Source organism: Phoenix dactylifera, unplaced genomic scaffold (assembly GCF_009389715.1).
Source record: "Phoenix dactylifera cultivar Barhee BC4 unplaced genomic scaffold, palm_55x_up_171113_PBpolish2nd_filt_p 000510F, whole genome shotgun sequence".
NCBI lineage: Eukaryota > Viridiplantae > Streptophyta > Magnoliopsida > Arecales > Arecaceae > Phoenix > Phoenix dactylifera.
In genome coordinates, this window is record NW_024067924.1 from 140359 (window position 1) to 280000 (window position 139642).

Consider the following 139642-nt stretch of genomic DNA (forward strand, 5'->3'; position numbering starts at 1 on the left):
GGCCCCGTTTGACAGTTGTTGGCAATAAAGCTTTCAGAAATAGAGCTTTTTGAAGTAAAGCTTTTTGAAGTAAAGCTTTTAAAAAATCTATTTGTTGTTTAGTAACTATATTTCTAAAATACTGTAAAACTTTAATATGTGTTTGGCAAACAAACTAAGAAAGTATTTTTGGTATAACAAAATGACCATAAAGGACATTGTATAGTATTATACAACAGAGTATTGATGACCCAAGGATTGATTTTGATGATCACAAAACCTTGAAGTATAATTACTAATGTTTGTGTTGCAAGAAGAAAGATATTTATTTTGCTAGAAACATAACAAGTTGGAAGAACACAAGAAGGCCTCCAAAGCTCTCAAGAAAAGTTGGAAGAAAGCTACAATTTATTGGCCCAAGTCTCAAGTTCAAAGGATTCAATTTAGAAGAGCAAGTTTTAAGAAAAATTCAAAGGAAAGGCACTCGAGTCGACTCCTACAATTCCGAGTCGACTCCAAGGAGCAACAGACAGCCGGACAGAAAGATTCATCTCAGAACCTGTCAACGAGTCGACTCCTGAAGAGCGCGAGTCGACTCCGATGCTAGCCGAGTCGACTCCAGTGGAACGCGAGTCGACTCCGATGGTTGGCAAGTCGACTCCAAAGAAAGTGAGAGTCGGCTCTCAGAGGAACACAAGAAAAAAGTCAGAGAACGTTTTTCGGACTCTGAGATTCGAGTCGACTCCCGCAATACGCGAGTCGACTCCTAGACACCGCGACCCCAAAGAAGACAGAAGACCAATCTGCTGTGTCTGAGAGCCGAGTCGACTCCCGCAAAATCCGAGTCGACTCCGAGGCAGCGCAACCCCAAAGACAGAAGACGATATTTTCGTCTCTGAGAGGCGAGTCGACTCCAAGACAGTTCGAGTCGACTCCAAGGCAGCGCGACCCCAAAATACAGAGGATCAGTTTTCGGGCTCTGAGAGCCGAGTCGACTCCAAGAGAATCCGAGTCGACTCGAGAAAGAAAATCAGAAAATATGTCCTCTGGATTCCTGAGAATGAGCCGACCCCTAAGTGCCCGAGTCGTCTCCAGCTATTGGCGAGTCGACTCCAGTTTGGTCCGAGTCGACTCTAGGACAAAGCAAGCACATTAATTCAAATTTGGAACAGTGGCCGAGTCGTCTCCAGTAAAACATGAGTCGACTCCTGCAACAGGCGAGTCGACTCCTGATCGCGCGAGTCGACTCCGATCCCAACGGTAATATTGTCAGGAAGTGCAGACTGTGTCCAACGGCTCTATTTTTGTCTCTAACGGCTAGATTCTTGTTTCCACGCCATCTAAAGCTATAAAAACAAGCGGAGAGCTAGGGGAGAAGGTATGAAAGTGGGAAAGAACATTTAGAGAAGAGATCTCAAAGAGATTACAAGGAAAATCTCCCATAAGCACAAAAGGGCCATTCAAAGTGAAATAGAGAGAAGAAGAGCATCCAAGTGAATCCCAAAGCTTCCTCTCCATCCGTGTGCTGCCTCGGAAATCCTCTACTTCGTGCCAAATCAGAAGAGGGTCAAGTAAAGAAGAAGCCGAGCTCCTTCATCTTCAAAACTCGTTTGAGGGCTTCTCTTTACTCTCTTTGTTTATATTGTTATATTTGCTTGTTTAAGAAGCTTTGATTTGTTTTAAACTTTGTTTTTAATATCTTGTAACTTGATTCAATCAAGGGATTGAATCAAGGGGTTAAGGTTTGTTGGTGAGCCAAAGGAAAAACCAACGGTGAGAGGTTTGTTGGTGAGCCTAGGTTGAAACCAACGGTGTAAGGGTTTGATTGTGATCCCGGAAAAACAATCGGGGTGGTTCTAGTCGGTGAGCCTGGGAAAACCGACCGAGTTCGTTGTGCGCTCGTAAAACAACAAGTTGGGTTGTGAGCTTGTAAAACAACCGGCTGTAATCTGTAGGATTATAGTGAAATTCCCAAGAGGTCTTGGGGAGTGGATGTAGGTGCTGGGGTGCACCGAACCACTATATGTTTGTTGTGTTTGTAATGCCTCTTGTCATTGTCTAACTAACACACTTACTTACTTAGATAGATTGCTTGCTTAACTGTTATCCGCGCATCCTTTAGTTGCAAGCATATTCAATCAAGTCACATTCTATACATCAAACTGTTGCTAAGTTTGACTTTCACTGTACATCCATACAACTTAGCATAATTAATCAAAAACTTTCAGAAGTAGGTTAAAAGTTTTAAAAGACCCAATTCACCCCCCCTCTTGGCTTGTATCTACTGGGCAATAAGTGGTATCAGAGCAGGTGCTCAAATATTATTTGTAGTCTTAACCGACTAGAGCCAAAGATCATGACAACTCAAATAGATAGTTTTCTAGGAGAGGGACAATTAATTGATAGACCTCCACTATTTAATGGCATAAACTATACACATTGGAAAGCACGCATGAGCATTTTTATACAATCACTTGATTATAATTTATGGAGCATTATAGTCAATGGAACACACACAAACACTAGTCATAATGAGAAAATGGTTCAACAAAATTCAAAAGCCATGAACCTATTATATTGTGCATTAGATAGGAATGAGTTTAATTGCATATCTTCTTGCATGACTGCTAAAGAAATATGGAATATGCTTGAAGAAAAATATGAATGCACTAACAAATCTAAAACATCATGTGTAGAAGAAGAGCAGTATCATATTGCAAATTCATGTTTCATGGCACATGAGGTACATGCTGAAACTGAAAGCAATTTTACATTTGATGAACTTCACGATGCCTTTTCTGATTTGTATTTAGAATATAAGAAACTTGTTTGTAAGAACAAGAACTTGAAGAATGAAAATCAAATTCTAATAGATGAAAAACTGAAACTAACTAGTAAAACTGAAATCTTAATTAAAGAAAATCAAGAACTAAATCAGAAAAACCAACTTCTCACTGAAAGCCATGATAAACTTAAGAAAAATAATGAATTGCTTTCAGAAGATAACAAAAGATTAACTAAAGAAGTTGACAAATTAAAACCTGTTGTTGAAAGATTTACTTTGAGCTCTGAAAAGTTGAATCTAATGATAAATAATCAAAGAGCTGAATTTAATAATATTGGATTGGGATGTCAATCTTGGTACACCCAAAAATCTTTCAAGAATATGTTTGTTAAAACAGTTTCTAATCATTTTAAAATAGATTCTTATAATGCTGATAAACAGGAACAAAGGTTATGCAAAATCTCTTCTGTTCCTAAATCTGTACATTACAAATCTGATAAACCTAAAAGGCAAAAACAGAAAACTGAAGGATTATCTACCACTCATGTTAAATCCATGTTTGTTAAATTTAATAAGAAGATGCAGAAATATACTTCTTGTAGTCCTAAAATCTGCAAGCCTATGGACAAAATAGCTATTAAGAAAATATGGATTCCAAAAGGAACAATAATAGCTAACCTGCAAGGACCCAAAAGAGCTTGGGTTCCTAAGTTGAAAATCTAAATATTTTCTGCAGGTGTGTCTAGCACTCAAGGCTCCAACAAAAGATGTTAAATTGGACATTGGGTGCTCTAGACATATATTAAAGAATGAAACTTAAATGTAATCAAGAAAAATAATTAAAATAGAAGAAATAACTTCAAATTTCTCCATCTTTCTATATTATACTTTACTTATTGTTGGATAAGTTGCTAGATGATTAATCAATTTATTAAGAATAACTCTATGAATTCTCTATATGCTTGATTGAGAGCTTTTATCCATGACATTATTGTTTATTGATCATAGATATGAAAATGTGTACTTGGTATGCCTTTGAATATTGCACTATAAATACCAAGATTAAAGAAACCATCTTTGGCATATAATATCAACTCATGCGAGTATGGATTTAATTTCAAAAGACTTTGGCATTGGCTTACTTAGAGTATCTTCTGAAAGGTCAAAGTTTGCTATGCATGTTAACTAAGGAAACAAACAAGAATCAATTTCTAAATCTAAAGATGTTGTTTCCATCACTGAGTTTTCAAAAGCTTACATTGGATTTGTTCTTGGCAAATAAAACTGAAGTATTTTCTGTATTTGCTAAATCCTGTAAAAGTGTTTCAAATGAAAAAGGTTTCCAAACTGTGAAGAGTATCATGACACAGTGTTGAAAACCAAAATCCTGATAAAGTTTATACAGAAATTAATTATTTCAGCACCAAGGACACCTTAAGTAAAATAGGGTTAATAGAATTCTTGAAGAAATGAAAAAGACAATTGTGTATGATAGTCATCTACTTAAATGATTTTTAAAAGCTATCATCACTGCTTGTCATACATATGATTTCTATTAGATCAATTTTTGATGAAAACTCCTTTTGATCTTCTGAAAAATTGAAAATAAACCATTGCATATCTTTCATATTTTTCAGTCATACACATTATGCTTGATATGCTCTTATGAAAATAATGCCAAATCTGATAAAGATATTTCTATCCTTGGATATCATTCATCAAGCAATGTATATAGAATATTCAATGAAAAGTTTTTAGTTGCAAAAATATCAAGTCATTTTATTCTCTATGAGACTAATGATTTATTATCAAGATACTAAAATTAGATTATATATGTATATGGTTAATCTTTTACATATAACAATCTGAAAACTTGTTAATAATTAGAACCAAATTGAGTTTTTCAGAAATGCACTCAATAAAGAAAAAATTGATAACTACTAAAAGACTAAATCAAGAAAAGATGAAATAGATCTTGATGAAATTCTTGCATGATTAGAAGTAAAGATCACTATTATCATCTGCTTGCTTTATGAGCTTTATATTCTGTCAAATGAATGTGTAGAATACACTCCTATGTGGTTATTTCATTAAAAAGGGATCTATGTAAAATAACCACCTTATTTGAAAACACTCATTACAAATATGATAAAGCAATTTGTGATTTGGAACAAGCATCAAAAGCATGATAGAATAATTATTTAATAGACCAGACTGTGTGATCATTATGTGCCCTTGTGCAAGACTTCAATCTAACTCTAATGAATCATAATTTATTGATAACAAATGAATCATAATCTGAATTTTGATAGAAACAATTGTTTAAGGCAATTTGATCAAAACTTAGCTAGCATGCCTTATTGATAATTATCTTAAGCAAATAGAATCTAAGCTAAATTGATGTTGAAAATAAGAAATTAATTTGACCTTGATAAATCTTCCTATTGCTTCACATGCTTGTCCTTGAACAGTCTTGGTTAATGAAACTATCTCTTTAGTTCAAGTGACATATGTTTGCTTATATTTAGGCAATCTCTTGAGTAAAGTGACTCAATATTCAACTATTATCTTATCTTAAATTGAGTCATCTAGTTAGAAATATGTTGGATGAATGGTTTGTATCTTAAAGAAACTAAAGACTTTCTTTCAAGAAAGAAAAGGAGTTTGTTAATAATGCAGAATCCTTGAGCAAGAAAATGAGTGAATTCAGCTTGAAGGACACCTCCACATAAGATACAATAAACATTCACATGCAAACAAGAGAGAGGATCTTCTTCAGCCAAAAGTTCACACATAAGAAATCTAGTTTGGCTTGAAGAATATATATAATGAATAGGTAATTTTAGATACCTTTCTCACAAATTAATTGAGCAAAGTCAATAACTTAAATCTTATGATGGCATGATTAAATTCTTTAATTATTAATTTTTGATATCATGTCTATATGTGTATTGACTGACTTATACTTTTAGAAACTGTTTCATGGTTTGCCCAAACTAAATGATTTCTTAGCCTATATCATAACCATGAAATACACAAGTATATGCTTAAAATTTTGGATGTAAAATAACTTGTGAGAAGTTATGAATCCATGAGCATAATGAAAATGTTGTTTGCATGATATACATATATATGATACATAAGATTAATTCTTTATTCTGCTCTTTCATGTAAATTACTTGAGAATAACAAAAAGAGAGAGAGATAAAGAAAAGAAAATGGATATTATTCAAGAGAAGTAAAATCTAAGTAAAGGCAAATACTTCATCTTATGGAAAAGCAAAACAAGCATAATATATTTGACTTGTGAAAGGGATAAAATCTATAATTAATTACACTTAAACAGGGAGAGTTTGAAGTAAATATTTTAACCTTTCTATATTGCTCATCATAGGGATGGTGCCAATGGGGAGGCTAGTGGTAGTATCCGGCACTATTTGACCCAACTATTCGGTGTAGGGCATATTAGGGACGGCACAAGAGGGAGGCTAGTGGTAGTACCTCGTGTCCCTTCCAACTCCACCGGATAGGGAGCAAATAGAGTATAGAGCATAAGAAAGTAAAAATGAAAGACAAAGTAAATGAAAATATATAAGAAGAATCAATTCAATTTCTTTGTCACTTGGAAACACACCTTAAGGATGAAACCAATACTTAAATAAGGGGAGTTTATTTTGATCCTTGACATGCTTGTTCTTATTATATTAATGCATGACTTAACACTTAATATATTTTTTTGCATATGGCATGATGTTCTGAATTATGGATTCTCAATATTTTATAATGTTCCATGATTGGATAATTTGATTGAATGTTTGAAATACTACATAAATTTTTTTTTGGGTATTATTAAAAAGAAATTTCAGATTTGTCGTTCACAATCATCGTTAAAATCTGAAAGGTGAATAAAATTTGTAAAAAGAAGAAGAGAAGGATATCTCTATTTAGGCAAAATGAATTGAGTTTGTTTTATCCTTCAACTTGCTTAAATTTGGTATATAATGTTCTAATTCGTACCAAAACTCAACATAAATACAAATATTCTGAATATGCTCTTATATGTTTGAAATATGTGTTTTCAATCGTAATGATTTAAGATGAGCTATAATGTGGAAGATACATATCTCAAATTATGATTTTGAAAGCCTCTATTGAAAATTCTAGGTAATTCAGAATCTGATTTTGTATAAAAGCTTAAACTCCATATGATTTCTAAATAAAATCTTAATATAAGAAAAACAGAATTAATTTTGGTATTGCTCCGATACGCATCCGAAACATATCATTTCTTATCTTTAAAATGTATTAATATTGGTCCAAATGATGTGTTTTTCGATGATCTAGATTGCAAACAAAAATTTCTAAAATATATGATCTTATTTTGATTTTAAAAAGATTTATTGTGTTTCATGTATACATTGATGAAAAACTATGATTAAGAAATTGAGTTCTATAAATGATCACTATATGTTTTTCTCTCCTACATTCTTAAAGACTTCCATCAGAATATATATAGAGTGAATGATCTTAAAGCTAGAAATATTTCAGCTCACTCAAATGATTCTAAAAGAAAGAAAATGTAAATGCTTTTGAAAGAAACTGAGCTTCAAATGAATCATTCTTTATTAATATTTTTATACATTTTCTCTAAGATTAAGAGAAAGCATAACTTGTTCTTAAAGGATTAGAAAGAGTAATTGCTACAAATTTTGAATAATACTAGATCACTCTACATTCTTGATATCATAAAGTTTCAGGTTTATTCACGTTTAACATTAAAATCTGAAATTCAACAAAAGAAAAGAATGATTAAAGAAGTATGCATCTTTTGAGGGGGAGCTTTAGATATCTTATCCTAAAGTTACTTCAATTTGAAGCATACCTTGATTTTTATGGATTGATTTTGATGAACCTCCTTATAATGCAATACTTGCTTTAATTATAAGTTTATGCCTTGAGAAGAGTTCTATAAAGGTTGTCTTATCTCATACCTTGAGTCTTATGAAAATAAGCTGAAACTTATGAAAAACATATTTTTGAGATTGACAATTTTATTGAACATTATTTTCAAACTCTAAACTGTTAAATGGAATAATCAATTGAGGGGGAGAAAGAAAATTTCCGAAGGAGAGGTATTATGGAACTTAATCGCATAAATCTATAACTAAAGGAGAGAGACAGAATACTAAATAAAAAGTGATCCTAATACTCTCCAATATGTATCATCTGAAATTTAAATCTGAAAATCTTTATGATACACCTTGAGGATTGTTATTTGGTTAATATTTCTTATGCATACATCATGAACCAAATTGCAAGTCAAACAGTTGATCTTAAGAGCCTCTAACTTAATGAAAAAGGGGGAGAATAACGTGTTGAATTTTCTTGAGTATCTCTTAGAAAATCTATTTTGAAATTCACTAATGAGTCCAAAGTGGCTTGCTCTTTAGAACTTAAATTGTGTGCCAATTCATATTTTTTATGTATCAAATTGTGCTTATTTTCTAAAAGAACAAAAGAAAGTCTTTAAAAGAGCTCTGAGATGAATCATAAATTGCATGAATTCATATTTTGGTATTTGTGCCCCAATGCTCTTATTATCATAAAAGAACCTTGAAGTCATTAAGAATTAATGATCCAACATGATGATATGTCTTTCAAATATATAAGTTTTGATCTTTTACTCTGAAAATCAATTAAATTGCTCTCATGTTGATAAAATACTTAATAGATTGGGCAAAAGGTCTTAAATGAACAAGCTTTCATACTTATTAAAGAGAGGTTAGATTTCCACTCATGTGTTTCCTTGAATATCATTTGTGGTACTTCTTGTATTAACCTAAGGAAGATTCCACCTATACTTGATTAGAAAACTATCTGTGGTATCAAATTAGAAAACTTCTTGAAATCACATTCGATGTGTTCTGCTCTGAAATTATCTTAATTGGCTCTGATCTATGCTCATTAATCTGATTCTAATATTATTGCCTTGAGTTTTATGATTCATATCCTTGCAATAATTTGACATGCAAATCAGAGTACAATAAGGGAAAGAAATATTCGAGTATTCTTATCTTTGTGCTTAATGTTTCACTATCTTTTTGATGTTGTCAAAAAGGGGGAGAAATATCTAAGTATATGCTCAATGCTTTATGTTTTGAATTGAATACAAATCAGCTTAAATTGAAATATGTTGATTGTGTTAAGCTGATTAAATCTAAAGCATTATCATGAAGTATGTTCTTAAATATATATGTTTTTACTTCATGCAACTTAGCTATGCATTACTTCTAGAACACAATATATCTTATATTGCATATACTCCAAGTTTTGTCATCATCAAAAAGGGGGAGACTGATGACCCAAGGATTGATTTTGATGATCACAAAACCTTGAAGTATAATTACTAATGTTTGTGTTGCAAGAAGAAAGATATTTATTTTGCTAGAAACATAACAAGTTGGAAGAACACAAGAAGGCCTCCAAAGCTCTCAAGAAAAGTTGGAAGAAAGCTACAATTTATTGGCCCAAGTCTCAAGTTCAAAGGATTCAATTTAGAAGAGCAAGTTTTAAGAAAAATTCAAAGGAAAGGCACTCGAGTCGATTCCTACAGTTCCGAGTCGACTCCAAGGAGCAACAGACAGCCGGACAGAAAGATTCATCTCAGAACCTGTCAACGAGTCGACTCCTGAAGAGCGCGAGTCGACTCCGATGCTAGCCGAGTCGACTCCAGTGGAACGCGAGTCGACTCCGATGGTTGGCAAGTTGACTCCAAAGAAAGTGAGAGTCGACTCTCAGAGGAACACAAGAAAAAAGTCAGAGAACGTTTTTCGGACTCTGAGATTCGAGTCGACTCCTGCAATACGCGAGTCGACTCCTAGACACCGCGACCCCAAAGAAGACAGAAGACCAATCTGCTGTGTCTGAGAGCCGAGTCGACTCCCGCAAAATCCGAGTCGACTCCGAGGCAGCGCAACCCCAAAGACAGAAGACGGTATTTTCGTCTCTGAGAGGCGAGTCGACTCCAAGACAGTTCGAGTCGACTCCAAGGCAGCGCGACCCTAAAATACAGAGGATCAGTTTTCGGGCTCTGAGAGCCGAGTCGACTCCAAGAGAATCCGAGTCGACTCGAGGAAGAAAATCAGAAAATATATCCTCTGGATTCCTGAGAATGAGCCGACCCCTAAGTGCCCGAGTCGTCTCCAGCTATTGGCGAGTCGACTCCAGTTTGGTCCGAGTCGACTCTAGGACAAAGCAAGCACATTAATTCAAATTTGGAACAGTGGCCGAGTCGTCTCCAGTAAAACACGAGTCGACTCCTGCAACAGGCGAGTCGACTCCTGATCGCGCGAGTCGACTCCGATCCCAACGGTAATATTGTCAGGAAGTGCAGACTGTGTCCAACGGCTCTATTTTTGTCTCTAACGGCTAGATTCTTGTTTCCACGCCATCTAAAGCTATAAAAACAAGAGGAGAGCTAGGGGAGAAGGTATGGAAGTGGGAAAGAACATTTAGAGAAGAGATCTCAAAGAGATTACAAGGGAAATCTCCCATAAGCACAAAAGGGCCATTCAAAGTGAAATAGAGAGAAGAAGAGCATCCAAGTGAATCCCAAAGCTTCCTCTCCATCCGTGTGCTGCCTCGGAAATCCTCTACTTCGTGCCAAATCAGAAGAGGGTCAAGTAAAGAAGAAGCCGAGCTCCTTCATCTTCAAAACTCGTTTGAGGGCTTCTCTTTACTCTCTTTGTTTATATTGTTATATTTGCTTGTTTAAGAAGCTTTGATTTGTTTTAAACTTTGTTTTTAATATCTTGTAACTTGATTCAATCAAGGGATTGAATCAAGGGATTAAGGTTTGTTGGTGAGCCAAAGGGAAAACCAACGGTGAGAGGTTTGTTGGTGAGCCTAGGTTGAAACCAACGGTGTAAGGGTTTGATTGTGATCCCGGAAAAACAATCGGGGTGGTTCTAGTCGGTGAGCCTGGGAAAACCGACCGAGTTCATTGTGCGCTCGTAAAACAACAAGTTGGGTTGTGAGCTTGTAAAACAACCGGCTGTAATCTGTAGGATTATAGTGAAATTCCCAAGAGGTCTTGGGGAGTGGATGTAGGTGCTGGGGTGCACCGAACCACTATATGTTTGTTGTGTTTGTAATGCCTCTTGTCATTGTCTAACTAACACACTTACTTACTTAGATAGATTGCTTGCTTAACTGTTATCCGCGCATCCTTTAGTTGCAAGCATATTCAATCAAGTCACATTCTATACATCAAACTGTTGCTAAGTTTGACTTTCACTGTACATCCATACAATTTAGCATAGTTAATCAAAAACTTTCAGAAGTAGGTTAAAAGTTTTAAAAGACCCAATTCACCCCCCCTCTTGGCTTGTATCTACTGGGCAACAAGTATAATAAAATATAATATGTATTAATACATAAATATATGATATAGTATAATATTACTGTGACGCAATATAATATTATTCTAATATAGTTAATATAATATAGTATACTATAGCATAAGAATATAACATAATTTGATATTATATAACATAATATATCAATATATTATGATATAATATAATATAAAAGAACACTTCCTATAATTATATAATTTTATCATGGGTATTTTAGTTTTTTTAAAAAAATTATAAATCTAAAATAGCTTTCCGACGCATGCTAAAAGTATATTTTCGAAGAAGCTCCACCAAAAGTTTTTCGATTTTTTTACCAAACACTCATATTCCATCCAAAAGTACTTTTAGAGGGTCAGAAAATACTTTCTAGTCTATCAAAAGCTCTTCCAAATGAAGCCTTAGTCTAACTAGAATTAAACCAGATGAATAGGGCAGGCTATGGGTTTTCATAATTTAGATTCAACTCATACCCGGAGGTTCTGGCGAATTCTTTCCTCCCAACCTACACTTAATTCTTGATGCACATGGATTGAATTTATATCCAAGCATCAAATTGATCTCAGTTTGAGTTAGAAGGCACTTGGACCCAAACTAACCTAAGGAGTCCTTGAATATATTAGAGTAAGGAAGAAGATATATTTGTCCCAATGAATCTTGGCTCTAAGTAAATATTTATTTGAGCTTGCACCTTCTAATTTACTAGAAGCTATGCTTTAAGATCGAGGAGTTTCCTTCTGAGCTTCTATTTTCTAAGTTTGGCTTCTATCAATGCAATGCTAGTGGTATGCCAAACCTCCCATCCAAATTGGATAATTTTGTCTTAAAATGACAAACAAATACTTAGTGAATAGTAGATTCAAGCAAATGACGATTTCACTGATGTAGAGGATGCAGTTAAGATGATGGGTCATTTTCACATTACCCTGCTTGGTTAAATGAAATCATCGACAACATCTTTCAACTTTTGGAATTGGTCAGGATCTAATATACAAAAATGGATGATAACGAGCTCATTGATCATCCAGCCAGCTTGGTTCTTTGGCAACTAGTGTCGATGACAAGGTGGCTCACAATTATGTACAAATGATTTTGTATCGATGTATCTAATTAATTGTCCCGGAATTAGTACTGATGAAAAGAACAATAATATATAATGCCTAAATCATAACTCGTCAAATATAAATGAAAGGAGCTTCCAACCAACACTTAACCTTTACCAGCTCCATCTAAAGTGAAAAATTGGTCTAGCTCTATTTCTGGATCTTCCAGTGATTCAACTTTTTTTTTTAATTTCAATTTTTTTTTTTATGACTTTATTGCCTGTACTCATGCAAGATCATTATGAGCAGCCGTTGTACTAAAAAAAACAAAAAAAAAATTCCTTAAAGACTTGAGTATTGTGAGAATTGTTTTATTAGTTATGCACTGCCCGAATCATGCATTTGGGTGATGATTTTATTACTTGCAATCTTGCATATGTGATTAGAAAGTGAAATTGATGTTTGGAAGGAGGTGGTTTCGGTGATTGGAATCGGTAAGCCATCTTTCATCATGTATGAGATTACATAACGAATCTTTGTACGATCTGATTAGGACCTTTTGGTGCCAAAATGGCATTGCCATGTGTACAAACAAATGCTACGAATTAATTTTTGCCATAACTTGATTTTTTTTTTTCTGCCATCCGTTTAATAAAGATCGTGGTTTTGGTATCCTATGATCGAGACTGGCGTTCACCAATCAAATCAAAGAAAGGAATAGGTATCCTAGAAACTTTTCCTATGTACGGATTAGGTATTCGGTAGGTCTTTTTTTTTTTGGTAGGTCCTTTTCGTGAGATTGGCATGCAGCAAGGAAGGGTACCCCGTCAGAAGTGTCATGTAGGTCAAAGATTTTTTGCCTGTCTTTTGTCGCACAAGTTGTCCTGCTGCTTTTCTCCATAGCATCATTTGGAATTGGTTGGGGTGCATCAAGCAACTTGTTCTATAAACCTCAAAAATTTAATAGACTTTCTTATGAAGAGTACCATCATTCCTTTTCTAATAAAGATACACTTTTCTTTGGTTGGCGAAAGAAAAGTATATTACCTATACCACTGATTGGTGTTTTAGTTTTAGACTTTCTTTCGGTTGTTGCATTTCAGCTTACTGATCAAGTTGCTCGATGGGATCTTTTCTTCTCCTTGGGGACCAGTATATACAAAGGAGAAGGGTGCCAAACAATTGGAAAAGTGTAACTGGATGCACAAATTTAACTGCAGTGGCAAGGAGGTGGAATTGATTAATTTTTTGGAAAGAATTGAACTAAATTTGTGAAGCAGGCAGGATTAGGTAAAGTTGCTTCAAGTTAAACCGATGAAATTAGCAGAAATCTTACACAGTTGTGCTTACAATTGGTTACTTAGAGATGAAATTTGTAAGGATCCGTGCGGGCGTGTGTTTAATCCCACATCGGTTATTCGCTGGATAGATCTTGGGTACTTATACAGGATCAAGGAACCCAAATAATAACTTCCGGCTAGCCATTTTGGGTGAGGTCCTGGGTTGTTACAAATGGTATCAGAGCGGACCCAGCCCATAACCTATGTGGACTAGGAGACACTGCAGCACGGATCCATTGGGGCTGATCACGGGCCAATCATTGTGTTTGTGATTAGATTTGAACCCTTAGCCTGACGAAGACGTCAGGGCTTGAACGGAAGGAGTATGTAAGGATCCGTGCGGGCGTGTGTTTAGTCCCACATTGGTTATTCGCTGGGTAGATCTTGAGTACTATACAGGATCAAGGAACCAAATAATAACTTCCGGCCAGCCATTTTGGGTGAGGTCCTGGATTGTTACAAAATTAGATGGCTATATTGATAAAATCATGGTTCAAACAATTAAACATTTAAAATGATTCCTCAATGGTTATATTTTCATAAGCATGGCTATTGTCCTACTAGTTTGGCTTTATGTTGTAATTGGATATTTAATCATTGTTTTTGCATCACTAAGGCAGAGGTGGAACTCTGCTACTCTGTCCAGAGTTTTATAATCAAAACTTCAGCAATATCTAATAATGGCTCTCACAAGTTATTGTAATATGTTCGTATAATTTTGATGATAAGGCATGTGAAGTACATGCTCATAAGTTCCGGCATAACAAAATTCACTAAAATTACTAACATAACTTCTAACCAATGTTAAGAAAACATGAAATTGGCATGTTTCTTGGTACATATAACCCCTATAATGGTTACAAGTAGATCATGCAACAACTTGGAAGAGCGAAGTTTCTAAAATGTGCATATAGAATTCAAAATAGGTTCAGGTTACTCCTTGCATCGTACCCATGGATGAATGATGCTACACGTGATTTGGTACTTTCCTTGAGATAGGACATGGACATATGATCGGTAATTCAGATGTTTTCGTAAAATAGTCTTTGATTTTCTTCCACATATGCTTGCTAAAGTTAGTTGCATTTTAGCATTACTTTTACTTTTCTATTTTTAGAAAAGAAGGTAAAATTGTATTTTTATTTTTTTTGGATGCAAATAAATAAATATATAGTTTACTCAATTATTTTTAAAATATAAATATGATGGTGTTGGTCATTGACGAAGATGATGATGGTAATGATAGATGCAATGGAGGTGCCAGTGGTTTGGTGGCGAAGATGGTAATGATGGCCATCTATATTGTGGAGGTAGTAATGACGGCAATATAGCAAAGGACTAATAATGGCAAAAGTCATAGAGTAAAAGTGGCGACTGTATTTAGGATAGTCGTGGTAGCAGTAGCAATGGCGGAGCCGGCGACTGCAATAGTGGCGAAGGCAATGGTGGAGGTGGTGTTGAGGGTAAAAAATACGAGTTTCTTTTAAAACTATTGAAATTAAAGATTTCTTACTTTTATTTTTCTAATAATAAAAAAAATTAATTTTTAAAATAAAAATAAAAATAAAAATAATAGTACCAATCATATTTTTGTTTCAATTTTTATGATTTTAATTTTAAAAATATAAATAAAAAATAAAAATGATGCCAAATAGATCCTTAGCTTTTCTGTGCTTTTGTATCTTAATATTTCCACTTTTTTTTTTGGTCAAAACGGTATTTTATTTCCAATAAATCAAGATTGAGTACATCCTGCCAAGTCAAGAGAAAGTAAGCAATGCAACAAATGAGGAACGCCTGCTAAACTAGTCCAGATGACGTCCCAAGAATGACGAGCCACATATGAGGCGACCTAGTTTGCAGTTTTGTTCATCTCATGATAAACATGACCAATCTGGACAGTTAACATTTTCTGAACCAGTCTACAAGTATCTCGAATCAAAGGGTGGCTGTCACTATATCTATTCACTCTCCGTATCCAGTCAATCACCGTGGCAGAGTCTCCCTCAATGCACAATCTATCGACCCCCAACATATATCTTGCATACCGGATGCCCTCTCAGGCAGTTCGTAGCTCTACCCCAACAACCGTCAATCCTGGTGCGCTCAGATCTCTAGCTGCAATCAATTTACCATGCTGGTCCCTAATAACAAAGCCCACTCCTCCAGAAGCTCTATCTGTTGGCGGAGGCCTGAGGGGCCGAGTCAACGTTGGCGGAGGCCTGAAGGGCCGAGTCAGTCTTGTCGCCTGCCAACGTGGATGCGCTGGAGGAGTAGGGTGGGTTATACACTAGGGGGTCCCTGAACCCACTGGCGAGGCCCTGTCGGAGTCCGGAGTCGGACGAGGCTTGGTCGGAGTCGACTCATGGCGCTATGGGCCCCTGCGCTAGTTTAAGGAAATAAAGTTGCGCCTTCACTAACACCTGCGGGTTTTGGTGTAATGGTAGCGCTTGATTCTGACAATTGGTATCAGAGCCATAGGTCTCGAGTTCGAAACCCAGGCATCACGTTGGGGGGGATTGTTGGCGGAGGCCTGAGGGGCCGAGTCAACGTTGGCGGAGGCCTGAAGGGCCGAGTCAGTCCTGCCGCCTGCCAACGTGGATGCACTGGAGGAGTAGGGTGGGTTATACCACTAAGGAGTCCCTGAACCCACTGGCAAGGCCCTGTCAGAGTCCGGAGTCGGGCGAGGCTTGGTCGGAGTCGATTCGTGGTTGTTGACCCCCTAATGGATTTTGATGAATACAAAACACTAGAGTATAATTCCATTTATCTTAACAATTTACTTGAGGATTTCATATGTTTAATTAAGAATATTGTTAAGAAATATCTAGGCAAGTTCCCATAATCTTTATGAATTTATTGAAGAATTTTTGAGATGAAGAAAACAGATCAGGGACAGCCGAGACGTCTCCGGTTTGTTCCAGAGACGTCTCTGGCACAAACAGGAAGAACTGGCACGTTTGGAGACGTCCCCGGCACCTGGCGAGGCGTCTCGCAGGGTCGGAGTCGACTCTCTCAGAAGCGGAGTCGACTCTCTCAGTGGCGGCAGAAAGGCCGATTTCAAGAGATGCGCGCGAGCCGTCTCCACAGTACGCGGAGTCGTCCCCGCAAGAAAAAGCTGAGTTTCCGAGTCGTCCCCAGAGAGTGCGGAGTCGACTCTCTCAGGGTATTCCAGAGGATGTCTTTTTCGGTGATAAGGCAGCGGAGACGTCCCCTGAAAGAGCGGAGTCGACTCTCTCAGAGAATTTCAGGAGACTTGTTTTTCGGAGATATAACGGCGGAGTCGTCCCCAAGGCAGCGGAGTCGTCCCCATGCAAAAAGCGCAAACAAGCCGAGACGTCCCCGTAAAGTGCCGAGGCGACCCTCTTAGAAAAACAGAAAAACAAGGATTCAAACCGTTCATCATCGGAGTCGTCCCCGTAAAGCACCGAGTCGACCCCAAACAACGTCAAAAGTAAAATCTTACAGCCGAGACGTCTCGCGTTGAAGCGGAGACGTCTCCGAAGCGCCTGGGACGCGACTGACAACTTTTTCAGGTTTGGTTTGAATTTCAAACTCCCTTAACTTTATCTCTAACGGCTATATTTGCTTTTTGGGCTATAAAAGGGAGCTCTTAAGTGCTTTCCAACAACTTCTCACCAACCCAACACAAGATCATTCAAGAGAGAAGAAAGAAAAAGAGGTTCAAGGGAGTTAGTGCATTTAAGTGAAGAAATCAAGTGCCTTCAAGCTTTCCAAGTGATTTCGTGCTCAACTACTCTCTTCCGCTAGGCATTCAAAGCTCACATTCAAGCCAACGCGATCCACATCGGAAGAACCACCATTTTCCACGCTTCCAACGGCTAAAAGGGTTCTTCCGGATTCTATTACTTCTCACTGTTTTATTTGCTTCTTGAGAGCTTTTAAATCCTTGTAAAACTTTTTCAATATTGTGCTTGTTCCAGTCAAGGAACTTGGAACAAGGGAAAGGCGTCCCAAGCCTAGGTGAAACTGGGGGTTATAGGGTTCGTTGTTAGCCCGGTGTAAAACAACGAGTTGGGTAGTGCACTCGCAAAACTACCGGACTGTAATCTTGGATTATAGTGGAAATTCCCAAAGGTGCTTTGGGGAGTGGATGTAGGAGCAGTGGAAGCTCCGAACCACTATAAAACCTTGTGTTTGCAATTGATTGTTCTCATACCTCTATCTTTACTTTAGTTCATACATTTGTGTGTTTTATTTTTAATTAGGCAAAAAGTTTTAAAACACCCAATTCACCCCCCTCTTGGGTGACCATCTCTGGGCAACAAGTGGTATCAGAGCGGGTGCTCTGTGTATTTCTTGAAAGACCTAACCGTCTTAGCCAAAGATCTAGATGGCAACACCCTTTAACAATGTTCCTGCTGAGGGGCAGGCAACCAATAGACCTCCACTCTTCAATGGGACAAATTATACCTATTGGAAGACTAGAATGAAGATTTTTATTCAAGCACAAGATTATGCCTTGTGGAGGGTCATAATCAAGGGACCACACGAACCATCTCACATGGTAAATGGCATTCAAGTTCCCAAACCTGAGGATGATTGGGATGAGAATGATAGTAGGATGGTTCAACTCAATTCTAGAGCCATGAACTCATTATTTTGTGCTCTAGATGTAAATGAGTTCAATAGAGTCTCCACCTGTAGTTCCGCCAAGGAAATATGGGATAGGCTTGAAGTTACCCACGAGGGTACAAATCAAGTCAAAGAATCTAAAGTGAACATTCTAGTTCACAAATATGAGTTGTTTAAAATGGAACCCAATGAAACCATCACATGCATGTTTACACGCTTCACCGATATAATTAATGGTCTAAAGAGTTTGGGTAAATCCTATACTAATCCGGAACTTGTGAGTAAAATTCTCAGGTCTTTGCCGAAAGCATGGGAAGCAAAGGTCACGGCGATCATAGAAGCCAAAGATCTCAACACTTTGGGACTAGAACAACTATTGGACTCATTGATGACGCATGAGCTCACAATGAAGCAACATGAAGAAGAGTTGCCAAAGAAGAAGACAATTGCACTCAAGGCTACTTCAAGTGTGTGTGAAGAAGAAAGTAGTGAGAGTGAAGAAGAAAGCGAAGATGAGGACTTGGGTTTAATAGTAAGAAAGTTTAAGAAATTCATGAGAAGAAAGAAACCCTTCCCAAGAAAGAAATTTGGAGGAAGAAATGATTGGGAAAAAGAAAAGGAAAAAGAAAGAGACCCAATCATATGCTATGATTGCAAGAGACCGGGACACATTCGTTCCGAATGCCCTCAACAAAAGAAGCACTTTGGAAAGAAGAAGAAGAAGGCGTTGAAGGCAACGTGGGACGATAGTGATACATCCTCCTCCGAGGAAGAGAAGGAAGAGACCGCAAATTTGTGCTTCATGGCATTTGAAAACGATGAGGTATGTCAAAGCTCAACTATAAATTTTACTTTAGAAGAATTATATGAAACTTTTCAAGAACTTATGAGTGATTGTAGTATGTTAGGAGCAAAGAATAAAGAACTAAAGGCCTCCAATCAAAAACTAAAGGATGATATTAAAAAACTATTGATTGAGAAAGAGAGCGTTGAAAATGTTAACACCATTGATCTAGAAAATAAAAATTCAAAACTTAGCATTGAAAATGAAACGGCAAAAACACTAATTAAGGAATTGAATCTAAAAGTTAAATCTCTACTCAATAATAATACCTCACTTGCACAAAATGTTGAATCCCTTAAAAAGGATAAGGAAGAACTAGTTAAAGAAAATTTGGATCTTAAGAATGAGGTACATAAGTACAAACCAATTGTTAAAAAATTTACACAAAGCTCTGAAAAATTAAATCTTATTCTTTCAAATCAAAGAGCTGTTTTTAATAAAGCCGGATTAGGATATAAAACTAACAAGCAACAAAAGTATCTAAAGAATTTCTTTGTGAAAGCAAAAGATGTCAAAACTGAAAAACCTACATGCTTTCATTGTGGAAAAAGTGGACATAAAGCCTACTCTTGTATCCAAAGAAAGATCCAAACTGACAAGAGTACATTTGTAAAAGCTAATAACATAACTAAAGTATGGGTGCCTAAGGGAACCAACTACACTAACCACGAAGGACCCAAGAAAACTTGGGTACCTAAGAGCTTCACATGATCATTTTGCAGGTATGCCTTGCAGCCGGGAATAAAAAGAGAATATGGTATCTTGATAGTGGTTGCTCAAGGCATATGACCGGTGACAAGAGTCTCTTCGTCACTTTAAAATCAAAAGAAGGAGTAGTCACATTTGGAGACAATGCTAAAGGTCAAATCATTGGTGTTGGTAAAATCTCCATATCACCCTCCTCATTTATTGACAATGTATTGTTAGTTAATGGACTCAAACATAATTTATTAAGTATAGGTCAATTTTGTGACAAGGGCTTTAAAGTGTCATTTGAATCTTCACTTTGCATAATTAGTAGTCCAGTTGACAATGAGATCATACTTACAGGACATAGGCATGGAAATGTTTACATGGTAGATCTTGATGATCTCACCATGAAGGATGGCCAATGTCTTGTAGCCATGGATCCCAAAGTCAATGAGACTAGTTGGTTATGGCATCGTAGGTTAGGGCATGCTAGCATGGATTTAATCTCTAAATTGATTACAAAAGATCTAGTCAAAGGACTACCAAAAATAGATTTTGAAAAGAACAAAATTTGTGCTGCATGTCAATTAGGGAAACAAACGAGAAGCTCTTTCAAGTCTAAAAACATAGTCTCAACATCAAAACCCTTAGAACTAATTCACATGGATTTGTTTGGACCCACTAGAACTGCTAGTCTAGGGGGTAAGAAATTTGGTCTTGTAATTGTTGATGATTTTTCACGTTTTACATGGGTTTCATTTCTTGCACATAAAGATGAGTCCTTTCCCGCTTTTATCAAGTTTCATAATAGGATTTCGAATGAACTCAATCTTAAACTAAAAGCAATTAGGAGTGATCATGGTACCGAGTTTGAAAATCAACACTTTGAAAAATTTTGTGACGAAAATGGTATCAATCATAATTTCTCGGCCCCTAGGACACCCCAACAAAATGGGGTGGTAGAAAGAAAGAATCGCACACTAGCAGATATGGCTCGTACCATGTTGTGCGAATCGGATCTACCAAAATATTTTTGGGCTGAAGCGATAAATACTGCATGTCACATCTTAAACCGTGCATTAGTCAGATCTATTTTAAAGAAAACACCTTATGAGTTGCTGAATAATAGGAAGCCAAATATATGTTACTTTCATGTTTTCGGTTGTCGGTGTTTTATTTTAAACAATGGAAAGGACAATCTAAGTAAATTTAGTGCTAAATCAGATGAGGAGATCTTCTTAGGTTATTCCTCATCTAGTAGAGCATACAGGGTCTTCAACAAGAGAACTCTCGTTGTTGAAGAATCCATTCATGTTGTCTTTGATGAAGCTAATGGAGATTCTTCTAGAAAAGAAGAAGATAGTGATGCAGGTATACTTGAAGACAGAATGAAGGAGTTCTCCATACAAGACAAACAACTTGAAGATGAAGTCAAGGAAGATACAATTCAGCAAGATGAAGAAGATCAACCTCAAGCAAGAAATCAAGATCTTCCGAGGGAATGGAGGTATGCACATGGTCATCCAAGGAATTTAATCCTTGGTGATCCCTCACAAGGGGTAAGGACAAGATCCTCTCTAAGAAATACTAGTAATTATCTTGCTTTCGTTTCACAAATAGAGCCTAAGTCACTAGAGGAAGCCGAAAAGGATGAAAATTGGATAAATGCTATGCAAGAAGAATTAAATCAATTTGAAAGAAATCAAGTTTGGACTCTAATGAAAAGACCCCCTAATGTTTCAATCATAGGCACCAAGTGGGTGTATAGAAATAAACTAGATGAAGATGGAATAGTTATAAGAAACAAAGCTAGACTAGTTGCCAAAGGCTATAATCAGGAGGAAGGAATAGATTTTGATGAAACTTTTGCTCCTGTTGCTAGGTTAGAGGCTATTAGGCTACTTTTGGCATATGCTTGCTTCATGAATTTTAAACTCTATCAAATGGATGTAAAAAGTGCATTTTTAAATGGTTATATAATGGAGGAAGTTTATGTAGGACAACCTCCAGGTTTTGAAAACCACTTACATCCAGATTATGTTTATAAATTACATAAAGCATTGTATGGACTGAAGCAAGCCCCTAGGGCATGGTATGAAAGATTAAGTAATTTCCTAATTGAAAATAAATTTAAGAGAGGAAATGTAGACAAAATCCTCTTCATTAAAAGAAAAGAAAATGACTTATTGCTTGTACAAATTTATGTGGATGATATAATTTTTGGTGCTACTAATGATAGTCTTTGTCAAGAGTTTGCCAAGCTTATGCAGGGAGAATTTGAAATGAGCATGATGGGTGAGCTCAACTTCTTCCTTGGGCTACAAATAAAACAATCAGAGGAAGGTATCTTCATCAGTCAGTCCAAATATATCAAGGAAATGTTGGAAAAATTCAAGATGAAGGATGTAAAGGAAATCAGCACACCCATGGGCTCAAGTTGCAAGCTTGACAAAGATGAAAAAGGTAAAAGTATAGACTGCAAATTGTACAGAGGTATGATAGGCTCCTTACTTTACCTTACTGCTAGTAGACCAGATATATTATTCAGTGTTTGCATGTGTGCTAGATACCAAGCATGTCCTAAGGAATCACACTTGCAAGCTGTTAAAAGAATTTTTAGATATCTAGTAGGGACATCTAATGTAGGCTTATGGTATTCTAAACAATCTGACATAAATTTAATTGCTTATTTCGATGCTGATTTTGCCGGGTGCAAACTCGACAGAAAAAGCACAAGTGGCACATGTCAATTCTTGGGTGCTAATTTGGTTTCTTGGTTTAGCAAGAAACAGAATTCAGTTGCCTTATCCACAGCTGAGGCTGAGTACATTGCAGCTGGAAGCTGTTGTGCCCAAGTTCTTTGGATTAAGCAACAACTTGAAGACTTTGGTATCAAAATGGACAATATACCAATTAGATGTGATAATACAAGTACAATTAATTTAACAAAAAATCCTGTCCAACACTCAAAATCAAAACATATAGAGATTAGGCATCACTTTATTAGGGATCATGTGCTGAAAAATGATGTGATGATTGAATATGTATGTACTGAAAATCAATTGGCCGATATTTTTACAAAGCCCCTTTGTAAAGATAGGTTCAACTTCTTAAGGAATGCTTTGGGCTTGTATGATCCTAGCAAATAAATTGAACTTGTATTGCAATGCTTTGCTACTCAAACTAGTAATCCACCTCAAGGTCAACATAAGTGAAAGCATGAATCTATCTATGTTAAATGACGAATTGTTCGACTTTCCGGAGGATGGTTACCCTCCCTTGGACTCTTCATGGAGATATTTTCAGAGCCTATTTCATAGGTATTCGAAATTTGGTCAAACATTTCTCATTTCAATGTTAATAATTCAAAAAATCATTATCAAACTTTTATAGGATGTATTATTAAGGGGGAGGATCACAAACAAACTCACTCTGTATTCACCAAAAGAAATCATGTTGATTAGTGTGATTGAGTAAAATAAATTGGGAAAAGATAGAAATTTGTCTGAAATTTTTCAGTGCCGGAGACGTCTCTGGCAAATCGCAGAGACGTCCCCCAGGCGAGACGTCTCGCATCAGTCGCGGAGACGTCTCGGGGACCGAACGAAGGTTTTTTTAAATAGGTCGAAACAGCTCGAGCCGACCCGAGCTATCCCTTTCATCCCCAACAAAACACAAAACCCTAGCCTCCATTTTTCTCTCCACCTCAAACCGAACCAAAACTCCCCATTTCCCTAGGGTTTCCGAACTATGGCACCTAAAAGAGCTAGGAGAACCGGTGGGAGGCGTCCTAGGGTTGCGACCGACAATGAGGAACGGAGGGAAGAGCCTTTCGCGCCGTCTCCTCCGGTTGCTCCGCCAACCACGACCATTTCCTGTGCAAATCGCACAGTAACCACTGGTAGGTACATTGATTTCCACTTTCTAGATAATGAGGGGTTCTCTATTGGAGAAAGACTCCGTGCCCAAGGGTGGGAATACCTTTGTACCCTCAATACATCGACCTACCCCGGCCTAGTTAGAGAGATGTTTAGTAATATGGCCTTAGGGGACTTAGGGTACACTGCACATGTCCGGGGGACGTTGGTAGAGATTAATGAGGATGTCCTATCTAGCGTCTTGCAAATCTCTAAGGACGGTGAGGCTCCGACCTCACATCCCCAAAGGAAAATAGCCCTAAACCTACTATTAGGGAGAGAGGACTGCGGCCCTCTTGATGTAGTTAACTCACAAGACCTAAATGCCGAAATGAGACTACTTTTGAGTATTGTCAACCGGGTCTTGTTTCCAAAAACCGGCCGCTTCGATTTTGTTTCGGAGCGAGATTTAGTGATCATGCACCATATCTTACTAGGGATTCCCCTAAACCTTCCTAGACTTATGTTGAACTACATTGCTATATGTCATAGGTATTCTAGGTTTAGCATACCCTATGGGATGATCTTTACCCTAGTATTCAAACATTTTAAGGTTCACATTCCAGAAAATGAACCTGCAAAACCCTTGAGAAACACCGACTATTATAATGAGAGCACAATGCGTAGAATGGAGTTTCACAAGGTAGATAGGTCATGGGTTAAGGTACCAAAAAGAAAAGCTCAAACCTTAGACCCTGAGATCCCACATCAGGAGCCTGACCACCACTCTCCTCCACTCAGCCACATGGACTTCCCTGATATACCCTCCAGCTCAGCTGGACCTTCCACCTCTATGCCACCTCCTCCTACAGTCACTGGGCCCTTCTCCCTATCAGAAGAACAGATGCACACTTTAGCATCTGTGATATGCCAGCAAATGAGGGAGGAAATGAGATCGATGATCTCTACTGAGTTGGCCCCCATCAGAGCCTCACATGAAGGGCTTCTACAAGAGTTGAAGGAAATCAGAACTCAGATAGAAGCTACAGCGCAAGAACTAGTTAGTGTGAGTACCACCCAAACCTTCAGATCAATTGAGCTACAAGACAACTTGAGGAACATTTCAGATGGTCTTCAAGAGTTGACAAGCCCTGGAGGCAATGTGGGCACCGTGGCTGCCCAACTTAGAGGAAGAATTGAAAGGGCAAGCATTCAATTTGAAGCACTAGTGGCAGCCTTCCATCAGTCCCAGGGAGAACAGTTCAGAACACTGCTAGATTCCATTAATGCATTTATAGATGCAGCTGCTAGGATTTATGAGCAACGTCGCCGATGAGGGACACTTTGTAGACATCTAGGGTTCTTCTTTTTGTAAACCCTAGGCTCATTTTGAAACACTTTTTGTATTAGAAATGAATACTTGTAATGATCTCCTCTTTTAACTTTGTAATGACTTCAAATGTTTACAATGATATATGAATGTCATACAATTCCTTTTGAAACCTTGTGTATATTTCTAATTCTGTGTATGTGATTCTGTGATTGTGTATGTGATTCTGTGATGTGCCATAAAAATCTCATAACATACCCTAAGGGGGAGCACAACCTGAATATCAAAGGGGGAGTGAAATGAATTCTGAATTCATTAATAAAACAATAGACAGAGGGAGCATAACTTGAATATCCTTGAGTGGTTCATTGTAATATGCTGAATTCCCCTAGGAATTGTGCTTTAAGTACCTACGTATAATTTGTCCCCTTCATTGTTGATGACAAAAAGGGGGAGTAGATATATAGAACTTATATATGGAGTAGAACCTGAATATGGAATGCAAAATTTACACTCATACTTAAAGTTGAATTAGAAAAGATAAAATTGAAGAATATTGGCTTTAAGATAATTGCCCTTCTGGAAAAGAAAGGGGGAGTCAAAAAGAACTTAGCTTTCAATTATCTTTAGCATCAATATTTCATTTTAACTTGATAAAAATTCAGTTGATATGCTAAAATTGCTTAAGAGCTATTAAGATCAATCTTATGCATAAGGATAGAACTGAAAATTGACTATTTTGAATTATGCACACTGTATCTAGCTCTAATCAAAACATTATACTTGTACATCTGATCAAATACTGTGTATATGTTTAAATTTCGAATTTTGCATATACTCAGTATTTTGTCATCATCAAAAAGGGGGAGATTGTTGACCCCCTAATGGATTTTGATGAATACAAAATACTAGAGTATAATTCCATTTATCTTAACAATTTACTTGAGGATTTCATATGTTTAATTAAGAATATTGTTAAGAAATGTCTAGGCAAGTTCCCATAATCTTTATGAATTTATTGAAGAATTTTTGAGATGAAGAAAACAGATCAGGGACAGCCGAGACGTCTCCGGTTTGTTCCAGAGACGTCTCTGGCACAAACAGGAAGAACTGGCACGTTTGGAGACGTCCCCGGCACCTGGCGAGGCGTCTCGCAGGGTCGGAGTCGACTCTCTCAGAAGCGGAGTCGACTCTCTCAGTGGCGGCAGAAAGGCCGATTTCAAGAGATGCGCGCGAGCCGTCTCCACAGTACGTGGAGTCGTCCCCGCAAGAAAAAGCTGAGTTTCCGAGTCGTCCCCAGAGAGTGCGGAGTCGACTCTCTCAGGATATTCCAGAGGATGTCTTTTTCGGTGATAAGGCAGCGGAGACGTCCCTTGAAAGAGCGGAGTCGACTCTCTCAGAGAATTTCAGGAGACTTGTTTTTCGGAGATATAACGGCGGAGTCGTCCCCAAGGCAGCAGAGTCGTCCCCATGCAAAAAGCGCAAACAAGCCGAGACGTCCCCGTAAAGTGCCGAGGCGACCCTCTCATAAAAACAGAAAAACAAGGATTCAAACCATTCATCATCGGAGTCGTCCCCGTAAAGCGCCGAGTCGACCCCAAACAACGTCAAAAGTAAAATCTTACAGCCAAGACGTCTCGCGTTGAAGCGGAGACGTCTCCGAAGCGCCTGGGACGCGACTGACAACTTTTTCAGGTTTGGTTTGAATTTCAAACTCCCTTAACTTTATCTCTAACGGCTATATTTGCTTTTTGGGCTATAAAAGGGAGCTCTTAAGTGCTTTCCAACAACTTCTCACCAACCCAACACAAGATTATTCAAGAGAGAAGAAAGAAAAAGAGGTTCAAGGGAGTTAGTGCATTCAAGTGAAGAAATCAAGTGCCTTCAAGCTTCTCAAGTGATTTCGTGCTCAACTACTCTCTTCCGCTAGGCATTCAAAGCTCACATTCAAGCCAACGCGATCCACATCGGAAGAACCACCATTTCCCACGCTTCCAACGGCTAAAAGGGTTCTTCCGGGTTCTATTACTTCTCACTGTTTTATTTGCTTCTTGAGAGCTTTTAAATCCTTGTAAAACTTTTTCAATATTGTGCTTGTTCCAGTCAAGGGACTTGGAACAAGGAAAAGGCGTCCCAAGCCTAGGTGAAATTGGGGGTTATAGGGTTCGTTGTTAGCCCGGTGTAAAACAACGAGTTGGGTAGTGCACTCGCAAAACTACTGGACTGTAATCTTGGATTATAGTGGAAATTTCCAAAGGTGCTTTGGGGAGTGGATGTAGGAGCAGTGGAAGCTCCGAACCACTATAAAACCTTGTGTTTGCGATTGATTGTTCTCATACCTCTATCTTTACTTTAGTTCATACATTTGTGTGTTTTATTTTTAATTAGGCAAAAAGTTTTTAAACACCTAATTCATCCCCCTCTTGGGTGACCATCTCTGGGCAACAGTGGTGCTATGGGCCCCTGCGCTAGTTTAAGGAAATAAAGTTGCACCTTCACTAACACATGCGGATTTTGGTGTAATGGTAACGCTTGATTCTGACACTATCCATAGCCATACCACCATCAAAATTCATCTTAAGATAACTAGGGGGTAGGGGTACCCAAGAGAGAGAAGCATACCATGATGTGAAGCATTGATTAAGGAGCTCTAAAATGGAACTTGTTGTTGCTGGAAATGGGACCCGGGGGTGATCGCGGACCAAAGGGAGGAGCTTCCGCCACAGGCGGTTGCAGAAGGTTGTCTCCAGGAGATGGTGGCTGCTGACGGCTACTTTTAGGGAACCTGCAAAAAGCTTGGGCTAGGGGTTCCGGCAAAGGCTCTCTGATGCTTAAGTTAGAGATGGATTTAGAGATAATTTTTTAGTGGAGAATCCCCGGCGTGGAGGAGGAAGAGTCTCCCTCTTCTTGGAGTTTTTTCTCTTTATAGGAGGTGGTGTGGCAGTTACACGCTATCAAGCGTTATGGCGGAGATTTCGAACTAAAAATATGTTACCTCAATTGGCCTGGGAATTTGAATTAGCTGGTCCTTGGCGGAGAATGGAAGGATTTGAATTCGACAGCTGTCGTGGCATAGATTGCAGGGGTCGATCTCGGATATGGAGAACGTGGTTGCCATTTCGATTCGAAGATCAGCTTGATTTTCGGTGGAGTCGACCGTGGGTTTTGACTAGGTTCTCTCTAGCCTCGAGGTCAAGCGGGCTCTGCTCGGTTAGGGCACGCTTGCCGGGCTCGCGTTTGTCGGGCTCATGGTTGCCGAGGCCATGTATGCTGAAATCAGGCTTTCTGAGGTCGGTTCTGCCGAGGTCACGTTTGTCGAGCTCGTGCTTGCCAAGCCTATGGCTGCCGAGACCATGTCTACTGAGATCACGTGCGTCGTCGGATTTGGGTTCCTCACTCACGTGCGTTGGTGGGCCCACTTTTTCCCCCATCATCTACCCTCCGACTTTCGAGTTCAAGCTGTATTTGAGCTTGGGCGAAGGAAGTAGTCAGGAGAATGGAAAAGGTGTTTTCTTGGCTGTTTTTTGAAAAGGCATTGGCGGTAATATCCCTCTTTTCGAGGCGGTTTTGTGTGGTGGCCTCGTAATTAGGCTCCAGTATCCAAAGGGGTGGTTGTCAATCTTCCTCTTTTATGGTGTCGATTCGGATTGATACGCTGGGCTGATTTTCGAGGCAGGCACGTGGCGTAATTTGGGCGAGGGGTAAGGCTGGTTCCCGACGATCTGGTCCATTGGGGATGTCTACATAAACCCCTTGCTAGCTTTGGGAAACCCCATTTGGCCGTCGTAGCTTCTCTTCGTTTATTATTTTTTTTTGCTCTTCCCCTCGATAGTGGTTGAGTCTCTCCTGAAGGTACTTTGGGGTATCCTCTTTCGGTGTGAGCTCAGTCTCGAGGTCGTCTGGTAAGGTGCACTCTACTATGAAGTCAGCGAGCACTTGTGCCTTGATTGCCGACCTTGGTCGGTACTCGAGGTCGAATTATCCAAGCTCGACCATCCACTTTGCGATTCTCTCTGCGCGGTCCGACCGTTATAGGACTTGCTTTATGGGTTGGTTGATTAATACAGCCACAGTATGAGCCTGAAAGTACAGCCAGAGACTTCGGACTAAAATAAGCAGTGCGTAGACCGTCTTCTCTAGCTTGGAGTATCGGATCTCTGCGTCCCGTAGAACTCGGCTGGTGTAGTATATCGGCCTTTGAGATTTGTCTTCTTCTCGAACTAGGACCAAGCTGACCGCTACCGAGGAGACAGTCAGGTACAGGTAAAGGAGCTCACCCAGGTGGGGTTTTGTGAGCAATGGAGGGGAGGCGAGATGGCGTATGAGCTCTTCAAAGGCTTATTGGCGTTCTTCGGTCTACACAAAGTCCTTCGGCCGTTTGAGGACTTTGAAGAAAGGAAGACATCGTTCCGCCGATTTCGAGATAAACCTTCTCAGGGCCGCTACTCGTTTGGTGAGTTGTTGTACCTCCTTAACTGTCCTTGGTGGTACCATTTTCTGCAGTGCTCGGATTTTCTTGGGGTTTGCTTCGATCATGCATTGGGTCACCACGAAATCGAAGAACTTGCCCAAGGTAACCCAAAGGCGCATTTGGTGGGGTTGAGCTTCATTCGGTACTTTCTAAGAGTGGAGAATGCTTCATCGAGGTCGGCGATGTGGCGCTCTACCGTTTGGCTCTTCACCAGCATATCGTCCACGTAAACCTCCATGTTTCGGCCTATCTGGTCTTTGAAGACCTTGCTGACCAACCTTTGATATGTCGCTCCAGCATTTTTTAACCCAAACGGTATTACTTTGTAGCAATAGAGACCTTTGTCGGTGATAAAGGCTGTCTTCTCCTCATCCTCGGGCGCCATCTAGATCTCATTGTATCCCGAGAAAGCATCCATAAATGCGAGCAGCTGGTGTCCTGAGGTCGAGTCAACAAGTTGATCGATCCTGGGGAGAGGGAAGCTATCCTTCAAGCATGCCTTGTTGAGGTCAGTATAGTCCACGCACATGCGCCACTTTCCGTTGGCTTTCTTCACGAGAACCATGTTGGCTAACCAGTCTTGGTAGGTGACTTCTCTGATGAAGCCGGCCTCAAGGAGCTTGTCAACCTCCTCAGCCGCTGCTCGCTGTCGTTCCGATGCGAAGCTCCGTTTCTTCTGCCTCACAGGCTTGTGAGTTGGTTTCACCTGGAGTTGGTGGACCATGACTTCGAGATCTATTTCCAGCATATCAGTGGGCGACCAGGCGAAGACATCATGTTGGATTGGAGGAACTCGATCAAGCGATCCTGCTCGCGAGGGCTCAGGCTAGAGCTGATCTGTACGGTCTGCCCCGAACAATCTTTTCTCAAGGGGATTTGAATGAGGAGCTCGCTAGGTTTTGCCCGTTCTCTCTTAGGCTCGTCTCATACCTCCAAGATTTCGATGGGCAGTGCCTAGTCCGAACTTTGGGCGGACGCGTCAGTTGATTGTTCTGCTCGGCTTGGTGTTTTAATTGGTTGCTTTGCTTTGAGAGTTGCCATGTAGCATTGCTTGGCTGTTACCTGATCGCCTCGAACTTCGCCGACCCTTCGCTCGGTGGGGAACCGCACGAGCAGATGATAAGTCGAAACTACGGCTCGGAGGGCATTGAGTCCTGGTCGGCCAAGGATAACGTTGTAGACCGAAGGCAGTCGGACCACAAGGAAGTCCGTCTTTATAGTGTTTTCTCGAGGAGCAAGCCCGGCCGTGATAGGTAAGTTAATCACACCTTCAACCAGGACTGAATCTCCAGTGAACCCGACCAGCGGAGCGTTCATTTTTCGAAGCTGGCCCTCCGTTATTCCCATTTTTTGGAAAGCATCATAATATAAAACGTTTGCCGAGCTTCCATTATTAACTAATTTTACATCAAATTTATTTATGATCATAGAAATGACCACAGCATCATCATGAGGAGTTTCAACTCCTTTTAGATCTTCATCCGAGAACGAAATGACTTTTGCGGTACGTTGACGCTTCGGGGGGCTTCCTTCTCAGCGGATTCTCTGGCCAAGCTCCCTTCAGCAGGGACACCCTTTATCACGTTGATGGTGCCGGCAATGGGCCTGTTGTCGTTTTGCCCCTCAAGTGATGTGACGTTTTCCACTGGTTCTCTTCCCTCGCGTCGGTCTCGTACAAATCGACCGAGCATTCCTCGACGGATAAGTGCTTCGATCTCTTCTCGAAGCTGGAAGCAATCCTCTGTGTCGTGACCATTGTCTCGATGGAAACAGCAGTACTTCCTAGAGCATTTTTGAGCTTCCGTCTGTCGCATTTGAGGTGGGGGTCGGAGGTAGCCCTGACCCTCTATGTCCATTAAGATCTCAGTCCGAGTAGAGTTGAGGAGAGTATAGTCTTTGAGCCTCCTCGGTGGCAACCTCGGGCGGGGTGGCGATCTCGATCGATGTTGCGGTCTCGGGCGAGGTGGGCTCTTGAGCTGAGGCATGTTCTTCTCTCGACGGGGCGACCTGCTTCTTGGGCGGCCACGCTCCTCACGACGCTTCTTCTGCATCTTCTTGTGACGCTTCTTCTTCTTGGTCGTTCAGTAGCATCTCGCCAAGTGGCCATGGCTTCTTCTGCCTTCGCATATTTCCAAGCTCGGGCCAACATCTCTGTGAAGTTGGCGGAAAAGTTCTTTTCGATGAAGAAAAGAAACTTGTAAGACCGAGCTCCAGTCTTCAGTGTCGACATGGCAATCGACTGGTCGAGGTCGCGAACCTCCCAAGTAGCGGCGGTGAAACAGTTGATGTAGTCCTTCAAGAATTCTTCCTCCTTGACCTTCTTGTCCAGTTCTCTACCTTGGGACGTCTCCACTGTTGCCCGTCCCGGCGGAAATTATCCCAGGGCTGGGGCTGACCCGGCCTCGGAGGACTGTGGCCGGTCCCGGGGCTGTGGCCTCCTGTCTTAGCGACTCCCCGATGACTCCTCTTGAGGAGACATTTGGGTGGAATCCTGGTGGGAGCACTATTTTCCGTCGTTGATCCTTGAGGAGCCGCGGCGGGGATTTCGACTTCGCGACACCTGCCCGTTTGGGGGGAGTGCCGATCGAGCGCGAGTTTGCAGGGGTGGCACCAGAGGGACCCCCGCCTGTTGCAAGCCTTGGACTGCCGCAGCCAATGCCTGGACTTGTTGTACTAGCGCACCAAATTGTTGCGGCTGGATCTGCGGAGCTTGGCCCATCGAAGGCATCGGCGGTAGGTTTTGGACTGAGCGGTCATGAGTTGGTGCACGTTGTTTGGAGGTATTAGAAGCTCCTCTGCTCCTCAGCCTCATGATCACGATTCGCCCTTCCTCTAGCGCCAAATGTTGTTGTTAGAAATGGAACCTGGGGGTGATCGCGTACCAAAGGGAGGAGCTTCCGCCGCAGGCGGTTGCAGAAGGCTGTCTCCGGGAGATGGTGGCAGCTGATGGCTACTTCTGGGGAACCTGCAAAAAGCTTGGGTCGGGGGTTCCCTTCGATGCTTAAGTCAGAGAGAGATTTGGAGATAATTTTTTAGTGGAGAAGTCCCGGCGTGGAGGAGGAAGAGTCCCCCTCTTCTTGGAGTTTTTTCTCTTTATAGGAGGTGGTGTGGCAGTTACATGCTATCAAGCGTTATAGCGGGGATTTCGGACTGAAAATACGTTACCTCAATTGGCCTAGAAATTTGAATTAGCTGGCCCTTGGCGGAGAATGGAAGGATTTGAATTCGACAGATATCGTGGCGCAGATTGCGGGGGTCGATCCCGGATATGGAGAACGTGGTTGCCGTTTCGATTCGGAGATCAGCTTGATTTTTGGTGGAGTCGGCTGTAGGTTTTGACTAGGTCCTCTCTAGCCTCGAGGTCAAGCGGGCTCTGCTCGGTCAGGGCACACTTGCCGGGCTCGCGTTTGTCGGGCTCATGGTTGCCGAGGCCATGTATGCTGAAATCAGGCTTTCTGAGGTCGGTTTTACCGAGATTGCGTTTGTCGAGCTCGTGCTCGCCAAGCCCATGGCTGCCGAGACCATGTCTACTGAGATCACGTGCGTCGTCAGATTTGAGTTTCTCAGTCACATGCGTTGGTGGGCCCACTTTTTTCCTTATGAGAAACCGTATATTGTAGTGAAAGAGGTAAATCGATTGATATATATCTACTCAACAGGACAACACTTTTTCTGCAATCATGTTTATTATGCGGAAAAAAAAAACCCAAATGGATAATAATATGGTAGAGAAAAAAAAAACTCCAAGGTGACAAGCCACATGATACACCCAAATAATCTATAGGGGGATGTCACAAGCCCGTAATAGCCTAGATTTTTATTTAAATCTTCTAAAATCTTGCTCATAGGTGATGGGGAAAAAAAATCTTCTTGATCGTAGATTAAAAGAATGTAGTCACGATGAGGATAGAGAATGATAAAGATCAAAAGGTGGCGCCGCCGGCTTTGGGCTTGTCGGCCGAAGTCGTCGGTTTTGTCGGGCAACGAATCTCTCTAGAAAGGCGAGAAGATTTAACGGGGGGAAGACAAGAAAGCCCGCCGAGGTGGATAAAAGGATGGACAAAGTGCGGCACCAACCCAGGCAACCCTCGGCGACGCTTAGAAGGATAGAATAAGAAGAAAGGGACAGCGAAGGCTAATTATTGGGTGAAGAAAAAGATGGCCAACTTTGATGAGCACAGCTTCTTGATGGTGCTTGAGAACTTATGTGCCAATCTATAGGATCTCCCATGGCGTACGTTGCCTTGTACTTGGTTGTCTACATTGTCATGAGGTCATGGTGTATATTGTACCTTACCTGGTTGTCTGAATCATTTCCATTTGCAGCACCTTTTTACTTGGATTTTCATGGAACGTCGCAGTACGTAGGGAAAGTTGCATGACTCCCATCATAAACTCATGAGATTTTAAAAATATGGTGGACTATATTTTTGGCTAACTAATTAATATTATGAACAGCAGGGTGCCATTCATACACAATGAGGTTATTAGTTTTGGGAGGAGTGTGAATCCTTATAATTTTAGTTATAGGGAAATTCTTTGATAGTGTAAATTTTTATTGAACATACATATTTGGCCTATTCAATTCTAAAAATAGTCAAGGAGGCATGTCCGCTAAAATATAAATGGTCAACTATTTTTTTCTTTCTATCAAAAATATTAGAATTGAATTTCTTGAGAAAGGAGTTAAGAATTCAAAATCAATAATAGAATATCCAAAAATTTCGAATAGGTTTCTAACATGGAGACCAAATTTAAATCTATATATATTTTAAAAATATAAATCAATATAATTCAATTTATATACCCTATATGATGGAATTTATATCTTTATTATAATATGGAGGTGGATTTTGCTCCTCTCGAAATGAGAGGGCATCAACTTCTTTTAGGTCCAAAATCAATAATCTAGCACTTAAATTGAGCATCCACATACTTGATCATAAGCATAACAAAATATAGTTTCAGATAACTTGAGCCACTAATTTTTGCGTCAACTTGATACATAAATTAAAAATCACTGAAGCATGTGTCTTGTTTTTTAAGCATGATCTTCGATTAATTCTCAATATTTAATTAGATTTAATAGAACTAGATATCCTATCCTCTCGAGAGAAGCAAAGTATATTTTTGTATTATATATTAATTTTATATAAAAAATGATACAAGACTCATAATATATGCTATTTTGATAATTTCAGTCTTCGAACTACTTTATTTGGACATTAACATTTATCTCTAAGTTAAGTCCAACCATTTCTTTGATGTTGAATTATATAGAACTAAATATCAAAGGGCACTGTCATCCAACATTTATCAGATCACCACTAAGTTCGCATGGTGCAATCCAAAATCGATGCAGCAGATGGGAAAGTAGTTTGTCTGATGAACTTCCAAATTTGTCTGATGAACTCAATGGTGATCTGGTGGTAGGTAGTTTGAGTAATTTCAGTATTAAGTTTGAGATGATTACAGTAATTTAAATTGCAACAGAGTCGATTATATAATTAATTATATGCAACCAAAAAATTGCCCGGTTTGATGCTCACTTAACAACGACTAATGCACGAGCTATACTTAAATAACTTTTCGGTTGCAAGTGGCTTTCTGGATGGTAGAATATCCCAGTTATCAAAGCTTTGGTGCGAAGAACTTTGCAGTCCGTCTCCGAAACGTGCTCTTAATTTTACACTTTTTTTTATGCTAGGGAGTTCAAAATTTTACTCTTGGACCCACTCAACTTGTCATCTCTCTCGTAGACCCACGCAGCTTCTGGCCTCTCTGGTCCTCCACTCAAACGATCAGATACATGCATTCATACAAACCGCACAACAGGGTAGGTGACAATTCTTGGAAACCTCTTCCAAAAAAGCAAAAAAACTTATGGAGAAAGTGATCGCTCTACTTTTTTTTCTTTTTTTTTTTTTTATATATCGAGATGCTCCCTCTTTTTCACACACACACACACTCTCTCTACCTTCGATTCGAGATCAGGGAAAAAAAAAAAGCTTTCAGAGATTAAAAAAAAGTTAATTTATATGTAAAAAAAATAAAATTTTAACTGATTCATTTTGTCCAGCATGCTTCGTTTAACTCTACCCATCCTGGTCTGCTCCAAGATTTTACCCTTCCCACACTAAGGCCTCCAAGACTCTACCCATCCCAAGTACAAATGATAACTTATTTTATTCATACCCAATTAGTTATCGTCCCTATGAATATTCTTGGCAGTTGCTGGATATAGTTGGCCAACCTTCCAAATTTCGGAACACTAATCTTTATCTTGATAACTATATATAACAAGTTTTTCTGAGATTAACTATATATAAGAAATAAAAAAATTCATAATTGCAATTCACTTCATCTAGCCAATTGAAGGAGGATCATAAATTTCAATTCTCATGGAAATATTTTTATATTTCTCTGCTTTTAAGACTGACCATATATTACTGGCTATAGATAGCTGAATCAAACCTAAGCTCAACTATCAATTGACGATAAATAATGTCCAAAAATATGAACAAAAGCAAGAAGAATTAAGAACATAGTACATCATCACCTTAGTATAATCCATGGAAGCCATAGGGAGACAAAGTTATGCCCGAGACAACCTCAATGGGATTGAATCTAGATAGCCATTTCATGGAGTATATATCATCTTCTTGTGGTTAAACAAACGTTTATCTATTGTTTATGTTAAGAGCTCAAGTTCATTTTTTTCATCAAGTCCATTTTTTTTTAAAAAAATATTACTCCTTAACAATCTTCAACTTTATAAATTATTTCTCCGCAGGGATCTTGTTAGAATATCCTAAGAACAATCCTTGTTAGGAATCTAATGATTTATTAATCAATATATGGTTAAATCCGCAGTATTAGACTGATCTGTGCAACCACCACTGTTTGAAGTTAATTAAAATTTTCCCAGATGCTATCGGGTCGAGGGAAAGAAGTAAAACGCCACCTACTCGCTCTATAAACCCAACCCGCTCTCTCATGGCTGTAGAAATCGCTTGTCGCTCTCTTCCGGAGTCCCCGCTCGATCAACACCCTCCCTGTGATCCGAAACCCAACAAATCCTCGCGACGCGACGCCCTTATCGCCTCTCCCCTCCCCGGGACCACGCCCGCTTCTCCTGGTACCATCTGCGAGCACTCCAAGCTCCGCAAGCGCCTGTCCATCCTGCTCTGTCTTTGCTGCCTCCCTGGTGACAACTGCCGCCCGATTACTGGCCAAAGATCGACTTTTGGAGCTGCCTGGCGTCAAAGCTCGGGAAATCCGTGGGCTTTGCCTCTGGAAATGAGCGAAGGTGGTGTTTTCTTGGTGGATTTTTAGTTTTGCAGCGATTTTATTTCTCCTCACCCGGAAAAGTTCGGATCTTCGGATGCCTTTTGTTATATGGGAATGGGTTCTGTGCCAAATTTAGCATCTTGCTTTCCAGTGGCATTCGTTGCAACTCCCCACGTCTCTTTTTTTGGGCCGCTTGGACCCTATCTCAAATCCACAGAAATACCTCTCTCCTCACGAGGTCAGATGTGGTTCTGGTGCCTGTTTATGGTGTGAGCGAGTTGATATCAGAGATTGAGATATTTGTTGTTGATTTGGGCCGCTTCGGGGAGCAGAGATATCGAAAAGAGTGTACTGAAGGAGTTGAGATTCCATGGCGTCGGAAATGGTGAGTGAGGAGACGAAGAAAGGGAGTATGTGGGTTTTGGATCAAAACCTCGATCAGCCGATGGAGGAAGAGGCTGGTAGGCTTAAAAATATGTACAGAGAAAAGGTCTACTTCAATCTTCCATTTTGAGTCCATCCTATAGTTTATAGTACTTCCTGTTTCTCTTTACAGCAAGATTCTGTCTTATTTTCCAATAATTGGGCAGAAGTAGAATGACCACTTTCTTTCAGATGCATCATATTTTGTTATCTTCTCTCCATTTCTTAATTCCAGTTCTATAGTCCTCTATTGTTAGTGGAATCTCTTCATTTATAAACTCAGATCTTATAATTCAATTTAAAGAACACATGACAGCTATCATCTATCTGAAATCTTATCTGATTTGGATCTCTATCATGGTTATTAGGGTTTTTTTGTTGTTTCTAGTATGAAGTGAAGGAACGCAAATTCATTCTTACTGATTGTCATGTCATTGGTTAATATGTTTCTTTTTTCAGTCATTTGCTAGCCTGTGTTTGAGATGGAACTAAATGCTGTAAATTCACTAAAAACCATGTTGAAGACTGATATATGAATTATTTGGCAAAAACTTAGCAAGGTGCATTTTGATGATTCACATGATTTATGATTATTCGGTTTCTTAGCTTGATACGTTCTGATCTTCTGAGAAATGTGAAATTGTAAGTTCTTCAGAAAATTGCCTTTCTGAGTTCGAGAGCTTCTTGTTGTTTTCTAATGAGAAGAAAATTTCTAATAAGAAGAAAAACATAATAGTCTTACACTTGTGGAATCTCTAGGACACAAGCTGATCTAAGAGACTGTTTTAATTTTTCTATTTTATTTTTATTTTTATTTGCTCAAACTCATGCTTGTGATCTAATCATTAAAACACTTCGATATGCTGACATGCTTTGTTCTTCCGTGCAGAAATTCTCATTGGTTTTAGTTTTAAGGCTCGCATTTCAGAGCCTAGGTGTGGTATTTGGAGACCTGGGCACATCACCGCTATATGTTTTTTGCAATACATTTCCTAAAGGGGTAAAAGATCCAGAAGATGTTATTGGAGCTCTTTCTTTGATCATATACTCCTTAACTCTCATCCCACTCCTTAAATATGTCTTCGTAGTGTTGAGAGCAAATGACAATGGTCAAGGTCCACTATCATTCTCCATTTTTAGTTTCTTTTGTTCATTTTTGCTACATCCAAGTAATGCATAGACAGTTAAATGCATGTGGAAAAAAAATCAATCTTATTGAACTAAGATGTTAGAACAAATTTCGATGCAAATTTCATTACTACTGTAACCCAAAAGAGTTTGGTGATCACGGAACTGGATCTAAAAAGAACAATGTAAAAAAGAAATTTCAAATTTTTTTTGACCATATTCAGTATTAATTAATGCTACAAGCGCACGTACACATCATAAAAAAGAGAAAAAATCTGTCTAGTAATTGTATGATGAGCAAAAGGATATAAGAATCCTATATTTCAGATGAATTAACAGCAAAAAGGATTCTAATGCTGTGATGGTAAGATATGCCAATTGGTTTGGTGAATTATGTATCACTATGAAGAACATTTTGAGGTAGTTAAATGTAAAGAAGTTTCATAGTTAATAAATTGATATATTGCACTTAGACCCTTATGCTATCACAAGACACTTAGGGATATAAATCCTGTCCCCAAGTCATGAACTTTAGGAGCAAGTATTGGGATGCTGTAGCAATGATCAACTTATTTGTTGGTGATGGCCCAAACCTCACACTCAGAAAAGTCCACAAGCTCTCATAGGTAGCACTTCTTACAATAAACACATTTTTAGCCACATGTTCATATTTACCAAAAAGAGGGCAGGTCTTGGAACAACGGTAAGGTTGCAATAGTATGACCTGGGTGTTGCGGGTTCAAAATATGGAAATAGCCTCTCCAAACCCTCCTTAGACCTTGCAATAGTGGAAGCCTCATACACTAGAATGCCCCTTTTTATGTCATATTTATGAAAACACTTATAACTAACACTTCAAAAGATCCACACTTCTAATGCCTACCATTTTGTTTTCATGGTTTGTTCTGCTTAAATATATGGAAAAGTTTATACAGACTTAGAAATAGATAGATAAACATGAGGGTCCTTGGAGAGACCTCATGCAGTCTTGATGCTTCTCCCTTTTTCTCTAAATATGATATCTTGTGAGTTCATATCGACACCTCACCAATATGTCCAATCTGTTGTGAAGCTTGGCATCAAAGAAACATCTGATAATGAGGGATCCATTGAAGTTGTTTTGGCCCTAGAAGCCTCCCCCCCCCCACCCCCAACCCAAAAGAAAAAAAAAAATGCTGATGGTATCAAAATGTCACTGTGCCTCGATACCTTATTTGTTTCTCCAAGAAAATGAATATCTCCAAAAAGGATTTCATGATGGTTACAAACTCTGGAATTGAGTCATCATTATGCTTGATTAGAAGAAGGTAGAAGCATAGAACTCCTATCCAAGAACTAGCTTGCAGTAAGCTTTTTTGGCATTCTTGTTTGCATTTCCTTCAAAATCATCTATGTTTAGTTCCTTTCTCCTTCTGCATGACCTTTGTCAATCTAAGAGATTATCATCATCAATCAGCCCTATTAGGCTCATTGCTAATTTGTTGGATATTGAGACCCCATCAAGGATAAGGTCCTTAGCCTCTTATGAGAATTGAAATTATACATGGCCTGGGAACTGTTGTTTCAGATTGCTACATCGCATAATAGTTTAAATGCTCACTGTAGGTTCTCTCCAAGGCGATCCCTTTAGTGAATATCCTTACTTATATCTATCTACTGTTTGGCAAACTTAGGTTACAAATCCACTTAAATATTCTCTCTGCAGTTGGCATTTTTCAGTGTCTATCAATGAGTCTTATGCTTCAACTCCGACGTCATAGCTTCCATGCAGAAGCAGTTGGCATTGTGCTGATTATTCATAATACTTGTCATTATGTGTATACAGTATGATATGCACCTTATTTTACTGGATGATGAAGATTTAGATTGCTTATCAAATATAGGTTTTGACATAATTTGTGGAACCTAATATATGCAGACTGCCGGTTGATTTGTTGTATAAAAAATATAATGTAAACCTGAATGTTGTACATTGTTGTCACTAATATAATGGGCTATTAAATATGAAACCTTTATTTTCTTTAGCTGCTTTCTTTTCCTTCTTATACATACTGAAAAGATATGAATGTCACTTTGTTATGTGCAGGTGGTACATTTGCTCTATACTCACTACTTCGCCGCCATGCGAAGATAAATACTATTCCCAACCAACATAGAACAGATGAAGAACTAACAACATATAGTCGTCAGACATATGATGAGAATTCCCTAGCAGCGAAAATCAAGAGATGGTTAGAGGCACATTCTTATAAAAAGAATGCTCTTCTTATTCTTGTTCTTGTTGGCACATGTATGGCAATTGGAGATGGGATACTTACTCCAGCTATATCAGGTCAGTTTGTTCTGTGTTTTACTTTTCCTTTGCTTAGTAGCTCGACTGTATTATTTTTCTATGTACATCATCTTTAGTCAACTTGCTCCCAGTAATTCTCTTCATGTATCAATTTACATAAGCTCCTGACGATGGTAATTTAGGTTAATATTTTTTCTTTTTTGTTGAGGAAGACTGGATCTTGTTCACAATATTTTTTTCTGTAACCATATCCAACAGCTTATCAGCTCCCTTAGTTGCAAAGATTTGTTCCTAAATGTTGTTTGTATTTCTCATTACAGCAATATTTTTAGTCAAAGATCTCTTCATGTTCTTTGAGTTTTTTCTCCGACAGTAAGTGCTGCACAAACCTGTGCAAACACATGCATTATACATTGTGCTTAGTTCACAGGAAGTCCATATTATTGCAAAAGACTGAATAAATTGTTGTGTTGGCTCTTACTCCTTACAAAGTGAGCATCCTTTTGGGTAGTCAAGACAAATCTCTGTTCCATACTGATTCCAGATTTCATGATTATCAAGCTTCTGCTGTTGTGGGTTCCCTAACTTCTCCCGTCATTTATTGCCTCCTGCATCCATGCTGCGGGTCTATGCCATTAAGACTCCAACAACTTTTTGGGTGATTTTGCTATCTTGGGTGTAAATCATGGAAGTGCACATGTATTTAGTACCATGCCTTGTGAGAATTGGATGCGTTGGTTTCATTATCATCATCATTATTGTTATTATTATTTTTATTATTTTTGCTAACATGGTGCATTTACTTTAGTGTTTTGCTCTTCACAACTAGCATTGCATCTTCACAAGGTTTTCACAAAAATGTCCACCAATTAAAAGTCATGCATCTCAAGTCTCCAATTCAACATTTTCATTCCTTTGCTGCAGTAACTCTTTATTTTTGCTCTTTCTTTTGGATGATCTAGCATGGACCTATTGTTGGTCTATCTTCTTAGATCAGTGGGTTTGTAGAGGACCAGCATGTTGATCTATTATATCATAAAACATTACAGAATAATCATTTTTGTGAGCTGTCCGTATTTTCATTCTATATCCATGGTCAATCAATTAGATTCTTGGAATTGGATTATTTTCACCATTGTTATCTGGTGTATGGGCGCTTAAGATTTACATTGCTTATTTAAAAGGAAATATTGTTTGACAGATGTTGTGTCAACCATCACATGATATGCAAGTGACTGTATAGTGGAAGAGTGCCTTAACAAATGGTTATAATCAAGGTATGCTGAACCGACCGGAACCGGTCGGCTCAGCCCGTACCGAATCGGTGCCGATAGGTACCGATACGGTACAACATATAAAATCGATTCCGACCCAAACTGGGTCGGAACCGATTGGTTCCGTACTTGAACCAGTGCGTGCCGGCTCGGTACTCACCGGTACAAGCCGGTACCTGTGCGAACCGGGCCGGTTCGCAAGCGCGGCTTTCCCGCGTGCTCGCGCGGGCGCGAGATGGGAACTGCGCTCGCGCGCGGTTCCCCAGGAGCGGTTCCACGAGCTGGGAACCACGCCTGCATAGGGTTCCCCGTGCTAGGAAGCATCCGCGCGCGGTTCCCCGTGCTGGGAACCGTGCCCACGCGGGGCAGCACGCCCGCACGGGTGCGAGCGGGGAACCGCGGCCAGGTTCTCCAGCCCGCACGGGGCAGCCGCCCACGCGGGCTGGCAGCCCATTTAACGCGTCCGCGGACATGGGAGCGAACACGAGTTGTTTTTTTTTCTGCGTGCGCGCGCGGACGCCCACATTGTTTTCTTTTTTTTCCTGTCCACGCGCGCGTCTGCTCTATTGGCCGGTTCAGCACCGGTTCCAATCGATACCGGTGCCTACCAGTACGTCGGTACAGTCAATCCGGCGGACCTTGGTTATTATACTTGTCAACCATAAAGATTTAGTATTAGAAATTTATTTTATTATATAATTTGTTTTAAAATTTGTCTGGATTGTTCTATTCGTGTGATTCACTTGTTGATTTAAAATTCATGTATTTGATGGAAGTATATGATCCACCAATTAATGAAAAGTTTTTGCTCCCAAATAAGATCTCTTTTTTGAATAGGAGATTCGATATGTTATATTTTGTAAACCTGGGAGTTTTTATCGAGACTTGGGGCATCATGCTGGTCACCAGTAGGCTTTATAGCCTTATACATGATACACCAATCTTTCGTTGTGCTGTCAGGTGTATATTTTCACTGTAATTTTGAAGTTACACGCTAATTACTTGAGGTGTTATGTGTGCTGTGCATTGACCCATATAATGGGCTGAGTCCTGAATGTTAACATATTTTACCTTAAAAGCATTCACTCTCATGCACAAGGCTTTATGCCCAATGAGATTTTTGGCTTCTTATGTTTCAACACGTATTTTTTTACAATGTATAGCTGTATTTGGATCTAGGAAGCCTGGATGAGTCCACATGCCATTTCCATATGGATATGTATCGGATTAACTTGTTGGGTATTTGAGTATTTCTCATGTCTGATACTTGTGTTGAACATTCTATTTTAAAATAGAAGGCATTCCAAATACTTCTTGGATACACTCAAGATGCTGCCTTGATGCTTCCAAAAATACGGCAGGTGTTTTTTTTTTCTTTCAATGTTAATCATTTTTAATGGTGAGTCATCGTTGTTGGAGGAAATGATTTTAATGTAAAATATGAAGTATGCATCAAGGTTTATGGGTTTGAATAATGACAAGTGATAAGCTTGTAAAACTTAATGCTAACATCTGAAGTATGGATTGTTATTTTCATAACATACCATGCTTTATGGATGTTTTTTCCAATACGTATATAGACACCTGTGTATATAGCTACATATGCATGTATAAATGGAAATACATAATTCCTTGATGTATCCATTCCATATTGTATCTTATAAGTTTTACTGTATTGGCATATCCATATCCTGTATCCATTTCTATGCTTCATAGGTTCCAAATGCACTGATGAAATACCTTAATTGGAAGTTCCCGTTTTGCAAAAGGAACTTTTAATCTTATGTGCATATTGCATGCATGGCTTAGAAATAATTGAAAAAAATCTTAAATCTCTTAAGTAGTAAAATTTCATGTTTTGCTATTTTCTCTGGTTACTATCTCCTAGAGAGTTATTTATAACGAAATACAACTTAAATAAAATATTGAATATTTCTTTTGATCAAACTTACAAGTAAAAAGAAGTAAAATATAATTTAATTAAAAAGGCATCCATACAAAACCTAAACTTATAAGCAAGGTACGCTGAACCGGTACCGATAGGCGTACCGATCGCCTACTAGACCAGTTCGTACCGGTGCCGAACCGGTCCGCATAACACACGCGCGCCGGTGGGCTGCCCAGCACGCACGAGCGCGCTTGTACCGGTGCGAACCGGACCAAGGCGGTACCGGGCTTGTACTGGTCGGACCCGATCCGGTTCGCACCAGTACACCTCCGTACCGCTTGGTTCTGGCCCCATAGGGGTTGGAACCATTTTCCACCGCCGTACCGGACCGGTCAGGGACTAGACCGGTCCGGTACGTGTTGAACCGGCCGGTACGGGCCAGTTCAGCATACCATGCTCGCAAGGTTTTCTATTGAGTTTCGAATGTTATTTTTTGTGGAGGCATTTCCATAATATTAATCAAAAATTTTATTGTTGACTAAAAATATGTTATGGGAAAGAAAGACATTTCACTGAACACGGTTCATTGCATGTGCTTGAAAAGTTGCCATTGGATCTGTATGATTTCATAAAGGGGCTTCTTCAATTGTACAAGCATTTTCTAGGATACTTTCAATTATATAAGGCAATCTTACTATTAATGTTTCTATATATCTTGAATGTGAGTGCTTTGTTAACCTCTGTAAAATTCTAGCTTTAAAATTTAAAATTTATCTTTTTTGCAGTTCTTTCAGCATCAGGTGGAATAAAGATTGACCATCCCAAGATGAGTAATGGTATAGTTTTTTCCCCCAACCATGCATATATCTACTTTGATGCATACTTTTGAATTCATGGAACCCTTGATTCTCTAAATTGCAGAAAATCATTTTTGTTTCTTATACTCTTAAGCATGATGCCAATGTTTTTCATTTATTGATTTTAATGATGAGGATTGTTTGTCCCATGAAAATTGTCCATCACGAGCATATTATAAATGCCTTTCAAAGGGGTATGTCTGGACTGGAAATAAAAGATCTAGTAACATTTCCATGTAAAAAACAATCATCCGGTTTTGTGATATTTTTATGTGTTTGAAAGTTACAAGTTATATTAGACAATTGGGTGTTCACTAGTATTATGACTTTTAAAGTCCCTAAAATCATGGAATTAGAAATCTCTACTTTGAGTAGAATTTTCCAACTACATGTTTTTGGCTCTTCATTTTCTAATAATTTTCCATTTTTTGAATTTCTCCTTTTAATTATCAAACAACTGCTGGAAAATATCAACATTTAAAATGTAAAATTTTAATCTAGAATGAGGATAAATCTTGTTTTTGAATGATAAATCCTCCTAACTTAACATAAATAAATAATTGACTTCAATTGTCTTATGCTTTTTGTTTATTGCTGTTGATATTTGAGGGTTTTTGAGGGGTTATCGATATTTTAATTATGTATGGCTAATTGCTCTTTTTCCTCATATCCCAATGCCTCAGATGTGGTTATACTTGTTGCTGTGGTCATATTAGTTGGTTTATTTAGCATGCAGCACTATGGTACAGACAAGGTTGGATGGCTTTTCGCTCCCATAGTCCTCCTCTGGTTTATACTAATTGGTGCTATTGGTGCTCTGAACATATGGAAATATGATAGTTCTGTTCTCAGGGCTTACAATCCAGTTTATATATATCGGTATTTTAGACGAGGGAAGGCTAATAGTTGGACGTCTCTTGGAGGAATTCTGCTTAGTATCACAGGCGAGATTCTTCTGAACTGATGCATTTTTCTGCAGTGTTTTATATATATATTTCTTGGTGTACTGAAAGCTAACTTGCATTATCCTGCAACATTGTTTTGCAGGGACAGAAGCATTATTTGCTGATCTGTGTCATTTTCCTGTCCTAGCTGTTCAGGTTTGTATATCCATTTACACAGTTATGATCAATGTCTCAACTTCCTATTTACTTGCTCAGATTATGTGGTTTCTCTATATGCAGATAGCTTTCACTCTCATTGTGTTCCCTTGTCTTCTTCTGGCATACACTGGACAAGCTGCTTACATAGTTAGCAACGGAGGGCATGTGTTAGATGCTTTTTATCGTTCTATTCCAGGTCCCTTCTGACTCCTACAGCATAGAGCCCTTTAAGTCCCGCTTTCAATATGAGTGGATGATTACATCTTTTTTATTCTTTATAGGTATTATATACTGGCCAACTTTTGTTGTTGCAACAGCAGCAGCAGTGGTTGCTAGTCAAGCCACCATATCTGCAACATTTTCAATAATCAAACAAGCTCTTGCACTTGGCTGTTTTCCAAGGGTCAAAGTTGTTCATACATCAAAAAAGTTCCTAGGTCAGATATACATTCCAGATATTAATTGGATCCTTATGGTTCTTTGCATAGCTGTTACGGCTGGATTCAAAAATCGAAGTCAGATTGGAAATGCATATGGTAAGCTGGCCTTAACTTCATGCACATCAACACTAATTGCAAGACATATTTGCTTTATTGTAATATGGTCAGATGTTACCATGAATTAGTATGATGACAATAGTTAAGAAGACTTGTCATGTGACTGATCATCATAGGTTTGATAGTTATGGATACTTTTGCATACATATCCTTAAAAAAGTGCTTTTTTGCTTGTTAATCCCTTCATCAAGTGAAAAATGCACATATATCCCTCGAGAAGTGTACAACTTGCACATATACCTCTCATAAAATCTGCAAGCTACAGATATGCCCCTCCAAAATCTGACAATTGCATATACACTCCTACAATTTGATGACATACTTGCCATATCATCTTATCATTTTTTCCTTCGCGTTTTTTTATCCATGATACAGGATTTCTTTAGTCCCTAGAACTGCTATGGAGTTGTTTTTCCTTTGTTTTAATCCTTGCAGATTTCTATTTTTTTTTCTTTTTGATCTTTCAACAGAAATTTAAACCGTTCTTCCTGCCATATGTCCTCTGTTTGCTGTTGCACATGATCATACCATCTAAAATTCCCAATTTAATGAAGCCCCTAAACTTCCTCTAATGTTACTTCTACCTTAATATTCACATCTAAGTGTTACTCATGCAGTAAACTTGCTTCCCTCTTAAGGCCCAACCTTTTGTCCTTGCAGTACTTTCAGCTTAGCTTAAAATACTTTCACTTGTGAAGAAAGGCCTATGCAGTAATATGACGAGTTGCTGAGCAACTCAACATCATAACCCACTTTAAAACTATCGTTCATGCTTTCATTCATCTTCTTTCCAACAGTAAACATAATGCTGGCATTGGAAACTTTTTGGAAACAACCCAGTATGTTTTCTGAGAATAGCCTGTGGTCTTTGCATGTAATGCATCCCTTTATGTAGACTAAAGACAGGACTTGACCAATGGATACACGAAGCACACAATGGTGTGAGGCAAAGATGTTTGATGGTGCTGCAATTATCTCGACAAGTTTTGTCCACTCATCAAGGACCACATTTTGATAGCAATTAGTTGTACAAGTTTTAAAGCCATTGGTGGTGGACCTGCTTGTCACCTGCCAGCAAGGTATGTGTCATGCAGTGCTGTGCAGGCATGTTACCACACATTGCTGAAACTAAAAGAAAAAAATGAAAGGGTTAAAATCTTTTGAATTAAAAATCAAAAGAAAAAATATGTGCTCTGCTGTCATGTGATGGGTTACAACCTAGCTTAGCATGGACTGGTGCGTCAAGTACTTGGACGCTTAAAGATTTCTTTTGACATTGATATAACTTCTAATTAGTGAGTTTAACACCAATGTTGGAGGGAGACGAAATCTTTAAAAGTAAAAAGCTAAAACTGAAGCATAGGCCACTTACATTTGTAGCCTTGGCACTAAGCAAGAGAATAATATGCTCTTAGCATTTTCATATGTGAGAGCATCTATCAGCTAGAGGCTGGAGTTGGTTGTGGAATGCCTGTCAGGAGAATTACTAGCTTAAAGTCAACAAAGGTCTACAGAGAAGGAGAGTAACAATCCATCAAAAGTATCCAATAAGGCATAACAAAGTTAGGCAATGGATCAAATGAGCCTTCAAAATTTGATCTATGTCATGGACACATGATGATTACTTGTCCAAGAGATTGGTAAGTAAAACAGTAAAAGTCTACTAGGTAATGATATCAGAAGGGGATTTCTTGTAATGAGAGCAAGCTGTAACTGAATCTTCATTTGATTAGTAGAAATGAATGTATCAGTCAGATAGTCACAAATAATCAGAGAAAGGTATGCTTCTCTTCCTTTATCAAGTGCCATTTAGAAGAGATGTAAACCACAAGAAAATCAATAGCTAAGATGGTGATGGAAATGCTGAAGCCTCATAGTGGAGCTTATTTGAAACTAAAAATTGCAAATCAGATATAGTTAGCATTATCTAGAGGTTGCAAGGGATAGGGGGTATGTTTCATGTCTATCTAATAGAGAGGCTGGCCATGAGCTGTAGTCATGACAATCAAAGCATCACTGGTGTCAATTCTTTGCCACTTGAGCAAAAATCTAGTTATAGTAAGCAACATATTCCTGAGTGAAATCTTTAGCAATTAGATGAACTTTGTGATCTATTAACCTGTCAAAATACTCTCTCCTAATTTTGTAGGCCCTGATACCACTAGAACATGAATAAGGTCCTATTTTTCTGTTCTTAGAGGTGTACATTGCTTTTCTATCATGGCTAGCTATCAGTCATGATCTTGGGCTGACTTCCAAGGTTCTCACAACCAGGGTGCTGTACTGATTAGGAACCGAGTCAGTACGATATCCTTTTGTACTGACACATACACCGTTAAGGTGTTGGCACCCTTATTGAGAGGAGGGGGGGATGACCCGGAAGTGGGGATGATTTTATATTTACTGATTTAGCTCGGGTGAACCGGACAAAACCAGTTCAAACTGCACAGAATCGGTCTAGACTTGTTTTGACCAGTTCCATCTCCACCCGGAACGAGACTTGCATACTAACCCAGTTCCGCACTCATTTGGTTCAGTACTCCCAAACCAGGCAGCTCAGGTTTTTATAGTAGACCTTCCTTACTCTTACTGAGAATCAGTCTTCTTTATGGGCATGAATGTCAATGCGAAATGATAAATTATAAGGAGTGGAAGTCAACTTAGATAAGTACTTCACCTGGGTGTATCACGTCATGCTCAAAATAACGAAAGACAATACCATAATCGCAGGGGTCAGGAGGGCTTTTTCAAAGAAAACATCAACGGAAGACACTCTGAAGAACTCTTGATTGTAAAAAACTTAGTAGGCACCTAAAATTTCCATGATATATGTTTGCGAACAGAATATATAATTGATGACTTAATGCTGCCACCTGCATGATATGTCCTTGCTGAAATTCGATCATTTATAAGTTGATCTATGTATCTGATTTGCATTCTGTAAAATCTGTGAACAGAAAGTGTCAGCAAATTGGTTTTTCATGATTTTGAAATGACAACCTATTTTGTGCCATAATTATTCTTCAGTTTTCTGCAAGAATCTGGTTTGTAACTGATCATTGCAAAATAGAATCTATGTGTTTGATACATGCATCTCTCCATCAAATTTCTTCATGCTTGTTTCATATATATAATAAATTCTATACTTTATGAACAGGAACTGCTGTGGTGATAGTTATGCTGGTGACAACATTTCTTATGGTTCCAATAATGCTGTTGGTATGGCGGAGCCACTGGATCCTTGTTGCCATCTTCACTGGTCTTTCCTTGCTGGTGGAGCTGCCATACTTTTCTGCAGTGCTCTTCAAGATAGACCAAGGTGGTTGGGTTCCACTGGTCATTGCTGCTGCCTTCCTCCTCCTCATGTATGCATGGCACTATGGTACTGTGAAGCGGTATGAGTTTGAGATGCACAGTAGGGTCTCAATGGCCTGGATCTTAGGCCTTGGCCCCAGCCTTGGCTTGGTCCGGGTTCCTGGGATAGGCTTTGTGTACACAGAGCTGGCAAGTGGTGTTCCTCACATCTTCTCGCACTTCATCACCAACCTCCCTGCCATCCACTCTGTTGTCGTCTTCGTGTGCGTCAAATACCTCCCAGTCTACATGGTGCCCCTAGAAGAACGGTTTCTTGTAAAGAGGATAGGCCCGAAGAATTTCCACATGTTCCGCTGTGTTGCAAGGTTTGGATATAAAGATCTCCACAAAAAAGACGATGATTTTGAGAAGATGCTTTTTGATAGCATCTCTCTCTTTGTTCGTCTTGAAAGTATGATGGAAGGTTACTCTGATTCTGATGAGTACAGCTTATGCGGGCAGCAGACTGAGAAATCTGCTGATTTCCTTTTTACTGAGAATGACAATGCCAACACAGTCTCCTCCAACATAGATCTAAGTTACTCGTCATATCATGATTCTATAATACCTTCCCAATCCCCAGTCAGGGGAAACAGTTTGGTAAGGTCATCAGGCCAGACAGTGGGGGAAGAATTGGATTTCTTGAACAGGTGCAAGGATGCTGGTGTGGTCCACATTTTTGGGAACACAATTTTGAGGGCTCGAAGGGGATCGGGACTTATTAAAAAGATCGCTGTTGATTACATTTATGCATTCCTTCAGAAAATCTGCAGGGAAAACAGCGTGATCTTTAATGTTCCCCATGAGAATCTATTGAATGTGGGACAGATATTCTATGTATAGTTTATTTGATCAAAAGAAGGTGGTTAGCTGCACCTGCTGTCATGAACTCTCTTTTCCCAAAACTTTTTTTTGAATGTGGTATCTTTACAAGATGAATATAAAGGTAGAAGTGTTTTTTCATAGATAGGTAGGACTGTTTTTTGATAGATGCCTTGTTTTTTATTTATTTTTATTGATGATCTTAACTGTTGTCACCAATCCATGCAGGCACTTGGCTGAGCACCATGTAGTTGTTTTTTCCCCGCTATTCATCGTACAAGGAAGAAAGTGCTCTCCCCAAGTGCCTTGCTGGTTTGGACTAATTGTAAGATATGCTATGTTTGGATATGTATTGGTTAAATGAGTAAAAAGCATTGGGTTTTGTGGCTCCTTAGCTCTATCAAACGAAGTTGTTTCATAATGTATAGAAGGGTTGGTTGCATTATGGGCATAGGGATCTTTCCAATTACAAATAGCAATATTGCCAAAAAGAGTTTAAATTCTTTTTTATCCTATGATTTGTGGGCAATAGTAAGTTCATTTTCTTTCTTAATCTTCACATGCTTTATTGTATACTTGGTTTTCTCAGCCCCATTTAGCATTGACCCAGAACCATGCTGTAACCTGAGGAAGATCACTTTGGGAACCCTGTGTTTTCGTAAGTGCGAGCTGCGAAGGTATATCAAGAGCTTATGTGGGAATTTAGTTTTTGACTACCGATATTGGAACAGGATCACTTTGTAGGAGCATCATGTAGGAACTTGCATTGGTAGATAGGATTGAGTGCAGAAATGCCAAGAGTACTGGTGCTATGTCGTAAGAGGCAAAGCGACAGGACTTTGTGGCTTAATTCTGCTGCACACCCCATGGAATAGAGTTATCTCATAATAGCTCCTTTGAAAAGTGATTTGATTGCTCTCGCAAGATCAGACACCCTTGGGAAGAGAAATTAGATAAATTTCTAATCGTATATTTGTTGACGAAGATCTGAAGGATAGGTATCCACCAAGGCATCCCAATAAAGGTTCTGCTGAAAAGAAGGAAGAGCCTTATCTTGAGACATAAAAAGTAGAGAGGCTTGGAAATAATATCGAGACTACTCGTATCTTCCCAAATTCTCTAGGAAGAAGTCTTTGATGATTCATGCACCGAAAAATTTATATTTTTGTAGATTAACTACAAATTATGGAGTTCCTGCCTAGAATGTATTGGCTCACAAGAGATCAATTCTGCCTGTTGAAAGACATGCTTAATTATGTAAGTATAGAAGCACTAAATTAGTACGCGCTCCATGTTACCCATCACCAGCTTACCTACAGAAAGACATGCTTATTGTTTGCATGTAAGCACCAAACCAGCAATGAATGGCTTGCATTTCATGTGAACATCTTCATCGCAAATACCATATCTTACCTGTTAAAAAAAAAAAGACCTGCTTAATGGGATTTACTATGCAGCACTGAACTAGCAAATTCTTCGCGTGCATTCCATGGTGACACCATTCTCATAGCCTGTAACCCACCATGAAGAAAGAACTATTGTTAAGACCTGACACCAGGGTTCCACCCTCCCAGTGTTGCTCCTTACAAAATTGACCTCACAAGATCATTGACGCCACAGTTATAGATTAAGAACAGTACAATTTATTCTCTATGCAGTCGCAGAATGGAAGCTGAGATAAAACACCACCTTACAAAGTTGTTCCCCCTTCCATCTCCATGCAAACTACATTAGTTTTTTCTTAGTTCACCAACTACCCAACTAAAAAGAGGTCCATCACTAGCTTGTCATAACGACCGCTAGGACTATTGACACATTAGGGAACATGCCATTCCATCTAAAAATTAACCTCCCTACATCTGAAGAAACCAGAAACACAAAAGGCTCTCTTAAACTATTTCATAAGTTCAACTACTATCGGGCATCTTGCTGCTGCTGTGGCTGGTGCGATATGTAAACCACTGGAGAAGGCAGCTAGGCAGTCTACAATGCTGTTCTAGCTGCCTGATCAATGGGCTTCCTGATGATCACCCCCTGCGCCTGTTATCTGCTGCTGTTGTGGTACATAGTAGTAGGGCATCGTGTTGGCAGGACCACCTATGGCTGGCAAACCAGCTCTCGCTATCCCAAATCCTTCTTCCTTCAATTCATCCCTCGGAACTATATCAACAAGGAAGTCAAATATGTCAGTCCTGGAGATGGCAGCAGCTATATCATTCTTCTGGAGTGTCCTCCTCTTGTTCTCTTCCGTATGCATCCACGATCTCAGCGTCAGCTCCAGTATGAACATCTCACATGCCTTCGCAAAGATCACAGGAGCCTCAGCTGAGATCATCCTGACATCCTCATCCGCTTTCATGATTTTCTTTATCCTGGCGAGAGGCAGGCTGTGGTTCTTGAAGTCATTGGCATGTTCTATCTCTAACATCTGTGTGGCCCAGAAGGACTGGAGCTGCTGATGTTGCTGCTGCTGATGATGATGATGAAGCTGTTGGATTTGCTGGTAAGCAAGCTGGTGTGGGTTTGTTTGTATGTTGGGTGATATGGCTCCAATCACCGCAGGAGCTCCGGTTACCATTGCAACAGATTGGTATGGAGGAGCAGCATATGCTGTTTGGGCAGCACAGGTTACAGCTCCCATTACAGGCTGAGACAGCTGAGCGGACCGTTCCATGGCCGGAGTGACCCCTAAATGTTTTGATTATGAGTTTTGGTCACATGACTGAAAAATATAGTACGATACTTAAAAATTTAAGATTATGAGCATTTCAAGATTTAGAGTCAAAAGGAACTAGTAGTTCAATGCTTGCCTAAATTAAGTGTGAAAATTTTACAATTTCATACTCTATAAAAGTTCAGCGGACAACCAAACCATGAGGAGTGCTAATAAATGTATTACATTTTCCCATTAGAACTATGTATTTATTTGAAAATGGTCAGCAATGAGGCTAGGATACATTTGCAACACCAGTAAGAAAAAAAAAGTACTATGGATTTTAATGATAATACAATTTTGCATCTTTTAGCCAGGGTTATACTATAAACTGGATCATGGCAGCACGTGCATTATTTGTTCCATAAGAGGTATTAAAACCAATATGACTTGCATGTAAAACATACTGTCCTACAGATAATCCTGTCAAAAGCACTTGATTTGAAATATAATAATAACTTGTGCAACATCAACTGGACGTAAAACATTATTCTTAGCTATCATCAACGACCTTTCTTTAGTACATTAAATATTAAACCATCAAGTGACCAAAGATAAAATACATTACTGCAGTATCCATATTCAGAACCCAAACCACTTAAACATCTTTCAAGCTTACAATGCAGTTATGAACATACTTTCCGAGCCCCCATTATCTAATGATTAAATTCTTCAGGAGTTATCTATATGTTAGAATGATGACAATTGCGAAAACAATAATGAAACTTGTCTTGCTTTGAATCATAATGATCTTCTAAATCTTGTGCACTACCTAACTTCACTAGTTGACAAGAGTTTTACTCATAAGGTCAAAAGAGTGCATACAGACATGGACTGGTTCGAGTTCCCAGACAAACGCATCAGAGGATAGATATTATAATTTAGAGAATACAGGATTCTGCGAGCCACATTCATGTACATGAGTTAAAATATTAGAATTTGAAAAACAGCTACGTTCGCTCGAAACGAGCAATAGCCACTTCTGCCAGATTAGGTGAAACTTATGTAGGACTTGTTTTACCCAACACTCCTGTACACAATGCTTGTAAGAGCTTCTAGTTGCATAATATTTTATTTGTTATAACCACCATAAATAATTTAATAGTGCCAAATAATATACCAAGTAAAACAAGAAAAATATTTGAAGTCTTTTAGATTAAAGTCTTAAAAGGATGTTTTCTTTTCCAAAATAAGCTATTCCAATAAGTCATGAAAAGGGAAACTGAAAAAATAACAAGATAACAATTAAAGAAATTTGAGCTTAAAAAACATATTCTGGTGCAGCCTCCTCGAAACTCTGTACTTACAAAAGTCATCAGCTCCTTAAACTTTTATAATCTTCTTGAATCATTCACCTTCAGATTTTAATAATCATATATTATTTCTAACAACCAGATCCTTTTCCAGTTGACATGGAAATCTTTGATTTCATATTCATTCAAGGATTTGAGCTTTTGAAATATCATGATTATTCTTATCATTCTTGCAAGTATCTTACTAAATTATGCAAGTTCAAGAAAATGCCAAATGATTAAATACGTGCTATACCATTCATCTATAAGAGTAGAGGTTATACCCAAACTGCAACAGCTATACTAAAACTTAAGTCGTGAGATACATTATGAAGTTATAGGAAAAGGCGATGGAACCAAGATTACAATAGAATAACAATGATCTTCAAGAACTAACTTGCATTTGAACCAAGAAATATGATAATCAATGCTATCATTTAAAAAGACAATTGAAAATATTTGGAGAAAAGGAAACAAACTTACATGGCCTTTGTCACCTTGGGAACAGCATATGATAAGAATATCATTTAGGCCCTGTTTGGACTCCAGAAGATCTTATCAGTCTGATAAGATCTTCCTGGTGAGGCTTTAAGTTTAACCAATACAATGGAATTTGGCTGGTTGAAAGACATTGGGAAAGCTGGGCAACAACTAATTCCTATGTTTGAGAAATAAGTTCGAACCATGTTGAAAATCATCCCTAAAAAATAGGATAGCTATATCTGGCTGCCCCATTCTCATTGAGTCACCCAGTTTCCTATGTATTTTTAAGAAAGAAGCCCCCTACTAGGAATATCTTATTGGACCATTAAGGTCTTTTGCCATCCAAACAGGCATTTATTGTAAAGTGGTGGGTTCAAAAGCAAGGTCCGCAATCTCGGTACTAGGTACTATATCGGTACCTTATCGGTTCGATACAATACAGTTCGGTACATCTTTGTACTGAAATAGCTCTCTAACTATTTTTCCAATTTTTATCTCGATATGCCTCGGTCCACACCAAAATACGGGCGGTACGGACTTGTACCGACTTAAAGATATGTTTCGTACCGATTCTCTTCTGGTAAAGGGTGGTACAGCAGACCTCGTTCACAAGTCTGGATAACAAATATGGTGAAATTTTTTAGGGCAATCATGTTGGAGCATTGATGAGTATCTAGTAATTACGCTTAAGACAATTGTGTTTCTGATCATGATGAGCATACATGAACTATCATCAGTAAGTATTTACTTTCTTTAAAATTCAACCCATGGTGCATTTGCTGACTGCAAAAAATTCAATATTTATTAAGACAATCTATATTTTGCAAATGATACAATGTTGATTTATTGGAAAAGGGACAAACTTAATTCTAAGTTGGAATTGTGAATGAAATTCCTCAGAGGAACAAGCTTTTCGAAATAGAAGAATCAGAAACAAAATATGCAATATTAGGAAAAATGAAAACAAATCGAGGCCCTGTCAAATTTGATAGCCAAAAGATACCAGATTTCAGTGGTTTATTAGCTCAGTCTAGTGAAAAGGAATATAGAAACAAATGAAGGCATATATAATTAACATTAGAGCAGAGATGATGACACAGAGAAAGGTGCTTCTGAGTATCATCTGACCAGTGCATTCTTTAGCTGTTTAAAGGATACTTTATGCTTGGAGTAATACTTATCGTGATTTTTTTATCAACATTCAACATTTTTCCTTAAAAAATCATTTTGAGTTAGTGCCATTACTAAACAAACATACTCCAAGAAACATAAAAAAAAGAAGGCCGAATGCACGAGGCCCCCACCATTGCAGGGTTTGAGAAGGGTAAGATATACACAGAAGTAAAGAATGCAACTAACAAATATATGTTCTCAAAAAAACTGCTGCTTCAAATCCTAACGAACTTTGTCACTTGACTGTGGGAACTCTATCAAACAGAAGAAGAGTATGACCAGATATGACAAGATACTAGTTTAGGGGAGTGACAAAGCATAAGAAACTAAACCAAGTAAAAAAATTATTGATGATTACAGGCTTTCATTTATGAAGATACAAATCAATAGAGACAGTAAGATACAGAAATTAAAAGAATAAGAAATAGGCTATTAGTCCATTACTAGATGCTAGGATGTAAGATAACTAATGCTTTGAAGTGTATATAATAAACTGTAGAATTTGAAGAAGGAAAATTTGGCCAGTTTTGGGATAAAAATGAAGTCACAAGCTCAAAGGTTGAGAATTATTTTACAGGATCAGTCAAGGAAAAATAATAAAGGACATGAGGGTAAATCTAGAAAAAAAATTTCAATAAGGAAATAGAAGTGATAGCATGCTTAGTTTTGCAAGAAAAAAATAAGTTAATGGGATTTGACAGTTGCATGGTATTCCATTGGAACATCTAGACTTCTTTTCTTTAATTTATTAAATGCACACTCAATAATCCCTCTATTTTTTATAAATAAAAAGGAGATCTAGAAGACCCATATCTGTTCAAAAGCTAAGTCAAACTGAGTACTGATTGAATCTTAAACCTTGCCCCGATATCTATTAAAAGGGGGGAAAAGGAGGTATATGATAAAGGATCACATGGTTAAGCATGCTCGCAAACACAAATAAGTAGTAGCATCTGTAATGTCACTTTCATGGGCACATTATGTTTCTACTGTCAAGGATGGAAATGTTCACAAGGATTGAGCCCAAAACCTGTAGACAACCAAAAACCTTCAAATTGCATCAATAGTTAGCCACATTCATCGTAAGCCTTAGCAGCAACATAAACTCATAAATCAAAGAGCGACATAAAAGAAAGGGAAAATAGAATAACCAGAGCAACATGTAAATTCATATTCTACAGAATGTTATCACTTATCTGAGTAAAAGAATTCTTAGACATGTCAAAATTCATCCTACCGCATAGCAAGATGAAGTTGTAATTCCCATGCCCCCTCGAAAAAAGTGATATCCTAAAAAACTCCCCGTGAAATTTATTTTATCCCACCAAAACATAATACACGTTATACAACAAAAAGTATTTGCATGTTATTTATGTTCATGCTGTATATTTTAGTATAGTAAAATAAAACATCTTTTGTGAAGTAACTTAAATTCTAATTTTGAGTCAGTTTGGTTTAAATTATCCCAGGTTTGTCCTAAATGACAACAAATAAAAGTTAATTTTCTTTTGAAAACTTATTCATTCAACTAACATTGACGATGATCATTTGGTGCTAATCAAACTACAAAAACATCAAGACTTCATGACATTGTGACATGTCACTTAGGCATGCTATGTGACATACAGATGAATTATTAACATACTTGCTTGTCTTATGATACATCCAGCATACAACTCTTAATGTTGTTGAAAGTTGTTCATCCCTATTAACTTTGGTTGCAAGTCTGAAGCCTAATAAACAACATTGATCCAGTCATTATCAGCTTAAGCTTTTGGGGTCAAATTCTTAGTTAACATGACATCGTAGCTTATTTTGCTGCACTTGAGTGGAACCACCCTTTTTCTTTGTCCCCCCCCCCCCCAGGCCAACAAAAAAAAAAAAAAGAAAGATGGGCGGGGTGGGTGGTGCTAATATATGTTTTTTGATCCATTCCCTATCATCTCAAACTTTTCGGTTCAAATGATAAGTTAACCGTAAAGCACTCTCAACCCCTAAAAATGCCTTACAATAATTAAATAGTTTATATTCTGCATTTATCACTGGCACTTTTTGGGGTCATGGTGTTCAAATGCATATGTTAGTTTTGTTTATTGCATGTCATTACAGACTGAGTAATTACATATAGGTACCTTTTTATTCATGACCCTTGTTTATGTTGCATTAAAAGCCCTAATATGCAAAAAACGTTTTACAGGAGAAAAGGAATTTGGGCCTCATGAGTCTTCATCTAATATTTGGAAAAATAAGGCTGCACTAATAATACCAATGTTATTGCTTGCCCATACAGCAATCCAAATTTCTGCCTCAGAGCATGCAGTTCTGACAAAAGCATTCACACATACTGCAAAGATTTTTGATAAAATAGACAATCAAGGATACCTACAGAAAACCAAGCAGCTCAATAGACATGTCCAAATTTCACTTTCCTCAATTAGCTCATTAAGAAACTCCGAGAGATACAAAACATCATTTAGATAAAACATCATTTAGATGGGTTCATCTCTCCTTAATCTCATCATTGACATTACAATTTACATCAGTCCATGCATCTTAGCAATTCTACACCTTCTACGCTCATTAACCTTTCATTCATAACCATTTTTTCCTTCAAATTAATGGGAAAAAAAATCCTGCAAGAATAATAGGGAATATAATTAATCTGGTTGGGATTGGGATAGCTGTGAAATGGCAATTGCCAAAGGAGATACTTATGAGTTTGGGAAATACTCTAGCAAAACCCAATCTATTAATTTTTGTTCCCAAAAGTAAACTGGCTCCACTATGCGATGCACCAATTCCTTATCATATGCCTCCTATCTAAATCTATCACCTTCCGGATGTTTCTTGATCATCTGTTTTCAACAAAATCCCCACCTAAAATATTTCCCCCTTTCTCTATTTACAGATTGGATTCACACCTTTCTTCTTCTTTCCAATATCTAACACATCTCTCTCTCGCATCCCCCCCATCTCTACTCACCTAACATCCCTCATGTTTGGTCAGCCTAACAGTTACCTTCTCTTCTTATCCAATTTCTCCTTAAAATTCTCTTAAATATTTCTCCTTGATGTCCCTTATTAAATTACCTTTAACAATGGCATGTTAGTTAATGGTTCAAGAAAACCCTCACCATACTATACCGAATCGAACGGTACAGGGCATATCATACCGTACAAGTTCGATACCGATACGCAGTAGGGGGGGCATACCGACACTCAGTATGTTGAACCGGCTCCTGTACCGGCCATACCGATACAGTAATAGGGTAGCATCAATATGGGGCTTGGTACCAAGATGGCTCACCTTGCGTGACATCCATCTAGCCAACTCTCTTTGTAATTCTTGTCCGGTATTTACTTGGTTTTCATTTCATTCTTATATTTTTCACTTGACTCAATTTGTGATATTTTATTTTTTATCTATTTTGTTGTATTTTTTAGTTTATCTACTTCTATCTAATACTTTGGAGTGTCGTTTTTTATTTTACTTTCTAGTTTGTATTTTATTTTCTATTTTTATAATTTATTTTCCCTTTCTTGAATTTGTTTTTTTAATTCAATTGATTTTTTTCTTTTAGTTATACATCTCGTTAATGTGATTCTTCATATTCCCCCTTCAAACATGGGCACATGCTCACTTGCAACTTTAACTTTATTTTGAAAAGAAAAAGGCATGTTGCAGGGACCACAATTTTGACATCAAAGAGTTTTACTCCTTCAGCAAATGTAACTAATGTGTTAGACCTATAAGCGTGTGTTGGTCTCCTTGGCCTACACATACTCTAGGCTAGTCACGTATCGGACTTGCTGGTTCAACCAGCTCCTTCACCTGTGGGTTTTTTTTTGGATGTTAGCTTCATCTCTTCCCCATCACCTTTCCTTTTTTATCATCTAACACCTCAATGCTAATGCCATCCAGACAACACCCTCAGCTGACATTTGATTCCAAGATCTTTAGAACCTTTTGATGTTTTGCCAACAACACACACCACTGCCATGAGCCCAATATCCTAATCTCAATCTTTCTCTACCTTATTTATTACTAGAGAGATAATATGCATTGACAATTGTTGCTCCATTGGCAGCCACAATAGTGGGAACATGGAGCTGCTAAGAGCTAGAATCAATGGCATCCTTCTATTTCCCTTTCTTTCTCTCTTTTTCTTACTAGAAATGGGGCCTTTGCTCGCTTAACTTCATCTTGTCATGGATGGCTGGTTTGACATCAACAGGAGCACAATCAGTGATCCAATAAAAAACCTCATATTTCCCCTTAGCACTTGGTCTCTTAGAAAGTTAGAATAGTCACTGTTACGACCTCCAAAGCCATCGTCCTCCACTACTGTTCTTCCCCTCCAACTCCTCCAAGGAGTTCATGACCATAGCAATCCTCAAACAAGTGCCAATCATCAAAGCATGTGAAGGCTGGGAACTGGCTGACCTCCAGAGCATAAGGTCAAGAAGTGCTTGCTCTCTTATTCTTCCATAAATTATCATGATTACGTTCAAAATCAAACAGGAGCTGAATAGACTCAATGTTCCAGTGAAATCATCCCAAAAGATGATACAAACTGGTCTTTCAATCCAGTAGGCCATTACTGAGGTTGGTTCTCTTTTCTTTCTTTTTTTTAATACTCAAAGGACAACAAGAATGAGGTCCATGGAACCATCAGCCAATTGAAGCATCTACAAGTGAATCAAAAGTTTAATATGCTTGAAGAGCTGACCTAAACCCATCCAAATAAAATGATGTTTTGATGGCTTAAATTTAGATTTTGAAAAATACATAATTAGGCTTCATTAATTACAAGGTGTGGTCCTCTGGTAATTTAATATGTTATATATCATTGCACTTTTTGTAAGCAATAATGTACTTATATATCACACAAATATGAATTTATAATACAGTTAACAAAATCTTATCGCAGAAGATTGAGGCATTAAATTTTAAGCTCCTTTGTCAGATAAAAAGCACTTTCCATCTATGTCAGATCATAAATTAATTCTCATATGCATTGTGGACTTGATGTCAAGTTCAAATTTTACAACTATGACCCAGTTTCTTTTAAAAGGTGATAAGATGGAGTAATGTGAAGGCCTCAAAAGTTTATGAAGGCAGTTCAAGCATAACCAAATTCTCAAAAGCCTATACCTCCTACCCAGTTATTGATGCTTCCAGCACATACATTCCAGATTCTTCTAAACCTGGAAATCCCCTCTTTAAAATTCTAACATAATAACATCAGTGCCAAAGTGCTCTGTGTTACTTTTTTTAAGACATGGATGACCGCATGCTAACCACAAGGAAAATTTCAATCAGCAAATTGGATGGACTTCTAAAAGGCATGTTCAAGAAGTGAAAAGCATGATGCATGCAATATTAAGGTTTCTTTATCTTCATAATGTAGATTACACAGTTTCCATCCAAATCGATTCCACTTTTAAGCACCAGATATCTCAGCAAAAATTGTTAACACCTAACAGCTTAACTCAATAAGCAAAGGAATCAAATCAACTCAAAATTTCAATAAGATAAAACAATAGCATACAACCAATTTCCTCAAAACTTTAGGTTCCACAACAGCCAATTCTCAGCAATCGGAATTATGAAATCTCAATTCCCATGGAAAAAGCACAACCAAAACCTGATCAGAACGTAATCATAGACAAACAAACAACTACATGCAAGTAATGAGGTAGAAATAAAACCATTATGAGCTTATCCATAATTGAAATGGTGGAAAACAGATGAGGTTTTGACCTAGTCAAGCCCTGAGCGTCCACACGTTTTTTGGCTCTACAAATTCAAAACATGGTGTCGTGGTTAGTTACAATAGAAGTCCAAAACAGAAGCGTCTTTTGGTTTTTGAAAGACTCCTGAAAGCTTGCTATCTTCTCTCCTCTAAGACTCTATAAAAAGCAAGCCTCTACACAAGTTTAAAGGGTGACTCATTGAATCAACAGTGATTCATATATAGAGAGTTAGAGAGAGATACAGTGAGTGGGAAAGTCTTCACCACTAAGGGATCATCTCTAGAGGGATTGTCATCGGGGTAACCATTCTCGGCCCGGGAACTTGAAGGGTGGAATCAACAAGAAGACTCTAGTAGCCTTCTAAAAGGAGACGTGCAAAGAAGATCTTGGTCGTGATCGTGGGCTGTAAGATAAACAAGAGATCCAGGTAATTTCAATATTCCGCTGCATAAGGTAAACGCTGTGATCTTTTGTTTGCTATTTAACATTGGTATTAGAGCCACGATCTACTTGTTTTTGCCCTCATGGATGTGATTTCATAATTTTCTATGCCATCATTTGCATGTTGGATGAGTTCGCAATGAAAAATTTGCATAACTTATATATTCGGATTTCTCATTTGAGGTTCCATTATGGCATGTTTTTGGTTAAACTCTTTACATGTTTATGTTCCTTATGATGTCAGTAACATGATAGTAAAATATCTTGAAGTTTCGTGCTCCATAGAGGGAGAAATTTGAAACACTAATTTTTGATTGCTCATACGAGGCCGAATGTTTCAGACTATTTTTAAAATGATAAACATCATTTATTGAAACAATTGATTTGATGGTTTGATAGAGGATTTCAAGAGCTTTAAAACGACATATCATATGCGTAATTTCAACTTGAATTGAGTAAGTTATGGCTGATAGAATATGTGGTCGAGATAAGGCAAAACCAAAAAAAAACATGGGGCTGGAGGTTGAAGATGATGAACAGTGCCATACAGCGCCCACGCTCGTCTAAGGCGCGTGCCCAAGTGGGAGAGCGGACATCATAAGTTGTGGCAACTATTGAAAACTTGTGCCTGCAGATAAAAACAAAAATTCCTATTGCTGGGACTCGAACTAGAGTCTCTCGAGTGAGAGCCGAGTACCAAACCAACTAGACTACAACAGATTACATAATAATATTTCCATGGTGGAAAACAGATGAGGTTTTGACCTAGTCAAGCCCTGAGCGTCCACACGTTTTTTGGCTCTACAAATTCAAAACGTGGTGTCGTGGTTAGTTACAATAGAAGTCCAAAACAGAAGCGTCTTTTGGTTTTTGAAAGACTCCTGAAAGCTTGCTATCTCCTCTCCTCTAAGACTCTATAAAAAGCGAGCCTCTACACAAGTTTAAAGGGCGAGTCATTGAATCAACAGTGATTCATATATAGAGAGTTAGAGAGAGATACAGTGAGTGGGAAAGTCTTCACCACTAAGGGATCATCTCTAGAGGGATTGTCATCGGGGTAACCATTCTCGGCCCGGGAACTTGAAGGGTGGAATCAACAAGAAGACTCTAGTAGCCTTCTAAAAGGAGACGTGCAAAGAAGATCTTGGTCGTGATCGTGGGCTGTAAGATAAACAAGAGATCCAGGTAATTTCAATATTCCGCTGCATAAGGTAAACGCTGTGATCTTTTGTTTGCTATTTAACATTGGTATTAGAGCCACGATCTACTTGTTTTTGCCCTCATGGATGTGATTTCATGATTTTCTATGCCATCATTTGCATGTTGGATGAGTTCGCAATGAAAAATTTGCATAACTTATATATTCGGATTTCTCATTTGAGGTTCCATTATGGCATGTTTTTGGTTAAACTCTTTACATGTTTATGTTCCTTATGATGTCAGTAACATGATAGTAAAATATCTTGAAGTTTCGTGCTCCATAGAGGGAGAAATTTGAAACACTAATTTTTGATTGCTCATACGAGGCCGAATGTTTCAGACTATTTTTAAAATGATAAACATCATTTATTGAAACAATTGATTTGATGGTTTGATAGAGGATTTCAAGAGCTTTAAAACGACATATCATATGCGTAATTTCAACTTGAATTGAGTAAGTTATGGCTGATAGAATATGTGGTCGAGATAAGGCAAAACCAAAAAAAAACATGGGGCTGGAGGTTGAAGATGATGAACAGTGCCATACAGCGCCCACGCTCGTCTAAGGCGCGTGCCCAAGTGGGAGAGCGGACATCATAAGTTGTGGCAACTATTGAAAACTTGTGCCTGCAGATAAAAACAAAAATTCCTATTGCTGGGACTCGAACTAGAGTCTCTCGAGTGAGAGCCGAGTACCAAACCAACTAGACTACAACAGATTACATAATAATATTTTTTGGAAGGTTAAAATGTAGGTTGACAACTTGTGCTCATCAACCCCCAAAATAATAATTAAAAAATTAAAAAAGTGCACCAAAAAATATTATTGACCTCCAGAGATCAATATCATGGCATGAATCTTCTAGTTTGACTTAGTTAGCTATTTCCATGATTGAAATAACATGTTTATCGTATATGTTTTGAGTTGAATTACACAATTGAATACATTATTGTACTTATTGGCTTAATATGTTATGTCATCAAAATATGATCGTTTTTTGGATGCAATCAATGTGCAATTTTGATGTATACAAGAACATATTTTTTTTTTACATTATGGATTAAATTGGTTGATTCCTCCTTAAGTGTGATAAGAAACTCAATTAGATGTAGTGTTCTAACTTACATAGTGAGAGATGATTACTAGCTTTGCACAATTTTTGATCTCATTACGTTAGAAAGAATATCATGGTCTGATTTGGAGTTAAAATGTTAAATGTGTGCTAATGTCAACCTCGTGCATTGAATGGCCACTAAGAACGTTGTTGCTGACCTTACTAAAGGAGAGAAACTAGATGAAACCAATTATGATATGTGGCACAGGAAGATCCAATATCTCCTTAAGGAGCAGGAAGTCTTAGAGACTTTGACTCATAGCATGAGCCAACCTGAAGATGGAAATACTACTCAGCATTGCCGTGATATGGATGTCCACCATGCTTGGGCTAAGAAGGATCGGTGCACACGCTTTACTATGCTTAGCAGCATGCACAACGATCTGATTGGGCAGTTTGAAAACTTCTCAACAGCCCAAGATATGTGGAACCAACTGAAGATTGCCTATAGAGGGACATCAGCAACTAGGTTGTGTGCTCTTACTCTGAAGTTTGAGTAGTATGTAATGGACTCAAGGCACTCGATGGTTGAGCATTGGAGGACTATATCCGCTTTGATCCACGACCTAAAGGCTGCCGGCAATAATCTCACTGATGAACAACAGGTTACAACAGTGATACGAACTTTGCCTGAGTCCACTTGGGGGCAGATGAAGCTTGTTCTCACACATAACGAGAACATTAAGACTTTTGCTGATATATCTTGCCACCTTGAGCTAGAGGCAGAGCGTCGTGAGGCACACCGTGTAACTCTGCTTGTTGCTCAAGAAGGGCAGCGCAAGGCATTTGGGCCTAAGCGCAAAGGCAGTGGGAGATTCTCTAGAAAGACAAAAGGTCTTGGGCCCAAAGATGGAAGGACTGCAAAGCGCCACCGAGGCAAGCATGCTGGCAAGAAAGATAAGTCCAAGATGAAGTGCTATAACTGTGGAAAAATGGGTCATTTCACTAGTGAGTGCACTGAGACGAAGAAGGTATTCACTAAACACAACTCTCTCATTACATTTGTATGTTCGCATGTGCTTGTTGCTCACCCGATCCCTGATTGAATTGTAGACTCAGGAGCAACCAAACATGTAGCTCGAGATCGAGTTGGGTTCGTAGATTATAGACGGATACCAGCGGGTACACAGTATGTTATATTGGATAACGGAAGTCGAGAAGTACTTGGGGTTGGCACCTACCAGCTCAAGATGCGTCTAGGGCGCTTGTTGCTTCTCCATGATGTGCTCTATGCACCTGGTGTTCAATGTAATCTGTTTTCAGTTATTGCTATGCTAGAACTTGGTTTTAGTTTTCATTTTGATGGCACTCAATTGGATTTTTATTTGGATAAGACTTTGTATGAACATGGCTATCTTTCAAATGGTTTATTTAATTGGATTTGGATAATTCATCTTTTTCTCTCATAGTTGTTAATGATGATGATGTTGTTTCTGAATCTTTGAAATGGCATGCTAGACTAGGACACATAGGAAAAGATAAAATGGTTAGACTAGCTAAAGAAGGCCTATTGGGGACTCTCGCTAATGTAAGCCTACCTATGTGTGAACCATGTCTAGCTGGGAAAACCTGCAGGAAGCCTTTTGGAAAGGCATGTAGGGCATCTCGTCCTTTAGAGCTGGTTCATTCAGAAATTTGTGGACCTATGAATGTAAAGACGCGCCATGGCGCCTTTTATTTCCTTACCTTTATAGACGACTACTCATGCTTCAGTTATGTCTATCTGATCTCCCATCGCTTTGAGGCTTTGAAATGCTTCAAACGCTTCGTAGCTGAGGTTGAGAATTTGAAAATTCTTTGAACAGATCGAGGTCGTGAATATTTGTTAAATCAGTTTCACAGATTTTGTGAGGAGAAAGGGATACGCAAGCAATTAACAATCCCTAGAACTCCACAACAACATGAAGTAGCAAAAAAAAGGAATCACATGTTACTGGATATAGCTAGGTTGATGATGGCCCAAGCTAACCTCCCAATATCCTTCTGGGGAGATGCTCTCTTAATTGCAGCCTACATCCTTAACTGTGTGCCTTCCAAGTCAGTTCCAAGTACCCCATATGAGTTATGGAATGGCACAAAACCTAGTTTGGAACATTTGCGGCCTTGGGGTTCTACAGGATATGTTCATAACACCTCTCACAAACTTGGTCCTAAAGCTAATAAGCAAATCTTTATAAGATATTCAGAAAGCTCAAAAGGATATGTAATGTATGGTGAACATCCTGACGGTGGAATGACTGAGATAGAATCACGTGATGTCACATTCATTGAGAATGATTTTTCCAATATTGGTGAAGTAAATAAAACTCTTGAACTTTGTGAGTTGCAAGAACTTGAAGGAGTTGCACCATCTTATCGTGAGGATAAAGAAACGCAATCTCATCCTGAAATTGCCAAAGATAGTAGGAGTGACTCACCAGTTAGTGGGAGTGTACCACAAGAGAGTGTCCCACAAAGAGAGTGGAAGTATTCCCCATCGTTGTTTTGAGATTGAAGGGGAGTTTTTCATATGTACTCCGTCTGACTTTGATGAGCCCGCTTCTTATAAAGCATTGACTTCGCCCATTTCGAATGAATGGTTGGCTGCTATGAAAGATGAGATTAGTTCTACAGAAAGGAACTAAGTAAGGGAATTGGTTGATCTTCTGCCTAGGCGCAAGACCATAGGGAACAAGTGGGTCCTAAAGGTCAAGCGAAAGGCAGATAGATCGATTGACAAGCGTAAGGCACGTCTCACGGCTAAATGCTATACCCCAAGGGAAGGTATAGATTATGATGAAACATTCCCCCCGGTGGTGAGATTTGCTTCAATTCGCCTTATTCTAGCTATTGTTGCACATCTAGATTTGAAACTCTTTCAAATGGATGTGAAGACTGCATTTCTCAATGGAGAACTAGACGAAGAGATCTATATGAATCAACTTGTTGGATCTGAGGTTCAGGGGCAAGAGTGCAAAGTATGCTGCTTTAAACGTTCCATTTATAGCCTTAAACAGTCGTCTGGACAGTGGTACTTCAAATTTCATCATGCCATTGTTTTGATTGGCTTTGAAATGTTGGAAGAAGACTATTGTGTGTATGTCAAACATGCAGAAAAGAACTTCTTGATTCTATCTCTATATGTGGATGACATCTTGTTAGCTGGAAATGACATGGAGATGATTGTCACCACAAAAGTGTTATTGTCCTCTACTTTTGAGATGAAGAACATGGGTGAAGCAAATTATGTGCTTGGAGTAAAGATCCTAAGAGATCGATCTAGAAGGCTCCTTGGTTTGTCCCAAGAGACTTACATCAAGAAAGTCTTAGAGCAATTCCGTATGCATAACTCCAAACCTATAGATACTCCAATTGAGAAGGGTTATGCTTTAAGTCTTGAACATTGCCCTAAGAATGATGAGGAAAAGAATAAAATGGCAAAAATTCCTTATGCGAGTATAATTGGGAGGCTGATATACGCTATGATGTGTACACGACAAGACATTTGCTTTACAGTAGGCATGGTCAATCATTACCAGAATAACCCAGGACCTGCTCATTAGCAAGCAATTAAAAGGATCTTCCGATACCTTCGTGGGACTTCGGATCTCGTGCTTTGCTATCAGGGTGGAGACTTGAGATTAAGAGGCTATAGTGATGCTGATTGGGCCAGTGATAAAGATGAGTGAAAGTCCACCACCAGTTATGCATTTCTACTCAATGGAGGGGCTATCTCTTAGTGTAGTAAGAAATAATCTTGCATCGCGTTGTCCACAATGGAGCCTGAGTATGTTACATGTTCAGCAGCTGTACAAGAAGCCGTTTGGTTGAGGAGATTCTTTCAGTGCTTAGAGATTACAACCATTGCAGATGATGTTGTTAAGATATATAGTGATAGCATGGCAGCTCTGGCATATGCCAAGGTTTCCAAGTATAATGGCAGAACCAAACACATAGATATGCATTTTCACTACATCTGTGATGTTGTTGCACGAGGGGAGGTAGTCCTACAACACATCTCAACTAGCAAGATGATAGTTGACCCCCTTACTAAGGCTACAGCTAGAGGTGTTTTCAAACTCATGTAAGGAGTTTGGGACTTTATAGGATTTGACGTATAGTAGTGATACCTTGTTGGACATTGTAATCATTAGTATCTTTTGCATAAATGAAATTGTGCTTCTATTTGTGATTTGATTGATACTATAGCACACATGAATTTGATGATGTGTCACCAGGCTAAGATCAGTCCACTCACATGGATGATCACCTTAGCGCTTGAATAGCGAGTAGCCGAGTAGGATGAGACAATATAATTACTTAGGCGCTTGAAAGCGAGCAAGTAATTATCTTGATGCTCAAGGAGCATGCAAGATGAATCAAGAGAATGTCACCTTAGTTGAGCTAAGATGAGACTATTGATAGTCATACATGAAGTACTCACACAACTTCATGAAGCCTGAATAAAGTCGAATATGAGATCTTAGACAGGTGCTTGAAGAGCGACTGTGATAAGAAACTCAAGTTAGGGCGCCTTTATGGTGGCTAGACTAAGATTCGTACAGCATATGAGCATGACAAGCCCAATTAAGTAGGAGCTTTGTTGTAGCATACATTTCATACTATATGTGCTATGGACGACCAATTGAGGGAGTGACAAGATAAATCCCTGCTCTGTCACTATGTGAGCCCTAATAGACCAATAAAGGGTCTATTCTGTGCCCTTTCTAACTTGGAACTATGTTATGAAGTGGATACTCGATGTCGCTATTTTAGCATATTTTTTTTCTAGAGCTATGAGTAAATACAGTCTCACGGAGCATGTCTATGAAAGCAGTCAAGTAAAAATGGATTGACATGAGTGTCTGAGGAAGACTGTTTGGATTCACACTGTTATGGCTTATAGCCCGGGCGATTATATCATTTTGTTTTGGTATAATCCTAAGCATAGGTGATATAGGTTTAGTATTGTTTTTGAGCTATAAACTCATGAGGAATTAAAGATGCTCGACCTGATGTGATTAAATAGTTGGGGCATAAACGAGATATTTTGAGTGATGTGCTATGTTAGTAAAATGATAACTTAATATGGCACTCCTACCATATCCTTTCTCGTCAGGTCGCACGCTTCATTTTCTGCATGAAAGGATGATCAAATTAGAGATCCAGTGAAGACAGTTTACATAGATGACACCCAATGTGGACTAGTGGGAGATGTTGAAAATAGATGAGGTTTTGACCTAGTCAAACCCTGAGCGTCCACATGTTTTTTGACTCTACAAATTCAAAACATGGTATCGTGGTTAGTTACAATAGAAGGAGTCCAAAACAGAAGCGTCTTTTGGTTTTTGAAAGACTCCTGAAAGGTTGCTATCTCCTCTCCTCTAAGGCTCTATAAAAAGAGAGCCTCTACACAAGTTTAAAGGGTGAGTCATTGAATCAACAGTGATTCATATATAGAGAGTTAGAGAGAGATACAGTGAGTGAGAAAATCTCTAGAGGGATCGTCATTGGGGTAACCATTCTCGGCCCCAGAAACTTGAAGGGTGGAATCAACAAGAAGACTCTAGTAGCCTTCTAAAAGCAGACGTGCACAGGAGATCTTGGTCATGATCATGTGGTGATCGTGGGCTGTAAGATAAGCAAGAGATCCAGATAATTTCAATGTTACGCTGCATAAGGTAAACGTTGTGATCTTTTGTTTACTATTTAACAGAAATAAAATAGAGAATAATATAAAAAATAAGTTAGTCAGGTTAAATGCAACCAAAAACAGTTGGCAATCCCACTCCATCCATGAACCTTGATCGAGTCACCTCTAAGATTAAAAACCCAACACTAGATCTCAACTAATTCCTCACAGATCAAAGAGAAAACACCAAAATCCTTTACCATTAATCCTACAAAAAGTTCTTATTAAAGTCTGGACATTTTTTTTCAAGTAATGCCACAGCCAATCAATGCCGAGCAGAGGAAGATCCAAACAAAAGAAAACTTCCTCTGATAGCGACAAATTCTTGATAACAAAAATAATAATAGTAATAATAACAGTAAAATTAGTTGAAATAATAATAAGCTTAGATAGAACCCCACATTACAACTTTACAGGGCAGAAGCTAAACAGATGCCAATTCAAACATGAACTTTCATTCAAATAAAACTTCTTCAATGTGATCCATGAAAATTAATATTCTTGCTGTACAAGTTTACAAACTACAATTTTGAAGTACGATAAAAATGAGGACATGGTAATAAGAAATGAATGTTTAAGCACAACTGAGTGAGAGGAGGTGACAAGAGGTGGCTTTTCTAGGGTGAAAGGAGAGGGATTAGTTTAGGGAAGTGTTCATTTGACGAATTTGGGGAAGGGCTTTTCATATGACTTGAATTTTCAGGTCAGGCCAGTTCATGCTCAGATAGTGTCGGGTATATTTTGGCTTGGCTCAAATTAGACCTAGGTAATATGCAGATGTAGTCAAGTCAGAATTCACCATACCCAAACCTGACCCAAGATTTGAAAACAGGTACAGGCTTTTAGTCCCAACATGAGCCACGGTTATTAAAAAATAGTTTGAGCCAGGTCTGACCAGGTTGGTTGATGGTTTGACCCAACCCATTTCAGCCCTAGATCCAACTTGCTTATCTATTCTGCTCTGTCCAAGAACTAAATTGTATGATTGATCAAAACCCCACATCAAATTTCCTACCACTAGCTGAAGACACCTGTGAATCACCACTATACATTGCAAAAAGGAGTCCTAATATATCCAACTATGGCATTCAAATCGACCAATTTAATCACAATTAAACAGCCAAAGATCCAAATCTCTACTATCAGCAAGGTGGTAAATTTTCAGGCTACTTGTACGAATTTTCTCAGGGAGAAAAAAAATGGAGCCGTGAAGGTTTGAACCAAATGAAAAAACCTATGACAAAGCAGCACAAAATGGGGCATATCAAAATTATCGGGCTCAACTGAATTGATCAAATCTATAAAATGAACTCAAAGAGAAGTGATGAAACTTCAATATCATTCTATATAAAAGCTGTTGGTAGAAGTATAAATGAAAATACCTATGATAAAGCAGCACAAGACAGGGTGGATCAAAATTCTCTGCCACAACTGAGTTGATCAAATCTATAAAATAAACAAAAAGAGAAGTGATTAGACTTTGTTGACAATTTGTTACAAAAGCTGACAGTGGTACAAATATAATCCCTGATCACATTCTCCAATATCCTAAAACCGCCTTCAAAAACCAAATTGTGAACTTGTAATCCCTCATCAAAAATCCAAGTTTTCATAGAAATGTCGACAAAAGAATCATACTCCAATGCCAGCACATTTGAATAGATGAGTACAAGCTAGCAAGCTCCTAATATAATCAACAAAAATCCCAGGAAAATAAAGGCAAGACCTAAAACACCACACTTCCAGATGAAAGAACAGAACCACCACATCAGATTCCACATACGGTCCATTCAAACCCTAGAAATCAACAGATACATTGTGGAACCATGCGAAATCCGCCACAAAAACACCAACAACCAAAAACAAAATCAGACAGGACGGACAACAAAGTATACCAATAGATTTTGCTGCACATATTTTAAAATTCTGATAACGGATTTTGAAAATAAAAAACAGAACTACATTTTAATGCGTCTCTTTTTATCTCCATCAGAAAGCACCAACTGAAAACGATACCAAAGGTACCTGAGAAATTTTGAAGTACAAAATTCGAATTAACAGACAAAAACAGAGAACTAGGGAGAGAAAAGCATATGAATCGATTTTGAAAACGAAAATCTTAAAAAGAACTACAATGCCAAGCTTTTTCTTTTCTTTTCTTGATCAGAAAACGAAACGAAAAAACGCATACAACAAATGACACCAAAAGCACCTAAGAAATAAGAAGCAGAAACTTCGAACTAGTAGAGAAATAAAGCTAAAAAATTGGGTTTTTTTTTACTATTTTTACCTGCGAGAAGACGAACGGCTCCAATGGCTCCCTTGGAAACTCTGAGCAGGGAGCGAAGAGAGAAATCAAGAAAACAGGGAGAGAGGGGGGAGGGAAAAAGAAGCGGGGAATAGGGTGCGGGGGCCACGTGTATGGTGGGGCCAATGACGTTCTTTGTACGTGGAAACATCTGATTGGCCGGATGCTGTCTGGGATAAAGACGTTGTGCTGGAGGGTAATTTTGTGAATTTTGGACAGTCCAGGGGTGTCTGCCTTTCTTGGTGGCTGTTCAGTTGATGACAGCTGGGGAAGAAGTCGGAAAACGGCTGTTAAGTTGCAATAACAGTGGCAATAGTGCGTGGATAACTATCAAGGTTTTAGGGTGACATTAGTTCACACAGAAGATTCCATGGGTCTCTATGCATTATTATTATTTTTTTTTATCAAAGGGCCACTTACACGACCCTAGAATAGAACCCTAGAATTGACAAACCGACCAGCATCGGACACAAGAATATCCTCTCTTTTTTGTTGATAAATTAGATAAATTGAACAAAAAACAAGTATAAGTAGATCCATAGGAATCAAAAAAAGAAAAGAAAAAAACTAACAATAGAACAAGAAGTTTCTTCAATGTTTAGGATAACGATGTCGTCTCTCTAGCACAGCTCCACTATGCATGATCAGCCACAAATGATGCCAACCAGTCAATTGCCCTCTCTATCTCTAGGTATTACCAGCTTCTTAGCAGCACCCCTCGTCTATAAATCCTCTCATGCCATAAGGAGAATTTTGTGTGCATGAGATAGGTACCCATAGATGTTGCTTGTATGTGTTTTGTTTGTTTAACACTCTTTTGTATGCCTGTGGGCCACTCAATTAGATGGCAAACATGTCAAGTGGATAAAGTTGGAACAAAGTCTGTAGGTGGTTTTTGCTTTATAGCTGTATGGATAACTATTAGAATGAGGAAAATGTTTTGGGGTGCCCATGATGCACACCAAAATAGTTTTTATGGGTCTCCATTGTCATTGGGTTATTAGCTACTCAGCACCCCTCCCAAACAAAACAAACCCATGCTATGAGGAAGTCCTTGTGTGGAGGGTAAAGGGGCCCCATAGCACATTCATTAGCGATTCGTTTGCTTAACACCCTCTTTTATCCCTGGTGGGCCACACAATGAGGTGGCAACGGAACCATTTCGATGAATCCGGAATAACGTCTCTAAGTGGTTTCGTCATGACACTAGCTTAGCATGGATTAGGAGACTAAAGACTTCTTAGGGTCTACTATTCTTCTTTACATTTTGTTGTTCTCTATCTACAGGCCTCTTGTCCAAAGAAGCATGAGGAGGAAAACAAAGAAAAGAATGAGGTGTCCCTCCACTTTTAAACTAGCTAGGACAAACTACAATAATATAAGCTCACATCATCCCACAACTAAACAAACATTAATTACCAACAGGTTATAAATTTGTTTAACTATTTACGCAATAAAATATTATTTTCAAATTAATATATAGATCTATTTGTTTGCAGCTAGCAGCAATTTGTAGTAATAAAATTAATTATAACAACTATAATTGTGTATGTAATAGCCCAGCCCTTGGGTTAATGGACCGGCCTGAGACCATAGTCTGTAGAGTGAGATCACGCCCTGTTGTGAAGCATAAAGATGAATAGGCTTGGCAATGCTCTCAGTTCTCTCTAAGAGGTGGGTCTATGCCTGTATATATAATAAAGTTGGTTACAACAGATTCAGAAGATTACAATTCAAAAAATACAGATTCAAGAAATCAGGAGATTATTGTGGAGATATGATTTGGTTGTTGTAGATCCTAAGGAACCGAGCTTAAATGATCTTTGCAGATCTTTTTGTTATCACTCCCCTGCAAGCTGAACGGTGGTGGGGTAACTTTCAGCTTGTCTCGCAGAAACTGAAAATGTGAGGAAGGTAGAGGCTTGGTAAGTACATTGGCAATTTGATGTTTGCTTGATAAGAACCGGACGTCTGGTAGCTTCTGTTGAACCTTCTCATGGACAAAATGATAATCTATTTCCATATGTTTCATCCGTGCGTGGAATATAGGATTAGCAGAGACGTAAGTTGCACCAACGTTATCACACCACAACATTGGATGACAGGAGAAGAAGATGCCCAGTTCACGTATGAGAGACATAATCCACAAGATTTTTGTAGTGGCATTGGCAACTGCTTCTTAGATGACCAAGAGATAAGGTTGGAACCAAAATAAACACAATAAGCTCTAGTGGATTTATGGTCATCTACACACCCTGCCCTATCGGCATCTGAAAATATAGATAAATAAGAAGAAGAGTCTCGACTGAGAAAGTGGCCAAGGTCTATGGTGCTCTTGATATAGTGAAGAATTCGCTTGACGGTTGCCCAATGATTCATGAATGGGTGATGCATGTACTGACATACTCTGTTGACAGGGAAGCAAATATCAAGTCGAGTTAAAGACAAATATTGCAAAGCCCCAACAATACTCCTTTACAATGTTGATCTGAGAATGATGGACTATCAAATTGAGAGTTTGGAAGAGGAGGACATTGGCGATGAAACTATTTTTGCTTCAGCCATTTTCGTCCTCTGTAAGAGGTTGAAGATATATCTCTATTGAGACAAATATTTTCGATGGAGATCTAGTGGCTTCCACTCCCAGAAAGTAGTTGAGATCACCCAAATCTTTAAGTGCAAACACCCGATTAAATGAATGAATAAAAGCCTCAATGGAGGCCAAATGAGAGCCGGTAATAATAATGTCGTCAACATAGACTAATACAATGATATGGACACCGCGATAATTGTAAATAAAGAGAGAAGTATCAACCTTGGAGTTAGTAAAGCTATCGGCAAAAGATGAACATGAAGTTGAGCATACCAAGCCCGTGGGGCTTGCTTCAAGCCATAAAGAGCCTTATGCAGGCGACAGATATGATCAGGAAACCGTGGATGAACATACCCTGGAGGTTGTAACATGTAGACTTCCTCTGATAAGCACCCGTGGAGAAAGGCATTATTGATGTCTATTTGCCGAATGGACCAATTTTTGGTAATAGCATGGGACAGTACAAGCCGAATGGTGCAGGGCTTAACGATAGGATTGAAAGTCTCTGAAAAATCAATATCTGAAACCTGGTGATGGCCCTTAGCAACTAGGCGTGCCTTCCTGCGATTAATAGTACCATCAAAGTTAAATTTGCTGCGAAGTACTCATTTATTTCCTACAATATTCATGTTAGGATGACGAGAAACCAAGGACCACGTGCCATTTTTTATAAGAGTTGTAAACTCTTGATCCATGGCTGTATGTTATTCACTGTATTTTGCAGTTTCGGTGTAGCAAGATGGTTCATCAGGAACATTAGATTTTGCAGCAAGAAGAGCTTTGGAAATAGGATACTTGACTGTGCCATCTATAGAAGTGTTTGGTTTGAGAACACTGGACACTGCAACTTCTTGTGGTCATCGGATGAACTCTGGACACTGGAGCTGGCAGTGCATCAAGACTAGACGAGGGTAATGGTTGAACATTACGTAGGTGGGACTCTGGAAGTGTTTCAGAGGAAGATGAGTTTTCGTGAGGCAATGGAGGAAACAAAATATTAGGAGCAGAAGACAGATCTGTTAGAGAAGGATGGGTTGGGCCGAACTCACTTTGTGAGTTTGAAAAAGTAGAAGAGTCTGAATGAGATGGAGGAGAATCCAACATTTGCTGAAAATCAGGAGTTGAGAATAAAGTCAAATTTGAGGGATGAGGAATTCAGGAGGGAGCTGACATATGGGAAGAGAGAGAGAGAAGATACAGGAAGCTTGGAGAAAGAAAAGATTTCTCATCAAAAAGAACATACCGTGAGATGAAAAAAATTTGGAGTGAAAGTCCAAGCGTTTGAATCTTCTATGGAAAGGACTGTAGCCAAGAAACACGCATAAGCGAGATCGGTAATCCATCTTGTGCTTGTTGAAAGGCCTTAGATAAGGCCAACATGCACATCCGAACATGCGAAGGATTGTGTATTCTGGTGAAAGAAGAAATAATTGTTCGAAAGGAGTTTTCATGTCAATAGAAAAACTAGGACGACGAATAATTAAATAGGATGCCATTAGGAAAGCATCAGCCTAGTAAGTTTGAGGAATAAACGAGTGAGAGAGAAGAGACAGACCAATCTCAACGACTTAGCGATGGCATCTCTCAATGGTACCATTTTTCGCTGATGTATAAGGATAGGTAGTCCGGTGTTGGATACCAGTATTCATGAAAAATTTGTGAAGAGGTTGAAACTCACCTCCACTATCAATTTGTACAGATTTGATTTTGCAATTAAGTTGACGTTCAACATGAATTTGAAAGGCGTGAAAGATAGAGGGAACATCAGATTTATTTACAATAGAAAAAACCCATAAGAACTTACTGAAATGATCAACAAACGAGACATAATATCTATAGCCATCAACTAACATAGTCGGGGCTGGACCCCAGACATCAGCAAATAATAACTCTAGAGGACTAGTAGACTTAGAAGATGACGCAACAAAGAGAAGCCGGCAGCTTTTGCATTGTTGACATGTTGAGCGGACCAATGGCAATTTATTGAATAATACTGGTAGATGAAACTGAGAGACCAACCGCTTCACAGTGGGATAAGAGACATGCCCGAGTCGAGAATGCCAGACTTCAAGAGGAACACGAACAGAGGATAGGGACGTGAAAGGAGCCATATGGAGAGATGGGAGAAGTGAGTGGATATAGACCTCCTCTAGTCTTGTCGTGGTGTAGCATTCTCCGTGTGAGCTCGTCCTTCACACAAAAATGATCAAAATGAAATTCAATAAAGACATTATTCTCACGAGTAAACTGAGAAATAGAGACCAAATTCTTGGAAATATGAGGCACATGAAGAATGTTATTAAGTTTAAAATCAGTAGTTGGAACTCTTAAAGAAGAGGAGCCAAGATGAGCAATTGGCAGGCTTTTACCGTCCCCCACTTGAATCTGATCGGAGCCAAGATACTGATCTGCCTAGAGTGTCGACTTTTGCAGATCATTAGTAACATAGTTTGTGCAGCCTGAATCTGTATATCAAGCTGCATTTGGCTAAGAATGTGATGAAGCAACAAATGCTGCAGCTGCAGGTGGAGTGCCTTGATAGGTCTAATCATAGCGGTGGTAGCATGCTAGTACTGCATGACCCGTGTGCCCACAAAGCTAACAGGCGGGGTGTGGAGAGCTACTGTTGAAAAGACCACAACCCCAACCACGGCCATGGTTGCGGTTGAAATGTTGCTGAGGAAATCGCTGCTGTGAAATACTACGGGAGTTCTTATTGCGTGCACTCTCATGGAGAGTTGCAACATTGGCGGAACCTACTAAGATTTCAACAGTGGAATTCTGCTACTCTAATCGTAGCTCATGGTTGAGAAGATGCCCAAAAATTTTGTCAAGGGACATAGGATCTACCCGGGTGGAGATGGAAGTGACTAAAGCATCATAGGAGGAGTCAAGACCAGCAAGCAGATAGGAGATAATCTCAAGTTCCTGCATCGGCTAGCCAATGGCAGCAAGAACATCAAATAAAGACTTCACTTTTTGGAAGTAATCTGATATAGAAGAGCGTCCCTTCTTGATAGTTGATAGTTGTATTCTGATGTGCAGCAGACGAGCATGGGAGTAGGATGAGAACATCCTCTTTAGATCCGACCGCACCTCAAGGGAAGTAGTAAGACCAACCACCTTGGTAAGAACTTCTTCCGAAAGAGAGGACATGACAGAGCTAAGAACAGCCTGATCTTGATCAACCTAGAGTTCAAAGGCTGGGTTAGGTACATAGGTAGCAGGCTCTAAAGAGGAGCTGTCAATGGTGAGGAATAGAGGAGGACAAGGGAAGCTACCATCAACATAACGAAAAACTTTCTGCCCTCTAAAGTATGGAACAATTTGAGCTTTCCAAAGGAGATAATTGTCCTTTGTAAGCCGAACTGTCGCCACATGATGCAAGTTCACCGTGGTAGATGATAAGGATGTGGAGTTTGGTTGTGTGTTTGGGGTGGTGGTTGACATGGCAGAGTTGGAGGAAGCAGTGGACATAGGATCTGACCTTTGTCAAAGGCTTTGATACCATAAAGATAAATAGACTCGGTTGGAATTTTGGCAATGCTCTCAGTTATCTCTAAGAGGTGGGGCTATGCTTGTATATATAATGGAGTTGGTTACAACAGATTCAGAAGATTACAATTCAAAAAATATAGATCCAACAAATCAGAGGATTGTTGTGGAGATATGATTTGGTTGTTGCAGATCCTAAAGAACCAAGTTTAAATGATCTTGACATATCTTCTTGTTATTAGAAGGAGAAGACTCTGGTTGGCAGTCTTCTTCCTTATCAATATTGTCGAACTTCGAGAGTCCTAAGACGATCTAAACACCAAATAAACCTAGGGACTTCATCTATTTAAGGTTCTGCTCCTCCTTTGTCGAACACCGTCCATGATAACTCTAATAATTGCCCCCAAACTCGACGGTTCTTCTCCGAATCTCTTCCTTGGATCTTCTTCGGATAAGCCGTCGGGCAGCCTCGCTAAATCGAGGTAAGTGTTCCACATTATCTTCTCTTTCGTTTTTGGTCGTTTAGCCACTATTTACATTGATTTGGGCTGGCAAATCGCTGAAATTTAATCCCAAATATGGATGCTCTGTTTCGTACTCTTTCTCCCGTGCGCATCGCCACCGGCAGCTGGATTTGGCCGACCTTCATCGTCTCTTGGACCCCTTTGTGATCGTGTGGCCGTCGATTGGGGGGGTGAGGGGGTGGGGGCAGCCATAATCTAAGTTAAAGTTTGATTGATTTATCTTTGTTAATCTTCTTCCTCTCTTCTTTCTTGTACCGACCAACCACCATCACCGGCGATGCTGCGACTGAAGAGCTGCCCATGGCTGCCATCACCAAGGCTAAGCCATCTTGGGCTACCACCCCCTCTAATTCAAAGAGGAAAGGAGAGATGGCCTCTCCTCTATTTTGGAAAAGAAAACGAGAGCCCTCTCTTATTTCTCTCTCCTCTCTCTCTCTCTCTCTTTTCTCTCTTTCTGTTTTTGCTTCCTTACTTTCTCTCTCTCTACATGGTTCAATGAACTAGCAGGAGGGTACCAGATATTTTCTTTATAGACCCAAGTTGACCCTAGTAGAGGGTTTTGATTAGTATTACTGTGACCACCTGTTATGCTAACCTTCACTCTGGTATTCATTAGCACTCCTTGGACCCCCACCATCAACAACCTGGCATGTTATCCTTGTCGTATTTGATACCTATTCCTTGATCTGATAATTTGAAAAATACTATTTTGACTGATTTGGGCGATCGGGCACTGCTGGACTTGATCATCGCTAATCTCTATTGTATTATCTATGCCATGGTCTAGTTTTTATTTCATGAGTTGACTGGTTGGATTGGTCAGAATGGTTCGACCCGGATCATCGGACACTGCTACCAAGTCGACCCTATCCTTTCTTTACTCCTATTTTTATCGACTACCATTGAACTCATAATTGATAACCCTTGATCTATTATTTTTTTCTTGATTGAGTATATGTTTTTTATCAAATGGATTAAGTTACATTGTGCTGACCGATTTGTACAATTGGGCATTGTCATCTAGCTAGCCTCATACTTTATTCTATGCAAATCTATTTGCGTTGTCGACCCTATTTTGTATTGGGGGCTACAGTCATCTGGACAAGAAGATGCCCAACGATATCTTATACTCTAATTTTTGAATCGAGGTAAGGCCTTGACCTTTTATTTATTTTTAATTTTTAATTAAATTAAGATAGAGAATATAAGTAATTCAAATATTATAACTCTAAAATTAGGTAATTATTGAATAATTGATTCACTAATATTGCGAATGATTGATAAGGATAAGTTAGTTTTATATTGATATTAAATTGACTGGGTATATTAGGTGTGGATTAGTAGCGTTGTAACTGTTGCGGTAGAGGTAAGAATCCTTATACTTGATCACCAATATATATACATATTTATTGATTTGTACCACTGGATTTGCATTATGAGATTTGCATCGTGAGACTTGTATCGTAAGATTTATATTGTGAGATTCATATCGATAGATTTGGTTTGGTATAGATGGTATATTTTATATGATTTTCGATATGAACATACTTGTAAAATTATTATATGTATCAGATATTGAAAATATGATTATATAAACAATGATATCTTGAATTTGTGATAAATACATTGCGTAAATAGAATGTGATTTGACAAGAATAACATGCAAATCAAATGGATAAGATATTGTTTGGACTAACTTCATCATAAGATAGCCTCCATGAGATTACGTGTGGAATAGCCTCCACGAGTTTATGTGTGGGATAGCCTCTGCGAGTTTCTGTGTGGGAGCTTATACATGGAATAGCCTCCATGGGCTTACGCATGAAATTTTGTTTAAGAGTCTTGGATTGGGTCATGATCTTGGTTAGTCCAAAGCTGGAGAATATTGCTATTAACCATGAAATTGAATTAATGAGAAATGGATGTTAAGACACATAAAACCAATGTTGAATAAAATATTTTACATGCTGGTATTTGTGATATATATCTCTTTTGATAAGCTGGATATTTGATGTATGTGTATGCAGATATTTGTTAGTTAATTGAGTTATACTGGATGTTTGAAAAGAGATTTCATAAGTTATGTTTTCATTTTGGTGTTGCTTATGGCTATTTTCAACTATATTATTATATTGGTGTAAATGTGTAGAAATTTTTACTGGGTTGTAAAGCTTACAACCTTTTATTTCTTTTTTTTTTAAGAGTTGAAAGTTGTGTAGTACTTGACTATGGTTGAGATCACAGATGGAAGAAATGAATAGATAAAGCATTCTTGTTACCTATTGGATGAATGAATTTTGTCATTTTGTACAAGTTTGTTATTTATTATGAAATGAGTTCATTTTTTTGTTCACGGATATAGCGGTTAAAATAAATTTTTCAGGACTAACATATTCTCTAGGGCCCTGCTCTAAAGAGTGTGTGGCCGTGTCGTGTGGCCGACCCAAGTGATGAGTTTGGAGTGTGACAGTATAATGAAGAAAATTTGATTTAAGGATGAACTAGCTAAGTAATGAGCATTCCATGGTAAAGATTTATATCATTGAAATCTTTTGCTTGGTGCTGCAAACTGAGAAAGAAAAAACTAGTATTTTGGAAGTCGTAGTATTTTGTACCAATCCACTATTTTTTAATTTCTTAAACTCTAAGTGGATTTGGAAGACTCCAATCATGAACTTGATATTTGGACTTACCTTCAAATAAAAAATTTGAAAGACAATATGAAAAAGTTTTGGATTCATGATTAAATTAGCTTAATGGTGCTTTGAAGGTTTGAACAAAATATCAAGTAGATACTTAGACCGACACTTGTTAATTTCTTCGAAGATGGTCATCATTTGTTTAAATTTGGTCCTTTATCACCTTTGTTCTAGTGCCTATATGAAAAGCTGTTATCACGAATGTTCACTAAAATTAGAACTAGGATATTTTGGATCCATTTGGAATTACTATTAACTCAAAGATTATTCCGTACCAATAAAAATCGCAAGATTGTTGCGTATCAAAGTTTAAAATGGACGCTATCTCCTATTTGGGTAAGCAAAAATGAAATGTGATGGTTCCTTGCAACCCAATGGAGGATAAAGTGTTGTTACATGAGACTCTGATGGAAAACTCATTTAAGGCTTGTGGTGTCAAAACATCACCGAGGCTGATTCATTTTCATAGAGTTGAGAGCAGTAGAAAGAGGTTGAAGCAAGCTCTTACTGAAGGCTTCAAGTGAGTTTAGCTTGAGGTGGATAGCATGAGAGTAATTAGATGCTTTACAAGACAAACTAAGATCCCTTGGCAAATGGCCAAGGTTGGGCATAGCATTGCAAGAAGCATTAGAGTGTTGGATGAGTGAAAAATTTTCACATCTTGAAAGAAGGGAATAGTGCTGCTGATTTCATGGCCCATGCGACGAAACATCTGGATGAGATGATAGTTGAACCCTTTAATTTTCCTTCTTGAATCCATCCAAGAGAAAGATCAAAGTTTCTTTTTTTTTCTTCTTCTTTTTTTTTTTTTGAAGTGCAGAGAAAGATCAAAGTTGCGCTCATATTAGATCTAGATAGATTCAGCAGCACCATCGGGTATTTTTCTAGGCCAATTAATGGATGAGTATGAACTGTGTTTCAGTAGTCCCATTGATGGATTGGTATGGTAGTTGAATATGTCATTCTCGATATAGTGAAATGAATAGAAAAGGGGCTGCCTAACACCAAGTTGCACATTAAAAAAATGTTCACTAAAATATTATCTAATGCCTTATCTTTTATTTACAGTTTCATATTTTTTTAGGTTTTGATTATGAAGATGAAGAATGGTTATAGATAATATGTTGTTATTTCAACTAATTATGAATTGGAATGTGTAAATTTTAACCAAATAAGATGTTTAATTATTCTTTATAATTACAAATCAAACATTGATCATAATTATTTGATGGGCGCTCATGATCAAACATCGGTCTCTCTCTCTCTCTCATACATGCACAAAGAGAGAAATGTGTGAGTGCATTTTCAATTATTCATTCATTTAATTATTGTAAACATTGCTATTTGTCAAGTTACTTGAATACTAAATATATTTGCTTAAAAAGATATCATATATATATATATATAATTAAGGTGTGGCAAATAAAGTGTCCTGATGAAATATTGCATGGTAATCCACATTAAATTATGTGAAATTTGGACAATGGAAAATCATGACTTCACATATCCCTTGCCCAAGACATTGTAATCCTTGAGTGATATGTCAGGGCAACCCAAACCCAGCCTGACCGAAAATTAAATCTATAATTTTGTCTAAAGTTTGAAGTAACAGTTGTTGGAATGTTTTAATGGTTACACTCCTTGTACATAATAATAGGCATTACAAGAAAGATCTTGATGGCTAGAAGTTGTTGGAGCTTAGGGAACAATTCTTCTATGTGCATGTCTTGTATGGATTTACCTGAGCTAAAGTTAAACTACCCAAAAATGTCATCACGGCTCTTTTGCTTTATATGTATATTGTGATGAACATCTTCCAAAGAATGTCATCATCGATGGCTTAATCCCATTTGATATGAGACTGTGAGGACCCGTGCGGGCGTGTGTTTAGTCCCACATCGGTTATTCGCAGGGTAGATCTTGGGTATTTATACAGGATCAAGGAACCCAAATAGTAACTTCCGGCTAGCCATTTTGGGTGAGATCCTGGGTTGTTACAAATGGTATCAGAGCGGATCTGGCCCATAACCTATGTGGACTAGGGGACACTGCAACACGGATCCATTGGGGCTAACCATCAACAGATCATGGTGTTTGTGATTAGATTTGAATGGATTTGAACCCTTAGCCTGACGAGGACGTCAGGGTGTTGCCCAAGGTGACAATCCAAGAGGGAGGGGTGAATTGGTTTCTTCTAAATTTTAGTGCTTTTAAAAACTTTCGTAATTAAGTGCGGTGGATGTTTTCTTAGGTTATTTGAGTGAGTTAAGTTAATACAAGAATAGAAGATAAAGCAAGGGAAAATGAAAGCACAAACACAATGCAAACACACCAATATATAGTGGTTCGGTGCTCTCCTTAGCACCTACGTCCACTCCCCAAGCGTACCCTTGGGAATTCACTATAATCTCACGGATTACAGTTGGATTGTTTTCCGGGCTCACAATCCAAAAACCTTGTTGGTTTTACGGGCTCACCAACGAACCTATACAACTTTGGTTTTCCGGGTTCACCAAAAACCTTGTTGGTTTTGCGGGCTCACCAACGAACCTATACAACTTTGGTTTTCCGGGTTCACCAAAAACCTTTGTTGGTTTTGCGGGCTTACCAACGAACCTTTACAAAGTATTTAAAACAAATGAAAAGAAAAGATTTAAACTCCTAAATGAGCATATAAAGCAATATGAACTACAAAGAAGAGTTAGAAAGAAATTATCGCTTTGAAGTCGCTTTGCTCTTCTTTGTCAAGGAAGCTTCACTCTTCAAGGGGGGAAGGAGCTCTTGATGCCTCTTTGAATGTGCTCAATCCCTTTCTTTGATTCTTGAATGAAGCTCTTGATGAAGGAGATTAGGGCTCTTTTGTTTTCTTGTGTTTTCTTTGATATCCCACTCAAAAGTTGTTTATTCTGATGAATAGTGCCCCTTTAAATAGTTTTCAACCTTCCTTGGACAAGCCCCATTCGTCAGATTTGAAAAACTAGCCGTTACATGCCTTGGGAAGGACAAAAAGTACATCTGCAGAACTAGCCGTTACTGTTCAGCCCGTGTTTGGGTCGGCTCAACCTGTCCTTGGGTCGATCCAACTTTGCCTTGGGTCGACTCAACCATTTCTTGGGTCGACCCTCTCAGTAAACACAGAAACCTCAATTTCAGCCTTCCTTCCCATGGGTCGACCCAACCATTCTTTGGGTCGACTCAAAGTTCACTTGGGTCGACTCAACCATTTCTTGGGTCGACCCTCTCAGTAATTCCAGAGAACCATTTTCTGTCTGTCTTTCTGTCTTGCCTTTGGGTCGACCCTCTCAGGGTTTGGGTCGACTCAAGCTTGGGTCGACTCAACCACTGTGTGGGTCGACCCTCTCAGTGAATCCAGAGAGCATTCTTCCTTTGCGTTTTGAGGTTCTTTGGAGGTTGGGTCGACTCATGCTTACCTTGGGTCGACCCAACTCACTGTTCATTTGTGCTGTTTTTGCAGGAGTGTGCCAGATGATTCCTAGATGTGCCGGGGTCGACCCAATCAACCTATGGGTCGACTCAATCCACACTTTGCTGCATTCTCAAGGTTAGATTCATCCAAATGAACAAGACCATATATATATTTTCAATTAAACAAATGTACTGAGAGTAATGAACTTATAAATGAAGTATCAATTTAACTTATAGCATGCTCTAGATAATTACTTGTTAATCATCAAAATAACACTATCATCCTCAATCTCCCCCTTTTTGATGATTACAAAATAAAGAGTATAAGCCTATTGATACTTGTCTTTAAAATCAGTTTATAAAAGGGATTGAATTTCAGAATTTCAGCTTTTCATATATACTTGTGAAATCTCCCCCTATATTATTCAAAATTTGCCAATTTGACTTTTTGAATGGCTCCCCTTTTATTTATAATTCATTAGCAATGAAACTACAAAAATTTGAGATATCATATGAGTTTCAGGTTATGTATCGGGGTGCGAGAGGAGCGTGTCAAATTCTGAAATTATGTGTGCCAAATTCTGAAATTTGATATAAATTTTTTTGATCTGATGATTTTCATTATTATAAATTGCTCCCCCTTAGATATATAAGCTTTCTTATATGATTTTCAATTTGTTTGCCCATTTATTTCTCTTTTCGTTTCATAACTTCTTTACTCACTCTTTCTCACAAAGTTAATACTCTTTCTTTAAACACTATCTTTACATATTCTAAACACTATCTTTACTTCTTCCAAAATTAATACTCTTTCTTAACTTCTCAAATGAAATACTCTTTCTTTTCTTAAAGTGAATATTCTATCTTTTCTTCTCCCCCTTTATATATTCTAAAGTGAATATTCTATCTTTTCTTCTCTTCTCCTTTATATACTCTTTCCTTCTCTTCTCCCCCTTTTTGTTATCATCAAAAACATATATATGGGAAAAGATGCAATTAAGAACAAACTTCAGACTTCATTGATCACAATAGGAACATTTTCATACATTAATGCCCAAAATAAAGATAAGTACAATGTTCCTCAATCAAAGTTTAAAGATGCATAATAACCACCAAATACATAGGAGAACTAGATACATATCCTAGTCTCTAAACAAGATCGTGAGACTCTCCCGGATCGCTTGGCTACGGCTCTCTCGGGTCCCATTTCTCCAAGATCTTGAAGTAATCTACTGTTTGGAGATGATTGGAGAAGATTTAAGAGTGGAAAATAAGGTTTTCGGAAGAGGACAAAGGGTAAACAGTGCCCTAGATAGCTCACGGGTCCCCCTTTTAACAGTGGGATCCCGACGTTGGGTCGACTCAAGAAACTTCTTGGGTCGACTCAACGTTGGGTCGACCCTATTCTGGGTTGGGTTGACCCAAGTGCAGAATTTTTCTTTTCTCTTCCTTTTTGCTTCTAAAAATTTTCCTTGCTTCCAATCCTTATAAATTCTTTCTGGGACAATGATACATGAGTAAGGAATCTATAGATAACAAGTTTGACTCATGTTTCATGGATTTTTAGAAATTGGAGGAATGTATCATGAGACTACTTGCTCCCTTTTATATTTCTTCAATAAAAAGGATCACATATACCTAATTCTCTCCTTAGCGTGCAGAATCTATCTTCACTCAAGGGTTTTGTGAATATGTCGGCTAATTGTTTTTCAGTGCATATATGCTCAATACATATGTTTCCATTTTGCACATGATCCCTAATAAAATCATATCTTATTTCTATGTGTTTGGCTTTAGGAATGAGATATTTAGGATATAAGCCAGAGGTGATCTCTAAATGTAGATTCCAAAGATAGTTTTGAAATCAAGTGTAGATGGAATCTTTTTCAAGTTATTTCAAGGAGTATCAAGAATAATATTCAAAGAAAGCACGAATGAAACTTCAATACCCTTTTTTTTTTAATATATTAAGTATATAGCAACATGAGAGCAATCTAATTAATTTTTAGAGTATAGTATAAGAGCAGATAAAGATCAAAACTTATATACTCGAAAAACATAAGATTATGTTGAATCCTTAATTCTTAATGACTTCAAAGTTCTTTCATGATATAAAAGTATTAGAGCATAGATACCAAAATATGAATTTATGCAATGTAGGATACATAAAATTCAGGGCTTTGAAAGTTCTTTGAAAGCTCTCTTAAAGACTTTCTTTTACTCCTTTAAAGATCATATCATCAAAATCAATTAAAATGAATTGGCTCATGATTGAAACACTAAAGTGCAAGCCAATAAGAGCTCATTAGTAGATTCCAAAGTAAATTTCCAATACTAAGACAAATGGAATCTTTTTCACTTAGTTTTCAAAACAAGTGATTTACCAATTAAGTACAGATGAAAATCCAACTTTCAAAAGATATTCAATGAGGCACAAAGTTCAATACCACTTTACATTTAGTATTCTTTCTCTCATCTTTAGTTGTGAATTTACATGATTAAGTTCTATATGATCTCTCCCTCTGAAATTTTCTTTCTCCTCCTTAATTAATCATTCCATTTGAGAGTTTTAGAATTTGTTTAATAAAATTGTCAATCTCGAAAATATATTTTATTTTCATAAGACTCAAGGTTTGAGATAAGACAACCTTTATAGAACTCATCTCAAGGTATAAACTTATTATATAATTAAAGCAAGTCTTGCAATATAAGGAGGTTCATCAAAATCAATCCATAAAATTCAAGGTATGCATCAAATTAAAGTAACTTTAGGATAAGATACTGAATATCTAAAGCTCCCCTTAAAAGATGCATTCTTCTTTAATTATTCTTATCTTTTGTTGAATTTCAGATTTTAATGACAAACGTGAATAAAACTGAAACTTTATGATATCAAGAATGTAGAGTGATCTAGAATTATTCAAAATTTATAGCAATCACTCTTTTTAATCTTTTAAGAACAAGTTATGCTTCCTCTTAATCTTTGAGAAAATGTACTGAAATATTAATCAGAAAATAATTCATTTGAAGCTCAAATTCTTTCAAAAGCATTTACATTTTCTTTCTTTTAAGAATCATTTGAGTGAGCTGAAATATTTCTAAACTTAAGATCATTCACTCTTCTTAAAAATAGCTTTTCTTTTTAATGATAGAAGCATTTAATTATGTAGGAGTGTATATTCAAAATATTAATTTCTTAGTCATAGTTTTTCAGCAATGTATATATGAAGCACCATAAATCTTTTTAATATCAAAATAATATCATATGTTTAGAACCATTTATTTGCAATCAAGATCATTGAAAAACACATCATTCAGACCAATATTAGTACACTTTGAAGATAAGAAATGATATGTTTCAGATGCGTATCGGGGCAAGCAATCAAGGCATCAGAATTATTCTATTTTTCTTAAGCTGTAGTTTTATCTAGAAATTCATATTGAGTTTAAGCTTTTATACAAAATCAGATTCTGAATTTCATAAAGATTCTCAAGGAGGCTTTCAAGGTTGTAATTTGAGATATGTATCTTCTCATTTGTTGCTCATCTTAAACTATTAAGATTGAAAACACATATTTCAAAAACATTAGAGTACATCCAGAATCTTTGTAATTCATATTGAATTTTGGTACAAATTGGAGGACATTATGTACTAATGTTAGGCAAGTTGAAAGATAAATTATAATCAATTCATTCTGCCTAATTTGCAAATTCAGATTATCCTTTTTTTTTTTTGGAAGATATTCATTAAAATAGAAGTATCCTTTTCTTCCTCTTTTTATAAATTTATTCAACTTTCAGATTTTAAAGATGATTGTGAACGACAATTCTGAAATTTCTTTTCAATAATACCAAATAAAAATTTTATGTAGTATTTCAAACATTCAATCAAATTGTCCAAGCATGGAGCATTACAAAATATTGAGAACCCATAATTCAAGACATCATGCCATATGCAAAATATATTTTGTGTTAAGTCATGCATTAAAATATTAAGAGCAAGCATGTCAATGATCAAAATCAATTCTTTTCAAATAAACTCCTCCTATTTAAATATAATCTTGTACTGATTTCATCCTTAAAGTGTGTTTTCAAGTGATTAAAAATTTGACTTGATTCTTCTTATATACTTTCATTTTTAACTTCTTATGCTCTATACTCTATTTGCTCCCTATCCGGTGGAGTTGGAAGGGGCACGAGGTACTACCACTAGCCTCCCTCTTGTGCCGTCCCTAATATACCCTACACCGAATAGTTGGGTCAAATAGTGCCGGGTACTACCACTAGCCTCCCCATTGGCACCATCCCTATAATGAGCAATGTAGAAATGTTAAACTGTTCTCTTTAGCAACAAGATATTCACTCCAAACTCTTCCTATTTAAATATAATTAATTACGGATTTTATCCCTTCCAAAAGAATGTTCACACAAGTCTCACAAATATGCTGAATATATTATGCTTGCGCTGCTTTTACTTAAGATTGGAGTATTTACTTAGCTTTTACTTCTTCTGAGCAATGTTCATTTTCTTTTTCTTTATCTCTCTCTCTTTTTGTCATTTTCAAGTAGTTACATGAAAGAGCAGAATAAAGAATTAATCTAATATGCTGCATATAAATATATATCATGCAAACAGCATTTTCATTATGCCCAATGATTCATAGCTTATCACAAGTTATTTTGAATTAGAAACTTGAGGCATAAACTTGTGTATTTCATGGTTATGCATTATACAGGCAAAAGTGAACTTCAATTTAATCATACCATGAAACAATTATCATTAGCATGAGAATGAAGCATGATATCAAGAAGATTAGCAATTAAATGTTTAATCATGCTACCATATAATTTCAGACTATTAATTTTGCTCAACTAACTCACAAGAGAAGGGTTTAGATTACCAATGCATTTAGCATTCTTCAAGCCAAATATCTTTTAAATTCTTTACATCCTTGGCTGAAGAAAATCTCTCTTTTTTTTGTTTGCAAGGGGATGTTTATTGTATCTTTCATCGAGGTGTCCTTCAAGTTGAAATTTCTTGCTCATAAGTCCTGTATCATTAGCTAAATCTTTTTCTTTTCTTGAAGGCAATTCATTAGGTTCTCTAGGATACAAAAACATTCATACAACATATTTCTTAACTAGATGACTCAACATAAGACATGATAATAATTGAATTTGAGTCACTTTACTCAAGAGATTGCCTAAATATAAGCAAGCACAAGTCACTTGAACTAAAGAGATAACTTCATTAAGTAAAATGGTTCAAGGACAAGCATGTGAGGCAATAGAAGGATTCATCAAGGTCAAATCAATTTTTTTTTTATTTTCAGAATTAATTTAGCTTAGATTCTATTTGCTTAAGATAATTATCAATAAGATATACAAGTTGAGTTTTAATCAAATTATCTTAAACAGTTGTTTCTATCAAAAATTTTGATTATGATTTAGTTTTCAACACTAATAATCATGTTTCAGGGAGTTGAGCAATCTTCTTTTAGAGCAATTAGGATTTTATTTTGACTTATGAGTGATAGTTTAAAAGAATTAATATTCATGCTTTAAAAGATTTTTATGATCAAGTTAAGCATGACATGTTACAATTAATCAGTAGAATTTGAAATAATTTTAGAGAAAGATATTAATCATGGATACAATGATTATACTAAATGAAACACTTTAAAGATCAGATTTATTAATCTTAGATTTTTAGAATAGTCTTGAGAATTACTTATAAAGAAAAAAACAATCCATTGTTATAAAACTTTTTAGTAGAATTCCCATTATGATCACGACACATTAATCATTTATGATTGAAACATATGATGCATACATGCGACTTATAGAGTAAATCATAATATATTTCAAATAATCACATAAGGAATGAGTGATATAATGATAAATTATACTCATACCTTTACAAATAATGAAAGAAGATTTCATAAGTATTATGCTCAATAAAGTTTTAACATGAAGTCAGCATCAACCATTTATATTAGAGCAGAAATTTAGATTTTGAAAAACTTAAAGGAGAAGGTTATACATATTCATTCATTATTTTCTTATTATGATGCAAGCACTAGAAAGTTTCATGCTAAAATCGTTGAGATAAGATTTAACATATGAGGCATTTAAAAACTTTGATGCAGAGAGTATCGTAATTTCATAAAAAGATAATTTCAATACATGAAGTAGAATGTTAAACCTTATACTAGATTTAATGAATAAATTGAGACTTATCTTTAATTATGTGTCAACGCACCCATTTGTATGAAAATTTCATTTATTCCATGGGTAGCTTGGCACACCTACATCTACACCCTCATATTTTCATTTTGGGTACCCAAGCTTGCTTGGGTCCTTGAGGGTTAGTGCATATGGTTCCTTTTGGAATCCAAATCTGTTTAATCGTAATAACTTTACCATTTGATTTATTCGTATTAGAACCATAGGTAAAGTTTTTATGCCCAATCTTTTATGTTTGAAATAAGTTATCTTATTTGATGGTTTGCTTGGCGAATTGATAACCTTTTTCTTTAGGAGTTTATTATTGAGCAAAGGAATCTAGCCAAGTCTTGATTTATCAAAAACAGCATGTTGGCTTTCAAACATCGTTTTTAATCTTTCTGAACTTACAGTGAATTTGTTAATAAAAGATTTCAATTGGTTAACTTCTTCACTTAAGTTTTGATTTTCTTTAATTAAATTCTGATTTTTCTGAATCAATTCTTCCGAATTTAATCTTAAGCGTTCATTCTCAGAATTTAATTTGTCTTTCATTTCAGCGGAAGAATTTCTTTCTTCTGACATTTCCAGATTTAGCTTTTTAAGATTTTTATTTTTCGTAGCTAATTTTCTACATTCACCATACAAATCATGAAAAGCATTTAATAGTTCATCATAAGAGAATTCTTCCTGAAATTCATTAGGTGTGAAATCAGATTCAGATTTTACCTTATCTTCTTGTGCCATAAGGCATAAGTTAGTTACCTCTTGTAGTTCTTTGGAGCTAGTATCATTATTGTTGCTCCTCACTTTCATTTTCTTGCTTGACTCTTCCTTGGTCAAGGCTTTCTTGCTTTTTATCTCTTTCTTCCTTTCTTCTTGCTTCCTCTTCTTCTTTGTCTTTAGGAAGCTTTTGAATTTTTCGGTGTTTGGGAATGGGTCCTTGTTTTCATCACCGAATTCTTCATTTGTTGTTCTTTCTTCCGGATTGGGAGATTCAACATCTTTTTCTGCAGGCTCACTGTTAGTGTGTAATTGAAGCACATGTGAGCTAATCTGAATTTTGTCATAAATATTTTCTAAAGTATCCCAGATTTCCTTAGCATATAAGCATGCAGAGATTTTATTAAATTCAGTTTCATGGATAGCACAATATAGTATGTTCATAGCATTAGCATTCAATTGTGCTAAGTCTTTTTCATTAATAGTGTGAGAGAGTGAGTGAGGGCCTCTAGTAACAATGTACCATAATTCATAGTCTAAAGCTTGAATGAATATCCTCATCCTAGCTTTCCAGTATGTGTAGTTTGTGCCATTAAATAGAGGTGGTCTATCAATTAATTGTCCCTCACTCATAGAACATCCCACTTGGGTTGTCATGATCTTTAACTCTTGATTGTGAGATCAATGAGTACTATTAGAGCACCTTGCTCTGATACCACTTGTTGCCCAAGGTGACAATCCAAGAGGGGGGGTGAATTGGTTTCTTCTAAATTTTAGTGCTTTTAAAAACTTTCGTAATTAAGTGCGGTGGATGTTTTCTTAGGTTATTTGAGTGAGTTAAGTTAATACAAGAATAGAAGATAAAGCAAGGGAAAATGAAAGCACAAACACAATGCAAACACACCAATATATAGTGGTTCGGTGCTCTCCTTAGCACCTACGTCCACTCCCCAAGCGTACCCTTGGGAATTCACTATAATCTCACGGATTACAGTTGGATTGTTTTCCGGGCTCACAATCCAAAAACCTTGTTGGTTTTACGGGCTCACCAACGAACCTATACAACTTTGGTTTTTCCGGGTTCACCAAAAACCTTGTTGGTTTTGCGGGCTCACCAACGAACCTATACAACTTTGGTTTTCCGGGTTCACCAAAAACCTTTGTTGGTTTTGCGGGCTTACCAACGAACCTTTACAAAGTATTTAAAACAAATGAAAAGAAAAGATTTAAACTCCTAAATGAGCATATAAAGCAATATGAACTACAAAGAAGAGTTAGAAAGAAATTATCGCTTTGAAGTCGCTTTGCTCTTCTTTGTCAAGGAAGCTTCACTCTTCAAGGGGGGAAGGAGCTCTTGATGCCTCTTTGAATGTGCTCAATCCCTTTCTTTGATTCTTGAATGAAGCTCTTGATGAAGGAGATTAGGGCTCTTTTGTTTTCTTGTGTTTTCTTTGATATCCCACTCAAAAGTTGTTTATTCTGATGAATAGTGCCCCTTTAAATAGTTTTCAACCTTCCTTGGACAAGCCCCATTCGTCAGATTTGAAAAACTAGCCGTTACATGCCTTGGGAAGGACAAAAAGTACATCTGCAGAACTAGCCGTTACTGTTCAGCCCGTGTTTGGGTCGGCTCAACCTGTCCTTGGGTCGACCCAACTTTGCCTTGGGTCGACTCAACCATTTCTTGGGTCGACCCTCTCAGTAACCACAGAAACCTCAATTTCAGCCTTCCTTCCCATGGGTCGACCCAACCATTCTTTGGGTCGACTCAAAGTTCACTTGGGTCGACTCAACCATTTCTTGGGTCGGCCCTCTCAGTAATTCCAGAGAACCATTTTCTGTCTGTCTTTCTGTCTTGCCTTTGGGTCGACCCTCTCAGGGTTTGGGTCGACTCAAGCTTGGGTCGACTCAACCACTGTGTGGGTCGACCCTCTCAGTGAATCCAGAGAGCATTCTTCCTTTGCGTTTTGAGGTTCTTTGGAGGTTGGGTCGACTCATGCTTACCTTGGGTCGACCCAACTCACTGTTCATTTGTGCTGTTTTTGCAGGAGTGTGCCAGATGATTCCTAGATGTGCCGGGGTCGACCCAATCAACCTATGGGTCGACTCAATCCACACTTTGCTGCATTCTCAAGGTTAGATTCATCCAAATGAACAAGACCATATATATATTTTCAATTAAACAAATGTACTGAGAGTAATGAACTTATAAATGAAGTATCAATTTAACTTATAGCATGCTCTAGATAATTACTTGTTAATCATCAAAATAACACTATCATCCTCACAGGGCTTGAACGGGAGGAGTATGTGAGGACCCGTGCGGGCGTGTGTTTAGTCCCACATCGGTTATTCGCTGGGTAGATCTTGGGTATTTATACAGGATCAAGGAACCCAAATAGTAACTTCCGGCTAGCCATTTTGGGTGAGATCCTGGGTTGTTACAAATGGGTGTGAGGCCCAATAGTCCCACATCGGAAAGACTCGTTCCAGAGCCTGGGCATATGAGGCGGGTGTCTCCTAATCCTGCAGACGCGTTTTGGGTGGAAAACAAAACCGGAGAGGGGTGAAGGACGCTTGCGTGAAGCCCCAGAACCGGACAATATCCGGCAGGGGAGCCCCCGTGGTCCCTCCTCATGTGGCCCCCATGTGGGCATTGGGTGCCTCACGTGCCTCGCGCAGGCGGGGGGCGTGACATTTGGTATCAGAGCCGAGGACGGCTCTTGTCCGATGGTGGGAAGGTGTGAGGCCCAATAGTCCCACATCGGAAAGACTCGTTCCAGAGCCTGGGCATATGAGGCGGGTGTCTCCTAATCCTGCAGACGCGTTTTGGGTGGAAAACAAAACCGGGGAGGGGTGAAGGACGCTTGCGTGAAGCCCCAGAACCGGACAATATCTGGCAGGGGAGCCCCGTGGTCCCTCCTCATGTGGCCCCCACGTGGGCATTGGGTGCCTCACGTGCCTCGCGCAGGCGGAGGCGTGACAGAGACATTGCTCGACAAAATGCAAAATAAGCCATATCATGCCTTCGATATAGCTTTTAGGCCCATAATAGCAGAAATCTTCTACCTCGGTACCATGCTCACTATCCGTAATTGAGGGTTATCTTCGGCATGAAAGAATAATTGATCTTCTTTTCGTGACATCGTCCGTTGGATCACGCCCCACACAGCTCTCAAAGCACTCCAAACTCTCTTATCCATCAGCCTGCATAGATCTCGAAGTGATGTTTGCAGGATCCATTGGTGAATCATTCTTTCGCATGAAAGAAACAGCCTCTATCCTATAACTGATCGCTTCATTGCTCTAGTTTTTGTAAAAAATTCAGCCATTGCTCCCAGACCTGCTCATAAACAGGTAACCAAGCTTTGACCAAGCAATGTTCATTGTGCTTCAAACATGTGACATTTTTTTCTGGATTTATGAGGGTTGTGTTCCTTGCTTTCAACAGGATGCTTATTGGCTTAGTCTGACCCGATGTCAGAGACATATTTTACAAAAAAAAATTCTTAAAATTATATAATGATGAACACATCTTGTAATCTTCCTGAAATCTCAAGCCCACATTCCTTGCTAAAAAATGTTTCTAAATGCTAGAGGAGAAACAGGGAAAATAATGATATCATAGCATTGATCCGTCCCAAAACAGATTCCATCATTCATCTTCCAAAATGCCAATAGTAAATTAAATTGACGAAAAGGAGAGAAAATGAAGTTGGAAGAAGTTTGCAACCCTCCACCTAATACAACTCGCGTATAAACACATCCTGATTTCTCCACTACATCTCTTGAAAGAAAATAAAAACCTAAGCTAACCAAGTGAAAAAAAAAAAAAAAGAGAAAGAAAGAAGATATTCCCTGACCTAATGGTTGGTTGTTAGACCCCGAGAGATGCCTGAAGAGTTGGCGACGAACCTTGACGAGAATGTGTAGTAAAAGTGAGCTGAGTCGTCGTCGAGAGCCGTCCCGGAGCCACGATCGAAGTTGCGAGAGTAGCTCAAGGGGTCATATTGGCAGTGGAATGCGGTAGGCCTTGAGGCCATGCACAGCAGCCTGCTCTGCTTCCTCAGCATCCTCATGAGCCTGCCGATGCCGCAGCTCCGGCAATGTCGGTCGGCGGCGGTCGCGGTGGTGGTGGGGGTTGCTTCGCCACCTCTGCTGCTGCCGGAGGTGGTGGTGGTGGTGGTGGAGCCTTGCTTCTGGCACCAGAAGAGGCTCATGTGTGCCATCTCTCCCTACCTGAGAGATGGAGAGGAATCCTGCTCTCTTTTATAACGTTACAACTTGGATTCGATTGCCGTGAACTATGGGAAACGGGTATGTGAAACGATAATCGTGCCACTTGCAAGCCATGTGTTGGGGAGCCGACTGTGTTTAGTGCTTGCTCGTTTTATCATGTCTATGTTTCAGTGAGCTTTTGTATTGGAACTATATAAAAGCGTTTTTGAAGCAAGGCCCAAAAAGAAACGGATCCTAGGTAAAATAAAATATTAAAAAAAAGTAATTATTACGTCGAACCTCTATTAGGGGCCAGCTCAACTCTTAGACGACTGAGGTGATCGCTTAAGATCCCAGCCCCCAAATACATTTATTATAGTGAGTTACTAGGTGAGCGTCCAAATGCACTAAGAGCCCCAATATATTTGGAGACCTCAAATGCTATTTATCTTTATAGCTATAAATGCATTGAGTCCTCTAAATGTATTTATGTTGGAATGTATTTCTTATCTAAAAAAATCATTATTTTTTTCTTATTTATGCATTGGACCCCCAAATATATTTATGTTGGATCTTTGAGTTTGCCTTAAGCCCTAGATGCATTGAGCCGCTTCTGATCTCTATCTCTACTAAAGGGACTCAAACGAAAATATCACCCTAAGTTTAAATGGTGAAACTGCATTGGCAGTTAGAGAGAGAGAGAGAGTTCTTATTACATAGGGAATGAGGTAATAGATTATAAGTAACGGGTCTAAATCTACATGATCAGCATAGGGAGTTCAGGTAAACTTTTCTGACACACCGCTAAATTATAAACTGAACAATATGCACTAAAATATGCACTGATAATCCAAGAAGAAATTCGGCCCAAATCTTTCTGGATTATCCAAACAGATCTTAAATGAGACATTAATACTAGTATACAAGTTTGCACATCAAGTAAATTATGTAGTTAGCTTAGAATCTCTCCACCGCAATCTAAGGTCCAAGCTGCTAATAGGTGTCGTAGGTTAGGAAACACTGACTTGTTAGCTGATTGAGTTTTCAATGTTATAGCCCGTAAGCCATGATATGAATCATTGACTCAATTTAAAACCTGATCTGACCTGTTCTGATCTGATCTGATCTGGCCTGGCCTAACCCGATTCTTATATTGCAGGTTGTCTCGAGTCCATACAAATGTATCAGACATGTATCCTGACACATGATTCCAATATTGATGGCCATGTGGTCAAAAGATGAGCCTCTTGTATTGTACGAAGAGGTTGTTAGGATGGACTCGCCATGTGCCAACACATGGCCTTGGAGACCAACCACCTAGAACTCATGCACGCCAGTGACTCCTGGTCAAATACATTGAAGCTTTCTCTGATGAGAAAGAAACCGACAACCACCGAGCGAATTCATCTATTTTTGAATCAATGTTTTCAAGTTTCTCACATGTTTGAGTGCCCCCTCCAAACCCCACCACCGTCCATCTTGGTGATGAAAAAAATGTTTTGCCTAAAGGCTGCTATATATTTATTTTATAAAAGTATTATAAAAAATAATTTACTAAAAAAAATTAGAATATTGAAAAGAGCTTGTTTGAATCGAGACGTGTGATATACACTATCCTAAGAATGTGTTTCGCCTCCTACGTATAGATTTACAGCGATCTCGTTCCCAAAGTACAACAATATGGCTCAGCCTGATCCTTCTCTAATGAGCACGAACGTTGAAGAAGCTTGACCCGACCAACTTTTTTAGATGCCTAGATGAAAAGAAAAACTTGAAAGAAGTTTGAAAGAAGAGACAAAGGAAAAAGAAAGAAGAATTCTCTGTTTCGTCTCAGAAAGTAGAGAAGTAGTAATTTGGATTTAAGTTATTCAAAACACTAGATGGAGAGATTATTTATAAATTTTAAACTCTGTCCGATGACCGAAACGATCAGCTTTTCTAAAGATACAATGTTTCAAAAACATCGTATCCCTACGGAAACCGAAACCAACGCTATTTTCAGAAGAGTCACAACTCTTCTGAAAGAAGCGTCCGAAGAAAAAAAAATAAAAATTTTAAAATTTTTAAACATCTAAAATTTTGGAAATAAAGCTAGTATATTTTTAAAAAAAAATTAATTTTTTTTCTAAGGTTAAAACTCCAACTCTTACAAGGTGGAGCATGTGATGTCCCTTCCCAATACCGACATCCTTTTCTTTGTGGTCAAAGGAGGGGCCTCCTTCCTCCTCTCCCACTTGCCATGTGAAGGGGATTAGCTTTACGTAACATAGTTTAAAATATTAGATTAACTACTGTCATTATACTGTATATAGATAGCCAAACATGCAGTGACACATATCTAAAAGGCCACCTAAACTTGACTCCAAAAGAAATTTGCAACCTTGATGATTGTTTAATCGGTTGTGCATTCATGATGATATTTTTTTTAGTTGCTATAGTTTGACATTGGTCAACAAGCATAAGACTTTTAACCAAACCTTTAGATGCTTAAATCGCATTCTCCTAAGTTCATCTCTAACTCTTGAGCAATAATTTCTTGGATGCTGCCATGTTGCCAGTGATCAACTGGATGGTGAGGGAGGCAGCTACAAACCCCTATGCTTGTGATATTAATATATAGGTGACTTGATGCATCTCCATGTGCAAGTTATCATATAGAACAAAGGTTCCCGTAAGTAAACTTCAATAATTATTAATGTCTAGACAAAAGTTCCAGACAAGATTGTTATGTTTCATTATTAGTACACTGATGAGTCAGTATCACATCTCTCAAGATTATTATTATCTATCTATATAGTTGGCTCTTTTTCTTTTAAATAGATTGTAGAATGGAAGCCTTGGATTCTCCATGGTTAATGGTAAGTCCACCACATGCATGTCACGTTCTTATAATATAAAAATAAGCGAGCTCTGTTGATATCAAGAAGCATAGCTTAAATGTTCAGGCTATGAATTAGATGACAAAATTGAATGAAATATGTATCACCTTTTCAGAAAAACCAAAGTTCGAAAGCTTACCCCAAATCCAGGCATTGAGGAAAGGGGTGCCAATTACCAGCTACAAGAACATTAATGTTTCTAAGATGCTCCAAAAGCAATCCAACTAAGAGATGCCACAAACCATACTTCTAAGAGCTATTTCTATTCCACATGTTTCGGTCTCTGCCTTAATCAAGTCGATCAATTGTGTTGTCGCGTACATGTTTGTTCAAGCTATATACCTTAGCACATTAGGTCAAGCATGCAGGATCAAAACCTGATTCTATAAGCTCGTCAGATTCAATTCTTTATTTCGATCGTGACTACATTCTAGTTAAACAGTATGATCATCAACCAATCATGGAACAATTTGATGTTTCTATGGGCATCGGCGGTCTTAATTTAGCCTAAGTCAAGCTTGACTAGATATAAGTTGAGTCCAAAGATTCGTTCCATAACCATCCCATATTTTATTAGCTCATCTGTGACGGTAATTACCATATATAATTTTTAAAAAAACATAATGGCGTTTGACATTGATCCTGATCCAACTTGAAAAATAAAATGTACATTAACCTTTACTAAATCCAGACTTTAACTTGAATTCTTTTGTTGGCGGTAATTACTTATGGAGCTTTAATTGGCTCTGACTCAGCTTAAATTTCTTGTTTAACTTGCTCTAGTTCCCACCAGGGTCAAGAATCCGCCACCAAAAACTATCTCCTCGACACAAGATTTGGAAATAAATAGTGTGGAACTTTTGATCCTCCTTAGTTCAAAAGGAAAATGCTTTGGGGCCCAAGGTAGCACACCCAAAAATATTTTTCAGACCCTGCAAGTTCTTTAGGACCATTTGTTGGCTTGGCAACTCAGCATTTATTTATCAACAATTCCATGGCACCCCATAGCATTGTCCGATTCAAAAATCTCTTCGTGTTGGTCCATGGTTTTTATTCAGAAACCAATCATCTGATGTGCATCCCACTTGAATGGATGCTGCATGATGATTGGACCATACAAAAGGGAACAAGTGCTAACTCTACTCTCGATTATATTACTTCACACTGTAGAGCAAAGAAGTTTATTAATAAAAATACCTTTATTTATTTTTAAGTATCGAATTTATTTTTAAAATAACAAGACCACTGTTGAAATGTAAGTGCAGTAAAGGATCTTTTATTGTTGGTAAAGAAGGAGATTTTATTTCACTTAACCCACCATTAACCAAACATCTAGGAGTGAAGTCACTGTAGAGCTAATTCTGAAATAAATTTTGAAGCTATGTGGTAACTTCCAAAACAGTGGTATTAGTCAGCATCGTTCCTGTGGTTTTGAGACAACAAAAGGGCAAATGCAGTGCCAGGCAATGAAATGGAGGCGTGCATTAGATCTATCGTATGATAACTCTAATCACTACAGGTTCAATTAAATAATTCATATAGAATGTGAGAGGGCCTTGAGATAGATGTCCCTAACTATTTAATTCAAAACCTAGATTTACTACAAACTTGACGGTTCCGATCCAACGCCGCTGATATTGTTTTATCTCAAGAGTCTGAGAAGTGAGAACTTTGGAATGCTTCCTACAGAAAGTAGTTCCATGTTTGTACAGCATTCTTTTTCAAAAAAAAAAAAAAAAGTAATAAATTCTTTACGTAGTCTTAGTTCTCACTATTTATCAACCACTGTTTTTATAAGCAGTAATATCCTAGTGAGTGTAGAGATCGCCATACCTTTTTTTCTTGGAGGCAAAAGAATTTTCTATCACAATAAAGAAAATTTCTTTAATTGATGATAAAGGTTAATAAATCATAAGAAGCATATTGTGTACAATTGGTTTTATTTCAACTATATTTTACAACAGAAAAAACAGACAACTTCATTGGTTTTGAGAGAGATGTACTAACTAGCAATAAACATTCTTCGAGAAATCGGGCACTGGCACCCAATAAAACCGTATCCCTCTCTCCAAGGGAAAGAGTGAGAGGGGCCCTCAATTTTTGATCCTGCAACCTCAAGTCAGCCAATTTGTGAATTTCCACAGTACAATTCTGACAATAAAAGAAAAAAAGGATCAAAATTCTAATCAGGTAAATATTTTTGACTTGGATTTATTGGAGAAGTAAATACATAATTTGGATAGGGTTCCAATGGGCCTGGAAAATAGAAATGCTATACACAGTCCTCTATAATACAGCATATGGACGACCCTGATCAAATGATCCACACCTTTGCTATCCCTTACTAGTAGTAAGTTGCTGATTTCCAAGATTAGACCATTCAAAGGTTTTTTTCAATTTAATCATTTATGAAACAAGTCCTTAGACATCATATGACCTTAAAGGTGCTTTAAGTTTTTAAGGTAACGTTGATCATTGTAATTATATTTTCCCCTTGCAACAGGCATAACTGAATCTGTCCAAGCGGTCATCATGTATATTCTAGTTCGAATTGGATTTGGATCAGCCATCTTGATCAAGAATTCTGGCATTGATCTCAAACACATCACACAATGTGGCCAGGGGAGGGAATCGATGACTCATGGGGATTCGAGCATGTTAATGATGCATATCGTGGTGAGCAGAAAGGAGATGACTGACATTTTTCCATAGAAATCTATTCAAAAATTGATCAGGTGTCCTACTTAGCCCGTTCCCCTGAATAATTCTCAGCAACTTTACTAAACGAACTAGTTGGAGGTTAACACCATATACTTCTCATTCTACAAGTTTCTAGAACTTCCATCTCAAACACATTTACCTACAAAATGCACAGATGCTAAACTACATTTATGCGAGATTAGTCTTTTCTTCAAGAAAATATGCAAGCTTGATCCAAAAGCCTTTTGGTCAAGAACATGCTTTCACTAAAATGATTAGGTGGATTTGGAATATGACTATCATGTTTTCTAAACGAGTGGGACCAAACACAAAGGAATTGCGAATATATTTGCTCACACAAGCACGGATCAGCCATTCACCAGGACAGCACACAGGATTCTTATGCATTATAATTTCTCTACCATTCAATGTATGTCTTGAGAAAAATATCATTATTTATGCAATACACGTCTTTACAACATATGAGTGACAAAAAAAGGAAAATAAACACTCCAGACTCCACCAAGTCAATTATATCAGCAGCAAGGGATAATAAGAACTGCATTAGCTAGTATAAATCAAGCTTAAAGAAGCATGTTCAGGTATGAAGAAAATTTTAAGTGTAACTAAATCACATACCCTCTGCCCAATTTACAGTAGAAACAACAACCAGATGTCTCATAAAATGTAGCAACTCCCAGAATCCCTGCAGAGGAACAGGTCGATGGATTAGCAGACAAATAGAATAGGAGCTATTGGTGACAAATGTGGAAGCCCAAATTCTGCCTGAACCAAGTGACAGCACTTCTGAGACAGAAGGCAATGTTTAAGAGTGGCATATAATCCAGAATAAAAATTCATGTGGATGGCTAAAAGTCTAGAACCATTTTCAAAAAGTAGAAAAACAATTTGGTATCTAGAATACAAAAGGCCAATGTACCTACTTTTTTGGGTCATCATAGTAGCTTAAGGCCTCCTGAAACTTGGTCCAAAATGGGCCTGTTTCCTGAAGATTAACCTTCTCCGGACCTCCCAGATAAGCTTGAATAATAAAATTGTGACTTCTTTGCCTGTATTACAAGATTGGGTACAGAAAAAGTGAAAAGAAAATGTAATGAAATGATAGTAACATAATAAATATGAATTTTACTTGAACAAAAGAATTTTACTTGAACAAAAGATACATGCCAGCTTTGCACATACAATAAAAGCATAATCACCAAATGCTTTCTCCAATCATGATAAGATGATGAACATGGAGAGGGCCCAGGAACATCCAAATCTAATGGTACATATTCTTTTCTAACTAGTCATATCCCAGTACTCATCATTACCAGATAACAAGGGAGATAATCTTAGCCATGGCCAAACTTCTCCTTCGTATTATTAGGCACTTACCTCCCTTCGTATTCTGACAACCAGGACAGGTAGGCTGCACCAAAGTACATAGACACAAATGGATTGTATAGGTCATCCACAGATTTGACTTCATATGCCCTATAGCCAAGATCCCTGCATGAGAGAAAAGCCAAAAGATGGCAATGTCAAGCAAATGTAGATCTTCAGACAAAAATGCTTCAGAAAAATTCAATTACAACATGGCAATCTAAAAGCAAATGACAAAACAAAGAATGAAAAATCAGAAAAATCTTAGAGATAGAGGATATCACACTTTAGTATGACAATAATTTCTACACGAATTTCTATTTGTAACATAAAAGGATTGGAACAGATTATGGACTAACTTGTATAGCCAAGCAGCAGTAGCATAGTCAATTCCCATTAAACCTGTACGTGCACGTACACCATTCACAAAGCGCATGCCAACTACCTCAGCAAGGGCAGCTAAAGCTGTCTGTGCAGAGAAGAATTGTTAGAAACACAAAACTATACATATACAAACAACAGGTTAATCAAAAGCCAAGGTTTTCAGAAAATACTAGCATCGCATATATGACGGAAATTCAAGATTCAAAGTTTCGGCCAAAAACACCTGTTTCAGCTATAATGGATCGGTTTTGGCTGAGATTGTTTACATGTTTGGTCAGTTCAGGCTGAATTTTGACGGTTTTGGCAGTTTCAGCCAAAACTAAGAAAAAATTGATATGTCTAGATTTTTTCTCATTTAACAAGTATAGATGTTTAATATTATTCAATACAACATTTATCTCAGCCTCTAATGATGTAATTTATATTATTTTTGTCAAACCTTTGTTATTATAGTAGGCAAGATGCAATCTTGATGTGTGTTTTATTAATTAGAAAGCATTATGTATTCCTTTAATTTTTTTTCTCATTTAAATTTTTTTTTATTTTGAGCATAAAATAATATTAAAATGTAATAGGGAAATAAAATGAGTTTTTTATCTAGATGGATCTTTTCTTGTTTTTATGGATTATTAAAGCCGAACATAATAGAATATGCTCACATGGTTTTTTTTCTTGCTTAAATTAGTTATAAAATGAAATAAATGAAATATTCTTAGAGAAAAGTTTAGTTAAATGTAGAAAATTAGAGAAAACATCGGAAATTATAAAAATAAAGAAAAGTGTATTGCAATTTTGAAAGCAATAATTATAGTCCCTATTATGTAAAAGAAAATTTACTGTATTGTAATTAGAAAGCAACTAATTAAGAAAATTGTTGAATAACTAAACAAGTTTATTTCCATAACCAAAACTTTGTTAGGTTGAGATTAAAGATAGGAAGACTCATTTTCTTGGAAGAGAGCAATAGGATAGAAATATAATACTACAATAACAGATCAGAGGCAAGGAACAGCTAAGAATGGAATCTTGTTTAGAGAAATACCATATATATTGCTCTCAGAGAATTAATGGAAAAGAATGACAAAAAATGTATGCTGTAAAAAAGCTGTGCAAAGCCAAAAACGAGATCAAACTAAAATCATTTGGCTAGGGTTTATAAACCAGAACCAAAATACATAAGTTAGGGTTTGTTGATGATTCCTGACCCACAAGCTAATCTATCATTTATTTATCCTTTCCTTCTTGTCACTTATATTGACAGTAAACATGCTACCGAGACCAAAACAAACATTTGCTGATATGGGTAATTCCAAAGGACACATTTAAAACAAGATATTGAAACATGAAGTAAGAAAATCAATCCACTTCCAGAACAAAAATCATTTTTTCACACAGAAATAAATAACTTACAGATTGTACTCCTCTTGAACTGAAATACCGTGAAATAATGATTTCTGCAACAGCCTACAAAATGGAGTTCATATAAATAAAATTTCAAGGCAAGGTCTGTAGTAGAGTTATATATAAGATGCTAATGACATGTGATCATCATTAGAGAAGGAGCTTTACCAACTTGGTGATTCTGCGGAAGTGTTCATGCAGCATCTTACAAACTTAAAAAATAAAATAACATTTAGCTCAATGGGCAGAAATCAATGTGGTTATAAAGATAAATATTGAACCAGAGACAGCTGATCTTTTTAACTTTCAAGGAACAATGTGGTCATTTTCCTGCCTAAATTGCCTGACCAGGAATTCTACATAAGTTGACAGGTGAAGCCAGGTTTAAAGACACTCGTTGTATTTTACCCCCCAAAAAAAACACTCTTGTAATATTCTCAAAGCGAGTCATTCTTACCTAGATCCATAATATTGTCGCATAAATGGGAAGACTGTTTCTTTATGCTAATGGCATGTTTCTATGTATATGTGCCTGTCCCGGTGGATGTCAGAGCATGAACCAGTTGTGTAACATAACCAACATGCCTCGTCCCGGTTACTTGGAGTCAGCATTGCAAATCATTATATGTCAAGAAAAGAAAATTTTAAACCTTCCTTTTTTGATGAAAAAAATATTTTAGAGCACTTACAATTTGTGGTTTGTATTAGATCTTGTTTGGCATATATCATCCAAAGTAAATAAACTTTGCTTAAGACATGAACTACTCTTTGATTGTCCAGTTGATGGTGGAGAATTTAATTATATGAAGGCAAGCAAAAGCAGCTCTATATAGCTATGGAAACCTACTTCCATTGTTTGCAAGCAAATATGTGTACATGCATATGTGCGCATGTAGGTACACATTTTCTAAAATACACTAGAATGCAAACTGGAAGTGTCACAATCTCAATAAAAAAATTTCAAGGAAAAGAAAAATATTACTTATACTGATTACCATGTTTCTTTCATGATTAGTAGAATTAACATAGTTCTGTTGTACATGCAAATAACAATACTTTTGTTAAGACTGATATTATGACTCAATTTGACCCGAACCTTTTAAAAATTAAAATATCGATCTCTCAACAAAAGCCCTTCAAATACTCCAGTCACAACTTAAGTGGCTCGGGTGCAACACTAATCCAAGCCCCTCTACTTGCACAGTCTCCTTAGCTCTTCAATCTCCATGATCATCACATTTAAACTAGACAATAAAACACTATCTCAAGTTGTCCTACTGCATTTCATTGATGTTCATTTCTAGTCTGAACCATTTTAGTTTTACATCAGGCATATCTGACCATTCTGATCTCTATCACGTTCATGTGCCTCAACTCTCTCTTGCCCAACAATCTAAATCATGCAATATTGCACGGTTTACTATTGCCTTACCAAATTTTCCAATTTTCCTACCATTATAATGCAATCATCAACAATCTTGTCTAATTCTTTCTCAAACTATATGAAGCTTATTTTTTTATTCCACACTCATTGGGTCTTTGAACCACCATTCAAGACAAACCCATAAGGATAGAAATTGGCCCAAGCCAAGATTAGGGTTATGGTTGGGTCTAGGCCTAAAAATTTAAGGCCAAAATTTTGGCCTTGGTTTTGAGCAGCCCAATGCCTAGCTCTAAGCATGAAAATATATAATATATCAAGATACTGCAGTAAGTATATCTTATATATATGATATATTGAGAATTCTGACCATACATTTGAATGTATGGCTAGGACTAATAGTGATATGGTAAAACCATAACCTAAGAACATCCTTCACCTCTACCCGAAAGCTCTAGGCTCCCAATCTGGCTCAGCCTGCTAACCCACAATGGTTCAAGTTAGAAAAGATTGACCTACTAGAAAGTCAGATCAAGTTTACCTGGATTGGGCTACGACCACAAGCCAACTCATTTCCAACACTAAACCCCAATGTATTGCTGAATTCAAGACTCGTAAAACCGACTTGAACCGCCCAATTGGGGGCAATACCATATCAAACTGGTGCAAAACTGGGTTGGTTTGCAAGTTCGGTTTAGGACTCAGTGGGAAGTGATCTGAACCGAGCAGAACCACTCAATTCCGCTCGGTATGACTGGGTTCAAGTCAAGTCCAAGCCCCCAGTTCAAGTCAACTAGTATCGCATATACCAAAATAGAATTAACCATGACCAAAGAACTCCTTGTTCATGTTGCTGCTGCAACCTCGGCCCCTTCTGACCACTACAACTAGTGTGGCAATGTGTTTAATCAGGTAGCATTAAGATGCAAGTACTTGAATATAAAATCTATTTAACAAATAGGTCAACAACTCAGACATGAATCCAACTCGTTCATTAAATAGGTAAAATCAAGGCACATGCAACAAGGTCGTGTTTGGAATTGCATGTCTAACTTATAATTCCAACATGAACAAGAATGCAAAGATGAAACAACCAACCTCTCAATCTAGCAAAAGTCCATTATCAATTGTAGTCCGCAAACATATCAAATTGCTAAATAATATATGTTGTAATTCAAAAACTTTTGCACAGCAACATTTTTAGATTAGTATATATCAATAAAATACGCAACTTGCTCCTTTAAACTATAAAGAGAAAAGGAATAAATAATTCTTCATACAAGTTACAGCTGACTAAAAAGCTCATAGCCATTTAGTTCACTAAGAAAATTACTAAAAGTAAAGTCTAAAAATAAAAGAAAGATCAATTTAGAACATGTCACATCAACAAACAAAATTGGCATATTTGCATTCAATCCAAAAAACTTCAACAACATCTAACAAAGACCTAGGTGAACAAATTTTGCAACCCTAAAGTCTTCAAAAAGCATCATAAATCTAAGAGATCCAAAGGGTAGTAAAAACCTTGGCTCTTCAATATTCCCAAATTAAAATTGACAAAACCTAAGAAACTAAAAGGGATGACTATAATAAGAGTAAACAATAACTATAGTTCATAGATCTAAAGTCTGGGTGCACAGTTCCCCCTCATCTCAAACATCTGAAGAAGAGAGGGAGAAGGATTAGGAGGATGAAGATACACACTCTACATCAGTATGCCAGCAGGGAAAGCTGTGACTTGTAGGAAGGTGAGACTGTGAGAAAGAAAAGAGCACTGGGTGTTAATTGGTACATTAATGCTCTGGCATGGTAACTATATGCATATGTTATACACCAGATTGCATATGTAAAAAATGTCACCCCTAGTGCTTGTTTTGGGAATACTGACTGATCAACCATACTGAAATACAGTGGTCAGTTTACATGTGCAACACTATAACAACCTCCAGCATATTCTCCTTCACTTAAAAAAAAATTTAAAAAAAAATCATGAACATGCATACAATGGGAAAAGGCATTGATAAACCAATTTGGATACACTTGGTAACCATAGGACAATGTTGCTTGATAGATATGCAAAAATAAAAGTGATATCATGGAGAATACATTATTGGAACTAAAGAGTATAGCAATGTAATGTACCCTACAAACTGATCAAGAATCTGTTTCTTTATGTTTAATCATACCTTCACCTCAACTCGAGAAAGATACGGTTTATTTTCGCTGTTATGTGAAAAACGTACTTTGCCGCGCCTCTCGCCAGATTTTGTCCACTCCATTAAAACATTAGGATTATTCCACAGTTCTTCCATGTCCGGAGGAGATACTCTTGAGTCCCAATAACTCCATTCTTCACCTGACTCCATATCGAAAAAAATGATATGATGTTAAAAGAAAACTTCTCTCAAATGATTTATAAAAATTGAAGGGATTCAAAAATACAAAATCTGATTTATAAATGAGACTAGTATAGGAATTATTCTTCATGATGTCTCACTCATGTGCTATGCAATTGTCGGTTTTAACCTCCATTGCATTCCAATACTGGCACAGCAGATTGCATAGCAGCTTGCACAAGTTCATAAAGCTTGATGCTACTTGATTCTTTATCATTAGAACAAATTTATTGGTTTTTAGAAGTCATATCTTTAATTAACCACTTCTTAATTTACTACAGAATATGTAAACAATGAATATCAAGCTTACAACTATACAGCCTGAGGCATGCACATGGAGGGAATAACAAGTCAAGATACAAGAGGAGTTGAGATAACAGCTGGGTTCATTGTATAAACAATTTACTTAGATAATAAGATATAGGACAACATAAATGGTGCAGAGCCAAGCCTGCAATCGTACTAGAGCTTAACAGTAACTATCGAACAAGTTAATTCTAGCAAGGCCAATGTTACTATAAAGGGAAAAAAGGAAAAAGACAGAGAAGAGTGCTAGTAAAATAAGGTGATGAAGAACTCCACTATAAACATTTACTACTAGGAACCAATCACCACGAACCACCAGAAAAGGTCACTTTATCTTTAGGGCTTCTATGCAGCATGTGCTTTCAAAATCTGGTCTCCAATCATTAGATGTTCATTCAAGAAGTGAGACATCATTAAGTCCTTTTATCAGCTAGACTAATGCTTTGAGGCACATGTTCTGGCATTCTTTCCTCCATTAGTCACTCAATAGTTTTTTACCACAAAAAAAAAGGTTGTTTTGACCACCTATTCACCCTTTGCAGGCCTCCAAGGGTTTTAGAGTCTAACATAAGATAATATAACCAATTCCCTTACCATTTTGTCTGCTTAATTCCATCTAATTAGACCTAATTCACATCTTGGACCTTACTGGAAGCTCTGCCACATCTCTCCAAAGACAAAGCCTTTCCTTTTCCATGAACAAGGGAACCCGTTCATTAGTTCCAAAAATTATGGTAACAGATATGGGTCATTCCTTGATCCTAACGAGTCAACTTTTACAATATATACTGGGCATGTTTATTGTTTTTTTGCATTGTAGGCTTCTTTTGCAAGATTCAGGATTCAGTTTCTTTTTTCTCTTTTCTATATGGGACTGCATTAGGCATGTAAATTTTCCATTAGACCTTGCATGTTAAACTAATTGCACATAGTGGTTTTAGTAAATTTTCAGGACCAAATCGCCTAATTTTGTGATTGAGGCCCTCCCTGACTTGCTTTATAGACTTTACGAGTCGAATATAAATCCATGGGACCCAACTTATTTGCTTGTCCTAAATCTTCTCCAGCCCTTTTAGATGGAAACTATATAAATCTTAGCTTTTGTCTCCTTAATTTGGCATTAGCACATTTCAAGAGACATCTCCCACTTGTCTTGCTTGCTTTCCTCGCTGGTCTCACATAATTAACACCAACCTACAGATCCTTAACGTCACAAGCTTACAATGTTGCTTTATCACTTCATTCAGCCATTCTTAGTTTCTCAGAGAGCTCATTTGACCATCATCTTACCTTATTAAAATTTGTATTTCTCTGGTGCCAAAGTCATTGCTCTGATGGACCTCCTAGTCATTAGTTCCTTAGACATTAACAATGCAGCTTAAGTTTTTTTCAAAATGGTTGGAACCTTTTCTCCAATCACCTCTGGAATCAAGTGCCGAGTTCAAGGTTGATCGATTAATTGAAGCCATCACATGCAGACTTCACTTGTCATCAGAATTACACCTTCACTGCTCTGACCCATCAGCCGTATAGGTGCATTCTTCTGCTCATAAACCTCCTTTGTTGTGCAAACATGAGCATTACCTTATTTCCTTCCAAAAATCCAGTACCTCGGTAGCTCCAGATCGAACTTAAATTGTTCTTTGGTTACTATACTACCTTGGGCACTCCCTATTAGCATAACTCTTGTGCAACTTCAGTCAATATATGATTAACATTTAGCTTGAGAGGGAAGGGGGAGGAAGCAATAGCCTATTAAATTGTATATACATTACAGCAATTATATGATTAGTGTATCGCTAATTGATGTACTCATTTATCTTTTGAATTAGCACATGTGTGGACTCTACAGACCACAGAGAGTGGGTGTGTGTGCGCGTGCAGGAACACATGCATCCTAGGTGCAGTGACATGCACATCAGGTGAAACTCACAATTGTATCTATTGGCTTAATGCCGTGATAGACAATGATATTAACTCCTATATCTACGCATCAAGTTCGATTCAGAATTTGGACCCTTACGTTCAAGCATATGCCTTTCTTTTCTATTAAAGCTTATTGTAGAATGAAGCCGGTCCGCTTCGATTGATGTCTTAAATAAAACATCAATTTGTCATATAGGTTGAACACTTACGGCACTGCTTCAGCAACAAATTATTCGGTAATATTCTTCCGAGATTTTCCTTTTCAAATGATTAAAACAGCTATCTAAAACTAGCAACTAAAAGGGCTAGCTAAGAATGACAAATTTAATATTGGAGCATAAGATTTTCTTCTTTTTAACTTCCATCCCAATCAAGAAAAGATTACATTCATGGTAGTGGATGGGCCAAAATAAATTTTGCATAAATGTCAACAACTAAAGATTCTAGTGGTAAATCTGTAAGGGTTATTACAATAGTGGGAAATACACAACCTGCAATTGTACGAGTACTCAAAGTCTCCCGAGAAAAGGAATTGTTATCATACATTCCTTGTTCTCTGCAAAAAAGAGAGGATATATTAAGTGATTCTGAACACTTTCAGACTTATAAAACAATACTTGCTATCACATAAAATATTTAAGACTTAAGAGCATATCATTAGTATCTTCTAATATTTACAATTCAGACTCGAGCATGCAACGTTAAACATGTGGTTGCTACTCGGAGTCTCAGACATTATATTTAAGATGTATTTTAAACTAAGCCTGCTTAAGATTGAAAACATGTATCATAGCTAATCCTATTTGAGCACAAGGATTACAGCAATTCAAAGAAAACAGTCTGTAGTTGTATAGAGATATCAAATTGTCCTTGGACTCAAATAGCCAGATTTCAGCCAACGTGTTTGCCAAGTCTCGGTGAAGCCCATGGATCATTTGTTCATGCCACATAACAATAAGGTAAACATTGTTCATGGGTTTTGGAAAGCTACTTTGTGGGGGTCTAGAGGTGAGAAATTTTTGAACGATCATTATCCAGATCATAGTGTTCTAGGCTACAAATTTGCTAGAAACTATCACCATTAAGGCATGATGGATTTGGAATAATGTTTGTTGCCACACACTAGAGGTCTTCCCATTTCTATGGTCATAAATAAAGATGTTTGTTGCATGCTAATAAATTTCTATTTTTAAAATGATATCCCTTAACAAATATTGCTCTCCAAAAATTAATGGAGTAAGGGGCATCAAAAAATGGTATAAGGTTATAAAGGATTGTTCTACTCAGGATTTGTAATATTGATCCAAATAGCTGGTTCGGGCATACCGGACCGAACCAATGCACAATCGGATCAATGTCCAGCTTTGGTTTGGGGTGGAGCTAGAACCCATCAAATCCGATCTAAACCAAGCAGAAGCAGTCAGTTTCACTCAGTCTAGATCGCAACCAGCCCCTCCCCAACTGCAAGACCAGAGACTACTGCCTTACATGAACTAGTTGCGAAAGCACTCGGTTCTATCTAGTTCATAACAGTCGAACCAGTATCGTAACATACAATTCCCCTCGTCATGAGTCCTTGAGTAGCTCCTCCATTGATCTTTGTCGAATGCCTTAGTCCATTGCCATCACGAAGACCCTTATCGATTACCCCAATTGATCACCCTCACTGAACAGCCACCTAGTCACTCCACCAATCTCCTCCTTTCCCTACCTCCTTCCTCCTCTCTCTCTTGATAAGGGTATTGGCACCTTACCAGCGTACCATATGTAGGTATGATATGGCACCGTACCATACTGACTTGGCTCCTAGCTAGTATAGCACCCGATACTGGTCTTGCAAACCTAGGTTCTACTAGTGAGGATCCAAGTCCAACTACATGTAGATATTCAAAAGAAGGGTCAAATAGTTCTTAATTTAGGAATATTAAGCATTAACTATCAACAATACCCATCTAACGCTTGACCACCTTGATGTCCAAAAAGATAAATGCTAACAAACTTTACAAAAGGAATTGTTTGCTAAAGTTCAGCCTTTAAAACAGCAAAGAACTATCACCATTAAAGAATAATGTTGTTGCCACACACTATAGGTCTTTCAGTATCTATAGACATAAATAAAGATGTCATCACATGCCAATAAATCTCCTTTATCAAATATTGCTCTCCAAAAATTAATGCAGTAAAGGGCATCAAAAAATAGTATAAAGTTATAAAAGACTATGGCCCAAAATCGTTTGGTACAGGGCGATACAAGAAAAAAAAAATGCGGAACCAATTGGTTCCACCCGGAACAGGCCAGTTCAGCCCCTACATTGTATCGAACCTCAATATAGTACCAACAGGATATGGTACACTAATGGGGGGCGCTCTCAGTCCCCAAGCCCCACACCATTGCCTTCCCTTGCCTCTTGGCTTCTTGCTGAGTTGCAATGCTGCCGTGGACCGATTGGAAGGTAAACGCCAAGGGTTTGCTCGTAGGAATTGGAAGTGGCAGCAAATTCCTACGCCCAAATTAGTTGGAACACATAGTCGGATGGATCAAAATTGATTGCACAGTGGCTACTCATTTGAACTAAAATGAAGAATACAAGTACAAGTACAAAGAAATAAATCTAGTGGGGTATACAAGGTTTCCGCACTAGCTCAATCTACTAAGGACTCGGAAGGAATCCCTAATAGCCCAATCTAGCAGAGGTAGACATTCCTCTGTCTAGCCTAATCTAGTGAGAACTTGATGTGATTCTCCCTAGCCCAAGCCCTAAGGCCGAATTACACAAGTGGACTCTCCACAATTTTCTTCACAATCTGGATGGATTCCCGCACTTCTGCCCTTCAAGAATATTTATAAACTAAAAGGTTAGATACAGTTACTGGAATGCAATTGCCCTTGGCTGCGATTGGCTGCAGTTGGTTGTAGTTGGTGGGTTGGCTGCAATTGGCTGTAGTTGGTGGGTTGGCTGCAGTTGACTTGCAAAATCTGGTTGACCGGGCCGCGCACCCAGACGAGGTTCTTTGCAATGCTCCTCAGTCTTTTGAACCCTTGGGGTGAGATTTGGGTGGATGCCCTACTGGTATAGTAGGGGGCCGCTGCTGCGGCGCGCCCGTGCATGGCCATGGTGTTGCAGACCCCCCATATACACCACCGTCGGATCCCACCACCAAGGAGAGGTCCGGGCCCGGAAGCTACCGAATGAGGGTCCTACCAAGACCAAGATCAAGGATCGAGCCAATTACTTGCTCAGAGGGATGGCCGAGCCTTGGCCAAGCCCCTTCACGCTTGGCCAAGCCTCGGCCGAGCATCTTCACACTTGGCCGAACCTTGGCCAAGCACCTCCACATTCGGCCCGCCGCGCGCACGACGACGCCTGCGCTAGCCACCATGCATTTGCGGTCGTCCGCGCCCGCCGCGTGCCTGACATCGCCCGCGCGCACCGTACCCATACATGACAAGCCTTGGCCGAGCACGCCCAACCTCGGCCGAGCCCACCGCACGCATACCCAAGGTTGGCCTAGAGAGGGGGCATCATCAGCAAGACCGTGGGCACACATGCTTGACATTTGTGCCGGGCACCCACGGCGACCGCACCCAAGACAGCACGCGCCCACGGCCACCGCAGGGCCTGGCTTGGCCAGGCCAACCTCGCAACCTACAGTGCTTTGAGCGAGGTTCTGGGTGAAGAACCTCGCCAGCTACAGTGCCAGGCGCCCCCAGGAGAAGAGACAGGAACCTCGCCAGCTACAGTGCACCAGGCGAGGTTCAACATGCCCAACCTCGCCTGCTACAGTGCTGCGCACCAACCAGCCCGCGCACGCCCGCCCGACCGTGCGCGCCCGTGCCCAGCGCCCCGGGCGAGGTTCACCCCAGTGAACCTCGCCGCAGCCCGCGCCAGGCTCCGCCCGCGCGCCCGCCTGCGCGCCGCGTGGCCGCACCAGCACGACCAGGCGAGGTTTGGGCCAGCGAACCTCGCCGCAGGCCACGCCCGCCGACATCGGCCTACGCGCGCCCACCAGACAGCAGCCTGCACGCGCGCCAAGCCCCTGCCAGCGCACCGAGCGAGGTTCGGGCCAGCGAACCTCGCCGAAGACCGCGCCCGCCCGACAGCAGCCTGCGCGCGCCGCCTGCGCCCGCCACCCGCACCTTGCCGCGCTTCGGCAAGCCCACGCGCGCCAAGCCCCTGCCAGCGCACCGGACGAGGTTTGGGCCAGCGAACCTCGCCGAAGACCGCGCCCGCCCGACAGTGGCCTGCGCACGCCGCCTGCGCCCGCCGCCCGCACCTTGCCGCGCCTCAGCGCCCCTGCCGCGCCCCTGCCGCGCCCTGCCAGCGCCCCTACCGCATCCTGCCACGCCCCAGCGCCCCCTGCTGCATGCCCAGACGGCCTACCATGCTCTCAGGCGCCCTGCCAGCGCCCTAGCGTGCCCCCTGCCGCGCCCCAGCGCCTCCTGTCGTGCCCTGCCGCGCCCCAACGCCCAGCCACGCCCCTGTCACGCACCCAGGCGCCCTGCCAGCCTGTGCTCAGCCCCTGGCCGCCCTGCTGCCGTGCCCAGCGCCCTGTCCAGTCTGCTGCCAACCAGCCAGCTGCCCCAGCCGCCTGCCAAGGCCTTGCCACAGCCATGCCTTGCCCAGCCTGCTGCCTAGCCCTGCAGCAATGCCCTGCCAGCCCTGCAGCAGCCCTGCCACAGCCTTGCCAAAGGCCATGCCAGCCCAGCCATGCCTGCTGCCAGCCATGACAGCCTTGCCAGCCATGCTGCCAACCCATGCCACAGCCTAGCCAAGGGCCAATGTTGCAGCCACCATGCCAAGGCTGCAGCCTTGTGCCACATTTCACCTAGGCCTTGGCCATGCCTAGGCCCTATGAAGCCATGCCTTAGCCATCCCTTTGGGCATCCATATGAAGACTTGTAAGGCTATAAATAAGCCATAAAGGGACATCTTTAGGGGTCTTTTGTCATCTTGAGAGTCTTGTATTTTCGGCTTTAGGCTTGGGAGGGCTTTGCCCTATTGTATTCGGTCCTTGAGCTTGCTCTTGGACTTGGGCTAGGGAAGACCAATCATAGTTTCCTCTAGATTTATGCTTGTAGCTTCATTTGGGAATAGAATCAATCCTTTAAACTTTCCTCTACATATCTTCTTGTGAGTGATTGTCTTCTTCTCAAGTCAAGGGTCGGGTCAAGCTGCAGCCAGTAGGCCCTCCCCTTGCCTTGGTTCCCACGGTCACTTAAGAGCTTGGCACACCGCGGCACAAGCTCGATCCACCACGGCGTTACCCGTTCGGCCCGTATTCCTACATTTCTAAGGCATCCGCAAGGAGCCAAGGTGCAAGGTTTGGTGTGGCGACTCGGGGCCGAGAGCCGCCCTCCAACACATGGCCACGGGCGCCCACGCACGGCCAAGGCCACTGCTCAGCCAAATCAATTTGCAATGCTCCTCAGACTTTGGAACCCTTGGGGTGGGCTTTGGACGGATGCCTTGCTGGATTAGTAGAAGGCCGCTACGGCGGTGCGCCCGCGCAAGGCCACGACCACGGGCCCTCGCACACAGCCATGAGCCCTCGCACGCGGCCAAGGCCACGGAGCGATTTGGCTCGGGCCAGATTCATTTGCAATGTTCCTCAGTACTTTGGAACCCTCGGTGTGAGCTTTGGCCGGATGTCCTGCTGGGGTAGTAGGAAAGATATTGCCCGTTGGGGTCGGACATGAGTGCGCGCCCTTGCGCGCGCGGCTGGATGAGCATGCCAAGGCTTGTGGGTTGTATGCTTGGGTAAAAGCGCGCGCAAGGGCGCGCTCGGTTGGTTGGACGTGCAGAAGCTTGTGAGTTGTGCGCTCGGCTATTGCCTCGTTTAGTTGGTACGCGTGGCTGGCCGGGCACGCAAGCATTGGTGCGTAAAGCGTGCGGCTGTTGCCTCGCTTGGCTGGCGCGCTCGGCTAGTCGAGCGCGTAGACACTGGTGCATAGCGCGCTCGGCTGGTCGGGCGCGCAGACACTGGTGCATAGCGCGCTCGGCGCGCAGACACTGATGCGTAGCGCGCTCGGCTAGTCGGGCGCGCAGACACTGATGCGTAGCGCGCTCGGCTAGTCGGGCGCGCAGACACTGATGCGTAGCGCGCTCGGCCTCTGCCTTGCTCAGTTGGCGCCCGTTGTGCTGATGGGGCATATTCTAGCGCGCGGGCTGGTCCTGCGCCCTTTTGGCCGCCTAAGGCTTGGTCAACCTCTAGGCTCACTAGTTGTCCGATTGGGTCCCAGAATGTTGTCTAGACCTCGCCTAGCTGAGTGCCATGGCTGTGCGGTTTTTGGGGGTTTCCATCATACATCCGGTACCGGGTGGTACGGATCAGTGTGCGAACCATGGGAGAAACTAAAAGTATGTGTTTCCCTCTTATTGATTGTCCACTAGATGATAATCTTGAAAATCCATAACATAATAAACACAAGATTCAAAGCTTGGGAAAAGTCTTGTAACCACAATTTCACAAAGAGGGAGGGGTTCCTAATCTTCACAAATTAGTGGAACAAGTTCATAATACTTCATTACTATATACATTATCAAAAGAAGTTAAGGATAATTAAAGTTAATGTCAATTGGAAGTTCAAACATCTGTTAAATGGGAAAAAATCCTTGTTCAGCAAGAAAACTACATTACATAAAGTTAGCACACATTTTTTTTCACCAATGATAGAACTAGAGTGCTATTAGAGCAATATGTATAATTTTTCTGTGTTTGTGCTAAATTAAGGGCTCAGTGAGTCACAGAAACCTCTTGGGTGTCAAACTCTCTCTGACAGATAGATAGCGTTGGAAGTAGTCCCTTGTTGATTTGTGACTTGCCTTCTTTATGCCCCCTTTGTAAGATCTAATAACAAATTCTTCACTTCTTTCTCTGTAAATACCAGTTTCAATGTCAGATATTTTACTTGACGTATTAAAATATAAAAGAAATCAACTAAATGAAATATGCATCATTATCTAGTATGGTACTATGCAAAAGACACCAATCAAATTCATAAGCAATTGTGTTAGAGCTTTTTTAATAACAAATTATGATCATAAACATACTTCCCATCACAACAGGACAGCCACTTTATATAAGCCGCACCAAAGTATACATTTATAAAAGGCCTGTAGAGCAGAGCTGGGTTTCCCTCAATATTAAAATTCCTGTAGCCCAATTCCCTGCAAAAGTTGCCAGTTATCCACCAAGAAAATTACATGAATTCCACATATGAAATAGTTCAACTATACTACTTGGGCCATGATATTTGACAATGTAACACCTTACTAGCCATTCTGCAATTTCCGGAACAACCTGCATGATCCCGATTCTTATCTCCTTATTCTTCTGATCATACTGCTGTGCAACAATTTGTCTGCCACTTGAAATTTCAGCAATAGCACAAATCATATCCTGTGACAGATGGTAAGAATTAAAAGTTCAAGAAAACAAAACAAAAATATAGTTAGTGATTAACAAATAACAAAAAGATATAACATAAAATATATATAGATAGATAGATAATTTTCCATGTCACACAACTAAAATTATCTGAATAAATTGCTTAGATTATTAATCACGGTCAGCTGAAGTGCTGTAATTGGGATTTTAAAACATCAAATTACTTTAATCCAATCTTTTTTCAGTTTATTAGACTTTACATTCAGCTTGGAGCCTTTATTCTGTTGTTCTAGGCGATTGTTTTCATTGTATCACTGAGTTTAGAATATCTAATCTCAATTTTGAGGGCTTAGGTGAGTTCCAAAAGTGGCAACGAAAGTGTTCTCGTTCCTTTCTCTCTGTTAATGAAATGGCAGTGGTGGCACCAGGCGGCAACCCACCATGGTTCTGCATAATGATGGATAGGGATAATAAAGAGAATATCATGAAACCCTTCCTGGTACCGCACTCTCATCTTTTTCCTTCTACTAAGGTGGTGGCATCAACAAGCAAATCCACCAAGGTCACCATACTGCTTCGCCCACTCTGATAACAAAGTGGCAACAGCAAATAACGCTGTAACTCATATTCCATTTTCCGGCAATGATGTGATGGCGAGAGATAGCATTCATAGCGGATGGAGATAAGATGGAGATGAATTAGAACAATTAAATCTACCAAGGTCGCCTTACTGCTTCTCTCTTTGATAATGTAGTGGCAACAGCAAAAAATGTTTTAGTTCTCCTTCCATTTTTCAGAAATTATGTGGTGGGGAGAGATGGCTTTCGTAGTGAATGGAGATAAGATGGAGATGAATTAGAACATATCTCGACTCCCCACCTCTTTCTTGTTCCAGAAATAGAATGGCAGAGAAATCGGTAGATAATAACGAGAAGGATGAGGGATACATACCATGGAGATGGTTACATTTGTATCAGGGATGGTAGATGTTAGTGAGAAAGATATTGACATGGAATCTAGTCCCATCTGACTCCCATTTCATGCTTTCTAGCAATGGAATGACAGTGGAAGACAGCACCACAAGTGAAATGGCAGTGGTTATGGAACAAAGAGTGAGGTTCCCTTGCTTTCTCTTTCCTTGTCTCTTTTTCTTTCCACTTGTTGTTATTTAGTGGCCAAGCTATCCAAGGTCAACATTTTTTTCTGAAGGATAGGTTAACCATTGGTAAATCATTATGGTACACAGTTAAGCTCTAGTATACAACTTACCTATATTGTCATCATGTAAGAAATCTAAAAGCTCCATGTGGAGAACAAAAATTGAAGGTGAAACTAAGAAAAAATCATGGTCAACTTTGTCCATCAAAAAGAAAAATCAACCTGGATATTTGAAAAAATTAAAGCAGCCCAACGGCGCAAATTATAAAATATGGTGGGTTTTTATACAAATGCTAAACGATTTATCTAAAGCTTAGAGACACCAATGATGAGATCCTCCAGGATCCACCTAGTATCATAAGCTTTGCCTTAATAGCAAGAACCTAAACTATGCTTCAAAAACTCCTTAGTTAAAATCCTCAGTCTTCCACCCACTTCCCAAATACTCCCTTAAGTCAAATATTCGAAAAGCCCAATGTGCCCTCTCTTGCACCTGCATCGTTACTGCAACCACTACCAAATTTTAACTCAAGTAACCAGCAGTTGACATAAATAGTCAATCTCTCCCAAATATCAGTCATGGAATCTGCATGATAAGCTAGTCTACCACATACCAATATTCCCATAGTTAACCACTCTTTTACCATATATCACATGCCTTATTACCTTCATCATTATCTGCTTGCTTCTTACACTCCTTCCTACTAAAGTTAAATGCATTTAACAAGCTAATTGGATTATTAATCAGATCCATGGTCATACAAAAGCCGATATCTTCTTGGTAGACTACATAGTATACTAAAAGAGTTAAAGGACCACATGGTATTCTAAAAGAGCTAAAAAAACAATGTATAACCACCTGAACCTGCACCGAGGTTGAATATCATGCCATGGCTTAAAACAATATAAAGATTATCGGACATACAAAGTCACTTACTCTACTGCCACGTGCACTTTGGTTACTCTACTACAATAACCATATGGCAATTAAATTAATAGCAATTTGGCTTCTTATGACTAGATCAATCACATCATACTTGATTTTCCACTTAGTCTACCATTCCTACTCCAAGATTTTGTTGCTTCTTTGAATTTAGCCTAATAAGCATATACTACAGACATATAATCTATGCTGAATTTAATGATGTAATAAGTATGTGCAACGTAGATAGGAATATTCTCTTTATGTGGTTAGGTATCAAATTGCTGCTTCAGATTTCACTAAATAATCATGCTTTTTTTTGCAATTTAAATAAGGATTTCTTTTCTCCAAACATTTTTCAATTTGAAATCAAACTAATTACGCCATGACAGCAAAGGTCTGAGAAAAGATGGTTGATTCATCAGTATAATGTTTTCTTGTTCATTTATAAGGAAACAAGAAAAGAGAAATGATGTTACCCACATGGGGTGTCTGACATATTGAAACATAAATGAAGAAAAAGTTGTGTTGGAGTAGAAATAGAGAACCATACGACAAGAAGAAATCTGAAGTAGAAGAATGCAACATCAATCTCTGGAAGTATCAGTAAGCTATACATTTTTGAGCAGATATTGAAAACCAAGAAAAACCATCATCAGCAGATATGGACATGCATTGTCATGAAGGAAAGCAAAATTGATTAAAATGCATATGATGCTACAGTTGGCAAAAGATAGCAAATCATAGAAGCACTACATTTTACAGACCACCAAAAAAAAGATATACACAATACCGGGTCTAGTTGTGAATTGAAGTGCCGATGGACCACAATTTTAGCCACAGCCTGAAAAGACAAAATATCCTATTAATTAAGATAAAAAAATGTGAATATTAGAAGTGACTACAGGCATCAAAGAGTTGTCAATGAGGATTATTTGCTAGTGAATTAGTTTCCTTTAAATCTTCGATGTTCCATATAAACTATGACATAGTTAGCAATATTGTTATAATGAATACTTCAACTCTTCAATCTCTAATCTCATAAACAGGCACAACTTGGCACCACTGTCACAACAATAACTTTACTAATTCATGTAGGCTTCTCATTTTCAATCTTTCTTTTTATTCTTTCCCTTCTTTTGTATCAATAGAAACTTACTAAACAAGGGAAAACATAGCAAAGCTTCAAGGATTCATCAATATAAAATACAAAAAAATAATAAGAATAAAGAAAACGCAGGAAAATTCTCTTCCAAACAAGTCTCCTCTTCAATTTATACTAAATCCAAGAGATAATGCATCTCCAAATGCACCGTATCAGGATTTTTAGATGGAGAAATAAGGCAATTTCTTTCTCCCACGAAACCACAACGGGATAACCTCGGACTATTGAAGGCTCCACAAACAATGGACTTAAAACAAGCAGCCAAGAGAAGAAATCTCTTGAAGGAGAAGCATACCCAACAGTCACAATCACATGGATAACTTGGGAACCAATCAAGAAAATGCAGAATAAACCCCTCATTAAAGCAAGCCCAAAATATATACACAATTACCAACACAATATGACAATAAGAATTTCATATAGTGAAAAAATAATACAATCTAGCATGAGGCAATACCTGTAGATAAATGATTTACATATCCAACAGCACTGAATTTATCAATGGATCATACACAAGGATTTTGAATGAGAAATGCAGGTGGGGTCCTCATGAAGAACTAAAGCCCTGAAAGATATGCATGATCCTTAGGGCTCGTTTGGTTCGCGGGAAAAGAAGGGGGAAAAGTGTGGTCAACGAGAAAGTAATGAGATGCCTCTTGTTTGGTTAGAGTTTTCAAAGGAGAGAGATGGAAAAGATGTATTCCCACGGGAATATGATTCCCACATTTCATGGAAAAGTCTTTCCCATTAGAAACATGAGAAAGTTACTTTCCCATGAGGTGAAAATCACTCCGTCTTTATTTTTTCCCAAAGAGGCCCTTCAGCATTAAAGAGGCATTAAGGACCTAATTTTTATTAAGAGTATAATAGGAGTTACACATAACTTTTCCAGAAAAGTGGATGTTCAACCAAGCATAAGCACTCTGAAAATCTGTCGCTTTCCTATGTTTAACCAAATATGCCAAAAGTACATTCCCAGACATTCTCTTCCTAGGAATCTTCTTCCCAGGAATCTTCTTCCCAGGAATCTTCTTCCTAGGAGGAAAAATGCTTCCCACGAACCAAACGAGCCCTTAGAGTGTCTGGGCAGTTCAGTGATGATGGCCAGTCACAATAGACCTTGATGTCCTTGGCCAACTAGTGAAATACCATAATCATAACCACCGCCCTTTTCCCAACTATTTGGGGATGGTGACTGGTGAAACACCATATTTTTGGTACCGTATTTTTGGTATTGTAGACAAACTCTGGTTAAACAGAAGAATGGAGTGGAAGAAGAGATGCACACGGAGCAGACATAGGCCAAGCATATCCAAAATCCAAATAAGGACATATTGAAACAAGACAATATCAGGCCTGAGTAGTCATCTGGCTGCTTGCATCCCTTGGTAAAGTGATGCCAGTCCATATGCCTCCACTCTCCATGAAAGATATGAAAGGCAAATGATCTCAGAAATGTACTCTATCTCTGCAGCCAAACATAAAACAATATCATGCTTCTTGGTCCTTCAAGAAAGATACCATAACCAGTGATAAAGCAACAATCTCTGACATGCTTGGTAACCAACATCAATGTCCACCTGAAGGTAGAAAATGGAAGGGAATGCCAGTGCACATGAGCAAACATTACAGTATCATATGAATAATTGTCAAACAGCAAGAAATATCAAGGGCAATGACAATCGGACTAACAAGGTGCACTGCATTGGCAATCGCAAGCAATGATTGTAGTGAGGTAAACAAGAACACCAACATAAGTAGTGGAGATGGCCACAGTCCTTTACCTCAAAGTGGCTGAGATCCTTTATCTCAAAGGTTCTTATCGATGGGTTGAATTTAAAAGCATGAATGATCGGCTGAAGAAGAGCAACCCATGGACAGTTCATCCAGGATAGGTGTGAACAAACAGAACCTGGTCATGCATATTACAAAAAAAAAAGCAGCAAAAAAGGCCTCCGGAAAGATCTGCATGAAAAGAATTGGAGAAGGTTGCATGAGCTAACCTTCTAAAGATCCCTATGGACAAATCTATTTTTCATGTTTAGTTGACAACGTGCCCATTGATAACTATGCCACAACAATTAGGTTATTATGGCAACATCTTGGCAAGGAAAATGAATGTCATTTTGTAACAAATGTCATACTTCATACCCTTTCTTCTCAAAAGAGAAAATTGTCATGCTCTTGAGACCGTGAGTGTCCAAAAGCCTGTATTACACTCCAAGGAACCATCAAATCAGGTATGGATCTTATAGACAGAACAACAAAAATTAGAAGCCCGTAATTGGGGATCCTATTGCACATCAGCCTCCACAAATATAGCTTATTGCCTCTTTGAGATAATTGCAACCTGAAAATAAATTCATAGTTCTTTCTAAAGAACTATAGAGGAAGTTGTTAATAGCAAGAGACACTAGCCTATCAAGTTGACAAAAGTCATGGTGCAACCAAAGTAAGAAGATCAACAGTTGAAGGCATGATGGAAGAACCAAAGGATGTGGCTAACACAGCTACAGGATATAGTAAACCATAAGCACAAATAAAAGAAGAAGAATGACACAGGACTTAGCAGTAGCAAGATGAATAGGGGAGTTTCAATCAGATCAACATGAGAAGAAACGAGAAGAGGGCAAATATCAAGAAATGTGAGACTACAGAACATATAGAAGTGGCAGACCACTGTCAGCAAGATGGGGAAGGTGATCAAAGAAAATGACATGATGTTTGATACCCTTGTTCTGTGCTTATGAGTAAACATAACCAAATAACCCTTATTTTTGCAATTAAAGCGCAAACAGGAACATGTAATAAAACAAGAAACAAACGTTTTGCATTTACAGGTGCAAATATGAATGAACCGCATGCGCCCAAAGACTCAAAAATTAAAATAAGAATATATATAGAGAGCACTAACTGAGAGTGGTGCCAGTGAGGACAGAGAAAGCATCTACAGTTTATTATGTACATGGCATATGAATGATCTCAGCTCAGAACAAACTGAAGACAGAAGTACCATTGATGAACCGAGCCACTTCAAGAATGTGATAATGCTTCTGATCAACAATAACATTCTACTCGAGCAGTAAAGGGTAAAAAGCCGAGGAATGGGACCTTAAGTGAGAAGAAATGTACAAAACTATGAGACAATTAGTCATCCCCAAACTTGAAACAGAAACAATATCATTTACAAAATTAAGTGATGGCTAAAAATTAAGTGGCAATCAAAATGTTAAAGCAATGATAATTAAGAAGATGATTGTGTACATCTAGTAAAGTGGGAAAAAACATCAAACAGCAGTCAGGAAACAATGTTTATTTTCCGGTTAAGAATCAATCACTCAGATAAGAATGGGACAAATTACATGAAAATGCACTAAACCAATAATAGAAGCAGAAGGAAAGCAAAGAGTAACTATTATCCAGTTTACAGGATGTACAGAACTATATAGTAAAATAAGGAGAAGAAAAAGTAGCCAACAGGGTATGAAGAAAAGTATAATTGCATAAGGAAAAAAGTACAGGCCCAAGTGGACAATAATAGCTTGATGGTTATCGGTACCGCATGATTTGATAATTTTATAAGATAGCATCTTAGCTAAAATCTTGAATCTACTGAGAGGCATTGGACTTAACTTTTGCAAAAAAAGAACAATGATATTTACCCTACATATTTCTCATAAAATTCTCCTACAAGCTTCCTAATCAATCAATGACATAACTGAAGACTACAAAGTGTTTGAAGTTCCCAATCCAGTAGTGAGCCAGACAGCCATAGATATACGTTGCATCTATTTAAAAATTTTTTAATACTACAGTAAAGAAACAGATAGTAAGTTTAAAATCAAACCTCTAGCATCGCTAAATAAAAACAAGCAAGGTGTTAAAAAAGTTGAAGATGAACACATGTTTATACTGTTGAATGGCCTCATTACAAACTCTGTACATCAAATGGTGTTAACTTAGCGATGCATAATTTTGGTATCTGAGTGTACCATTATTTAACATAGAATTATTACTCACCTTCATTTCCACTTGCGTGACATAAGGCTCACCGTCTGGATCCCGTGAGAGGTGAACTTTCTGTCCCATCATTTCTCCAACGTCGTTCCATTCTTTTCTCACCTCAGCATCCATCCACATTGATTCCATATCCTCTGGCTCCACACAATCATCCCAATATTTGTAGCTCACAGACATTCTAAGATTATCAGGATATTCTGATAACCTAGTAGCAGAAGAGCAAACAGATAATGTGTAAAGACAGTAAACAAGTATACAACAGCTATCAAAAATTTCAAATGGTACAGACGCACAGATAAACATAAGGATATGAGGAATGGTTATGTTATTTAAATGAAACAAAATGAGCAAGCATGATGAATTCAGATACTTCAGTGGGGGGGGGTGTAAAGCTTGCCACAGGAGGCACTTATAGAGACATCAGAATCCTAGAACAGTAGGTAATTGATGTCCAAGAAATATTTCGGACAAATGAGTGACAATTCAAGAGCATCTGGTGCGCAGATCAAAATTCAGAAAATAAGGGCTTCCTTGAGTAACAAATGAGCCGAGCTTAGTGCCCCCTAACCACAGGTTTTGCCCAGTACTGCCAACCTACCAACCGATGCAAAACGGACAAAGAACGACGCCAGCAGTCATTACATGACCAACATAACGACAAAAGCAGAATCCAACAACTGCGACGGTCAAACACAGTTAAGCCCTAAAATCATCTCCCTAAAATACAAGTTACACACTTTAAGTCACTCATCAAAGAAATTTAAAAAAACACAACGAAAGAATAACGTGTAAGAATTTTTAAACAGGTTCGCACGTAACAAACCCTAATGTGACGATCAAGAAACGCTCTTGAGGCAACAAATAGAGAAATCTGAGTGCGAAATTTTGGTGGACAAACGATTAATGTGGCTTGGCAAGTACTAAAATAACCAACTATATGAAAGAATCGATGATTATAATTGCTTGTTTGCATAAAGTTTGAAAGGAAATGATCATCATGTCCCGATAAAATGCATGATTGCATATGAAATTCAAATGATGCAGAACCCTAAAAAGTCCAAGAAAATCGGAGATAGAGATTCATACAAATCGAAAGATTTCAAGTAGTAGCGAAAAGAAAGGACAGAGAGAGAGGATCTCATACCCCAGGGGGAGATAAGGGGGGTCGATGGCGTCAGCGATGTATTGGAGAGAGAGCGAGAGAGAGAGAGAGGGTTGGGAGGCAGTTGAGAGATCGCAGCCGCAGGCGAATGGGCGGAGAAAGGGATGTATAGACATGAGAGTTTTGAACGTTGGGAGACACGTGGCAAGTTTTGGGCCGGGGAGGAGCATGATCGATGGGCTCCTTGCTGCTGGCGTAAACTTAAAAGGAGGGAGACCGGAGGCCGCCGAGGTTGTTCTGCTGCTCCACGGTGGCTGAGAGGGATGTTCGATGCGAGCGGACCCAAGGGGCCCGCTGATGAACGGTCTGGGGCTACAGCCATCCAAAGGCAAGACGACTCTGCATCCACCTTCAGTTTTCTAATTTCAAAATTAAAAAAATATAAAAAAATTATTTTTTATATTTTAGAAATATTGGTATGTTTAGTATAATCAAATATTTTTAAAATATATAACAATAATAATAATAATAATAGCAAAGATAATGATAGTTGTTATAGCGGCGAAACCAATGATGATAGCGGTGGTGGTGTGGTGCAGGCAACGACAATAATGATGACAACGAGGGGTGTCAATAATATGGTGAAGACAACAATGATTGCAGCAACAGTATGGGTGGCAATAGTAGAGAGATGATGCCAACAATATGCTGAATAAATGGCGAAGGAGGTAGGGTTGTTGTGGCAATGGTGATAGATGCCAATAATAATGGTGGAATAGTGATAATAAAAATATACGTTTAATTAATAAAGCTAAATAATAAAAAAAATAATTAGATGTTGACTTTACTCATCTTTGGAAGAGAGATTATTTCCTCTTCTTGATTTTTAAACCAATAATAGAATGTCCAAATTGAAAATTAATGTCATTAGTCCTGATCTATATCACTAAAAATACTTATAAGTAGAAAATCATTTGTTTTAGTGATTTCTAATCTAGCATTGAATAAGTTTAAAAATAAGTAGTTAAAATGATGTGAGACCTTATGTCGCTTAATATAAATATTAAAATTTATTAATTTTTGATATATATTTAAAAATAGGATGATCATTTAAAGATCAAGGATGATGTGCATGGAGGTGATAAGATTACCATATTTGGTTGCACCAGAGTAATTCTTCATGACAGTGATTCTAAATTATCCCCATTCCTCAAATCATCGCCTAATTCAGTGATTGGATATCCATCCTTCAGGTCGGAAATCCAAAATCACCACAAGGTAGAGATCTTGGGTTGAAAATTGAGAATAAAAATATCTCTCAGTTCAGCCGAAAAAATTGGTATATCGGTATACCATTAATATGGTATATCAATATTATATATTATATTATATTGATATTAATATATTATATTTATGATATATTATATTGTAATATTTTATTAATCATATTATTGTCATATTATTACTCATATAATAATTTTAAATCATAGTAGAAATATATTATTATACTTTATATTTATATAATAAAATTATTTAATATATTGCTTCTATCTTATTTAATCAAAATAATATTAATATTTAAAATAAGATAAAAGTGTAAAAAAACTCTATCCGTAGCAGAAACTCTAGACAGAGTATGAGAAAGGGATTGGAAGATACATTCGCCAGACCAAAAAGTTGCGAACTTGCGATGTGTTTTTTTGGAAACCATGGAAAAGAGTTATAACTCTTATTGATCTGATATTTTAAAATATTTAAAACAACTACATGTTGGAGATGAAAAAATTTATTTTTTTCTTGAATAAAACTGCAAGGAACCCAACCTGATTTTATTTAACTGATGTTTGTGAAAATGTACGAGAGGGGCCCTTGATTGGATGGCAACGTCGAAGACGAGACCTGGCAGCAATGGAGGCAGGTCCCTGGCTAGTGGCAGGGCAGCTCCTGGCGATGGAGTGTTGGCGGCCGAATTTCGTTCCGGGGGCCGAGCAGTTGAGGCGGGCGGTTGTGTGGCTTCGACTCCCGAGCTTGCCGACGGAATACTGGACAAAGGAGCTCATTTGGTACATTGCGGAGAAGGCGGGTCGGCCTCTGGCGCTGGATAAATTTACCGATCAAGGCCGGAAGCTGGGATTTGCCCGCGTCAAGATCGAGGTGGACGTGTGCGAGCCGCTCCGGCCGGGGACCTTCATCCAGGTAGGCCCTGATTCCCTCTGGCAGGCATTCCGATACGAGAACCTGCCTGGGTTCTGTTTCAGGTGTGCCAGGATCGGGCACGGAGAGGGCGCTTGCCCGTTTCCGTCCACAGCTCCGGTGGGGGCTGGTGTGCAGGGTGGCCCTCCTCCTCAGGAGCCGGGGGCGGAGTTGAAGGAGGGGGACCGCCTGGGAAGCCGGCTGCCCTTCGGCCCGTGGCTGTCCACCTCCAAGATGTGGCAGCCGAAGGGGAGCAAGTCGAAGGGGAAGCAGACCGCAGTCTCGGAAGGGGCTCTCTCGCCGGTCCGGGTGGCCTCCGGGTCGGGGTCGAGGTCCCCTTCAGCGGCGAATCCCTCTGCTGCGTCGCCCACGGACACGGAAGGGTGGCAAAAACCCTCTAAAGTGGCGAGGAGGAGGTCGCCGGAGAAGGAAGCGGTGGGTGGGGAGCTGATCACTGAGTCAACTCCACTTGACTCGGGGTCCGGGTTGAACTCGGCATCTGCTGCAGGCCGAGTGGCAACTGGGCGAGTTGAGGCGAGCGGGCCGGGTCCTGGGCCATCCGTGATCCTACCCAAACTTAGCACGGGCCAGGCTAGAATGGGCCAGACGAGCGACTCTGGGAGGGCCTGTGGACAGGGCCCAAGCCCTATGAAGCGGGCCCGCAGCCCGGCAAGGGCTTTCAGGGGACTGCAGGCGAGACGGAATTTGCCGTCTCAGATCCCGCGGTCCTCTTCTTCATCTTCCTTCGATGATCCGCAGCACCGACGGAGGGTGGAGGGCAGGAGGCACTTCAGGAGTGCTTCTTTGCCTCCGGCTAGGGCTCCGAGCCGGCCGGCGACAGGTGTCGTCCCAACGGGTGAGGGATCCGTGGTGCCAGTTCCGGTGGCCACTTCTCCGGCGTGCGATCCTGTGGTTGCGGTTCCGACTCCTCTGCAGCGGGTGGCAGTGGCAGGAGGCGGCGAGGGGACATCAGCTAGTATGGCCTTGGACGGCAAGGTGGTGGAGGGACTTCCGGTTCTGCCGATGCAGTGTGGGGAGACGCCACCGGACCTGCAAACTGGTGATTGGCCGGCGTCGGGTGTAGAGGAGGTGCTCTCGAGGTTGCCGGTGGAGCCAGCTCCTGGTGCTTCAACGAAGGTGGTGCTGAGAGGCCTCCCGGGTCAGTCTGATCAGGGCTCCAGCTCCCCCATCCAAGCTCACGGGAGGGTGGTGGAACTGTTACGGGCGGTGATTCAGGATGCTGGGGTGGAGTCTGGGGACTCATCCAAACATGGTGGGGGTAGCCCAAGTCAGGGGCATGCCTCATCCTCATCCCATAGTTTTTAAATGAGAATACTAGCTTGGAACTGTAGAGGGGCGTCCAAGCCGTCTTTCTTGACGTCGTTCAAGAGATTAGTTCAACTTCATTGCCCCGAGGTTTGTTTTATTTGTGAGACGCGAGTCTCTGGAGAAGGCTTATGCCGGGTGATGCGGAGGTTGGCCGTTGACTGGGAATCTTTTGTGATAGAGTCCCAGGGCTTGTCTGGTGGTATTGTGATGCTGTGGAGACGTGGAGTGGCCTCTATAGAGGCCTTTTGCAATTGCCCGCAGCAGGTTGTGATGGTCATCTCTGAACCGAATGAACCCCCATGGGTCCTGTGTGGGGTCTATGCCAGCACGGATTACCGCACTAGGAGACTTCTTTGGGGTGAGCTGTCTCGGTTGTTGTCCCAGGGGGTGCCGACGATGGTGGTGGGTGACTTCAACTGCATCCTTGCCCCCTCTGAGAAACGTGGAGGCAGAGTTTATTCGGATTCAGTGGACAGGAGGGAGTTTCGGGAGTTTATGAATGGGGCTGGCTTAGTGGATCTTGGGTTCACTGGGCCGCGCTTCACCTGGTGCAACAATCAGTCTGGTCGCTCGAGGGTGTGGGAGCGGCTTGATAGGGCCATCGCCTCCCCGGATTGGATTCAGCGGTTCCCTTCCTATCAGGTTAGTCATCTTGCTCGGATTGCCTCAGATCACTGTCCTATTCTGATTTCTACAGCTTCGAGCTCCAGCTACCACAGCCCTTTTCGTTTTGAGAAGCTGTGGTTGTCTTACCCCCAATCTTGGGGAATAGTCAGAGAGGCTTGGGGCATGCCAGTTCAGGGTGATGCCATGCAAAGGGTGTCGCGGAGGCTGGAGCTCACCAAGCGTCGTCTTCGAAGATGGAACCGGGAGGTAGTGGGTAACATATTCCGGAGACTAGAGGAGGTGGAGGGCAGGATTGCAGATCTTCAGGGGAGGGAGGACTGTGGTGGGGAGTTGGAGGAGGGTGAGATGTCGGATTTGCGACGCTACTTGGCATCCCATCATTCCTTGCTACATCAACAGGAGACAATTTGGAGGCAGAAGTCGAGGGTCCAGTGGGTCAAGGAGGGGGATCGGAACACTAGCTTTTTCCATCGATCGACGGTCATCAGGAGGCAAAGGAATATGATTCGATCGTTGAGGATTGGGACGGGCCAGTGGGTGGTGGATAGGGGTGGCAACCGGGTCGGGTTGGACATAAACGGGTCGGGTCATATATAGGTCGGGTCAGAAAATCATAAACCTGAACCCGACCTGTTTATTAAACAGGTCAGAAATCCCGTTTAACCTGTTTAGTCTAACCCATGCTGACCCGACCTGTTTAACCTGTTTATCCAACCCGACCCGACCTGTTTAACCTGTTTGTCTAAAGCTATCGGTAATTAAGAAAATAAGTTAAAAAAAATGATTGCTCAGCGATCACTAAAGCTGAAAATAACTGACCCGACCTGTTTGTCTAATTGAAAATGTGAAGGCAGTTTAAGCTTGGCAACACATAAATCTCTAGTCAAAGAACTGGAACACAGTAGAGCATATTCAATGCTCTTATGAGCTGGTTTTCATTCTGCCAAGGTGTACATTGTATAACAATACATTCTCCATCTGAATCATTTTTGGTAATCGCTGCCAAAAGAAATTAAGAGAGAATCGCCTGTGAATCTCAATTAACAGTACAGTCTCGAACCTAATTTATTTGAATTGAAGAAATGGCAGATGACACTTCTTTGGCTCTTGGGTCACCATTTTCCAGTGACACACCTTTAGGATCTTCTCTAACAAGCAGGGGCAAAACACCGACTGAGCTCCAAGATTTGATTACAGCATTGTTGGCTTCTCCCAATATAATAGCAAAAACTGCATCATAACCACCTGCTCCAGGGACTCCTGCTAATAGAACTCCTTCCATATTCATAGTGGCATCCAAAAGCTGAGTTTGTGATTCTGGCTCTATCTGCAAAGTTAGCAGGGAAAAAAGACTAATAAGCTGAGTTCACCATGCAAGGCAAGTTGAAAAATCCAATGACAACTGCATCATACACAGTGAGAGTTTTAACACCAGCATGTGTGATATATCCCAATTTAACATCCTTTTAAACAAGTGCAGGCCGCATATCACATATGCCAATCACTAAAAATTCCACCCAACAACAAAATTTACTGTATCAGTAACCTCTCTTCCTTCTCATCTTTGTTCCTTGCTGCCTGAAATCTTGAGCCTGCAAATGAAGGATAAAGCAAATTCCCAAATTAAAAAAGCTTGGTGCTGCCATTTAGCAAAACAAGCATATTAGAACTAAACCCAGTGTAGGGGGTACACATGTAAAGTATTAAGCCATAAATTTGGGGTTGCTTACATCCTATTATGTCATGTTTTCCTATCCATGGTCAAATCCTCTGATATAGAATCTCTGATACACCGCGTGAATCCAAGTATTCATTGGTATCATCAACCTTTAATTAAACCTTCATCCTGAATTCGGATGAAAACACCTGGAGAAATTTTCTCACTTCCTTTACTTATGCAATTACTAAATAACGTCTTAAATGCTATAGAGACAAAGTGTCCACTGATCTCCCAGTGACTTTGTGTTAGTGAACTTGCAAAGTATATAAACATAAGAAAATGAATAATGGAAAAGGATAGGAATATAAAGAATTACCTTTGTCACCCAGGTTATTGTTTTCCTTGTTCCCATTTCTTTCCTGTAATCTTGCTATCATGCAACCAGGAAACAAATGCAATCCTTTCTAGTCAGGATCTCTCACAGCTAAATTAGTCAGCAGGAAAATGCATTTGATAAGCCATCCACCTATCTCTCTTGCAAACACCCAGTCATTAACATCTAACAGTTCCCAATTGTTTTCAGCATATAAAAAAATTCACCAGAAGTGCACATACAATAAGAAATTGTCGGTATGACAGGAATGATACAGGTTAAAACTTAATGTGCGAACATACAGGCCAGTCTGGGTCAATCACAAGCATTTATAATTGGATAACATAAGCAAAAGCCACAGAGTAAAAAAAAATGCCACAGAGTACGACATGTTTCAATGCTGTTTGGAAGGGAAATGGAAAGAAAATAAGTTAAACAAATGCCACAGAGTAAGGCAAAAGCCACAGAGCCACCCAATGTCAGAAGCACTGGAACATACACAAGCTACCCACGAGTCAAATCAATATCAATGTGGGTGCCCCGTGTTCCTCATTTCCAAAAGAAAAACAAAACGACATGTTTCAATGCTTCTCTGCTATCATCCTGTTTCAATGTCAGTAGATACTTCTAAGTGATTGCAATTGCTTCTCTGCTATCATCCTGTTAAAAAGAAACACAGAGTACGACATGTTTCAATGCTGTTTGGTAGAACTTAGTAGAGGTCAACTTAGTAGAACACATTGATATGGCCCCTTGAGATTGTGATAAGATCATCTGTCCTATGTCACGGTTCTTTCTGCAATTCTCTAAATGACGTTTTAGATTTCCGGTCCCAACCTTACCACCAAATGAATATTCTGCACCACATTTTATACACTTGCATTTTGCAGTTGCTTCATTTATATGAAAATATTGATAAACAGAAGAGGTCAACTTTCTTTTACGTTTGCCAAGTGTGGAGTCACGTACAACTGTATTAAAACCTAAAGGCGTCGATTCATTTGCCATATCATAAACACTCTCTGACTCCATCTATATCATATAATTTAAAAATTATATCAGAATACCAATTTAGAAAGAAAATAATTTGAAAAGAGAACGGAAACAACTGTAAATGCATTTACTTTTGCTGAGTCAGATTTATCAATATAATCTCTAAAACTTAGATATTCAACTGCTTCTACTTTCCAACAACTGTAAATGCACTGCAAAAAAACAAAATAATAATGTTAAAAATATGAATCTTCAGAAACTATTATCAAAGTTAAGCAATAACAGTTAGAAAGTCTGTGATCTTTAAATAGACATCATTAGTGATACTTGCTTCTGCAGTTAGATCCTCAAATATGTAAATCCCACCCTGTGTTGAAGTATACAAAATTACAAATCAACAAAAGGCAAGTTATTAAAGCAGAAGGAAGCATAACATATGAAGACAGTGAACTTATTATAACCAATGATTTTAAGGCCAAAGAAAGCCCCTCTTACAGTCTTACTAAGAGGATCAACGCTTTAAGCATAAATCTTACCATTATTTTTCCAAAAAAATGACACTCTCATTCTAAAAAAGCTACAGTATTTTGTATAACATGACGGCATGCATCTTGGGGTTTTACCAGCATTCAAAAAAATACCACTTACAAATAATTATTCTTGTGCAGAATCTATGTAGAATCTTCCACAAGAACTACTACTCTGTCTCTACTAGACTGTTTATACCAAAAAGCATTCGCAACTCAAACTGTAAACGAAAAAAAAAATAAAAAAATAAATGAAGAAAACAGAGCCAAAATTTTAGACCCCATAGAGAATAGAAGAAGCTAGCCTAGGATAAACCCCACAGAGAATAGAAGAAGGGAGGAACCGAAAAAAGATCACCCCAGCCGAAAGAAAAAAAGGTGGATCATTTTTACCTCGGTAGAGCAGAGGATCCGACCTCTTTAGGAGCAGTCGAGCAGAGATTCAACCTTGGTTCCCAGGACCCGTCGAGCCGCCGCGGTCACCGTCGATGGGGAGGCCGAAGTTGTCGGCACGGGGGAGGAGAGGGCGGAGGTGGAGGTCCGGAGGAGAGGACTCGGGAGGCGAAGAATCCGGAGGAGAGGAGAGGGGAGAGACTCGAGAGAGACTGAGGGAGGGAATAGACTATAGAGCTCGGGCGGGGCACAAACCCTAACCCTAAGTCCCTAACTAAGGAGAAGTCGCGGACGGTGGAGTGTGGTCCTCGAGCCGCCGCGGTGGCCGTCGATGGAGAGGCCGAACTTATCCACACGGAGGAGGAGAGGGCGGAGGCGGTGGTCTGGAGGAGAGAGCTTGGGAGGCGAAGAATCGGGAGGAGAGGCGACGGCGGACGGCAGCACAAACCCTAAATCCCTAAGGCCACGAACTCACGATTCACGGAATCACGAAGTCGAGAAGTCTCAACTCTCAAGTCACGGGCGGTGGACGGGTTAAACCTTAAACGGGTCGCGCTGAAAAGCCTGAAATTGGGCCGACGCGGGAAGTTGGGCCGTTGGGCTGAATAGCTGATGCAAATAAAACGGGTTAAACGGGTCGGATACGGGTCAGACATTTAAAACCCGTATCTGACCCAATTAATAAACGGGTCAGACATTTAAAACCCGTATCCGACCCGAACCCGTTTAGACCAAACCCAAACCTGTTTATGGCGGGTCGAACGCGGGTCGGGTTGGCGGGTCGGGTCATATTTTGCCACCCCTAGTGGTGGAGGACTCTGCAGTGAGACAGGTGTTGTTAGATTTTTTCAGATCCAGGCGGACGGAGGTAGATGGGCCCTATGTATCGGATCAGCTCCCCAGGCCGGCAGTCTGTGTTGAGGAGTCAGAGAATGCAGCATTGATCCAGCCAGTTTCAGATAAAGAAGTGCAGGAGGCAGTGTGGTCCCTGGGGGAGGACAAGGCTCCAGGTCCGGATGGATTTCCGCCGTTCTTTTTTCATAGATATTGGAGCATCATTCGGAGGTCAGTTGTGGAGGCTGTGCAGTTATACTTCGCTCGGGCGGTGATGGCGGATGCCTGGCAGGCTACTTATATAACCTTGGTTCCGAAGCGTCAGGATGCGGCGGAGCCGGGTCATTACAGGCCCATTAGTTTGTGCACCTCTTTGTACAAGGTAGTAGCGAAAGATCATGGTTGGGAGAATGAGGGCCTTGTTGCCTAGCTTGATTAGTATGGAGCAGGGGGCGTTTGTGGGGGGGAGGAGCATTTCCGATAATATACTGCTAGCCCAGGAGATGATGGGAGATCTACAGCGAGCTTCGAGGAGGCGTTGTTTGATGGCTGTGAAACTGGATATGGAGCGTGCTTACGACCGGATTCGTTGGGACTTCCTCAGGTGTGCTTTGGAGAGCTTTGGATTCCATCAGATCTGGATTGACTGGGTCCTGGGCTGTGTGCAAGGGCCTAGTTTCTCCATCTTGGTCAATGGTACGCCATCTCCCTTCTTCAGAGCTACTATGGGGCTTCGCCAGGGATGTCCTCTTTCCCCATATTTATTCATTATTTGCTCTGATGTACTCTCTCGTTGGCTACATGTTGCTTGTGAGGACCAGGGGCTGGCTGCCTATAGTCCAGCCCCTGGCGCCCGGCCCATTTCTCATTTGTTGTTTGCAGACGATTGCCTCCTGCTTGCTAGGGCGAGAGCTAGTGATGCCTGTACTTTCCAGAGAGTGCTGACGGAGTACTGTGAGGCGTCTGGCCAGAGGATTAATCTCCAAAAGTCTGCCATATTCTTCAGTCCGAGCACGGAGCGGAGGGTGCGACGGGAGATCAGGGTGATTTTGGGGATGCAGGAGCAGGTGGGGGCACTAGATTACCTGGGAGTCCCCATTATTGGGAGGAGGTTGCGGGTGGCGGAGTGTTCCACACTGGTGCAGAGAGTTCAGAGTAGGCTTGAGGGTTGGAGGGCCTCATCCCTCTCTATGATGGGCAGGCTGACGCTGGTCAGGTCAGTGCTATGCTCCATGCCGGTTTACATTATGGCCCACACAGTTGTGCCGAAGACAGTGCTGGTAGGGATTGAGCGGCTTATGCGGAGCTTCCTGTGGGGCTCCTTGGGGAGGGGCCATGGAGTTCATCTAGTGGCCTGGGAGAGAGTCTGCACACCTTTGAGTGAGGGTGGCCTGGGGGTTCAGTCCCTCCTGGCTAGGCGTGAGGCACTCTTGGCGAGGCGTGCTGTGCAGCTTGTTCTGGAGCCACATGGACTATGGAGTCAGGTCATGACAGTGAGATATGGTCCAGCAGGCTTAGTGGGCCAGGTGATGGGTAGCCGGAGGAGATCCTTTATGTGGCGGGAGATTGGGAGGTATCTGCCTATGGCCCAGGCACACTCCAGGTGGTTGACTGGCGATGGCAGGTCCATTGACGTTATGGAGGACCCATGGGTGGATGCTCTCCCGCTGAGCTTGTGGCCGACGATGATTGGAGTTGAGTTAGCTGGGGGTCTCCGGGTATGTGACCTCCTCGTGCCAGGCGAGAGGGAGTGGGATGAGGACAGACTGGGACAGTTATTCGGGGAGCACCTAGTGGAGCGCGTTCGGGCGCTTCCCATCCCGGGGTCAGCTGGTCCGGATGTCAGGGTCTGGAGTACCACTTGTAGGACCAGAGTCAGTGTTGGTGATGTTTCTCGGGTTCTTCTGCAGGAGTCTGAGCTGGGTAGGGACTGTGGTTGGGTATGGAGGTTTGGCCTACACCAGAGGGTGGCACTGTTCCTCTGGAAGGTGGCCTGGGATCGCCTGCTGACTAGTTCAGAGTTGAGTCGACGGGGGGTCGGCATTTCCCCCTTGTGCACGCTCTGCGAGGTGGACGAGTCAGTGGATCATGTACTCTTCCAGTGTGGCTGGGCGAGGAGGACTTGGAGGCTGTCTGGGTTCTCGGAGGGCGTCTGGAGCCGGAGGGACGGCTTCCTGGAGGAGGTTCGGGGCTGGTCTAGATCCCCACCGATGCGATGTTTGGCCGTTAGAGCGGCATGTACAGCTTACCAGGTTTGGTTGGCCAGAAATGGTCGTATTTTTGGTGATATCAGTCTGTCCCCGTGGTTTGTGATGGAGCGGGCTCGGGCGCAGGCAGCGGAGTTCCTCCATGTAGACTCAAACTTTGGACCTATGATAGCTCGGGACATCTGGGGCCCCCACTCTGCTTCGGCAGCTCCTCATGTGGTGTTTTTCACCTGGGAGCCCCCACCCCCGAGCTTCCTCAAGGTCAATTTTGATGCCTCAGTCCAGGATGGTGGCAGGAGGGGAGGTGCTGGGTTTGTCATCAGGGGCCCGGATTCCTGCTTGGTGGCAGCAGGAGGCTGTCAGATCTTCGACATCTCAGTTCCAGGGGCAGAGCTGCGGGCAGCTTGGATGGGGTTGCGATATGCGCGATCCGTTTTGCGGGCGAGCTCCATCATCCTGGAGGGAGACTCGGCCACTGTGATCAGTTGGGTCCGGAAGGGCCCGTATAGCGATAGGGCAGTTCACCCACTGCTCCGGGATATATGGTTGATGGTGAGGGAGGAGGTACTCTTTCGAGCTGGGCATGTATATCGGGAGGCCAATGGTGCGGCAGACTGGGTGGCGGCGTTTGTTGCGTGCCACTCAGGCGGCTCACTATGGGTCGGTGAGGGTGATTTACCTGGTCCTATCCGGAAGATTTTGTATGCTGACTCTTCTAGGTGCATTCGTACCCGAATAGTATGAATCATCGGTTTTAGCAAAAAAAAAAAAAAAAGACGAGACCTCCTGTCGTCGTCGTCCTCACGGGGGCCCGGTTTAGACCGAGAGAGGCAAGCAGGCAAGGTGAGGGGGTTCAGTTGTCAGTATCGCTGGGGTCATTTCCTTTTGTTGGTTTGCTGTCCGCTAAGCTCGAGCCCGGGTTCAGCCTTTCAAAAGTTGCATTAGTTTGAGGCAACTATAATACATGATATTTCATTCTAGATATTTTTTTTGTGTTGAGGTTGGAGGAAAGATATTTATTTGTGTTGAGGTTGAAGTTCCTCCGACCTCATATCTTAGCCTCCACTGAACTGGAATAGAAAAAGAAGACTGCGTCCCCACAGAAGATATTGTCCGCTTTGGAGATCGGTGGCTCCGGGCCCAGTGGGCTCGCTGGAGGGCGCCACCCCTCATGATTTTATCCTTGAAAAGGCACCTTCTGAGGGAAGGGTAATCGAGCCCTCCATTTAAGGCACGGATCTTTTCGCTATTTAGTCGATGTGAGACTAAGTCTGAAACCCTTTATTCCCACAACATCAGCCCTCCAGCGGGAAGGTGTGTGCTGAGGTCAAGAGCCCCTACCTGGCGCACTATTGTTGAGGTCGACGTTCCTCCGACCTCAGATCTCAGCCACCACTGAATTGGAACAGGAAAAGAAGACTGCGTCCCCACAGAAGATATTGTCCGCTTTGGAGATCGGTGGCTCCGGGCCCATTGGCCTCGCTGGAGGGCGTCCCCCTTCACGGTTTTGTCCTTTAAAAGGCGCCTCCTGAGGGAAGGATAATCGAGCCCTCCATTTAAGGCACAGATTTTTTCGCTATTCAGTCGATGTGAGACT

At 39.5% G+C, this 139642-nt stretch overlaps 3 protein-coding genes, 1 long non-coding RNA gene and 1 pseudogene across 12 annotated transcripts; 1 reads left to right on the forward strand and 4 right to left on the reverse strand.

Annotated features, from left to right (window-relative positions):
* Positions 1-36358: 36358 nt before the first annotated feature.
* LOC103720164 (probable potassium transporter 11) lies at positions 36359-50728 on the forward strand. 5 transcript variants are annotated; one of them, XR_606092.4, is made up of 10 exons: positions 36360-37129; positions 37952-38177; positions 40277-40522; positions 44431-44481; positions 45186-45446; positions 45550-45602; positions 45687-45801; positions 45887-46141; positions 49320-50462; positions 50567-50728. XR_606092.4 is itself a non-coding variant. In XM_008809753.4 (9 exons), the coding sequence occupies exons 1-9, from the start codon at positions 37010-37012 to the stop codon at positions 50357-50359; spliced, it is 2331 nt and encodes a 776-aa protein (XP_008807975.1). In that variant the 5' UTR covers positions 36359-37009; the 3' UTR covers positions 50360-50505. The 5 variants fall into 5 exon arrangements, 4 of the variants coding, with proteins under 4 accessions (XP_008807975.1, XP_008807974.1, XP_008807979.1 ...); XM_008809753.4 differs by lacking the exon at positions 50567-50728 and having other exon boundaries at positions 36359-37129; positions 45923-46141; positions 49320-50505; XM_008809752.4 differs by lacking the exon at positions 50567-50728 and having other exon boundaries at positions 49320-50505.
* A 1230-nt stretch (positions 50729-51958) lies between these two features.
* LOC103720163 lies at positions 51959-72536 on the reverse strand (annotated as a pseudogene).
* A 23503-nt stretch (positions 72537-96039) lies between these two features.
* On the reverse strand, positions 96040-96405 carry LOC120106262. Its single transcript, XM_039119233.1, has one exon. It carries the CDS (start codon positions 96403-96405, stop codon positions 96040-96042), a length of 366 nt encoding a protein of 121 aa, XP_038975161.1.
* A 4725-nt stretch (positions 96406-101130) lies between these two features.
* On the reverse strand, positions 101131-127229 carry LOC103720162. 3 transcript variants are annotated; one of them, XM_008809749.4, is made up of 14 exons: positions 126952-127229; positions 125808-126012; positions 121416-121466; positions 118424-118554; positions 118206-118322; positions 117907-118029; positions 111645-111709; positions 108712-108881; positions 105154-105207; positions 103719-103828; positions 103372-103485; positions 102918-103043; positions 102613-102679; positions 101131-101424 (listed from the first exon to the last, which is right to left on the reverse strand). In XM_008809749.4, the coding sequence occupies exons 1-13, from the start codon at positions 127137-127139 to the stop codon at positions 102652-102654; spliced, it is 1482 nt and encodes a 493-aa protein (XP_008807971.2). In that variant the 5' UTR covers positions 127140-127229; the 3' UTR covers positions 101131-101424; positions 102613-102651. The 3 variants fall into 3 exon arrangements, with proteins under 3 accessions (XP_008807971.2, XP_038975157.1, XP_026665443.2); XM_026809642.2 differs by having other exon boundaries at positions 101195-101379; XM_039119229.1 differs by lacking the exons at positions 125808-126012; positions 126952-127229 and adding an exon at positions 123572-125350.
* Positions 127230-131950: 4721 nt separating this feature from the next.
* On the reverse strand, positions 131951-135743 carry LOC103700441. 3 transcript variants are annotated; one of them, XR_005508459.1, is made up of 6 exons: positions 135005-135742; positions 134216-134296; positions 133095-134123; positions 132789-132924; positions 132472-132650; positions 131951-132385 (listed from the first exon to the last, which is right to left on the reverse strand). It is a non-coding gene; the product is annotated as an uncharacterized LOC103700441 (long non-coding RNA). The 3 variants fall into 3 exon arrangements; XR_005508458.1 differs by having other exon boundaries at positions 133095-134296; positions 135005-135743; XR_005508460.1 differs by lacking the exon at positions 134216-134296 and having other exon boundaries at positions 133095-133244; positions 135005-135739.
* Between the last annotated feature and the right edge of the window lie 3899 nt (positions 135744-139642).

Excerpts from the sequence above, each read along its gene's own strand:
- LOC103720162 (XM_008809749.4), bottom strand. The coding sequence starts at position 127,139 with ATGCTCCTCCCCGGCCCAAAACTTGCCACGTGTCTCCCAACGTTCAAA. Across the intron at positions 126,013-126,951 it reads CCCCCTTATCTCCCCCTGGG|GTTATCAGAATATCCTGATA; the intron begins GTATGAGATCCT and ends TTCTGCTACTAG. Across the intron at positions 103,486-103,718 it reads ACTGCTGCTTGGCTATACAA|GGATCTTGGCTATAGGGCAT; the intron begins GTTAGTCCATAA and ends TCTCTCATGCAG.
- LOC103720164 (XM_008809752.4), top strand. The coding sequence starts at position 37,010 with ATGGCGTCGGAAATGGTGAGTGAGGAGACGAAGAAAGGGAGTATGTGG. Across the intron at positions 38,178-40,276 it reads AGCAAATGACAATGGTCAAG|GTGGTACATTTGCTCTATAC; the intron begins GTCCACTATCAT and ends TGTTATGTGCAG. Across the intron at positions 45,447-45,549 it reads AATTCTGCTTAGTATCACAG|GGACAGAAGCATTATTTGCT; the intron begins GCGAGATTCTTC and ends ATTGTTTTGCAG.
- LOC120106262 (XM_039119233.1), bottom strand. The coding sequence starts at position 96,405 with ATGGCACACATGAGCCTCTTCTGGTGCCAGAAGCAAGGCTCCACCACC.